Below are 143,133 nucleotides of genomic sequence, written 5' to 3' on the forward strand. Positions count from 1 at the left end.
CTTTGGGATGTCCCAGTGCCACTCGTGTTCCCAGGGGAGCAGCATGATGGCCCTCAGGACATTTTGTCACCTGCCTGTGGGTTGGGAATAGGTGTCCAGAGATGATTTATGGGCACTGGTTTCCCTGTCAGACTCCGAGGAGGGGAGAGGTCTGTGGGGGAGGGCTCCAGCTCAGAGTGTAACCACTTACAGAAATGCAGGGATAGGAGAAATGCAAAAGGGTCTTGGGAGGCACTTTCACCTTGGGAAACAAAGACTGTAGGTTTCTTGTGAAAATTACTGAAGGCAGCTTGAAATGGAGTGTGCCAGAGGCACTGGCTGTATAAATGTATAGAGAACACATCATGAGGAGCAGACATTCAGGGAGGACTAATGGAGAAGGCATTACTGGTAATTAATGGCACTGTCCAAGCCCTTGTGGCTCACAATTCAGGACAGATGATGCCTGTAATTGATGTAAAGATGCAGACAGTTGCCTAAAACTTGCTGTGCTGTATTTTAAGTCATAAAGCAGAAGAGCTGGTGGACTTGTTTTGCATAAAGCATTTGCATTATGCAGGGATATTATTATTAACAGTATGAAGGGGTAACCCTTGAGGTCATAAAATGCATGGTTCAGTGACTGACTTTGACTGCAATTATGCATTAGAGATATTAATGAGAAGGCTGACAAATGAATTGGTGATGCATGTAGATTTAACCACAGCAAGGAGCCCTCCAAACCAGTGCTACAAAAAGTTTGCCATTTATCTTCCTTATCCACTGAGGCAGATGTAAATTAAGTTCTTTTATTATTTTTAAAATGTTGTTGTTTTTGTTGTTAGAAGCTTGTTTTTATTGCAATGGTTTTTGCAGCACAGAGTTTATTATTCAGTTTTTTTTTACTGGAATGCTGTCTGATCAGAGGGCTTGGACAAGCTGACCTCCAGAGGCTCTTTCCAGCTGAAATTATTCTGTGATTCCATGAGCAGTATGCATCAGAACCCTCTGTTTAACACAACTTATCTGCTGAAGAATCTGTTCTGCCAACTGGAGCCCATGGAGCCGCAGCAGGGGCCATATTAATAGGTTGCTTATTTAATGCAATCAATCAATGCAAAGTACAGATTGCCTGAGGCTGGAAAAAGTATTGTTGTCCTCACACTTCTGACCAGACAGCTGCTCTGGGAGATGGCACGGGGGAGGCAGCCTGTGCCAGGCTCTGAGGCCCTCGGGATGCAGGCAGGATGGATGCCCAGCAGCCAGCATGGCCCTTGAATGAGTGTGGTACTAATGGCTCTCTACCCGGCCATGGCTGCAAAATAGCAAATGGAATGCCTGTAGTTAAGAGAGAAAAGGAAAAAAAAGTAATTTGGTCGGGTACTGGGTCTTCGAGCTTGAGAATATGTGTTCAAGGGGAAAAAAAAAAATTGTTTAATGAAGAGTAGACAGAATGCAACATGGATTTAAAGGCTAATTTTTCACTGTGTGTCTGATTGCCTGCCCTGTCTGCCTCCATACAAGTGGAGGTGATAACATTTTGGAGAGAAGGCTTATTTATGCTAAGGGGCCAGGCAGGAGGGGTTGGAATCAGTGTGAATTGTCCAAGAAGAACAATGGCTGAATCTCTTTAACTGTCACAGTAATGGGGCTGTGTAATTGCTTTTCTGTCTGAATACCAGGCAGCAAGACCTAGAGCCTAAAGACAGAGCAAGCTTGTAACAGGGCACATTCTGGCAAGCAGGGGATGTTAAAAATCAACGCCAAAAAAATTGCTTTCAGGCCTGTATGTTTAAGACACTGCTGTCTTAGTTTGGTTGTGCTGACTCAGTTCTGTGCTCTGCAGGGAGAAGGGCTCTTCCTGCAGGTGTGGGCGTCCAGCCCTCACCCTCCTGTTGTGTTAGCAGTGGGTGAAGGCAGAAAAAATAGACTGGACACAGAAAAACTCTCTGGGATTGTGGGCAGACAGCTGTGTTTCTCTCCCCAGAAAAGCAGCAAGGAAAGCTGAGACTTGTGGAAGGATGAAAGGACTTGGTAATGCACATAAACAAGAGGAAAATTAGTAGCAAATCAATGGATTTTTTTACCTGTATAGAAATCGGGGAAGGTGCCTCAAGTACAAGGAAATGGTGACAAAAATAATACAGTAATTGAAGACTGAGACATCTTCACAGGGAAGAGTTGCCTTCAAGGTATAAATGCAGCAGAAGGAAAGGAAGAATTGAGGAGTCTGTAAAGGACAGGTGGAGTGGGTTTGTCCTGCTGCTTTCTTCCCCTTCCCCTGAGCACTTGGGTTGCTGTGGCTGGCAAGGCTCTGGGACAGACTGTAGGGCTCAGAAGGTGCAGATACCTAATATTAATGATAATGATGATGATGATGATGATGATGATGATGATGATGATAATGTAGTATAGAAGCTCTGACAAGAGTGGCCAGCTCCAGCTGGATGCAAATAACCTGGAAATTCCTCTGGAATAGCTAAAAGCCAAGACTGTCAGGGTAAAAGACCTGCTGCACCTCTCCAGAGTGGGTGGAAGTGATTGACAGTACTACTGACCCTCTAAGAAGACACTGAAACCTGAAGGGGATCCAAAACTGACACTATTTGACAGAACCAGCCCTGATGATGTAAGGTGAATAAAAATAATTCATGAGCTTGTGCTGGATCTGAGGCATGAGGAGAATGAGACTAAAAGAGAAAATCTGAGCATATTGTCTGGTCTCATGAGTATGAGAAACCAGAGCCTGTTCTCACAGGAACAAATGTATTAAGATTTTACAGGCAGGGAGGGCTGGCAATGCAACAAACAAAGATTGATACTGCTAAATGTGGTTTTGTCAGTCCACTGGAGGTTATGGAAAGCTCCAAAGAGAGACCTCAGAGAGAGCTTGGGGTCTGGTCTGCCACAGAAAAATGAGTGTGGAGCAGTGCCTGTGTGTTCTGTGGGAGGAGGATCAGCCTAGTCCCACCCATGTGGGACAGGTTTTCCTGCAAGAAAGAGCCATGAAAACAGGATGAAGTTTGTGTGAGAGTCAAACTCCCTTCCACAGTGCCCCTTGGATTTGTGATGGTCCACCCTGGGGGATTTCTTCTCAGGGGACACTGCATCTCCAGTGTCTCCCATCATGTGCACAGCCCTGTGCCCTCCTGTGAGGGAGCTGCCTTTGCCCAGTCCCTTTGGGTGCTGTCACTGTCCCAGGGCACACACTGTGCACATCCCTGTTTTCCCTGGAGGTACCTGGAGGTGCCAAGCTGTGCATTTTGGCTGCAGTGTGGCACAGGGAGGCTGCATGGGCAGTGCTGCGCCTGTGTCTGCACAGCAGCTTGGAAGTGAAATAAATTGCTAACAACAGGGAGCTTAAACCAATGTCTTTGTGAGTGCAGCAGAGACCATCCTGCTGAAAGGGAGGTGGGAGCTGTGCCACTACAGTCAGTGTCCCCACGGAGATGTGCCCAGCAGGTTCAGAGTGTGGCTGTGGCCCCCTCCCATTGCCCAGGGTGTCTGGATCTGTGGTGGCACCGGGAATGATCTGCTTTCAGTGCTTTTGTAATGGTTTTCTTTTTCCCTCCCTGTTGTTTTTGGAATAAGCTTTAGAAGTGGATTATAGCCCAGCAGAGGGGGAGGGGGGCTGAACTCTCAGGTTACCTCTTGCCCTCCTTGCAGGAGCAGCAGAATGCACGTGTTCTGGGGTTTGCTGTGTTTGTCACACTGAGACCAGGGAGGTGACTCTTCCCAAGAAGTGTCACTGACTCTGAGAGGCACTGCGTGAGCCAGTGGGGCAGGGGAGGGTGGCTGCCACTGCCACTGAGCAGCGCAGCACAAGGACATCCCTCCAGCCCTCCACCCTCACCTTTACAGGGCAGGCTGCCCCGCCAGGCCTGTGGGCAGAACCTGGGCAACAAACTGTTCATCCATGGCACGTTGCTGGTTCCCAGATGGGGAGGAAGGAGCTCCAGGGCCATTTTCCTGTGTGTCCTCTGTGACCAGCAGCCTCCTTCCCTTGGGACAGGCTCCATGGCAGTGCTCACCCTGAGGGACCCTTGCACGGGCCCACAACCTTTCAGCTGGGTTAGCACATCTGAGCTGCTCTGTCAGCCCAGTCACCACAGACTGGGGGAGCTGAGGTCACAGACCTTCTCCTGTCTCACTGCTGGGTGCTGATTTAGGAGCACATGGCAGAGCTTTGTACCCTGACCCACATGACCTGGTTGGGCTCACCACTGTGCCCTGGGTTTGTGCCCCTGGAACCAAGGATCCAGTTGGGCAGGGGAAGGTTTGAAATTCCCAGGTCTCATTCCAGTGTGTGTTCAAGCTACGATGCTGATTGATTTGATGTGAAAACACCTTTAGACAAATAAATAAAAAAGAACAGGCACGATTTTCTAACAAGTAATGTCATTTAATGAATGATACACTCTAGAAAATAGAAACTACCCAGATGCTGGTTGGTTGGTCTGTTTGGGGCTGGGAGAAGGCCCTTGCTTGGACGTACAATGCCTTCGTGGGATTCTTTTGTCAGCATTTGTAGTTGCTGGAAAGAAGGAAACGTCCATAGATTGAAAGAGACACCAAAGGAGCAATTGTTTTCTAAAATGTGGGAAGAGTGCAGGATGCTGTCCCACTCTGTGTCACTGGGCAAGTGGCATGAGGGCTCAGAGCTCACCAACACCTTCACAGACAATCCATACCTAAAGGGGACCACGGGACCTACCCCAGTCCAGTCCTCTAAAGTCACGGCAGACCCGGCACTTTGCACAGCACCCGTGGGCTCTGGTGTTACTGCACTGCTTTCTGGGTGCCTGGCTGCATGTGTTGTGTCTCTTCCCTCCAAGTCTGGCTGCTAATTCCAGGGAATATGCTTTTCAGAATGTCACAGTAGACCATGTAGAGCTCTGGGTCTATTCTGGGCTTGGGCAGGGAGCGGGAGTTGCAGGCCTGCTCGGTGGCTGGGTGCTGTGGCCAGTAGACGTCGCTGAAGAGGGCGGTGAGGATCTTGTGGGCAGCCTTGTAAGGGTCATCCTCAAACTGCACCATGGCCTTGAGCTCTGTCAGGGTGTAGCCATTGTACCTCTTGCTGTCCTCGGCCAGGGGCTGCACCGTCTCACCTATGTGTCTCACCTTCCACTTCAGGCATTTCAGGTCTTCCTTTACATCCTCTAGCTCTTTCTCCATGGCTTGGAATTGCTGTGTGGTTACAAATCTCCTGCCAAGGAAAGAAGTGGCAGAGACAGGGTGGAGTTCAGAGGCTCGGAGGAGTGGGATGAGCCCAGCTGGCCTGGGGTCGGAGCAGGCAGTGGAGGATTGGGGGGGACATCCCGGCCATGTCGCTGAGCACCATCCCCTGCTCTGCTCTGTCGGCTCCAGGGAACAGCAGAGCTTCTCCCTGCTGCTACCAGGGAAAGTTTGGAAGGAAAGGAGGCACCTGAAACTGTGCCCTGCTGGTGGAGCTGAGGTTGATGACCTGGCCCAGGGCAGTCTGGAGAGTTAAATGGGTATATGGAAATAGGGCATTTTGCTTCCTGGGTTACAGGGTTTAGTGGAAGCACAGGGTGGGTACTGGAAAACAAACACTGGGAACATCTGAATCATAAAAGATATTTAACTTTTTTATGGGGGGGGCTCTTACTGATTCTATATCAACACGGGCTGTTTGAGGACTTAGACACCTGTGTGGTCTGGATACATACCTCTCATGATCAGGATTTTCCAGATCTGATTCAAACCCCTTTCCTGTATTCTTTAATTCAGTTTTAGAATAGCCAGGAGCCTGGGAACTCTCTTCAGGAGTCGCTGTTGCTGGAGGCCTTGTGCTTGTCCTGGTTGGGGTCAGTGTGTGATCTGAAGCTGAAGCTCGTACGTTTTGTGCTGAGTGAGGACAGAAGGTGGAGAAGGAAGCTGCATTGATCCCTGGGCTGACTGGAGAGCAGTCAGAGTATTGCTGTGGCTTGGCTGAGCTGGGTGTTAGACTGAGCCTGAGGCTGGCTGGGCAAGATGCTGGAATAGTCCTTGCTCCGAGTGGGCTGGAACACGATATTGCTAAATTTGTATCTCTTTGCTCAAGTGGTTGAGGGTTTGGTGATTCCCCTGGGGCCAATCTAGTGATGGAGGTGATGTCCAGCAGGGTTTGATCCTGAACCATGGAGATCTGGCTGGTTGGTTCTGATGAAAGTGAAGAGCTGCTTGATGAGTCGCTGGAAGAGCTTGACGTAGCGAATGGGGGAATTTTCTGAGCATTATGGTCACTCCTGTTCCTCTGCGGGCTAGTGACACTTAGAGCTGGGTGTTGTGAAGCCCTAAAGAAAGACAAACACACACTTTTTCCTCTGCACTGGGCTAAAGGCTTATAAGAAAAATTTAGGCCTATTTTGGGACAATTTTAAGCCTGTTTCCCACAGCCGCATTTCCCCACAGGCTGATTTGCCTATCGTGTCTGTATAAAACCCTTTGCTTCTCAGGACCAAGAGCAAAGCATTTGAGAATAAGGCACATGAATTCAGGACCAACTCCTCCCTGCTGTCAACTGAGCACGTGTCAGCTGTCCTCAGTGTGAGAACCACTGGGACATCCACATTCTCCTTCCCAAAATCACACAGCTCTGCAAGAACCAAGGGTTTGGTGCTGGGGAAGGACAGGAAGGGATGAAAGCTCCTGGCACAATGACTGTGAGAACACAAAAACCTGGCTGCAGGTGGCCACAGCACCTCTCCCTGCCCATCCTGCCCAGTGTGAAGACCTGCCTTTCTTCTGTGGGCCCTCATGCTTCAGTATCCTGGGAGCACTGCCTGGGAACCCAGGGAATTAGAGGATGGCTAAATTTTTCTTAGTCTGTCAATACTGATGGCAAGAGAGGAAGATGTTCCACCCCTGTGGCTGGAACTGTCCTGGCAGGTAGGGAATGCAACTAGAAATGCCTTGACCTTGAAGTGGACACAAAGACATTCACTGTGCAGATCATGGTGCAGGATTTTTAACAGCCAAAGGACATGACAAGCTCTTGTAGTGATGCCAGGGACCAACTGAGTCTTTTTGTGCATCTGGTAAATCCTTGTGGTGGAAGACAGCAGCAAATCCTGGTCTGGATGGGATGTGTGAGATCTGCATGAGGTCCTGTCCTGTCAGCACCAGCGGCCTGAATTAGCTACACAGTCACTTCTCCTCCTCCCTGCACTTTTCTCAGTGTTGGATGCAATTAAACACCAAACATTTAAGGTTCTAAAGAGCATGTCTCACACCTCTGGGCTTCAATAGGGTTAATTTGCTAAATCACAGCTTAATTATCAGGTCTAAATCAAATTTAAAGGTTTTATAATTGGAAATGCAGACAGTTACAGAGCTACTGCATAAAAGCAGGGCCTAAAAGGAATCATAAAATGGGTTATGTAAAGGGCAGGAGAGAAAACAAGCACACAGGGAATACCTGGGACAGCCTTGCCTTCTTAGCCTGGCCGAACTGGACTGGAAGGCCAGAATTGCCAACTGGGCATGAGGAAAAGCTTTTATACCCTGAGGGTGTTCAAACAGTGGGGTAGAGGCCAGCAGAGGTATTGGGATATATCCATCCTTGGACTTGTTCAAATCTAACTGGACAAGGAATGAAGCAGCCTGATCCAGCCTGGACATTCTGGGAGCACAGGACTGACCAGAGCCCTCCAGGCTCCCTGTCCACACTGAGCTATTCTGTGGTTTTTCCTAACTGTGAAAATAATTTATTCCTCCCCCCGTTCCCCTTCCTCTTCTCAACTTTTCTCCCCTCTGAGTCCCACCTCACTGTCCTTCTCTTCCATTGGAACCTCTGGGCTGTCCCTGTTCCCACTAACTTTACCTTGCCTGTTGTAGGAGAGTCCCTGATGAATAAAAAGGTTTTTACAGGAAAACCAGAGTTATTTGGCTCAGAGGGATTTCTGCCCCTTCCTTGCATGTCAGGGTCAGTAGCTCAGGCTTTGAACTGTGGCTGACAACAGACAACCCCACTTTAATGCAATTAAAACAAAAATGCATTTTGGTACATGTATTTATCCTAAAATATAACACCTGAACTGAACTGAGAACAATCCCTACCTCCATTCTAGGGGGAAATAGGATATGCACAGTAAGTGAAAGGCTATTTGGGTGCACATACAGTCTGAAAGACTTAATTTCACATCTTTAGTAGTGTGGGACAGGGTTGGCTTTTGGGGGGGTGGTTTGGGGAGTTTTTTGCATAAATCCAGGATTAGCTGTAGGAGATGAAGCATTTATTGAAAGATGCAATTTAAAAGAGTGACAGAAAGCACGTTTCATAACTAATCCCACTGAAATTTATATAAGAAACCTTTCAATTCACCTGTGCACTGGAGGAAACAAGAAGTGTATTATAAACTGTCAGCTTATTTTGCTTCCCTTTTCCACCCCTTAGTTTTTGCAGGCTGCCATGCTCCACATGGGACTGCATTTACTTTTATCATCCTCCTTATCTCAGAAGCAGAAAAACTGGTAGCTCAAGAAGCAATGTTAAAGCAAAATGTCAGTCTGGATGTTAGCAGAGGTAAATGAGGACAGAACTGAGACCTTTAGCCTTGGAATTTCCTAGTGGGCAAGGCTTTGCCTGAAGACAGGAGCGAGATTCCCGCTGCCGCCGGTGCAGCGAGGCTGGATCTTCGACCCGTAACCATGGTGCTTTAGCAGAGGGGATTTTTCCCCACCTGCTTTTTGTGGTTTTTTTTGGTTTTTTTTTTTTTTAATGTGGTGAATCACTATGAACTGAATAAATTACAGGAAGAATTGCAAGAGTTGGAGCTGGAATCAAGGCTGACATGAAATAGGCAGCTGATTGCAGCTGTCAGGTACCTCCACAAGGAGAAACCTTGGCTCAACTTTGAGCGACACTTCAAATGCGTCAAGCCCTTGTTGTCTGCCGCCTCCCAGCCTGTGCTGCTCAGCATATAAAGCATGTTCCCCGTTGTCACAGTGACCTTGGCTGCCGTCTGTGCCTTGCCCTCTCCAGCTGAGCTGGTGCTACAGACTTTTTTGGAGACATTTGAAAGTTGCCTGCACAGCCAGCACCACTTTGCTTCCATGGCACTCATGATGGAGGGAAAAAAAAAAAAAAACCAAAACCCAGTGGATATTCTTTTTTTTTTTTTTTATGAATCGTTTCCACTGTGTTTTAAACCTAGAGTTCTTCTGATGAACTTGTCTGAATAGAAAAAATTACACTATGCTTTAGAATGAAGCACTGAGGGATTGGTTGCATAAATCTCACTGTAGACAGCCAGGGTGGGAGGATGGTAAAAGAGCTGTAGGATGGACCCAGGGGAAATGCCTACAGGGTGATGACATGAGAATAAAACTATTTTTTCAAGGCCTCCTCTTCGTCAGGTGACCCTTCTGAAATGCCCACGCTGCCAAAACAGTGACATATTATTTCTTTAACACTGAATTAATTTTGAATAATCTCTCAGTTTTCTACAAAAGAAGCTGGTGTCCTGAACTCTGGGTTTATCTGCCTCAAATAACACCAAGGCTTTCAGCCACAGACAGCAAGAATTTGCTGTTTCCTGTTCAGCTCTTCCTCCTCTGGGCTATTTATCTCTTCTTTGGCTCTGCCACCACACCTGTCCTTCCTTGTCCTTTGTGATATTTCTCCTGCCTCTCTCTTTTGCCCATTTGACATTCACCATCTGCACCTCTCCCACCTGCCCCGTGGGATCCAGGCTCCTCATGTTAATGCCTCATGGTGGGAGAGCTCTGGAGGAAAGGGCGGAAGGAAAGGGTGGCATGGACATATAGATGTCTGAAATCAAGGACTATTTCTGGCTGGAGCCTAACAACAGTGAGTACTTCTTGCTAATAAATAACTGTACAACAACAACAAAAATATCCCGATGTGAAACTTCTCCTTCTATATTTTTGTGCAGTGGCTATACACAGCTGGAACATTGAGATCTCACAGCCCTGCACTTCTGAAAGAAAAAGTTGAGACCTCCAAGGTAAAAAATGACAACAAATAGACTTTCCAAGTGTCTGGAAATGTTAAATTTGGTATGTCCAGGGGTATCAGAGGTATAGGGGCCAGTGCCATATGTTTGCACAGGAAGGCAGCTTGGGGAGAGCAGAGGATGCCAAGTTATAGTTAGAGCTCCCTGGTGATGTTCTCAGCCCAGGTAAGTTTAAATCCTGCTAAAGGGGTTTAAAGGAAATAAAATAATTTTCTTTTTAACCCTGTTAAAAGAAAATTATAGTTCAGTGATGGACATTAAATGGTTTAATATAGAATTATCAAGACTGAATAACTGCATTGTCCTGATTGAGACTCTTCTGGATTCAAGCTTCTGATGGAATTTATCATTTAAGGCCACTTCTCAAAATGGAGAGCTCAGTCTTGCCAGCAGAGGAACCTGATATCCTGTCCTGGCATTAGGCCCTTTGTGCTACCTGTGCTCCCACAGTGCTGTTGGGCTGCTCAAAAACCTTTAACATTCTCTCTTCCAAAATCACCTGGCCAGGTAGTGTTTGTCTCCCACAATGGCTCAGCCTTGTTCTCCTCTTTACAGCTTTTGCTCTTTCACTCCTCAGGGACACTCCCCCACATCCTTTCCTCTCAGCAAGGACAGGTGCCCTGTTTTGTCTTGCTGGGAGGACAGAAAGATTCACGCCGCCCCAGGATGAGCCAGGACTCCTCATCTGCAGTTTGCTCCAGGCTGGAACTCCTCAGAGCACTCCTGGCTGTGCTGGCAGGTCCTGCAGGGAATGAGGTGCTGGTGGAGGAGAGCAGCAGGAATAACTCCAGGTGGTGCCTCCTGGTGTCCTGCTGGCATGGGACCACCCCTGTGGGAAGCGTCCATGGAGTGCTCCCAGTGACCCGCTGGCATTTCCTCTGCTGGTGGCACGTGGCTGCTGGCTTGGTCTGTTCCAGGTGATGTGTCCCCTTCTTCCACACCACCCATGGGGCCAGTGTGACCTTGGTGGCTGCTCTGCCTTTGGCCAAGCCCATCTCTTGCCGTTCTCAATCCTCTGCTGGCCACGGGCCTCTGGAATGGGGAATGTGACAAGGACTGGGAGTGTGGGACACTGGAACCAGCATCAAGGAGGATCCTGGGGTCAGGCCCAGGCCAGTTATGGCTTGGTGGACTTGCTCGAGGAAGGAGAGGTTCATCTGAGGGTTGTGAGGCTTTGTGCCATCCCAAGCAGCAGTAACTAATGGTTTTTCCTCCCTAATGAGCATGGATAATGAGCATTTTGCAGCTTCTATTGGATTTGTAAGTAAACTGTGAACTGAGAGCACAACTTCCCTCCTGTCACTTCATTAATATTGATCTGATTTCATTACAGAAGGTAATGGATGTGAGGCTGAGCCTGATGGAATATTGAGGGATGGCCACTGTTCTTTAACCTGACTCGGGGCTTCTCATTTGGGGTCTGTTCTCCCAGCACTGTCAGCACTCTATGGGGTGAGCTCTGGGTCCTTTAAAATAGGAACACTTGGGATAGGGCTGGCCATAGGGCCTGCAGAGCCTATTCCTTGGAATACCTATTGCCAAGACTTGTTATTTGTTCCTTAAAACAAAGACCTCTGGACAGGCTTCAATAATAAAATAAACACATTTGAGCACCCGCCAGGAGCTTGGCAGGTGAGGAACAGTCTCAGGAAATGTGACCCAGATCAATTTTCAGGCCTGTGAGAATGAAGGACATGGATCTGCCTGTGGAGAGGTCCATGACTGACATGACATTTTCAAGGAGCAGGAGGTACCAAGTGAGCTGATGACAAACAGAGCTGGAGAGCAGTGCCAGCACTATCATGCCTGTGGGGACACCACCTGCAGTGACATGGGACTGGAGAGCTGTTCCAGCAGGTCTGGGGAGGGAGCAGGACCCTCAGGGGTGGGGGTTACAGACATCAAGCTTCCATGAGTATGTGGCTGAGATGTGCATCTCAGCAAGACAGAGGCAGCAAAATGCCATGAGGTTTCCAAATTTTAATAGCGCAGAGCCAGCAAGTCACTCTCCCAAGGCTCCCTCCTGCTGAATGAAGGATCACTTGCTTTCTTTCCAAGGAAATAGATGCATGAAACTGCACACATCTTTCCTGGAGAGTAAAGAAAAAGTATAGTATTCAGAGCAGGGCAGGAGCCATGCTCCAACATTGCTCTGTACATTGCACCACTGATTCCCATAGCTTAAAGCAAGAGCTTTTGCAAACACTGAATAAAAGCACAGCAATTTCCAGAGAAAGTGCAAGAAACGGCATTAATTATACTAACGTTATTGTCTACCAAAGCTGCTTTCAATCATTTTTATATTCAATAGCATGCATCATCATGAATTGGTGATAAAGATAGATGAAAAAAGGTAGTGATAATGAAAGTTATACAGGTGTAAATTAGAGCATATTTTTAAACTACTATGAAGTCACAGCTTCTTGAGATAACACAAAATTATAGGATATGTGCACATCCTAATTTGAATGCTGGAGAATTCTGTACTGTTCTTATGCTGCTTGGTTATCTCTTGGGCAAGGCTGTCTGGGAAAGCAACAAACCTCTATTCCCAAAGCTTCCTACTCCAAACCTCGTTCTGGGCCCCAGGAGCCAGCGTGGGGACAGTACAAGCCATGTGTGCCAGACACATTCGAGCCATGGTCACTTACTATTTGGGGAGCAGCTATGGAGGCACTGTAACCTCAGGTCCCCAGCCTCAGCCCTCTCCTCCTCAGTCCTGGAAAAGAGAATATAGAAGTAGCACCTTTAACAGAAACCAAGGCTGCTCCCAAATGTACACAAATGGAAGGGTCAAAACCAATAAGAGTCCAACGTACCTGGGCTCCTCCATCTACAGCCAGCCCACCATGGAGATGGTGATGGGCTCAGGAAGGACTTGGCTCCCCTGGCTTTGTCTCTTTTGGAGAAAGCTCATGTAAAGAGGCCATGGGGAATAGAAATGAGGGGCTCAGGGCTGCATCTCTCCACTCTTCCCCTCTCCAGGGTGGATCTAAGCACCGGGGCCAGCAGCATTGGGCAATTTGTGTGTGTTGGAAGTGGGGATGGTGCTGCTGCTGCACCACTCTAGTGCCAGTCCATGTGATTTCCAGGAGGAGCAGCTCTGAGGATAAAGCTCCCTGTGTTGCAGAATAAAGTGCAGAACAAATCCAAGGCAGGAGGTTGCACTCATCCCTGTGCACTGATGAAAGGGGAATAGGAAGATTGGAAATATTGATGTCTGTGTGAAGAGCTACTGACTCTGCCAATGGGAGGAACATCAGGTCAGTAACTGAAACCCAGTTCAGATAGCTGGGTGACCAAGCAGGAAATCAGAGCAAAAGGTTGGCATGTCTTTGGAAGGCATTGGTATGATCTGCACATCTGACACGAGCACAACGGACTTAGAGGAAGCAAGCTGTGAGTATGATACATTACAGAAATGTGCAAAAAGGGAAAAAATAGCATGTGAATGATGATTTGAAAAGTTCTGGTTCTCACAGTGTTGGGAATAGTCCTGATTTATTAGCTCTGCAATAGCTTTGGTCCTGCTGTCTGTTTCAAACTGCTCCTAGCACTTAAAACTACATTTTCTGTCCCTGCAGAGACATTCTGTTTGCACTGCTATCAATGGCAGTTTGAACTCAGCTCACTCCAGAATTTCTCCAGTAGCATCTGCCTGCTTAGGTTGGTGTTGCAGATCAGAGTAAGGGCCCAGTCAGCAAGAAAAATGTTGTGAAATCAGCTGCAGTGGCACAATGGGTGTTGATGGACAGCTGCAAACGCTGTGCTACGGATGGGTGAGCCGGGGGAGGCTGAATCTTCCAGATGTACTTGCTAAATATGTTGGTTTAACAGCCCTGGTGAGTGAGATTGGCTTCTCAGGGAGCACGAGGCTGGATCCCAGCCTGAACCAGGGCTGTGTGATCTCGGGGGTCCCAGGGTGGGATAACCCCCTGACCCCTCTGTGCCGTGGGCTCAGCTCCAGTGGGACCCTGCACCCCTGACCAGCCTGGATGCACGTCCAAAAGCTGCTCTTGTCCCCACTAAAAGAAGGCCATGAGTAATTTAATGTGCAATTAAAGATAATTTTCATTCCTTGCCTGAGGCAGTGACGAGCTCTCCATGAGGATCTCACTTGGATTTGATTTCCACCCTTTCAGGCCCCATATCCCTCACCTCAGGCTCCAGTCCTCACATGCCCTCACCCCTGGACATTCCCTTGTCCTCCCTGGAGCTGTTCTTGTCCTTCCCTCTGCCCCACCAGCAGCTCCTGCCCTGCCCCCAGCAGAGCAAAGGAGATAACAGCTTCTTGAGATAACACAAATTTATAGGAAATGTGCACATCCTAATTTGAATGCTGGAGAATTCTGTCCTGTTCTTATGCTGCTTGGTTATCTCTTGGGCAAGGCTGTCTGGGAAAGCAACAAACCTCTATTCCCAAAGCTTTTGGGAAAGTTTTCATTTTTACCTGAGAGCAAAATCCGCCAGAATCCTGGGAGAAGGGAAAGGTGTGGTGGGGAGGGTGCCTGAAAGGTTTTTTTTTAATATATGAAAAAAGAGAAGGCAAGAAACTAAGAACAAACTTGGGAAAGACATTGAGTCTGGGTGAGCTGGCTGTGCTGGCCCTTGACTGGATTGATGTGGGGATGGTGTTGGTGGAGCTGCTTGGTCTAAAAGAGAAAAATTCTTGTGAATGTGTCTTAATTATTACACAGCCACAGGGGCAAAGCTGCAAAAACAGCAGGGGAGAGCTAAAGCTGCTCAAACAGCAGCTACTAAACAGCTGGGCAGGGGAAGAGAAGGTCTGTCACCATTCCTGCAGCTGTTGTCACAGAGATTGTCAGACCTTATGGGACAGAAAAAAGAATCCCTGTTCCTTTGGCTTATCTTTGGCTTAATAGTCCATAAAGCACAGGCTGTAAGATTTAGAAATTGATTACTGATTAATTACTTGAAAATGACTAATTGAAAAAAATGCACATATTTAAGATAAACCACAGTTTTTTGTTTCTGTATCAATCATTTCATATTGGTTATTTGAAAGGTACAGAGTTGGATTTTTCCAATGGTTACCTGTAAAATGCCTTTTTTCTGCTAGGACAGCACTGCCAACAGCAAAAGCCAGGTTGCATTTTAAAGTGACATCTAGTAAAATGCCTGGATACCTGCAAGAATTAATCTCAAGATCACTGAGCTAATTTTTTCTTGCAAATGAACTTAGCAAGCAATATTTTATTACAGATAAAGAGGTAACATATAAGAGCTAATTCCTAAAGGGGTCCTCAGAGCAGGAAGGAAGGAAGCAGGAGGGCAGTGGGGGCTCCTCCTCTGCTGGTTGGGGTAAACCACAGAGTGTTGGGGTAAAACACAGACTGTGCTCATGACCACATGGGACAAGAGTGTTCATGTGATACAGAGCAGGAAGAGAAACTGGCAGGGATGGAAGAGAGAAACTTGTTATGAACTGACACCCAATGAACTGAAAAAAATGAAAAAGATGAGCAAAAGTTATAGACAAACATTCATTTCAAAGGAAAACAAGAAAAAAGGAAGAAAAAACACTTGAAGGACAAAGACTGAAAGCTGACTTGGCAGTTAAGTCTGATAATTTTATAGAACACTTAAAACATGAATAATACCTCTGTATAATTGACCTGGTTTTCTCAGGGTTACCCTGAGGGCTGTTGTACCTGTTATATCTGAAGAGTTCTGCTGTCTTTATATTCACTTATCTGGTATCTCTATATTCAGTTTTACAGTGTGAGCCACAGAGTCTGTTTTGTCTGGACTTTTTGAAGAATCCCAGGCCTGGATAGGACATAAGTGGATGTAACACCACGAATCTTTGCTTTTTCAGCAGCTGCTTCAATGTTTTCCCAGTGGCAGGAGCAGTGAGATGCTGGGGGCACAGGGGGCAGAGGAATTGGATGTGCTCCTTGTGACTGACTGAGGGCTGGCTCAGGTGGGGTCAGACCAGGCTGTGGAGCAGAATTTGGGGTGCACACAGACATTACGTGGTGTTAAAGGCCTTGCCCACGTTCTCAGAGCAGAGGCTGAAGTTAAGGAGCAGCAGGGCCAGGTGCTGTGCAGGGGAGGGGATGGAGCTGCTGGAGGGGGACCAGCACAGCAAACCTTGGCTCATCCCTGCACCTCCTGCTCTGCTGGGGGACCAGCACAGCTGTGGAACTGGGATCTCCCAGGGGACCATTTCAGCTTTAATATCCACATTTCCAGCAAATCTTCTGCTGTTATATGCAGTTGCATGCAATTAAAATGAAGCACAATACAATGATAGAGTTGAGAAAACACATGCAAGATAAGCAGCATTTTACTGCCACTACTTTTCATAAAGCAAATTTCTTCCCTGGGAGCAGGGGCCTGTAGGATGATATTCCCACAAAAAAAGTTTTATCATGCAAAATGGGGCTGACACTTTCCTTCCCTGAGTCCCAGGTGATAAATGGAGCTGTTGGGAATAATGATAAAGTTTAATTTTCAGAGGAATAGAGGAAAATGCCTGTTGCACAGGGTGTGTGCACCCAGAGGTTGGGTGTGTGCTCCAGGGGGTGCTGGCTCTGCACTGAGGCAAAGGAACAGGCAAAAAGGGTGAAGATATCTGCAAAGCAACTGGAAGGAAGAAAGGCTGGAGGGTTTTATTCATGAGGTATGAAAAGGAACATGGAGGTGGAGGAGTAGGAGGGAATGTGAAGTATCCCTGGGTATGTGCACAGGAAGGAAAGAGGATTTATTTTATTTTCTATTTGTGCAAAGGCAGATGGGAGCTCAGGGAAGTTGTGTGGGACTGAGGGCACCCACAGCATGCAGCAACAGGGTGTTGTTAATGGACAGCCCCTGGACCCCTGCAGTCAGAGCAGCCAGAGCAGACCCAGGGCACACCAGGGAAGCTGAGCATAAATATGATCACTTTAAAAATTAAAAAAAAAAATTGTATATTGCTGCACAGCTTTGAATCTCTAGAATGATCCCATGGTAACACTGTCTCTGGGCTTCCTATTATGTATTCAGATACAACAATTAAAATAATGTGATATAAAAAAAGAAAGTCATAATCATGAAGTCAGGGAACACCACATGCTTGAGCTGAGTGTGCCAAGTGTGTGTGGAAGGGCTGGGGGTGGAACTGTGTCATTTGTGAGGGCAGGAGGAGCCCAAACCAAACCCACAATGCACATGTGAGAGAGAGGTCCCTGTCCTCTGGGACATTAATATATTCTGCTATTTACTGTTCCAGTGGTGTTTCAACAAGTTTCCTTAGCATTTTCCAATCTAACTCAATACTGTTCCTTATAATTCTCCCGGGCTCTTATCTGCAATTCTCACTTGAAAAATTTATCTGGTTTCCCTCCCTGAGTGCTGATTTACCCTGAGGCACACACTGACCCCTTCCTCTTCACTGTGTCTGGGCTTTCTTTTCTCCCACAGAGATTTTTTAAAAATTCACTGTCATGCCCAAATGCAAAATTAAGAAAATCATGGTTGTTTGCCTCATTTCTCTTTTCCTTCCAGACTGTCTAAAAGGTAGAGTGAAAATTTGGATGTTAGCACAGGGATAACTGCAACAACAGAATAATGAATGAGATAACCAAGGGAAAGCAATGATCATGGAAGCTCTCTGGTTCTGTCCTCTCAGGAGAGCTCCTCACTCTGCTGCTGAAATGCTGCTCATTCCAAACCTTCTGTCCTCTCAGAGCTTCCCAACCACTCTCTTCCACCACGGAGAAACTGCCCCACTGCTCTGACTAACAGCAGTGCATCCTGCTTGTATTTCCTGCCCCCCAAAATGTCTTTATATCACTTCAGGCCATAGATTTTGGTGAGGATTTTTGGTACTTCTCAGCTCTTCATGCTGTGAGGATCCATCACCTTATGGAGCCCATCCCTGCTGTGTGAGCCCAGGATCTGTGTTGTTCTTCACAATCCACAGCTTTAACCAAAGCCTGAACTTCCTCACCAAAGACTGAGGGCAGGAGGGTCCTGGAGCAGCCACAGGGACCAGCTGCTGGGCAGAGTGACAGAGCACCTCTGGGTCTTGGGACCCACCAGGGCTCCAGTCCACCCCTGACCCTGGTGGCAGGGTGGGTGCCACCGTGGGGGTGGCACCGTGTGGATGTTTGCCGTATTTGTGTGGATTTGCTCCAGAGGATGGGTTGTGCAAAGCAGCCAGGGATGGGCTGTGGGCATGGGACCACACGTGGGAGATGGCACCTCCAAAGTGGCCTGGTGGTGGCTGGAAAATGCCCCAGCAGCTTTGGGATTTTTGGGAGGTGCCTGCTGCAGGTGCTGAGGAAGGATGGATTCACATTTGGTGCATCCCCACAATTTTACCTTTCTAGGGAGGGAAAATCAGCTTTTTGTGAATTGGGTGCATATTGTAAATATTTTAATGAGCACAGGAGAAAGGGTGAGCACTAGGGCAGAACTAAATTTAAGAAAAACCAAATCAAGGAGGACCTTTTGTGTTTGCCTTTCACACACGCCTTTTCCAGGTGCCTCAGAGTCTCACCCATGAGTGCTGAAGTGGGTGAGAGCCTGGGCTTTCTGAAACCAGCAGAGTCCATGAAAACCTCCCCTGATGGAGTGACTGACTGCACTGACCTTTCTCTGAAGTACTTGATGGCTTCCTGGTCTAGGAAGTTCTGCTCTTCTCGAAAGCCCTGCTCAAAGATTTTGCGCTTGTGCCTGAATTCAATGACAGTCTTAGTGTAAGAGTTGAGGGTGGTGACGGAGGCAGCCATGCAGCAGGTGAAGGAGCCCCACGCCAGACTGTGGAGAGAGAAACCAGCAGACAGAGCTGGGTTACACAGCAGCTCATGCCATATTTCTGACACACACACACAGGCTGGGACCAGGCAGGGAAGCTGGAGTGACAAACCCATCTCATCTAAGCTCATCTTACCTCCAGAGACCTGTGGCTCATGCTCAGGCAGGCAGGAGGCTGGGCTGGGGCTGGGCACAGCCTTCACGCCATGGAGAGCCCTGTGCTGGGGTGAACACTTAGTGCACCAGGGCCAGACACCTCCTGATCTGCCTCTGAAATGCCTCAGAGCCTTGCAGACAAGTGCTAAAACCCACACACTCCTGGAGGGAGCAATGCCCCAGAGAGACTTTTGGAGCAGTTTCCCATCCCTGGGATGTGGCAAACAGATTTCTCTCCCTCTCCGGATATTTCATAGAGGTGCACAGAGAGAAATGAAAGAGAAAACAATTTCTATTTCTGCTCCTTGTTTTTCCTATGTGGAATGTGTTTGGAGAATTGTTTACCTGGGGTGAGTGCTTGGTTGGATTCTGGTGAGGATTGTTTGAGCCTGATGGTCAATCCAACCCACCTGGGGCTGGACTCACAGAGAGGGTCATGAGTTGTGTTAGAATTAGTCAGAGAAAGTAGTATGTAGTTTTAGTATCCTCCTTTTATATAGTATACTAATGTATTTTAGCATAGTTATAATAAAGAAATAATTCAGCCTTCTGAATTGAGTCAGACATTGTCATTTCTTCCCACTGGGTTCACCTGCATTTACAATACTGGGGCACTGCTGCACAAAGCCACTGCAGGGATGGTTTCTAATCTGCTGTTCATGCCTTCCTCAGACTACTGCATTTCCTTCTGTCCTGGTTCATGGACACCTCTGGCCTTCCTGCCTTGTGTCTGGTCTCTGAAAGCCTGACCAGACCAGAAGACAACATTCCAGCCTGGGGGCTTTCCTGGCTGGCTCCCCAGAGTGAAGCAGCGCCAGCCACCCTTGGCCAGCCGGGGCCAGCACACCTGCAAGCACCAGCCAGGAGCACAGGGAGGCAGAGGGAGAAGGGAAGTGGAAGCCAATAAAAGACTGGCCCAGTGCCAAGCTGGGACAGCAGCAAGAGCTGTCCTGGGTCTCCTGGCAAGCAGGGTCAGCTGGGAGCTGCTCTGTCCCCTGCTTGTGGACAGGGCTTACCCCAGCTTCTCTTGTTCTCCCTGACCTCAAGTTCAGATGGGGCTGGCGAGGGACTCATGGCACCAAGGAGTTGAGATACTTTTTGAGCATGAAATGAGGCTGCAAAAACAGGCCCTGAATTACTCCTTTTGTCTGCAGAGCTTCTCTGCCTTCCAGCTCCCCTTGGCTTCACTCAGACCATCAACTCTGGCTACACATAGTTCACAGTGGCTGCCTAAATAAACTGGATTAACTCCATCATCTGTGATGGTGGCACACTTTACCTGCTCCTTTTTGCACTTTTTCTATAACAAATTGATCTGAATTATGCAGAGCAGAAAGTACCCAGCCCCAGTAGCATTATCTTATAAATACGCATTGTCAACACAGCTCTCAGCATGAACTATTTTCCCATTCTGCAAAAGACCTGCAGACAAGGAAGCAGTTTCTCATTTCAAATTAGACAAAACTTGAAAAAGAGCACATATTCATGGACTGACAAATTCTGGGGAAAAAATGGCTCAAGTAAACAGAAATGGCTCATTTCAATGATTTCAAAATTCAGCTTACAGCAAGTCCTGCAGGGACTCCTGAGGCAATGAGATGTGTGGAGGCAGCTCTTTCCCTGTCATTTTTGAACCTGTTAGCCAGATGCAATCAAATGAGAAGGAAATGTAGTGACCCTGGAGTGACAAAGTTCCCTGAAGTTTCCCATGGCTGGGGGAGAAGCAGGAAGGGAGCTTGTGCTAGGTATGAGTGTCCAGGCACAGCATCTTCCTGGCCTGCCATGAGCCTTCCTCCCACGGGAGTGTGGGGAAGAGCTCCAGCAGCTGCAAACAGTTCCAGCTGGGCTCCCAAGCAGTATCCAGGAAGAAACCAGCCAAAACCACATGCCTCACTGTGCCTGGGAGGTGCCTGGGGAATGGCATTTGAAGGAGAATTTCTCTTGGGTGTTTCTGATGGTTTCTGATGAAATCAGAAGTGCTGAAAGGTTCAGAGAAGGAAATACAGAATGAAGACTCTCAGTGCCTGGAATTTGTGAAATCATAGTAATTAGGTAATTAGGATAGGTGCACTTTAGTTTTTATGGACCTTGGTTAAATGCTATTTATTTTGAATTGTAAAAAGTGGTTGTCCTACCTTAGGAGTTACACTGAGGTAAAGGACTCTTTAACAGCAATGTTGTTAATTCTCCATGCCAGCTGCGCCCCAGATGTGCTGGGACTGTACCCATAGACCCTCCTGCAGCTGAGCTCAGGGCTGGGCTCTCAGGTTCCTCCATGGCTCAGACAGCTCAGGCTTTTTATATTTATTTGCTTTAGAGAGTCTGAACTTGAACATCCACTGATCCTCAGAGGCACTGAAATCCCAGGCCTGGAGAATGCCCTGGCCCACTCCTGAGTCGTGCCAGAGCCCAGAACAACCTCCAGGCTTTGCCAATGGCTTGGGAATGGGGTAGGACAGCAGACACCACCCTGAGACACCTGAGCAGACCATAAGCAGCCCTTCCTCATTTGGGGGAGGCTGTTTTTATCATTCCCTTTTGATAGAGGGGAAGTAGAGTCACAGAAAACTTAGTTTTCCCACTGGCCCTAAGGAAAGGTATGGCAGTGTGGAAATGCCAGCTCCCCCAGGCCCTTTGGCTCTGGGCCATGGGGACAGTGTTCCCTGGCCCCACTTGCCAGGGCTGTTTCAGTTCTCTGGGCTCTGCTCTGTGGCTGGGGGCTGCAGTGGCACATTTACAGCAGGCTGGAGTTAAGGGTGGTGGTGACAACTGCTGGGTCAGGGCTTCTCAAAGCTCATGTTCCAGAACATCAGAACATCATCAGAACCCAGGTGGAGCAGAAAATAATTCCTGCATGTGTGTTTTTCCACCAGGCTGGGTGGGCATTTGTAATTAACTCTTCTGAAAGAACTCATTTGAGTTTGGGTGGTGCCAGGGGAGGTTCTCTGCTCTGTACAACAGTGCTGGCTCAGTGTTAGCTGGGAAGGCAGAAGCCTTGGTTTTGCTCCTTTTGACCTCCAGCCCTCCTTTCCTTTTCCAGCTCTGCTATGCTCTGCTAGCATGGCATGAGGGGCCCCACGGCTGTCCCCAGGCTGCTGAGCAGCACTGCAGGCTGCAAACACTGCTGCTGCTCAGCCCCGTGCCAGCTGAGCCGCTGGTTGGAAGGAGACTGCTGGGTGCAAGAAGCAGCTTTGTGGCTGCAGTGGCTGGAGAGGAGCTCAGCTCCCAGCGTGGCTGTGTGGAGTGAAGCTGAGTCTCACCCCAGGAATTCAGGCAGAGGGGACATTGCTCCCACATATTTCCCTGCTTGTGAGTATCTCAGAGTCCTCCACAGTGAGACTCAGTCCAGTCCTGGTGCTTGAACCAAAGCCCACTGTGCCCTCCCTGGCTGTGGCTGCCCAGGGAGAGCTGAGGGAGAGGGCTGGGTCTGGACTTCATCTCCCATGGGACACAGCTCCCAAATCCATCTCCCATGGGACACAGCTCCCAACCCATCTCCCATGGGACACATCTCCTAAACCCATCTCTCATGGGATACCACCTTCATCTCCTGTGGAACACCAGCTTCCAGCCCCATCTCCCATGGGACACAGATCCCAAACCCATCTGCCATAGGACACCAGCCCCATCTCTGTGGGATACCAGCCCCATCTCTGTGGGATACCAGCCCCATGTGTGGGATACCAGTCCCATCTCTGTGGGATACCAGCCCCATGTGTGGGATACCAGCCCCATGTGTGGGATACCAGCCCCATCTCTGGGGACACAGCTCCAGCAGGGAATGTGGGTGGGATGAGTGGGCCCAGGGAGATCTCTCAGGATTCCCTGAGGGACCCTGGTGCCCACTCTGAGCCATGAGGGCTCTTGGCTTGCACAAGATGAAGGAGAATAATCTAATGAGTGTTTATCATGCAAGACATTTAACGGCATTTTGAAGTCTGAGTATTGCGGTAAATTACAAAATAGATTACTGAAGACAAATACACCTTATTATTTAAATCTATTGAAAATTATACAATTATTGTGACAGATTTGTTATAAATATTAATATAAATATTATAAATGTGAATGCAATGTATTTATAAGTCCATTATCACATGCAATAAATATTCATTATTGCGACACCAAATAAGCTGTATTTTAAATATGTGATTCGTATTTTGCAACATGTTGCTAAAATGGTAGTAACTCCTCCTATGAAACACAGTGGAAAGAGGTGAGAAGACTTAAATAATTCCCTGCAGTGCTGTGCATAAGAAGTATTTACTTGTTGGTGTTAGCAAAGATTGTTGTCTTTGTTTTGAGATGGAAAGAAAATAATGTGCTATTTTTAGAAATTACAAGAAGAAGGTATTTTCCCTATCCATCCAAATAGGCTGATGCCTCTGGAGGACTGGGGATGCTGTTTGCAGGTATTTTTATTCTCCACAGCCTCCTGCTCTTGGTAAACTTCTTATAAACATGCAAGCAATATAACACATTTGCTGTGTCTTGGCCAAATTAGTTTTATGTGATTTTAGAAGATAAATGGAAAAGGTTAAAAAAAAAAAAAAAAAAAAAAAAAAGCCATGCCCATTTTCCCAAGCCTTCTCCCCATGATCCACAGGGAAGTCTCATGGTGCCAGGAGCACTGCACCTTCCTCTGCACTTGTGTTCAAAGCTGCACCGTAAGGTTCAACTGAGACATTAATTAAAAACAAGGAAAAAAAAAAAAACTCAAAGTCTCAGAAATGCCATGGCAATTATGTTCCTAAATTGAACTTTAATGAGAGTGCTCAATCTGTGTTGTAATTGTGGGTGCTGTTTATTTACAAATGCTCTCTACCTGCTGATAGAACAGCTGCTGCTGCACTGAACTGTCCCCCACACCTCCAAACCTGCACGGCCCTGGGGGCTCCTGCTCCTGCAGGTTTGGAGATCCACAGGGGCACCCCTGGCACTTGGAGGTGATGTGTGCAGCATCCCAACAGGCTGATGGAACAGCTGCAGAGGGGAAAGAGATGAACGTGGGGTGACACTTACCAGAAGGACCATCCATAGTCCCAGGAGTGTGGTCGCCAGTCCTCTGGCCCAAGGCTGACTGTCACTTGGAAAACTTGAGTGTACATCATGTGTGCCACCATCCCCAAGAGACCTGGGAAGCAGGGATTAGAACAGGAATTTTTGTGCCAAACGTGTTTTTTATCATTCTTGAGGGAGCTACTGCTGGAAGTGCTTTGAGAGCTCCAAAAAAGTCTTTGTTGTACTTTTATGCCTCCTGTTCTACTGTGGAGGAGGGAGCTGCATGGGCAGAGGAAAGATGTGACTGAGAGCTCATTATTTTACATCATTCTGAATTCTCAATTAAGAGAGAAGTTGAAGAAAGAAAATAATTGAAGAAAATGCTGCACAAGGAGCATCCCCACCAACCCTGCTGCTGCCAGCCAGGGCTGTGCCACCCACAGCCACCTCACAGCCCAGCACAGACAGGCCCCAGGTGAGAGAAGGAGGAGAGAGGCTTCTGCAGGCAGTGCAGCTCAGTGTGTTCATGCCACACAACCAGAGTTTGCTAGGATTTATGAATTTGAACACTCATAAAACATTTGGAAGTTGCACCAGGAAGTGAAGTGAGCTTGGTTCTCCTGATGATGTGTGGTGAGAGGACCCCATTGGGATATTTTAGGTGGTGCAGGGCTGGTGATGCTTTTGTGACACTGTTGGAGCTCACTGAGAGAACTGCAGCTGGGTGAGGATCAGCCTTTCAGTCTCTGTGAAGTTAAAGAATAAGGCTGCAGTAAGTCACAGGGTGGCCTGAGTGGCTCTGTCTTTAGCTGGCCACTGTGCTCCTTCAGTTTGAACAGAAAAAAACCCCTGAACTTTATATTTAAACAGCCCTTTGAGGAAAACCAAACCCCACTTTTCAAGCAGTGGTGGTCAGGAGCAGCTCTGAGGCTTGGAGTATTTTCTAGCTACAGTAATTTGGGATGTTCCTGCCATGGCAGGGTGATGATCCCCAAGCAGCTCTGGAAAGTGAAGGTTCAGGCTAAGGAGGTGGGGCTGGATCACTCTATCCCAAATAGTTCTTGGGCCTACAGATGTGCAGGAGCCTCTTGTGCTGCAGTGGCAATTCCAGGCACTTAGAAATACCAATATTCTGCCATGGTTGGTGCAGTGAGGTCTGTGTGCTACACTTTGACCATTCATTCACTCTTCTCTCTGACCACCTAACTTCTCCCATGATCTGGATTTCCCTTCCCCAGCACACCCAATTTTTGGCTCTTCTTTCCTTCTTACTCTCAGTACCTAAACCACTCCATTAGTCTCCCCAGAGATGTGGATGATTCAGGGCACTTCTGGGGGAGGGCAGCTGGGGAATGTTTGTGTTGTGGGCATGTTGAGCAGGACCTTCAGCAAGACAAAAGTCAGATTTGATACAGACAAGTGCAGAGGCTGAGGGAAGACGTTGTGTTACTGGGAGCTGGGGTGATTTGCTCAGCTGCCTCGTGTTGGAGTGACACACTGCAAAGATAGGAGGTGGAAAGAGCAATTCTCTCCAGGAGGAATGAGATTTGGGCAGGGTGGGTGGCCTAATGGGAGCACAGCAAAGTGCTGCACACCTTGCTTTTTATCCTGGTTGTATTTAATTTCCAGAATGCAGCGGGAACTTGCTGAACTTTTTATTTTAATCAGTGGATTTTTCTTCAGCTGACAGTTGTGCCTTGATCTTAAGCTTGGAGTTTGCTATTTCTATATGTCCTGTCAGTAATTTTTCACCCCTAATAAAATATTACAGCCTGCCCTGAGACCTGTCACAGTCACTCAGAGGCAGCAGGAGGCTTGACACAGCCAGGACGAGCCCCAGCAGGGCTGAGCTGCTCGGCTCTGTCACACAGACCTTGCTCAGGGTGTGAGCCACCTTCAGCCCTGTGCCTGTGTGGGAGGCTGAGGTGACACTCACTGGTGCAGGTGAGGAGGAGGAGGTCACCAGCAAACACTGGAAATGTTCTTTATTTTGTCTGCCTAATGGCAGGGCAGGATGGAGCTGGATCTGCACCTGGCAGGGCTGTTGCTGCTGTTATGCCACATCCAAACTAAGCAGAATAATGCAAATCATTTGTTGTGCTGCTTCATTCACTTTTGGTTTGGTCTATTTTAGCTGTGCCTTGCCAAGTTCTCCGTGGGGAAACCCTCTGGTCCTTTTTTCTGTACACTTAATGAGCTAAAATGAGCTGCCTGTACCACAAATCAACAAAAGCTCCATGCCCAGGACCATCTTTCCCCCCAGCTGGGAAAAGTTGCTTGAGGCTGGGCAGGGAGGGCACAATGCCTGTGCCCACCCAGGCTCCAGGGCAAGAGGTGTTTGCAGGTGGAAAATCCTGGTGATGTGGTGAGCTGGAGTGGTTGGCAGTGCAGAAACACTGATCATCCACAGCTGCTTTGAGATGCTGAGCCCTGCAGGACCAGAGCTGCATGGAGGTGTCAGTAATGGGAGAAATTAATGAGCTTTGGAAAGCTGGAGATGAAGGAAATTTAGAAAAGACAATATATTTTAAAGCATTTAATGGTATTTTTTTACTAGAAATGCCATTTGTGGAATATATCACATTAATTAAAATGTTTTATTATAAATATTACATGAGAGGCATATGTAAATTTTTTTGTTTGTGTAAGGTTAAGAGAGATACCAAAATTGTGATGTTGTGGCTCATAGGAACAGCAATAAGTGACCACAGTGCTGGGATATTTTTTCCTAGACTTTAGATGTTGAGCTATGAGAATGTGGAGATCTCATTGCCCTTTTATGAGGGAATTCAAGCATGAATTTAATGAGGAGTGTTATGCTCCAATGGAAAGTCCTCTTCATTACCTAATTTCTATTAAGCTGTGTCATTATAAATATGCTAAGCTTAAATAAATATAGTTTTCTTCTTTCCCCTGATATCCCTGCCATTGAAAATAACAGCTAGCAGTGTACTGGGGTTTGGGGTTTTATCCTTGTTTCAATTCCTCTATCATTTTTCCCAGTAAAATTTTGAAGTTTATATTTGGACTATCTTGGCAATGTACTTAGAAAGAGGGAAGGCCAAAATAAAAATAGAAAGTTGTGTAGGAAAGAAAACTTCATCATTCTTACAAAACTTTAAAACTGCAGTTAATGGTGAAGGGAGAGAGGAACAACATGGAAGTAATTGATTGAATGCTGAAGAAATTCACATAGTTTGATTTTGAAAATGGAACTGATTTTTTTTTTTTTTTTAAGTTCCAAATTATATCCAAAGCTGAAAAATATGCTTTGGCAATTCGTATCAGATTTTGTCACTCAGCTCTACTTCTGACCTTTCTTTCTTGTTATTATTTCACCATTTGCAGCTATCCCTGAAGATACAAAGTCATTCCCAGGATGTACACTGCCTCTTGTAATGCCTTCAGCCTGAAATGCAGCAGGATAAAATGCACTTCTATTGCAGAAATTCTTTCTGCCAGAGAGGTCCACGCAGGCGTGCTCACATGGGCACCCTGGCTGCTTGTATAAATCCTGGAAAGTGGGGGTTTTAGCCAGAAAATCTTCACAGAAGTCAAGGGGCACTTAACCACAGGGTTGGACTTATTTTAAAGAAGTGAATCCCTCAAGTTCATATGGTGAGGGGCCCCAGGTACAGCCTGAGCACGAAACCAGCCCAAAAGAGTTCTGAGAGATGTGCATGTCCCAGCCCACTCCTGGGGCTGCTCCTCAGTGCCAGGATTAGAGCCCTTTTCATTCTCCATTTTGTTAATTAACAAGATGAGCTCCTTTCTTTGGTTTTCCAGCCACCACCTACTTTCAGGATTAAAAGAGAAAAAAGACTTTTCAGCGTTCCATGTTTTTAATTTTCCTCTGGAAAATGAGTGTGATGATGCTGCAAATGGAGCTGAGGCTGGAGCTGTGGTAATGGCTGTGCGGGCTGGGGAAGGATAATTACTGCATTGCTGCTGTGAAATCAGGAATGAGGATATTCACTTCTCCCTGGCAAGAGGAGAATTTATCATGCAGTCTTTGTGCCAAAGGAACAAAAAATTACAGTGAAAAATTGCAATCGCTAAATGGGGATAAGAGAGTCTTGGAGCCTCTGGTTTTTTATTCTCTCAAAGTTGTGAAATTTTGCTTTGTGGTGGTAAAAAGGGGAAGGGGAAGTTCATACCTGAAAGCACAGTGAAGACAGCAGCAAAGGCATTTAACTTGAGCCCATCTATGACACTGCTTGAATGAAAGAGCTCGAGGCACATGAGGCTGAACCCGACGACCAACAGCATGATGTACAACACCTCGGACACCACTGAGAGCCACAGCACACCTGGGGGCAAAGAGCAGCAACCAGTCATCACCTGGGGAAGACTTTCAAGAGGTTAAAGTTGGCAAAAATTAATTAGGAAATCGGGAATATCCAGGAGTAACTGTGTATTAGGAATTTTTTGGAAAAGTTGGTTTGTTTTTGAGGTTGCCAGTTGTAATTTGTTGTTTTGTTTTTGTTTTTTTTTTTCAAATGTTTATCACATCCACTGTATATTGGGAAAAATTTCTTTACTGAAAAAGTCATTAAGCACAGTGTCTGCCCAGGGGAATGGCAGAGTCACCATCCCTGGAAGGGTTCAGAAAACAAGTAAAGGTAGCACTTCCAAATGTGGTTTTGGGGCATGGGAACATTTGCCATAAAAGGTTGGCCTTAAGGATTTTGGTGGTCTTTTCCAGCCTTAATGATTCTGTGATTCCCAGAGCTTGAACTCAGCAAACCACGGCCCAAACTCAGAAAAACAGAAAAAGCAGTGAATGAGGATGTGAAGAGTGGCAGGGTGGTTAAGACACTGCAGAAAGAACAAGCTGTTGCTTGTTCTTGTTCAGTTTGGCTACAGAACCTCTGTGGGTATGTGTGAGAACCTCTTGGCTCCTCTGAGCCAAGGCACAGCTCACAGAATTAATTTCCCCACCTGTTCCACAGTTTAGCTGAGCACAATCCACCACGCAGGGAGGTGATGGCACAGGGATGTCTGTGTGCTGGTGGGAGCTGGACAGCCTTGGATGCCTCTTTTCCACAAAGAAAATCAATTCAGCCCATGTTTTAAAATTCTTGCCACAGCCTGTTGCTGGGGGCTGTTATTAGAGCAGCCCTGCAGGATGCTGGTCTCATTCAGGGTGTTCTCACAGGGTTTGTGCCACGGGACTCGCCCAGAAACAGCCACAACTACAGCAGGCTGGGCACAGATGTTTGCAACGTGCTCAGCTGAGGAGCTGCAGATGCAAAAATGCCTGGCTCGGGTTTCCTCAGCCCCTGGGTGCAGCCCTGAGGGTCAGGGCCCTGTCTGAGCTCTGCAGGACTCGGGGCAGTGCCCAGGGCAGAGCATGGGGCAGTGTCCAGCAGGGACTGATGCACCACCAGGAGATGTCACCTTTGGGGATTCCAGCAGCACAAAACCTCCAGCAGGATCTGCTGAGTCTTTGAAAGTCACCAAGCCATGGGGTAAATTGGAGAGGATGGGAACAGATAAGATTGAGTCCCTGCCCAGTTTCCAATCGCTGTTTCAGCATGAGAATCTGCTCAAATTCTCCAGTACATTTGCTAACCTGATTGCTAGAGAATTCACCTGGAAACAATGAGCAGTGATGGAAAATTTCAGGCTAAGCAATTGAAACATGGAAAGTTAAGCATCTGAAGACAATGGCTTATATTAGAAAATGTTAGCTGTAACCATAGAGACTGCTACAGGCTTCACTTATATTAATACCTTCTCTCCTCACTGTGAGAGCACATGTGTGATAAAGCCTACAGTCCAGCTTATCAAACCAGATATGCAGTCTCACTTTTATCAAATATTTGAGTGGCCTCTTGGTGACCAGGCTGATCCCAGCTCATATTTTGTCCGGGAATTCATCTTTATAATTACATCTAATTAATATGTGCTATTCGTTGTTGCCACTGTAGTTGACCTTTTGAGTCCTTAAACCACACTACAGAGATGGCAATAAATAAAGCTTTTAATTGCTCACAGTAGCTGTGTGTGCAATATTGCATCTATCAACAGCAAACAGCTGCTTATCTCACTCCTCTAAGTCAACTTGGTATCAGGCAACTGGCACAATCTTCCAAAAAGGAAGGCAAGTGAGAGAGAGCAGAAACAGCAGGGTCTAGAAGGGATTTTGCCTCATTTTCTCAGACCAGCAGTGTCTGTGATGAGAGAATGATGGAATGATTTGAGTTTGGAAGAATCAGATGATGCAAACCTGACCCGCAAACTGAGGCAGCAGAGAGCCCTAACTAATGAGCTGTAATCCATTCAGCCCACACTTGAAATATTAATGTACAACACACCTGCCCAGGTGTTTATTGCCTCCAGTCAAGCCTTGTGGACCCCCACGGATGCTCTGTGCACACAGGGCAGTGCTGTAACAGTGTCTGCAGCTCACCACTGTGGTGTGGCCCCAACTCTGCTTCCCTGGGGAGCATCTGGGCCCGGAGAGCTGCAGCCCATGGGTGACATCAGGCTGGTGGTGCTCATGTTTAGGGCCAATTCTCTTGGATGTTTTTATCAATGACCTGGACCCTCTTAAGGAAATTTGCTCCTGGTGATCCTAAATCAGGAGGAGACCCTGAGTCCCTTGAGAATGGAGGCTCCTTAGAGAGAGATCTCAGTAGATTTGAGTGTCACCAAGCAGATGAAATCCAACAAGGACAAATGCTGGGTTCTGCTCCTGGGCCAGGGTAATCCTGGAGGTACCTACAGACAGGGAACAAGGAGCTGGGAGTGCAGCCCTGCAGGAGGGCTCTGGGGGTTTGGTTGATGGTTCTGGGGGTTTGGTGATGGCTCTGGGGGTTTGGTTGATGGTTCTGGGGATTTGGTGATGGCTCTGGGGGTTCAGGTGATGTACTCAGCTCTATATATGCACACCCTACCCTTTGCCCACCTATGACCCAGTGCCTGCAGCTGTGTGCAGTGATTTTGGAAAGAGCAGGGAGCTGGGGAGGTGCACATGTCCCTGTGGGGGCATCTGGGTTCGTGTGTCCATTGCAAGGGGACACACTCAGAGGAACAGGAAGGCTCTGGGAGCTGAGCCTGGAGGGCCTGGGGGCAGCTGGTGTCCTTTATTCTCCTAAGGAAGGAGAAAGGAGCAGGAGGGAGGTACACCTGACTGTGTGGCTTGTGTCACAGGGAGTGCTTTGGCTTCCCTTCCAAAGGGCTGGGATAAGAGTTGCTTTGCCAGCAGCATCACCTTGCAAGGAAATGATGAAAAGCTCAATGAGATGTGAGTTTTGCTCTCCTGTAAATCCTTTTTCTGATGAGACACGAAGGCTGGGTGAGTTTGCTGTGGGAGGCATAGTCAATTACTACTTTTTTTGGGGCCCTGTTCATATCTACCAAGGAACTCTCTTGTCTTATTCCGTGGTGTGACTGAATACCTGCTCTGTGCCTTTTGTTTAGTGCATCTAATGTGGGGAAAGGCAAGTCCCACATGCAGTGTTTGCATAGTTCTATGTCCTGTCCTGCTTCTCTGATTTTGAATTTCATCTGAAATAATAATACCCAGAAAATGCAACCTGTGTATGAATTTTGCATTTTCCTGTGCCTGCCTGAAGTAGAACAGTTGCTTCAGGTTATTAATTCAGGAGACAGAGTCTTTCTGTTCTGTGCTGATGGTGAAGTGATCTCCCACTGCTCCTCTCTCAACATGAGATTCATGAGGCAGTCACTTGGCATCACTTCCCTCGCAACCTCTTACAGCCTCCTTCCTGCAAAGTAGAGAGCTCCTTCTCTTGAGGGGACCTCAGTCATTCCAGGTGACAGGGAAGAAGATCTCCCGGGTATCTTTCTCTTTTCCAATCTTCTCTGCTGTCATCTTTTCTGTCTGCTTACTCCCCTCCAGCTTGTGTTCTCTGCCCCAGGGATCTGTCTGGCCTAACTCAGCTTCTATGAAAAATCTCTCCTTCAGAAGAGTCAGGACTTGGTTCACTCGAGAGTTCCACTGGATGGCCTGTAAGGGAGGAGCTGTGCTCTCATCAATCTGCAGACTCCTCTCATCTTTTGGTCTCCATCCTCTTTATGCACGTTTGTTTGTTCAGCAAGCCCACTGCTGCCTGTGCAGAGAAGGGGCTGGGGAGGAGCTCAGCTGGGATGTGCCTCTGTGCCAAGGACATTCCAATGTGACACCTCCCAGGGAAGGAGAGTCTTGGACTTTAAAGCAAAAGCAAACCCAGAGTGGTTTCAGTGGCACTCCCACACACACAAGGGCGGGTATGTGTGAGCAGCCCACCCAGCATGCAAGCACCAGGACACGATGTGTTCAGCCAATCTTTCCAGGATTCCCTGGAATAATGCAGAGGATGACAGCTGTCAAGTCCTCCTCATGCCTGCTGGGCTTTTTTTAGGTGAGAAAATCGTGCTGGGTTTGCATGTTCCCTTCTGTGCTGGCCAGGAGCTGGCAGGGACCTGTCTCGCTGTCCTGTCACTCTCTGTGGAACATCAACTTGTTGTCCTGGATCTGGCCCCATCCTGGTGGCTGAGAGGCTGCAGGAAGGTGGGCACTGTGATCTGGATGACCACTGACAACAGTACCATCAACACCTCCTGTTCTAACACACCTTTTCCTGTCGTTTTTGTCCCTGGTGCTTCTCCACCAGCCAGTCTGTCACCCCTCAGCAGTGTTGCTGACAATGACAGAGCCACTTCTGGGCACTGTGGGACACTTTGGGTCTTTGCTCCCACCCACAGATATGCTGTATGTCCCAGGTGGGATTGCTCTGAACCTCAGCACCTTAGATTGTGAGGCTTTACCTGGAGGAAAAGGGGTCACCAGCTTCAGGACAACCTCCCTGTGAAGCAAAATCCCTGAAAGTACAGGACCTGGGCTCAGCTTCTCACCCGGATTGGAGATTAAAAAGCTGGGACTTGCTGAAAGATTGCACATAAATCAACCTATATCATAGAGCTCCTGCATCAGAAGGAGCCATATCACATTTATATCATCTGATCTCATGGCAGGAAGGAGATCAGTGCAGCAGCTGGGACATTAAAGAACTTTGTGTCTCTGAGCTTTGTTGTTTCCTAAGCAATGTGTGAGAGACTGTCTTCTCCATGGAGCTCATGGTGGGAAGCACCAGTGTCACCTCCTCAAGGGCTCAGGTCCTGCAGCAGCATTGTTACAAGGAAATTCATTTCCCAGCACTCTGGAAGTGAGCGTACTCTTCATTATGGTTGAGAGAACTGTTACCCACAAGACCACTGGGGTTTTAGGCACTCAAGTAGTCCATGAGCCATCTGGCAGGACCAGTCCCTTGCCTTTGTGTCTGACAGCAGAGAGCAGCAGCATTTTGAGAGAAGATCCACAGATCTGAGTGTGTCTCTGCAAGGTGGTGATCAACTCGAGTGCATCTGCCTGCACCGAGATGGTAGAAAAGGGATACTGCAGACAGTCCTGAAGGGATGAAACTGTGGGAACCCAGGGCTTCCCTCTGGCTGCCCTGGAGGGTCTGGGACCCTGGCAGGGGTCAGGAACTGCCCTGGACAGAGCCCCCAGAGACACTGTCTGTGATCTCTGTCCATGGAAAAGAGTTTTCAATCTTACAGGATGAATTACAAGCTCTGACTGTTTGATATAAGTAATAATTAAGTGTGGCACGGGTGCAAAAGTAAAATTTTAGGATTCTAGATAAGGGGTTCAAAGGGGACAAGATGGAGGAAATTGGGTGTGTCTTGTCCTTTTTCTCCTTCTTCATGCCCTCCATGTTTCACTGTGGTGTTGGCATTTTTCTGTTGGTTCAGGCTGGGGACACACTGTCCAATGTAGGTGACAGATATTGGCACGTTATTGTAAATGCAGCCCAGGGAGTTTCTGGTATTTAATGTTTGTCACATCCCACTGAGGGCAGAGCCCCACACGCTGCCCTGCAGGACAGAGCTGGGCAGGGCAGCAGAACATGTTAGAGATAAACAGAATAAACAACCTTGAAACCAGCACAGACCAATTATGGCTTCTGCTTTGGCAGCGGGGCTGACAGACAGAGACTTTCTACAATCTCAGAATCATCAATAGCACAGATTCCGACATGAAACAAATGGAACATTTCTTCTGACAGTGGGAGAAGGAATCTTTACCTCAGCCTCCAAAGATCCTCTCAGAACCTGAAATAATTTCAGGTCAGCCCTGGCCACTGAGGAAGGCACTGTGAGTGCCACTCCCACCATGGAGCACTGAGTCAGGGAGCTCCAGTGCTGAGTTTCTGTGGAACAGGATTCTGATAAAAGTCATGGGAATTCTGCTTAGAAGAGATCGAGGCATTCAGTGAGTTCCAGATGAAGGAGCCCAAAGAACAGTGCTAATGACTTCCAGGAGGTTTGAGCTGATTTTGACTGCTTGATACCCAAAGTTCATTCCTTGCTCAAATCCACTGCCATTTCCTGACACAAAACAGCAACAGTTCACTCCATCTTTTCCATGATAGAGCTCTGGTTAAACTGAGCCATGTCAATCCTGACATGTTCTGTGCTCCTACCCCACAAAATCCCAAGATGATTCTTGTGTTGCATTATTAAAACCATTTTCGGTCTTGTTAGCAGTTTGGATTGAAACACCAAGAACTTGGATGACATCTGCATGGGATTATGTGCAGAAGATAAAGAAACATTTGCTGCTGTCTGTGGAATTCCAGAGTTCCATAATTTCAATTACTGTTGAGTTGTTGAGATTAATGAGGCCAACAAACCAGTTCTGGAGAGTTTAAATCACATCTATACCTCCTACCACCTACAGTCACATGCAGCCATGGAGTTTGGTGCACACTTGTCAAATCAGAGAAGTTGGGTTTTGGTGCCAGCTCGCTATGCCAACAGGATTTTATGGCAGATTTTGAGGTCCTATCTCCAGATGAAAGAATGAAATCCTCTTCTGGATGCTCCTTCAGGCTGGCCAGGCCATGGAAATGACTGACAAAGATCCTGTGTTGGCTCATGTTCTCAAGGAAACACTGAAGGGATGGCCAAAACAGGAATTGCTGTGTGACTTCAAAGCAGTTTGAATCCATAAACATGAGCTCTTTGCTCTTAAAGGATTTCTTCAGGGAAAATCATATTGCTATTCCTGAAGGGTGTTGCTGAGTCATGTTAACCATGTTATACCCAGCAAAGGCAGGGATTGTGTGCCTGGAAATGTCTGTCATGCATTTTGGAGAGGGGTTTGGAAATTCTCCAGCACAAAGAAACCCACAAATGAATGTATTACCTGCCATGCTGTGACTGCCTGCTGAAAACCCAGCCTTCCTGAGCAGTGCCCAAGAAGAAATGGTCTGGAATCTGCATTGATTTCTGAGGGCCCTTTCAGACAGAAAATTAGTTTCCTAATTGGGGCAGACTCACATTCAGAATGCCTCAGTGGGAATTCATCCTCCTTAGGACACCCACGGCCTCAGCCTGTGCTCCCTGTGGATCTGTGGCTGCTGCACCCCAGCCCTTCCCAGGGCACAGCTGCTCTCATGGGTCAGGGGCTGCCCGCAGCAGCCCCACCTGAGCTGCCACGCTCTGCCACGCTGTCCCCGAGCAAGGGAGCAGGCTGGACAATGCTGCAGGCAGGCAGAGAGCTCTGGCAGAGCTTTGGAGTGCCTCATAACTCAGTGTCACAGTCTGCCCTGGGAGCCAGGCTCTGTCTGGTGTGAGACACCAGCTCCCGTCACTGCTCAGTCCAGCCCTGAGCTCTCTGGCAGAGTCTGATGGGCAAGGAGAAGCTTTGGGGGCTTTTCTGCATCACTGTTCATCATATGACAAAACCCCTTCTGTCTGCTCAAAGCAGTGGAGCTGAGCAATGTGTGCTCCTAAATAAGCACTGAGATCCTCGTGCCTGGCTGAGATGAAATCAGAGTGTGGCACTTGAAGGACAAGCCAGCCCTGCCTTGTTGAGCAGCTGAGGAGACATCAGTGCCCAAGCCATGCTGTCCTGGAGAGTGTGGAACCTCCTCCCCTCCCTGCTGGCAGCTGCTCACCTGTGGGAATCCAGGGCTCCCCTCTGGCTGCCCTAAAAGGCCTGGAACCCTAGCAGGGAGTCAAGAACCCCCCTGTACAAAGCTCCAAGAGACACTGTCTCTAATCTCTATCCATGAAAAAGAGTTTTCAATCTTACAGGATAAATTACAAGCTCTAAATGTTTAATATAAGTAATAATTAAGTATAATACAAGTACAAAAGTAAAATTAAAAAATTCTAAATTAAAAGTTAAAAAAAAAAAATTAAGCATATCCTTTTTCTTCTTCTTCATCTTCTTCATACCCTCCATATTTCACTATAATATTAACATTTTTCTATTAATTTAAACTAAAACCACACTATTAAACATAAATAATAAATATTAACACATTATTATAAATATAACACAATTATTAATAATAATATAAAATATTAATAATAATATAATAATAATAATTTCTAATATATAATGTTTATAACATCCCACTAAAAAACAAAACCCCACACACTGCCCTACAAAACAAACCTGCAGCAAAACAACAAAATATATTATAAATAAACAAAAATAACCTTAAAAAACAACACGAACAAATTATAGCTTCTTCTTTAACAAAACAAAAAAACCAAAAACTTTCTACAATCTCAAAATCATCAATACCACAAATTCCAACACTAACCCAGACACTGCTGCTGCTGCCTGGGGGAGAAGGTGCTGCTCTCACCCTGTGGCTCACAGCCATTGTCCCCAGGGTCCCTGAACTGCCACAAAACACTGGAAACCACAAGAGGCTGTGAGAAGTCAGCTAGACACCCTGTGTGGGGGAAAAGAGCCCTGTCTGAGGGCCAGCCCTGGTTCTGGGGGGTGTCACCTTGCACCTGCAGTGTCATTTCTTTGTGCAAAAGCATTTCATTCTCCTCCTTCGTCTCCTTCACACTCTCCAGACAGGGACATGGGGAGCTGTGTCCCTTGCTCATGTTAGCAGCAACAAAAAGTTCTGCTCGTGTGGTCTCCTAGGCTGTTCTTGCTGTCCTTGTGTTTCTTGACTCATTGCTCTGCTTTTTCACACTTGGTGATTTTGTTGGAAATGACACCTGGGTCTCACTTAAATCTCTCTTCTTCAAGAGGGAAGAGAGGAAAAAATAAGGCAAATGGGCACACACTGAGAAATGCTGTGCACGTTGCTTTGGAAGGGCAGTAAGGCCAGCTTCATGTAAATCTCACTCTCTCTTCCAGTGCCATTTGGATGGGTTTAGTCATCTGCTCTTCTCTGCTACTCCAATAGTGGGAATTCCAAGCCAGAAATGCTGCACTGATCAATACGAAATGGTGAAAAGAATAAACCCTGAGCGTGTTGTTGTGGCTGGCAGCGGGCTGAGCGCTGCTGCTTAATGCAGAGCCACCATCTGCCCATGGCCGTGCTGCAGAGGCACAGCATGGAGCCACCAGGGACACAGCAGCTCCCCGACCCCCAGGGCCACCTGCGGCACCCAAAGCTGCCTGTGCCATCAGCTGCACCGGGCTGCAGGGCTGGATAAAGGGCTGGCACCCAGACAAAGGACTGAGCCTTGCGGAATGTGAGAAACCAGAGGAGGAATACCTGCCACTGCTGAGGGGAGAGAGGAAAAGCTGTGTTTTGGTTTTGTTTCGCTTTAGCTCTTGGTTAGTTTCTTTATTTTGGAAGGTGAGATGGAACTGTGACTCATAAAATTATTCTCTTCTATGTGATGATGACTTTTGATGGCTCTGGCATCGAGCAAATTGAATCCTGTGTATGATACTGAGCAGACTGTGGGATATCTTTGTATCCATAATCTCTTTTTCCTGGTGTAGTAATATAATGAGTAGAGCAAGACAGTGGAAAAGATGACAAAAAAATACTCTAAAAGAGAATTATCCCATGTACCTTACTAAATATATTTGGGCTCAACGTTTATCTTTGAAGACCATCAGTGCAGGGCCTGTGATGTACTTCCACCCTCAGCACTGGACTGATAAATGAATGATGTTTAGACCAGTGTTCCCCACATCCTTGGCATCCCCAATGTGAAAAACAAGACAGTTTCCTCCTTCAGTAATTATGAATTTAGCTTGAGTTCTGCTGGTAAGAATGGTTTAATCTTTGTAAGTCTAATTGCCCTTTAAAACTAACTCCAGTGATTCATAACAGATGTGTAAGAAAATACAGATAAAATACAAGTAACACATTTTTTTTTTTCCTGCACACTTAATCATAGGTCTCCTATGACAAGTGCACAGGTATTTGTCTGTGTGGGTATGGATTTACCCTATTGAAGATATATGAACTATAATGCAATAGGAAGTATTCAAGAAGAATACAGTGCCTTTTTTGGAAGGTGTACAGTTCTTTTGGGACACCAAGTTACATTTCTTTTTACTGATGCAGGTCTCTAAGTGCTCCTCTTAGAAAATTGATCCTCTTTTTTTCTCCTTAGGAACATCTACCCAGTACATTGAAAAGGAGGCTTGTTTTTTAACTTGGCTGTTACAAGTCTCATTTGTCTCTTTTCTAGCCTGAAACCTGCTTTGCATTGTCCTTCTCATCCAAACAAGTATTTACCTCTTTTTGACCATAAATGTCAGTTTTCTCTCTATGTCTTTAAATTTTATTGTCAGTGCTTTGAGCTGGGGCTGGCAGGGGAGGGATGAGAGGTTCTCACAGGGAGCTGCAGGTGGGTACATCATGAGTACTTGTGGTGGCATGGTGACTTCTTGTTTTGTTCTTTGGTTCCTACGATGATCCTAATATTTCTTTTTCATCTTAATCTCTGCAGAGCAGTGAATGAATGTTTTCATAGAAGTGTCTGTCATCGCCCAAGAACTCTATCCTGAGGGGAAAAGCTAATTCAGAACTATATATGTAAAGGTAGGATGACTCCTCATGTTCCCCACTTGGCATTTATCAACACTGATCATTATCTGCCATTTGCTCTCCGTCACTCAGTGACTGAGAAGGGTTTGTGCATGCTTCAGAGCCTGCAGTGTGTCCAGGGCTTTGCAGGCTCTCAAGCTTCAGTTGTCCTTTTCGCTGAACATTTTAATGTATTTTGAGTAGCTCTTGCTTTTCTTGAGTTTCCTTCTTCACAACTCCTAAAAACAATTTTATTGCTTCTGAAGGAAGCTGAATCTGCCATACAAGAGATCTCTTAATAACATTTTGAATCAAGTGTAGGGGTAAGTCAAGAATAACATGCTTTCCACTAATTTCTCCATGCTCATATCCAGATTTTGCCTCTACATCATACATAACATTTCTTGGTCTGTGTGTGGTGTTTTAGAGAGCTCCTGCTATTTTTTTTTGTGCCCTTACACCTTCTCTGCTCTCAGGTTTAACCCTGCTGTCTCTGAAGCTGTCCCAAGGGGTGATCACTAACATAATTCTGCATTTTTTATCTGAACATGGAATCTATCCACAGAGATTGTGTTGCTCATTAATGACATTACCTTGTTATTCTGATTCAGCATTAGTACATGACATCTGCTTTGTCTTTCCGTGTAATCAGCAACAAGACGTTATTGTCCCTCTAATTATCTTTCTCCCATCAAATTTCTGCTACACCTATTATGTCAGGATCCATTAAAATCAGGCATCTAGTTTTTCTATTCTCATTAATTGCAGTTGGAGTGCTGGTTTAGGAGCATGTACAGAACTGGTTAAGCTTTCTCTTTTTTCTGTTCTGTGTTTAGGTGAGATTTGATTTGTTTACTTGCTGTTTTCCATGTGCTACTTTAGCTCTGCCAGCCACTTTTTAGGCAATGCAGAATTGTTATTGCTTCATCTCTCCAGGATGCAGCATCACAGGCTGTGTAGAGGACGTGCAGGAAGCATCTCCTACCTCTGCCAGGACAGTCTCATTTAAAAAGCTGCCCTGTAAGATTTTGGGCTGTTCAATGTTCATTAGCCATTAGAATTTTCCTTCTGCAGGGTTTTGCCTTGCCTCAGCCTCTGTGGTCTCTGAAAAGCCTGGTTTATTTGATGTGTGTGAGTTGATCAGTAGGTAGGAAACAGTGCAATGCAGGCAGCTGCTGATGGCCTGCTGCATTGTGGCACAATTCCATGTGGGAATTGTTCCACAAAATCAGGTACCACAGAGCACTGGGGCAACCTGGCCAGGCTGTACCACACCTGTGAGGAGCCTGCCCTGGGAATCCTGCCCTATGTCTGTGTGGCCATCTCAAAGCTTTGAGCTGACATTTGAGCCTGTTCCTGCAGCACTTCCCCACAGAGCTCTCAGGCCAGAGCCCCTCTTCTCCAGCTCTGGGCACTCCAGGTGCTTGCAAAGCCTCCACCAGCACCATCCCAGAAACTGCTGGGGCCACCACATTTCCTGCAAAGCCCTGCTCTTCTCCAGCAACATGCTTCCAGCACAAGTGCTGCTCCAGCTGATTTCTCTTGCCCAAGGAGCTGGGCTGGGCTCACCCTCTGGCTGAGAGCTGGCAGTGATGCATCCAGGGAAGGATGCAGGAGCTGGAATCCCCACACAGCAGGGGGAGGAACACATGTGGGTGTGTCCAGCTGTGGTGTTGTGGTGTCACTGAAGCCATTTATCTGATCATTTGTGGGACCTTTTGCATTGTGGTGTTGTGTTGCAATTTTTGGTCTTCCGTGGCCTCTTGGGATTTTTCTTGGGCACAGATTTGAGGTCATGGGAATGGGATGACAGAAGGTGCCATGGGAGGAGGAATGTGGTGAGGAATGTGCCAGCCTCAGTGTCCTGGTGAGGCACCATAACAGGGACAGAAATGTCCCTTACTGAACAAAATCCCCCTTTTCTTCCTCAGGCAGCAAAATATTCAGCAGCAACAAAACTTTGGTTAAGTTTTGTGGAGAATATCCCAGAAGAAATGGAGAATTGAAATATCAGGTCCAGCCTACTTTGACAGCTCCCTTCCAACTCCTTTTGGAAATATTTGCTGTCTTACTGCTCATGTCTGTAGTGAAAATTAGAGCACTTCGTGGGCCCCAACATCTGCTCAGTGAGAGCCCATTAAAAGTCCTGGCCACTGTAACCAGCTATTGCTCTATCATTTTTATCAATAGCAAATGTAAACTCTCATAGGAAAATGTTTTTTTTTTTTAGTTAATATCTACCATCATGAAGCTGATTTTGCTAAGCAGCTTTGGCACTAAGAACCAGCAACAGCTAATAAATTCAATGTTAGGCTTATGAGGTTCTGACAGATTGCTGGCAGCTGCCTTAAATGCAGGAAAAAGCTCTCCTAGTGTGGGTTGGAAATGCTTATTTATACCATACTGTGGGTCTGTTTGCCCCAAATTTTGCTGCCTCCTTTTAGTAGATGTCATTGGTGAGATATATGACAAGGGTACAATAACTGATCAGAGATACATTTTCCAGCTACACCAGAGATCAGCACTAAAGCATAAAGATAGGAAGCTTGGCCATAAACTATTAGATTTTTACTGTAAGAATTTTCATTTATGAATGCAAGGTTTGTCATAAGGATGTGACTAGACCTCATCATGGATGGTTTTATTTACTGTGAGTTCTATGATAGTTCTTTTTCTATATCAGAGGGTTTTAAATAATCTGCAGGAGTTTAACACCACCTTGCTGTTAATTGGAGGTGGACCCAAGCAAAGATGGGCTGTGCAACTACACTGAGTGTGCTCTTAACATGGCTTAAAAGTTGTGTCTTAAAAGTGAAATATGATGTGCTCAGAAGAAGGCTTGGGCTTCAGGAGCCTCTGTTTAGCTTTGAAGTTGGTCAGACAGGGATCCTCTTTGCACCAGGAAAAAAGGAAAACTTTGGGAAACCTGAGTGCTCAGCAGCAGTAATGGAGCTTGTATTGCAGAGACACTTCAGATAAACAACCACTTTTTGGTGGTAAGTGATGCTAAGAATATGTACAGCAAGTGAATAAGCTGCAGTCTCATTGTGAAGCTAAGTTTAGTCCCAAATTTTCCAGTTACACAATTGCCTGTGAAAACCACAATGTTTGAACTAAACCCAAATTTGCTATTTGCTGTATTTCATCCTTTCTCATTGACTTGAACTGGCTGGAACTGAGTAGTTGATAAGCCTCTGCTCATTAAAGTCAATGCTGAGTGAGGGGATGAAGAAATTGAAGGAATGGGAAGTTCCTTCTAACTGGAAAAGAGCAGATTAAGTCAAGACATTAAAGAATTGTTCAGTGAAGGTAAATCAGGCATCAATTTTCTCTTCACATGTGGTGAAAGTAGCTCTGGAGAATACAAGACTGATGGTGAAAATTCCAGATTAACCATGTTGCAGTGTCCAACTTGATGTACAGTTGTGAGATTTATCCTGGTTTTGTTTATGGGTCTGATGGTCAGCACTTTCCATCTCTGACAAAACATTGCTCTCTCTTTCTGTCAATATGCCTTACAACTCCATGGAAAGTCTTCTGAAATAGATAGAATTTTCTTTATAACACTACACAGAAAGAGCCTTCCTTCCTCAAAAAAGAAAAATAGAATAATCTAGAAATATACACTGACATCATGCAGCAACTCTAAAATTCTCCTGGAAAAAAAATTGCTGACAGCATTTCACACAACCAAAAGAAATCCTGAAAGTAAAACACTAAATGCTGTTTTGGAAAGTGTGTGGGTGATGCCACCAAGCATTCTGCACCATAATGAAGTTCCAGAGAAAGGGGATAACGCAGAAAACCACCCCACTGCCTTTAGAGCGGGCACCTTGTGCTTGCTCTGTCTGTCTGCTGGAGGGGCTCGCTGTGCCCACAGCCCTGGTGATGGAAGGCAGCAAGTGTGGGAGTCCAGAGCTTCCCTCTGGCTGCCCTGGAGGGTCTGGGACCCTGGCAGGGGTCAGGAACCCCCCTGGACAGAGCCCCCAGAGACACTGTCTGTGATCCCTGTCCATGGAAAAGAGTTTTCAATCTTACAGGATGAATTACCAGCTCTGAGTGTTTGATATCAGCAATAATTAAGTGTGGCACAGGTGCAAAAGTAAAATTTTAAGATTCTAGATTAGGGGTCCAATGGGGACAAGATGGAGGAAATTGGGTGTGTCTTGTCCTTTTTCTCCTTCTTCATGCCCTCCATGTCTCACTGTGGTGTTGGCATTTTTCTGTTGGTTCAGGCTGGGGACACACTGTCCAACGTAGGTGACAGATATTGGCACGTTCTTGTAAATCCAGCCCAGGGAGTTTCTGGTATTTAATGTTTGTAACATCCCACTGAGGGCAGAGCCCCACACGCTGCCCTGCAGGACAGAGCTGGGCAGGGCAGCAGAACATGTGAGAGATAAACAGAATAAACAACCTTGAAACCAGCACAGACCAATTATGGCTTCTGCTTTGGCAGCAGGGCAGAAAGACAGAGACTTTCTACAATCTGGGAATCATCAATACCTCAGATTCTGACACGGGAGCTTCCCTTCCCCAGCTCCTCTCACACCCCTGGCCATCCTATCTCCTCTCCTGTGTCTCTCCTTCAGGACCAGTCCTACTCCCATCCCTGGTCAGAACTTTCCAGAACTTAGAGATCCTCACTGTCGTTCTGGGAGCTGCACTAAAAAGCATGAAATGCCCCAGTGTATTACAGAAAAGTGCAGCTTTCAGCTCTGTGGCTCTCTGCCCTCCTCCTGATGATGCCTTAGGATTTTAGCTTTTATTTTTTCATATATTTGTCATCCTGCAGTGTTCAGTGTTTAACTCTAAGCTCCATGTACAGTGTGAGCTGCTGCTTCCCCATTTTGTTCAGACACAACAATTCCTCTCCTGGGAGTCAAGGACACCTCACTGCCTCAGGCCTGAGAGATGGGAACAAAAGTGAGCTGGGGGAGAGCAAACTTGGGGTAAATGCCTTCATTACCTGAAGCTGTAATTGTAAGATTAACCCCTAAATGGACCAAATTTATAAAAGTGCGAAAATCTGTGATCCATTTTCTGGGTGTAGCCCCTGGGGGGCTTCATCTGCCTAAAATGTACCTGAAGGCCCTTCAATAAACAGAACTGCTTTTTATTCCCTTAATTTTGTCTGGCCTCTGTTTTTAGATAGCCTGAAAAGGCATCACTGAGTCCTTTTGTCATGTTTTCTATCACAGAGTTTGTTTTCTGGTGGCTGCTGAGTGTTGAGCTGCTGGTTTTGTAAGAGCCTTTATGCCCCAAGGTCCCATTTGTGTGTGTGAGATTTAACTGGGAGCCCATTAGTGACACTAATCCCAGGCTTGTTCTTCCCTTATGTGCATAATTTATTTGGGTTTGCTTACAATGAATTTCACAGAGGCTCTGTGGCTGTTTCTCTCCCTGCAATATCCCTTGCTTTATTAGCAGTAATTGCCTTTCTTCCAGTTTTCCAGTGGATCAGCAATTCAGGCAAATTAAAGAAAATTGTTCCTTACACCACTTACTGCTGCTCCACCAAGCCTGGGGAAGGCATCCTGTGCTCGAAAGGTTTTGGGATTTTCTCAAGTGATCTGACAAAATATATGGGGCGTCTTGTCAGCTGGGACCAGGACAGGCTCAGTTCACTTTAATTTGAGCTCTATGCATTTTTTTTTTCCCTTATAGATTTTCAAAAGTGGGGTAAATTGCTTCTGAAAATGAAAAAAATCTCAATAATCAATTTAATTTCAATAGCAGAATGAGGAAAATGCTTGTAACCTGCTTCTGTACACTTGAATATATAACTTTTCACAAGGGTAAACCAACCAAAGAAGCATCTGGATGATTCCTTCTCACAAAGAGATATTTTGGTACTGTGGCTGTATTTTTCCAACCATAAATATCTGCATGGACTGAGGAGACCACACAGCATTTCCTTCCTCACTAGAGGAAGAAGGGAAATGTCTGTCTTACAATATAAATCTTTATTTTTCGTGAAAAAAGCCATCTGAGTTAAGATGAAATAAATGACAGCCCTGCACAAAGTGAGCAAACAGCTGCCACAACCCCTCGGTGCTGGTTTCAGCTGGCTGTGGGTGACACTGGTGACATGTGGGTCCCTGTGTGCTGGGGATGGTGCTTCCCCTGGCACTCAGGCACCAGCAGACACAGAGCTGATGCAGTCTGTAAAATGGGAGGGGAGAAGCCTTGGCTGTGTGCTCTTACCTTTTTCAGAAGCCGGGGCAAGGTCAATAAAACTTCGACATTTTTCACCTTTAAAAGAAAAGGATTATTTTAGGAGACAGAAGTGGGTTGGTGTCGCTCTGCCTGGGGTTCCTGCCCCCACTCCCACCCCAGCCTCTCCAGGAGCTGAGGTTGTGTCACACTGGGGACAGATGTTCCCTGTGCCTCCACCCAGGGACTTCCCTTGGGATGGTGGCCCGTGATGGGGTGTGGGTCACAGGGAGTGCAGGAAATCCTTCCCTGCTGCCAGCCATGGCACACAGGGACAAACATCTCAGCAGGTGGCACTGGGAGGGCACCCCGGCCTCTTTCACCCATCGCAAACACGGTGCCCAACCGGTGGGAAGAGCGATGAGCTCTGACTCCAATGATTTCAGAAGGTTAATTAATTGCTTTATTAAACTGTATTACACTAGAACTATATTACACTAGCAAGAACTATCACTAACTAACTAGAAAACCAGATTCTCTCTCCTGAGAACCCCAACACACACGTGGATCCAACTGGTCAATGAATCCAAACAGCCATCAGCAGAGTCCAATTAACAAATCACTCGTCAGTAAACAATCTCCATAGCACATCCCACATGTGCACAACAATGAGCAGCAGCAAGCGAGTTAAGAATTGTTTTTCTTCTTTCTCTGCTCCTCTCACAGCTTCTCTCAGGAAAAACCCTGAGAAAGGCAAATCTCTCTCTGTTCAGAGGACGTGTGAATACCACATTTACCCACGCTTTTGCCCTCCTTCTTCTCATCACCAGATAATGCCTGTGCCCCACCCAGTGTCCCAGGAGTATAGTATGTCACATAAGTAAGAAATTTAAATTTAAAAAATTTTAGTATATTATAAATAAGTTCAAGATAGAAAATATAAAGTATTATCTAAAATTCCTTTCTTCTCTCTTCTTCTTCCTCTTTCTTCTTAAGTTTAAGTAATATCTTATAATTAAGTAAAAATATATGAAAATATATATTAAAAATATATTAAGTATATCTTATATATAAGTATATCTTATATATACTATATATCTTATATATCTTATATATCTTATATATAACTTATATATATAATATATATCTTATATAAGTATATCTTATATACTTATATATATAAGTATATATATAAGTATATCTTATCTATTAAGTAAAAAATCTACATTACAAGTCTTTAAGAGTCAATTATTAAGTTAAAAAAATTTTAAGACTCATTTCTTAATTATGTAGTTTAATTTTAAAATAAACTTAAAAAAACCCTACAACACAAAATTATTAACCATTTTTATACTATTTTCACACATGCAAAGTCTGTGCCCCAAACCTCCCAGTGCTGGGGGGCACTGAGCTCTCCATACATAGATGTGACACACATGACTGAGACAAAACCTGAAGCACAAAGAAGCTAAGGAAATGTATAAAGGCTTTTAAAAAAGGTTTAAAAAGCAGGCAAATGCCTTGCTCTGAGCATCACAGCCTGTGCCACTCCCTCTGCTCCACTGTAAATTAAACTCTCCCTGTTTAGGACTCCACCTTTGGCCTTGCAGGAATTCTTGAGGAGTTTCTGAACAGAAAATGTATCTTAGGGTGGATGCTTTGACCTTTCTTTTTACTTCTTCAGGTAACCAAAGATGATAAAATAATTCCTCTGCCCTGGGTGCATCTCTCCACCAAGTGTATGTGTTACTTTTGGTATGATGTGCTCCAAGGTGTGCTGGCACATCTGCCAGAGGCCGTGGAATAGAGTCCATTTTGCCCTTTAAGACTTAATTATGCAAAGCAGTTAATAGGACGAGGCTGTTTTTTTTTTTTAATTAGCTTTGCTCATTTTTAATTACAAAGTTCAAAAGACTAATTTAGGAAAGGTGAGCCATTAAAAAAGAATAAAAAATGAAATGCCACAGTGATGGTGAAGTCAGTGTATTTTTTTCTTATTTGTAATTCAGTGTACATATATAGCAATATAAAGTGTTCACCTTTCTGGTGTCTTTGCTGGCAAGATTGAGATAAATGTAATCATTCAAATGATAGCTGTGCTGACATAAGAATCTATCATTATAATGCTATTATTACTGCTTTTTATTTACTTTTTGCAGTTTTAAATCCATGCTATATACACTGAGAGGTGATATGTACATAATCCGTTGTCTATGTATAAGTAGCTATAAAAGAAAAGGTTCACTTGACATTGATATGCACATTTTGATATGTCCAAGGGAAATATTTCTACTCTGTGAGTCCAGAGGACAGCCAAGAAAAGGAAGTGACACTTGGTTTGCCAAAGCACCACCTCTGTTTCCCAAGGGGTGGGCAGGGCAGGCTGTATCTGAGTGTCAGGTGAGACAGACAACCACCTTTGGGGCTGATAGATGGAAAGGGAGCTGATGGATCACAGAAATTACCAGCCCTGCACATTTCCTGTTCAGAGCAGGACTGTGACCCTTCCCACCCAAATTCTGAAACGCTCCAAAGATGGTAATGCCCATCCCTTAGTGACTCGAAGATGGACTTTCTTCCCACTCTGGTCCACTTCTGGAGAAGTGTTTCCTTATACCCAACCCAGACTTCTGTAGCTGCTCTGGCATCAATGCAGTCATCCTTTGTCTGTTTGTAGGGACATGAACAAGCCCAGCTCCCCCAGGTTCTTTACTTTAGGTTCCTGATCAAGAAATCCAGATAAGTAAGTGGACTATAAAAAATACTAAGGTGAAAGTAGAAAACATTCTCATGCAGAGCCTCTGAGTTTAAGCTATGAGGTTTTTCAGGAATTTTATTGACATAAAATCAAGGGAATATAGGGAGAATGACCTCTAGATTTGGACTTGATATAAGCAGATTAAGCAGGATTTTTTTATTCTACCATATGGATCTGTGGTTTGTGTCTGGTTTTTGTGTGTTTGGTTTTTTATTTTTTTTTCTTTTGTCAGATGTAAGTTATTACTTTTATCACAGTTTTATTTGAACCTGACTTCAAGCTGTCTCTCACTGATCATCCCTCACTTGTGCTACAGTGAATCCAAAACCACATTACTGGAGACCTTTAACAAATACCTGGCTCTCCAGAATGTTATCCCAAGACAGGCAAAGGCCTTTGCTACTAGAAAAACTGTACAGGCTGCTCTGAGAGCTGGTGGCACCTCCTGGCAAGGGACAGGGTTTCACTGTTTGATGCAGGTGCTTTATCTGCAGGACAGAAGAGAGGGTGGTCACAGGCTGCTGGGAGGAATGAGCATTCTCCTCCTCCCTCAATTCAGCTTGCCCAGAACACCATCTGTCCTCGTGGTGAGGCCTCCAGTTTAAATATCATGGACACAAAGTGCTGGAGTGTCCAGAAAAAGTCCTTTAGGAGTCCTAGCAAAAAGAATGGCTGGAGGTAGAGAAGAGCCTGATCACTTTCAATGGCTGATTGTGCCTGGCTTGCTGCTGAAGGTCATGGTAGGAAGCGTGTTCCTGACTTTTCCCTTTGTTGTTCCTGCTGCTGGAGCATTGGAAAACCCTCTTCCATTTTCAGTGGTAGCCACTGGTGGTATTTATAAAGCACAGTCACACTTGCACATGCAGACATGCATCTCACTGAGAACTGAAGATGTCAGCAGTGCTTTCACTGTTCCTCTTAGGATTTATTCTAAGTTATTTTTGGGTATCTTGTATAACTGATCTCTTAAGCCCTCTTAAGTTTAATTTTAGACTTGGCAGAGTTTATCCTGCTGTGCTGTCCTTTTCCAGATGCATCTTCTCCCATTAACCAGGCTCCTGGAGAGTCTTTCGAGAATACAGAAAGACTGTTCAGAGAAGCAACAAGAAGAGTCTCTGGGATTCATCCCCTAAGGGCCCTGCCTTCGCCCGTTTGTGGCTGTGATCCTGACAGGGGAGAAAGCCAAGGAGTGACCTCTCCTGCACTTCACTCAGGCAGAAAGAAGAGGTGGGACCTGGCTGGAATTCTCTGCACTTCTGCACAGGAGCTGTGGCCATGGACAGTGCACGTGAGGCTCTGTGAGCTCAGCAGCCCCAGGGAGCTGCTGGAGGCTGAGCAGAGAGGCTGGCCAGCACCTAAGCAGCCACAGGCAAAGCACTTGGCACCAGCTTCTCCTGTGCCTTCCCAAGGGTGAGGGAGAAACATCACCTGTCCTTGCAAACGCCCCTGCAGGGGCTCAGCTGTGCCTCTGCTGGGCTTCCCAGGGAAGGGACATGTCACAGGGATCTGCAGGACTGGGAGACAGCAAGAGTCCAAAATTTATCTGTGGCTAATTGATCCTAATTAATTAATCTAATTCTGTATGTGTGCATGTCTGTGAGTATTTGTAACTTGCTGGGGGACTTCAAATTGGAGCAGCCAGAGAGTGGGAGGAGATGCATCTGGAAAGACTGAGCTGGGGGAAGAGTCTTGTGTGGGTAAAAGATGTAGAGCCCATGAAAATATCTGAGGGACCACCAGTGTGATGCCCCCATGCACCTGAAATGGGAAGAGGTGGAGGTGTTCCAGCAGGATCTGCAGACCTGGATGGGCAGAGGAGGAAGAGGAGCGAGTCTGGTGCTGGGGGGAAGTTTCTGTGGGTGCTGATGGAGGCACAGCTCTCTCTGAGGGTCTGTGTGGTCAGAGACATCAGGGTCAGGCTTGCACATGTGTGTGTGTCCAGCCTGGATGGGAAGGGCCCAACAGCAAACATGTGAAGGAGAAAGAATTCCCTGGGACTTCTTTAAGCTTCCTGGGATCATGCTCAGCATCCTCTCAGACAAACTCCCTGGGACTTCTCCCATCCCGTGCAGCTGGAGCAATATATGAAAACCCAAATTCCCCCAAGTTCAATCCTACCAGAAAATCGAGACAAACAGGCCCTAAAGAACCATCAGGTCCCACAGTTTGCTCGCTCCAAGGCACTGCCCTGCCCTGCCCACACTGTGGGTACATCACACATGCCTGCCTGTGGCTTCCAGCGTGGAATTCCTCCCTGGGCCCCTGGAATTATAAATGTGCACAGGGCAGCTGAAAGGCAGGCCCAGGTGCACAGAAATTGGGTTTGAACTCCAGCACACAGATGTTCATCCAAGCCCTGGGTGCCCTCTGCCTTCAAGCCTTTGGGAGACTCATGTTTTACTTCTCCCACCTAAAAGGTTTGTTTGCTCCTGTCCTCAGGACCTCACACAGGCCAGGAGCCTGCTGCTTTAGACTGGAAATGAGGAAGAGGGCAGAGAAACCACCAAAAAAAGCACTTCAAGACAATATTCTGTTTCTAACATGGCTGTTGTCATAGCAAAAAGCAGAATATGATCTTCTGGGTCCTACTTATTGATCCTGCATTCCCAAGTTCTTTTGTCTCTGAACCAGGGGTAAATGCCTGATTAATAATGACAGCAGCAAAATAAAAACAACCCTGGAAAAACCCTACTTTGTATGTCTTGCAATGACACAGTTTGAAAATATTCACGTTAAATAAATTGACTTAAAAGAAATCTGGTAGTCCTGGCTGAACTCTGTTATAACTCTGCTTTTCATCTTGCAAAAAAAAAAAAAAAAAAAGAAGAAGAAAGAAAAGCTGTCTGTATCTACTTACTCTGCATAAAATTTTACGAGTTCAAAAGTGCAGTTATGATGGAAATTTAAATGATTAAATTTCTTTTAAACAACATTCCCTTTTAGTAACACCCTGGCTCCCAGCCTACGACAGACAAGGTCCCCTTTTTTCCCACTAGTCCCTAACACATCTTTATCTCTCCAATTATATCTGGAGTCATGTGATTCTGATGAGATCCCACATCATCTACTGAGAGTAAAATCATTGTATTTGTCTAAAAAAAGATATAACCCTCAAGGGATCCCAGCCTAGACGAGGCTGAGGACTCCAACACAACTTCAGTGAAAAAAAGTACTACATGAGGGAAAATACAGGTTAATAGGCTCACTCAAACAGAGTTGTATTGGGTTAATTACCAACTGAAATATTCAAGCTTTGATTAAAGTCATCTAAGAGTACTTAATTGACTTTTTTTTCCTAATGAAAAATAGAGTGTTAATCTGTAAAATCAACATTTTTCAGTTGACCCTATTGATTTTGCTGGAGTGATATTTTCTTCTGGAAGATAAACAAGCTTACACAGAACTGCACAAAAATATGTCTTGAACTATGCAGATAATTATTTTCTCTTCCTTTGACAGCTGCCACTCATTGCTGCTGCCCATCAACGTTTCTTCTACCTCTGAATATCTTGAGAATTTGCCCAATTTCTCAGCGATTACTCACAGCCTGTATTGCCTTTAGGATCTCTTTTAAACCTGAATGCTGTGCTGCTGTTCTCCTTCAGCAAACCCAATCCCTTCCAGCTTCCTACGTCTCAAAGTGGGAAAATGTAAAGCTTCCCACTTTTCCATTTCAGGCTTGCACTTCTCCTCAGTTTGCACATTCCCAAAGGAATGTTGCTAATTTTACCCCAGAGGTCCCATTCCCACGGTGGGGTTCCCTCCTGGGGGGTTGGAGCAGGGAAGGGCTGTGCAGGGCAGGGAGTGTGGGCAGGGCTGGGAATGCTGCTGGTGCTGCCTGGGACTATGCCATGGCAACTGCTCATTCCAGGCTGCAACTCTCCCTGATGTGAGAAATCTTAGCCAGCATCTCAAAGCAAACATCTCCACGGGCTGCTCTCAAATCACGTCTAATTGAAAGCCAGCCAAGTCACAAGATTCAGCTGATTATCTTGGTAAGACCTGAAGGATGTGTACACACATCCATCATTTGGAGAGCTGGGAAGGAGTTTGGGTTTCCAAGTGATTGTGAAAATCGGGGGAACAGCAGTGCTGAGGGAGGTTTTCAATGATTTTGGTGTCAAATTAGAGCTGACTTCATTAAATCAAGGAGCTCTGAGTTGATTTAAGCATTTGAAACTGTAGAATGGGGAGGGGAGGGTTTCACCTGCTCATCCCAGAGGTGACACACTGTGCTGACCCTGAACCAATGTAAATACGCCAAAGTAAATTAGATATTGTCAGTCTAGGATCCCTGAGACACCCAGAAAACTGGGAAAGACAAAGCCCAATGCTCTTCACAGAGGATGTAGCCGCTGTATGTCCCTCACCGTATGAAGTCTTTCCTTCTCCTGTCCTCCTGTGCCTGCCCTGGCTGCTCTTTGGGTTTAGATGTCCTGTTTTTCCAGGCAGGACCCCCTGGCTTGGGGTATGGAAACAGGTAATTTAACCTTTTTTCCATGACTTTTAAAGGAAATGAACTGCAGCACACTGGAAATGAATATCCAGTTTTGAAATCAAGTGAAGAAAGTCATGCTTGCATTTCCTCTTGTGAACCTTATTCCCAAGCATGTACCAAATAACTTTGAAACAAATTCTCATTAGTGTTTTCTGTCTGCCTGGGAGATGCACAGTGAAATTATGCTGTATGGTGAGGTTTTTTGGTCTCTCCAAACCCGGTGAGTCTAAGCATGGTGAAATATCTCTGCCTCTCAACTGATTTTCCACATTGTGAGCATGGTTTGAATCCTTTTTGTAGCCAAATGGAAAGTGAAACACAGGCAAGTGGATTTTGTTTGTCTGTGGCTATTCTACAAGCCATGTCATTTCATAGTAATTGCATCTGCTTCTTATTGCACACTGGCTTTTGTATTCCTTCCTAGTCTAGATCAGCAGAGATTCATACTGCCTTTTGGTTTAGCAACAAGAACACTGATGTTACACCAATTTGTGACTAGCAGAGGGTCCTGCTTTCAGCAGCCCCATTCCCTGCTATCCTGGTTTCAGCAGGGATAGAGTCAATTTGGTCCCTGCAGCAGGGACAGGGCTGAGTGTTGGGCTTAGGATAACAGTGCTGACAACACAGAGCTGCTTCGGGTGCTGCTGAGCAGGGCTTGCCCAAGTCAAGGACTTTGCAGTGCCTCGTGCTCTGCCACTGAGGAGGTGCACAAAAAGCAGGAGGGGGCATGGCCAGGACAGCTGACCTGAGCTGGCCAGGGGGATATTCCAGACCTTAGAATGTGATGCTCAATGTGTAAATTGGGGAGAGTTGGCTGGAAGCTGCCAGGTGCTGCTTTGGGCTGGGCTGGGCAGCAGTGAGGAGCTGCACTGTGCAACACTTTTGAGGGGGGGTTTAGTCCTCTCTCTCCTCTTTATTTTCATTACTTCTTGTTGTTGTATTTTACTTTATTGCAATGATTAAGGTGTTCTTTTCTCAACCCACTGGTGCTGCCTTTCTCTGGCTCTCCTCCCCAGCCCGTTGGGGCAGGAGTGAATGAGGGGCTGAGCAGCACTTAATTATCAGCTGTTAAACCACAACAACCTGTACATCCCAGTTGTGAGATCTGCCAGCCAGCCAGTTCTCCTAACCCCAGGTAAGGAAAGCTTTAACATCAGGATTGAGTCTGGTGTAATTTAAAACCCACGGGGATACCATGGTGATTGATCTTCCATCCCTTATGCATTTCCTCAGCCCTGAAAGCATCTGCTCATATTTTGCACTGACACTGGGGTAAGGCATCTCAGTTCCCTTTGAAATCCGGGACCTGTGTGTTAATCTTCCAGCACTTTGAAGTTTATCCCATTTGCAAGGAGCTACCAGAACTCCTCAGATGTTTCATTTGAGGCTACTGGGTTAAATGGCTGAGAACAGACACATCCAAACACTCATGAGGAGCAGTAACATATCTAATAAGGAGTAGTTAGCTGCCTGGTCCCTGACTTTGCTCCGTGATGAGGCTCAGCCTGCAGGGCCTTTATGTCCATGTTTTATGGATGATAGATGTTCACACAGCTAGTGTGCCCAGCAGGATCAGGAGGACCTAAAATCCGAAACTCCCAGAGCACCGCAGACACAAAATATCCCCAACGTGCTATAAAAACCTGAATGTCTGCAATAAAGCAATCACCACCACAGAAATCACAGCTATCATGTACCACAGGAAGGGAGCAAGAGTTCTTGTGAGGAACAGGAATAAATCTGTAAGCTCCTATGGCCAGACCTATCGCATCCTGAAAGCAAAATACCAGGGATTTGTTAGGAGGAGTTCACAAGTGCTTTTCTGCAATGGATCCTTCCCATGCTGTAAAGGAAGGCAAAAATTTGTTACTCTCCCTGTTATCTAGCCTGAGGGAGATTTCCCTTCTGATCCCAAATTAGATCATCAGTTTAATGTTCAGTGCATGAGCAGCCATACCAATTAGATCCTGAGCAGCTGTAATAATGTCAGCAGTGGCTGAGCAGCCTCCTCACACACTGCCTCCACCTGGAGCCAATTTCTGCTGCTTTAGATTAGAGAAGGCATTAAAAGCTCCAGGAAACGTGCTGGGCACCAGTCAGCAGCTATTTTCCCCTTGGCTCCCACTGGTGCCCAGCAGCTCCCCCAGGGCAGGGATGTCACGGAGCAGGCAAAGAAGGCTCCTCCCAGACCTCCTCAAACACCAGCACATCAGCTATGCAGGACTCACTCCAAGCCTTCTCGTGCCAAAAATGTTCCTCTTCTCTCCTGCAGATCTTCCTGGCATTTTGGAAGGCTCCATTTCAGCCCGTGGGTTTCCTTTGCTCACACTGCCCTCTGTGGAGGTGAGGTCCAGGCACACTCTGAGGGAACCTGTCCTTGGATTGTCACTTTTCCCCCTCGATTATGAGTTACTGAAGTCATATTATTTTCTTTATCCTTACAAGTGTAAGGTATCACTGCATCCCCTCTAGCTCTTCAGTCTGGTACACTACACAACACCAGCTTTCTTTTCTTGTAGGAGATTCTCTTTTCCTAAACAACCTTGGAAATCCCACTCTGCACCTATTTTACCTTCCCCTTTTTCTTACCATACCCATGCACCATGGCATTTACAAAACACACTGGTGTCGCCTGTGGTGCTGATTTTTCCCTAGAATAACCTCATTTTTTATGTCACAGCATTTGGCAGCTCCCAGCCACCCCACAGACAAACAATTTGGCCCCCAACTTGGTTCTTATCTTCCCCCTGCAACTGGCACCTACCTGTGACCTCACAGAGCTTTAGGCATCTGGTGCTTTTAACCTTCTTTAAAATGTAATGCTGTTCTTACAACTCTGTCAGGCCAGCTCACATTTTCAGTTAGGCAGAAAAATCTCTCCTCTGTAATGCCAATATTCCCAGATTTTGTGTGCCATGTATGTAAGAGGCGTACTCAAAGCAGGATTATTCTCTTCAAATTAAAACTTCTGTGTTGGGAATTGCAAGGTCTTAGACAGATTCTCTTTTGGCCAGTGAGGCAAACACGTAATCCCAGGGCTCGGCTGATCCCCCAGGAGGAGCAGTGGAACCTCCCAAGGAGGGCTCCCTGCTCTCTGTAATGAGGATGTTGATCAGTTTGGGCACAGACACCTCTGTTTGCTGATGGCCACGGGCTGGCTGCAGGATTCATCTCGCCTTTATTTTTTTAGGTGACACAAATTGTATCCCTAGCTCTTTTTTTTTTTTTTTTTTTCCCTAGGTTGCTAATCAGTCCCAAAAGCAAATTTGAGGACAACTAGATACATCTGGTCTCCATTGGGATAATTCTCCCTTTTGTATTACTTGCCACAGTCTCCTTGTACGACTGTTCTTTAGTCAGTTTACAATTTATTTATCCCAATGATAATCAAGAAAATAAAGTAAACTGCAATACAGGTTGATGCAAAAGGCCTCCCTGCTCCACTGTCTTTGTGTTGTCTCATGTGACAGATATTTTGGGAAGCCAATGACAGATATTTAGAGAAGAACAAAGGGGTGGGCACAGGGTGATTGTGCTCCTGTGCTCCCCTTGTCACACCAGTACTGCAGCAGCAGTTTGGGGATTGCTCTAAAATCATCTTGTCAGTAACAGGAATGGAGGTTTGCTCTCTGCATCCATGCAATTCCCAATTTTGGCCTTCTCAACATTCCCTGGCAGGGACCTCTGCAGGAAGGAGTATTTATTTTTGTCTGTTGTGCCTTTTTGCTCTGGAATCATGGGAGCAGTCAGTGGTGTGTGTTGTCTGAGCTCTGTCATTGTCACTTGATCCTCACCAATGGGACATCTCTGTGCCCTGGGCCTTCTGTCCAGCCTGGAGATCAGGTGTTCACTGCTCCCCAGTGTGGAGCCTTCCTGCCTCTCTCTCTGCTCTCACCATCCTCCTCACTCTCTGCAGCTCTTCTGGAAAGAATTTTCACTTGGACATTCCACCAAATGTTTTTTTTTTTTTGCAAATCCACAGAGATTGGGTCTAATCCATTACCCTTGTCTGAGGAGTGATTCATCTTGGTAAATGATTTACCTCTAATAAGCCCATAACTTTGATAAAACCTATTTGTTGCCATGCAATAAGTGCTTTCTCAGATAACTGTCCTAAAATCCCTGGGTCAAGTAGCCTGTACAATTTTTTTCCACTTTTCTTTAAAATAGTGATGTACAGATTCTTCTTAACCTTGCATTTTCATGTACCAATTATTTCAACATCCTCAGATGGAGATTATCCTAGCCCCCTGGGTTCAGTTCCTCTAGCACTGGAAATTTTATCTTTAATACAGAGCTCTACCTCCTCCATTTCTTTTACCACTCTTTCCTTCCTAACAATTTATAAGTAACGATTTTTACATTCCAGTCATGCGAATAAACCTGCCAGGTTTCAGTCATGCCAATTATATTGTATTTCTCATAATCCAGCAAGAATTCCCAAGTCCTCCTGCTTTTAATTATATACTCACAAGGTACTTCTCCCCAGCCCCTCTCTGGGCAGGCACCTGTGGTGAATCACTGTCATGTGTGATGATCACAGGGGTGGGGGACAGAGGTGTTGCAGAGCCACTCTGCAGCTGTGAAAGGCTGTGGCAAGTTCTGCTGTTTATGGCACAGATTTACTTATTTCTGCAGGAGAAACCTCTCTCCCTCTCTGGCTTCTCCTCAAGGCACGTTCAGAGCCCACACTTCTGACCAGTTTTGATGTTTACATCCGATCTAAATTCCACTCTCCCGTTTCCTCCTTCAGGAGAAATAGGTGGCATAGAGCACACAAAGGGCTACAGACCCCTTGCCCTCCAAAAAATTCGATCCAAACCCACAAAACAAGCCATGCATACCTATTCCTGCTCTCCTGGTTCTGGGGAGCATGGTGAGCATCCTTGTTTATTTAATGGGACAGTACTGTCAAAAGGCAGCTGGGCAGCTGCTCTTCCCCTCTGGCTGTGGGTGTTAATACTGAGCTTGTCTGTTCACTGGCAACTAAAGCAAGGTCTGAGTTCATGGGTTTTTCTGTTAACAATAAAGCAAACACACAATTGAGCAAAACTGGCTGACTTTTCATTGCTTCCAAGCAACTCAAAATACTTCCTACTCTCAAACCCCCCTTTAGAATGTGATATGCCACCTTGCCTACTTAATGTGTTAATTTTTTCATGGCGTGTGTGTTCTTGAGTCATGGAACCCACCAGCAGGTTCACCACTGCTGCTGTCAGTGCAGCACTTTTGTGATGCCTTGTGAGGTGCCCAAGCACAGACTGCATGTGTGCAACAAGATACAAGCTCAAAGTCACAGTTAAAAAGAAATGAAATGCTGGTGAGCTTGGCTCTGAGACATCTGGCCCTGGCCAAGGAGTTCACAGCCCAGGAGGAGGCTCCAGGTGCAGCCTGGGAGGGCAGAACAGGGCTCCTGAGCAGCACAGTCTGCAGAGCTTTATCCTCACCCCCTTCTGAGGCTGGGTGTGTGGTGCTCCTGCAGAAGGCACCTCCACCTGTGTGGCATCCAAAGCACTGAACCCACTCTGAAAGGGAGAACCTCTTTCTGGCAGACTGGGATTCAGCACACTTTTGAGTCAGAAATTGTGCTAAATAATTACAGGACTCCCCCATCAATGAAATAGAAATGCTCCAGTCCCTCTTTTCCCAGAGGGGATTCACAATTACATTTCTCAGGTACTAAATGCTTTTTGAATTCTTGAGCTGTCCTAGACATGCTGGATAAAAATAAACTCTAGATTCACAAATTATTTCAGAAATAATCACAGCATTCAATCTCTGTTAGAGCTGTCAGTGGAAACCAGAAACTGGCACCAAGAGGCAGGCACGCTCCACTGGGCTCTGCACAGAGAGGATGGCATGCTGCTTGCACCTCAGCCTCTGGAATCTAAATGCACATTGCAGATAAACAGTGGCAAGAAGACACTCAAAATTTTGTTTGCTTGCTGCCTAAATGCCACTTTAAGGTGTGACTGAGTCCCAGCCCCTCCAGCCAACTGGGAGCCCTGGAATCCTGTTCCCTGCAGCATCAGCCTGCTGGGAGCTGCTCCTGTTGGCACTACAAGATGTGCTGTGTTGCAGCTGCACCAGTGCAGGGAGCAGAAAGTTTTGACAGTGTGGCTTGAGGAGAAAGAAATCAGAAGCCTGGTGGCTGGAGGAAGAATGTGACTCGTAGCTGTGAAAGTTTGGAGGCTCTGGAGAGTTTTGGCAGTGCCACAATCACACAGTGAGCTCCTGGCATTGACATGTGCCTGGTGGGATCCAGCACAGAATCACAGAGGACCCTGCATGGAAAGGGACCCACAGGGATCATCAAATCCAGCTCCTGGCCCTGCACACACACCCCAACAATCCCACCCTCTGCCTTAGGGTGCTGTGCAGACACTCCTGGAGCTCTGGCAGGATCAGTGCTGAGACCCTGGGCAGCCTGATCCAGTGCCCAAACACCCTCTGGGTGAAGAACCTTTTCCCAGTATCCAACCTAAACCTGTCCTGACACAACTTGAGACCATTCCATTGGATCTTGTCACTGTCACAACAGAAGAGACCAGTGCCTGACCCTCATGAGTAAGTTATAGACTGTGATGAGGTCTCCTCTCACGCTGCTTAAATTCAGACATCAGTGAGTCAGGGAGGAATCAGGGATGGGATGGGAGCTGTGGGAACGGTGCTGACCATGGGCTCTGGCCATATGTTCTGCTGACAAAGTGTGAGGCTGGGAGTGACTGTGGAAGGGACTTTGCCTGGAGCAAGGCTGCTGCTGCAGCCACTTCAGAGTGCTGCTGGTAGAGCTTTAAGACAGATGCTATTGACAGTGTACAGTGCATTTGAGCTGGGCATTTTGACTAAATTAATCCATCACTATTTAACCGTATTAATACAATGCTATTTAACACACAGCCATGACTGTGTGACTTGTGATGCCTGCAGGGCTGGGCTCAGCAGGTGTGCTGAGGATGGGGATGAGCCTCTGGGGTGGATTCCTCACAGGGAGATTGAGTGGGGGCTGTCTGTGTAAGCACAACCCTGTGCTGCTGGGCTGGGGCTGGTGCCTCGGGGCCCTGCAGCTCAGATAAAAAGATCATCAGTCAGGCTGCAAAAGGCCATGACAACACTCTGACAGTCTGGCATTACAAAGCCATCAGTCTGAGTGAAGAGCTGTCGGGTATTTTATGTTGGCACTATTAGGGACAAATTTAGACCCGTGTCCATTACATTGTTCCTGTCCTTCCCAGGAGAAGATATGGTAAATCTGAAAGAGGCAGCTGTCTGTCTAAGCCAGTATATCCCTGTACCTACCTGCCTGGGTTATTTCCAAAGGTTGGTCACTTCTAGTCTGCAAACTGAAGAGTTTCAGATAAGAGGAAACACTCACTGAGCTGCTGTGGGGGTGTGGGGAGGGAGAAGCAACCCCTTCTCTCCTGCTTTCACCATAACTTTTTAAAGCTGGCTTCCAGCTCTCTCCTGAAATCACCCACTACAGCACAGCTTTGTTTACCCGGTACAGAATAGATCACTGTTTCTCTTCTCCCACAGATAACTCACTTTTCTGAGTGGGCTAGAGTCACACAGTTACAACTTCTATCACACATAAATCTGGACTTGGAAAGATTTCAGTATCTGCCAGAAATATGGGCATCCTTGATCATGCCAACCCCAGCTAAGATGCTCAAAAAGCCAGAGATTCTTAGGCTGCTCACTCAGGCTGCTGTGGCCTAAGCTGATTCCCAAATCAGTAAGACAAATAACCTTTTTTTTCCTGTGTTTTTAACATCAAGATTGTTGCTTTGGTGCTCTCATTTCAGCCTGGAGCTGTTGCAGTCCCAAGGCTGGAGTTCATGAACTTTCCTTTTTTAACATTAAATTGAGTTTTAATAAACAACTAATTCTGCAAGTACTCTCCTCAAAAACACCGGGGAGAATACACAACCCCTTGAGATGAAACAGGCTGTGAGCACTTCCCCAGGTTTGCCCCATTTAATAGTACATTCTCACAGAGAATTCTGTCAATTTTACCAGAATTCAACCCTAAACTTCCCATTGCTCAAGGGGCTGTGTTCTCAGGGACATAACACATCCGTGGTTAACTGTTCCTCTCTCCCAGCAGTGAAGAACCAACTCCCTGATCTACTCCTAGGGCAATGGCAAGATGGGATGGGATGGGAACAGCCCAGTGAGGAACAAGTATCCACAACCCATCATCTCATACTGAGTCACATCTGTAAACTATTTTTCAGTCACATAATCTAGGAAAGAGCTCTTTTGGTGGATATTAGCTCTAGCAGACAGCTCTGGGAGTAGGGGCTGTCAGTTTGCATCTGCTGAGATTTAAATTGGTCCCAGGGCAGCTGCCTGCCATCCACCCTCCAGTGTTTTATTCCTTGGGAAATGCCAGGCTACAGCAGAGGAAATGAATGCACTGATAAGCTGGAGAGATGTCTTTTTGAGTGCTTCCCAGCAAGTAAACGGCTGAGCAGGGAACAGAAATGAGCTTTCTTGTGCCCAGTTGAGCCCTTTAACTGCATTTCTCTGTTCAATAAACACACACCCCAGGGAGGGCTGGCGGGCGGTCATTGACTTCAGCGAAGAGCAGAAAAGAGGCAAAAGCTGGTAAAACCCGTGGCCTCTGTGCTGCCCCTGCCAGGCAGCCCGCTGGCCTGGGGGCGATTGCTGTCAGGGGCTGCCGGGGGAGCCTCCGTGCGCTGCGGGAGCGCTGCGGGAGCGCTGCCCGCTGCCCGCTGCATGATACCCGCTGCCCGCTGCCCGCTGCATGATACCCGCTGCCCGCTGCCCGCTGCATGATACCCGCTGCATGATACCCGCTGCCCGCTGCCCGCTGCATGATACCCGCTGCCCGATGCTCTCTGCCCGCTGTCCTCTGCCCGATGCTCGCTGCCCGATGCTCTCTGCCCGATGCTCTCTGTTCGCTGTCCTCTGCCCACTGCCCGCTGCCCAATGCCCGATTCCCACTGCCCGATGCTCTCTGCCCGCTGCTCTCTGCCCGATGCTCTCTGCCTTCTTCCCGATGCTCTCTGCCCAATTCCCGATGATCTCTGCCCGATGCTCTCTGCCCGCTGCCCTCTGCCCGATGCTCTCTGCCCAATTCCCGCTGCCCTCTTCCCGATGCTCTCTGCCCGCTGCCCGATGCTCTCTGCCCGCTGCCCGCTGCCCGATGCTCTCTGCCCGATGCTCTCTGCCTCCTGCCCGATGCTCTCTGCCCTTTTCCCGATGCTCTCTGCCCAATTCCCGATGCTCTCTGCCCGATGCTCTCTGCCCTCTGCCCGATGCTCTCTGCCCGATGCTCTCTGCCCAATTCCCGATGCTCTCTGCCCGATGCTCTCTGCCCGATGCTCTCTGCCCGCTGCCCGATGCTCTCTGCCCGATGCTCTCTGCCTCCTGCCCGATGCTCTCTGCCTCCTGCCCGATGCTCTCTGCCCTCTTCCCGATGCTCTCTGCCCAATTCCCGATGCTCTCTGCCCGCTGCCCGCTGCCCGTGTGCCCGGGCTCACACGCGGCTGCTCCGGGGCTCAGCCGGAGAGCTCAGAGCCTGCAGCAGGCAGCAGGTAAACAAGCAGATCCCTGCCCTCGCACAAACAGGTTGCTTTTCAACACAGAACTGTTAAACCCCCGCCTCTCTCCGCTGCTCTAAGGTACGGCACGGAACCCGTCGCTTATCACGCCGAGGCGAGCACAAAGCAACGCAGGCCGGGAGGAAGTTGTTTTATACTTACCAGCAGCATTGATATTTTCCTCACAGGAGTACCAGATCCCAGTGTGGAAATACCTGAAAAGGAAGCGGTCATCTCCCGTCTCCCAGCTGTAATGAACCACATTCTGGTTCGTCTCATTTGCAGTCTCATTCCCGCCGTAGTTGAGGCAGTTTGTCTTCTTCTCTTTCCCACAGCTCGGCTTGGGGACCCTCTGTGTGCCCTCACACCAGTGGGTCGTGATAAAAGCTGTTGTAGAGAAGAGGAGAGCCATCAGATTCAGACTCACTGCTAGCAGGGCTCTGCATCTTCGATTTGTCTTCATGGTAAATCCGCCCTCCCTCCCCCTCCTGCTGAGAGAAGAAGTCAAAGGGGTTTGTTTTATTTGGGAGGGGGGGGTGGGTTTCAAAGCCTCTCACGATTCAGAATCCAGTTGTCCAGGCATCAAAACTCTCAGCTTCTTCCAATCTGCTGCTGGAGCGGTGAAGGAAGCTCTGCAGCCACACTCCCATCCTTCCCCTTCACTTGAAACCCTGCCTTTGTTGGTTAGAGCAGCAGCTGCCGGCGCGGCAGCGGGGCCGATCTCTCGCAGCCGCGGAGCTTCAGCGCGCTGAGGGGAGCGGAGCGGCTCTGCCTCCCGAGGAGCCCCAGAGGCGAGTGAACATCTGCTCGGGCACCGCACATCATCCTCCCGAGGGGCTCCGCAGCCTCCTCCGCCGGGAGACACCTGCAGGCTGCCAGGCTCGCTGTCCCCTGCTCCCGTAGGATGGGCAGGAGCGGCTCAGCGTGCGGCAGGAGGAGGCAGGGACACAGGGACAGCTGCCACCCGCTGCCACCGTGCCCGGCACTCGCAGCCCGCTACAGCACGCCGGGCTGGGGGAGGCGTCACGCCTCGGTCCTGAAAAGAATTATTATTATTATTAAGATTATTAGTGTGCGCAGCCCTGAAAGGCGTTTTTGGTATACCCCGGAATAGAGATTGGTCCAGGAGGAGGAGAGATGGAGCGGTACTTTGGCATTTCTGCTCTGAGCTAGAGAGTAGTAAATCCAGGGCTTGATTCTGCTTTTGGCATAATGGTGAAAATCTCTTTCTTCAGAGGCTTGCTCTGGCAGCCCCAGAGGAATTTAGGTTTGAGTGTGTGATGTGTGAAACCCCTATCTTTCACAACACCAAGTGGAGCCCCTTGCCCGGGCTTTTATTCCCAGACACAGCTCTTGCAGATGATTTGGTTGAAGTGAATCTGGAGGAAATTCTGTAGGTCCTGCTTTGTGCCGACAGAACTAATTAGAGCAAACCCTGGGCTTTATTCACCAGATGGCAATGCCGAGAGCAGGGAGCAGTTAATACTCAATATCCCATTTCCAAATAGAAGTGTATTGTCCTCTCACAATGTCCAGCTGGCTCGTAGAGTTTCTGACCCCTCTGCACATTGCTCAGAGCTCTCTGCTGTGTGCTGAGTGCCCTGAGGAGCAGAGCACCTGAGGGTGCACGAGACCCCGTGCCCAGCACTGGGGCTGGCCACACTTGTCACACCATGGTTCTGTCCCTTGGTGGATGAACACAGTTTTCTGTGGTGAAGAAGCTGTTTGTGCCTTCTGAGTGGTATCTCCTTCCAGCCTAGCTTGGACATCCTGCAGGGGCCATGGGGGTGGTCTCTCAGAGCAGCCCAGCAGTGGCTTTCCCTGGAAATATCCACTATTGGAAATATTCCACACTGGAAATGTCCAGTATTCTGGAAATATCCATGTAGCCCAGCAGGCTGACACTGACAGGCAGAACAGTGCTCATGGAGCCTCCAGCAGAGCTCGTGCTGTGCTTTGCTGCCTGCACACAGGACATGGGGGGCAGCTTCTCCAGCTCCTCGAAAAAGCCAGGGAGGATGAGGTGAAATTTCTCCTTAAGTCTTCCAGGACCTGTTCCTGCCCTCCTGATGCCCCCTCACAGGTAGCCACAGGACTCATGGCTCTTTTTGGTGCCTGTCCCAAATGTCTGAGCCCAACTGCTGATGAGATTTTCCACTATTTTTACACTCACTTGGCTTTGGTAATTTTTTGTTATAAAGAAACCGAAAAGTTAATAGAAAACTTTTGTGAGAAAACTCACAGGGCTCTGTGAGAGCAATTGTGATGGCAACTCTGTAAATTTGGTGAAATAACTTTGTACCCAAGAGGTTTTGCTTTGCCTGCTCCTGCCTGTGCCCGATGGGTGCCACCTCCTCAGTGCCAGGTTTTCCCTGTGCTCTGCTCTAGCAGAGTGCCTCTCCTTTTCCTGTTGGAATTTCATAGCACCTCTCCCTGTCCCAGCCGTTGCAACATTACATCTTGCAGCTAAATAATCGACATTCTTTCCTTGGTTTTAATTGCATTAATTGTATTAATTGTCCTAAACCAGGACACCAAGAAATCGAGGTGATAGCTATTCAGAGGATCACAGGATTATTACTTTAATTATTTTTCTGTTTAGGACATTTACTCAGTAATGCATTTGTGGTGTTACTGTATTTCTCAGGGTTATCCACTTGCTAAGAGGAATAAACAAAGCACTTGAAACTTTGACAGAAAGCCTTCATAAGAAAGCTGGTGCTGTTCTTCAGGACTGTCTTTCAAGTGGCTGCCAGCATCTGAATCATCACACTTCTCCAAGTGTGAATATAGGTCTTTACAGCTCTTTTCTCACAATTTTTTTCTGTCTATTGCCTTGTGCATTGTGTTTGCTGGCCTGCAGCACCAATGCCTGCACAATCTGCTTCTCCCTGTGCCCAACTCCCTGAGGGGTAGGCATCCAAGGCTTTTGTTTTCTGGGATAATTTTGCCCTAAATGCTTGTTACATTTTGTTTTTACTCCTAATCCTAACAGATATTTCTGTTTCTGTTCCTCCTTATCTTCTTAATTCTTGTTTTTCAGACTGGCAGAGCTGTTGGGAACCAACATAGTTGCAGTAAATTTAAAAATATAAGAGGCCAAATAAAACAGAAATTTGGTTTGTATTGTGATACAGAGCTTTTAGAATCTTAAGAATTTTAAAAAAACTGAACACAAAGTAAAGTAGGCTCAGAGAGAGTCAGAGAATTTTTAATATGAATTTTCTTTTTCCTAAAGGAAACCAGTTTTTTTTTTCATTGTTGGGATTACTTGAGAACTATTGAGAACTATTCTGTGCTTATGCTGTAATACTCCAATAACTTCTCTTTATATAATCTCTGTTCATCAGATTTGTTGTGTATAAAAATGGAAAGATCATGCATATGTTGCAGAAGGCAGTTCAGATGCCTGGATTAAGTAGTATTTATGTGGTATTATCTTTGATGATAACGTAGAAGGGTTTGAATGCTACAGCGATGTAGTTTTCAGGTTGTGCCTAAAAGAATCTTTAAAAACCTTTGTGCAGCAATAACTTTTCTCTGCTGTTGTGAGAAAAATTACCTTCCCAGGTTATACTAACCCTTTTTGCTTTAGTATTTCTTACAGGATCAGTGTAAATTGTTATTACTCAGTATTTACTTGTGTACAAAAAGAATTTGACCCGGAGGATTTAAAATAATGATAGCTTTTGCAAAAGGAATCTTTCAATCAGGCTCTGTTTTCCACTAGTGGAAAACAGAGGCACCATTCAGTGAAGTGAGAGGAAGCCCTACTTTTGGGTCCTCTGGTGCTGATGGGGACATGATGAGCTCAGTCTGGGTGTTTATTTGAACCAGCAATGTCAAATGCCTGGGATTATATGCTGGATTTAAATCAACATTTTAAACACCCTATAGCTTTTATTTAAATTTTCATTTCTTATGGCTCTGTCCTCCTGGGCTTCCTCATGTGTTTATTTTGTCCTTTTCAGCTGTCACTGGACTGGATTTCCCACCTCCTCCTGCCACGTTGGGCTGGACCCCTCCTGGCAGCTCCTCTTTGCTTTTCCTCAGCACCACAGAGCCACAGCATTCACTTGTTCGAGTCCTTTGTCTTGCAAACAGCTCAAAATCTTCTTTTATGGTTGGGATTTTCCTCCCTTGACATAGAGCTCTGCACAGCTCATCTTTCTCTTGCTCTCTTTCCACGGTAAATATGAATTATTGGTGTGCCCCCAATATACCTCCCCTGTCTCTGCTCTGTTCAGCAAAATGGGAATTTTCTCCTTACCTCAGGCACTTAACAGGTTTATTTTTATATTTGGAGAAGAGGGCTGGGATGGAAATACTGTCCATATCTCCCCAGACTGTGTTACCCTGTGAAGTTTGTGTTCTCTCCACTCCAGACTCAGGCTCCTTTTTGCTGTTTTCACCCCGGTTTTTATCTTTTTGGCCCAAAGCAGTCTGTGTTCAGCAGTGATGCTTGGCACTCTGAGCACACAGGCTGGGCTGCACAGTCCTGCTCATCTCAGAGCTGCTGTCGAGAGACAATTCTGATTTTCTGACAGAAATTAAGCCCTCAGCAAATGGGCAGCCCCCAGGGGTCCACGTGAAGGAGGGCTGAATATTGATACCACAGGAAATCTTGGTCTTCACTTTAACTTATGACTTGCAGTGTGTCTTTCACGTACTTTGCTTGTGGGCATTTAGGCAAGGACAAGAAGATTGCTCAGGAAATTCTCCCTGTTCCTAAAGCAACCAGGCAAAAAATGGTTTCTGACAGTACTGTAGCAAAGATCTTTACTAGTCTTGACAGAAATGAAAGTGGTAAAATAAACTGTTGCCTCTCCCATAAAAATTTCCATGGTCCAGCATCCCTGGGCAGTACAAGACACCCCTGGGTGCCCTCTGCAGAGGCCCTGCTCTGGTGCTGTGCTCAGTGGAGAGCACTGCCCATCCTGGCTGTGCCACGCAGGGTCCCTGAGTGCCCCAAACAGCATCACACCCATCACCCAGCACTGCTCTTTGTGTCAGAACTGGTGGGACTGGGATGCCAGCAGGTTTGTACTCATCTGCTGCCTGCATTGAATTCTTCCAGCAGCTGCTGGAGAGGAAGGGAGATGAAAAGAAGTGACAGGTCTGAGTCATGTCTTGATTCGTGCCTGGGGGAGCTGACTGGCTGAGTGGCCTGAAGAGGCAGTCCAAAAGGTCAGGGCTGAGCAAGCACGATATTCCTGAGGCAATTCCCAAAAAGCTATTTACATGTGCCCACCTATGGTGGGAGGGAATTAAGTATCACGCTATCCTACTTTTGATCCTGAATTAGAAATTTTTCTGTCCTAGGGTTACAAGAATTATTTCCTCACAATTGACAGTTGGATTGGATTAAGATGAAAGTTTAATTAATATTTAGCACTCTTTGTTAAGGCTAACTTTGATATGTCTAAGTTGTTACAAGAAGCTACAGGCTCACTTAAGAAGAACTCTAAAAGCAGAACTCACTTCATTCTTTATTGCTGCAATTAAAGAAGCATTCTTGCACATCAAAGCCTTAATGGCAGCTTGTGAGACTTTCAATATTCCTGGGCACCCTGGCCTGGCATGAAAGCAGCCAAAAGTGGTCACAACAAACAGAGCAGTGCTGAGAAATGTCAAAGGGTTCATTACCCAAACATGCTCTTTTATAACCCAGGCATCTGATCTCCATATTCATATAAAGTTATATATTGTCATATCCCACTGTGCTTTTGGAAGTGCCTAATCCACTAACTACAGATTGAATTAATTTATATTACATCCTTGTCGTGTTTTTAAGACATTTTTCCCCTTCTCTTATCAATGTATTTTTAGGGACAGAAGCTAGAACATTGAAATGTCTGCAGTTTTCAGTTTCTGCCTGGCAAAGGAATAAACTGTGTGCATTTGGTGTCATTAATATGAAGAATAATGTTGCTTATTTGTATGTGCATGTATTTTTTTCCCCCATAATTAGGATTCATCCATATGTCCAGGCATTTTAAGTGCTAGATTATGATTTGCAGTGGGATTTTAGTTCAGAAAGGAGTGATCAGGGAGATTTGTTTGAGCAAGCTCTGTACCTGGAGCTTCATGCTTCTCTATCTTCTCTGCAGAAATTGGACCCTGTGCAAAATGCACTTGGGAAATAGACTGTACCAGAGCAGGCCAGAAAAGGCTGCTTAGGTGCAGGGATGGCTTTTTGATGGGGCCATGCAGACTTGCAGAAAAAGGGTGCACATGGTGTCCCTGGGGGTGTGTTCCCAGGCAGGGCACCAGGAGCCCCTGGGATGTGCCCATGGTCCCATCAGAGCAGTGATGCTGAAGATAAAGGCAAGCTTTGCTTGCCACAGGGAAGCAGGATGGTCAGGCTGGCTCTGGAAGCTGAATGTTACAGGACACTGCATTTGGTCTACATTGAGAGAAAAACTGTAGAGCACAGCAAATTTATACATACAGCCAGCAGGTTTTAAACATTTCAGTAGCAAACCTCAATTTGAGCAGGAATCTCTCCCCCAGGAGCCGAGCAGAAGACAAAGCAACCAAACTAAAAATCAAGAGATCAATACTAAAAGCAAAACACAGTGGCAAAGATGTCTCTCCAGAGCAAAGGCAGGTAATTGCATAACTGTTCCAAGAGGAAGAGAAAAGGTCAGCAGGCAGAAGACAGGCTGGTGCATGGAAAGCTTCTGCCTGGCTGGGGACAGCTTTTTACAGTGCATGGAAGGAAAAGTGAGGAAAATGAGGATGCAAAGGTGACTAAAAATATGTCAAACTGTCTGAGAAGGCCTGGGTAAGACTGTCCCAGAATTGCACAAAGTGTCAAGGGGAGAAACATCCCCCAAACTGAGGGACTTTTGAGGCAGCACCAAACCCAGCAGAATGTTGCTCTGAACAATGTCAAATTTCACAATGAAGTTGTAGCAGATGGCAGAAGAGGGAGTCAAGGCCAGGACTTGGCAGAAAGAGGGAAAATGCTAGCCATCAGCCTGTCTGGAGAGCAGCAGGAGGGAGGAGATATATGAGCAACCTGGAGGACGAGCAGGACACTCAGCAGAGTGAAAGCAGAGAGCAGGGAGGGGTGGTGCAGTGGAAGGCTACTTTGGAGGCCACAATAATATAAAACTACAGAGCTGCAGCTGGCTGGTATCAAAGACCACTCTCAAAGGTCTACATGAACTCTCTGGCCTCAGCAAAGGGGCAAAATGAAAGAGCAATTCTTCAAAAGGAAAATGTTGTGAATCTTCTTGGAGCTTAAATGGGAATGAAGCTACAGGAGGAAAAAGTTCAGCACTGTCATACTGACTGCTCAGCTTGGGAGCTGTATTTCCAGCTTCATGGCTGGTCATGAATATTTCCTCTTTCCAACCTCTTCCTTGATGGGGTTTTGGATGGGGAAATGTCCTTTCTATTCTCGGTACTCTGCAAAGTCTCAGGTAGGGAACACTCTACCTCTCCCCTTGACCCCTGAGGTTGTGTGCATCTTTGAAGAGACCTTCCTTTCCTCCACCATGGGCTCTGCTGATGGTGCCTAAATTGTCCAGGTTTCACAGACCCCTGGTATTTGCATTTGTGAATACAACACCCTTAACAGACACTGCAGGATTGGATGCTGACAGAGAGCACTCAGTTAAAATAGCTCTGCCAAATGGGAATAGTCTGACTTAAGGTAGAATGTATTGACTTAAACCTCTGCTCAGTCTTTAAATAGGCCTCACACTCTTGATTCAGATCAAAGAAAGAATAATATAAAATATTTCTAAAAACCAGATATTGCCCGAGGCCCTCCTGAATCCAGCCCTTCAGACCATTGAATGCAGGCACATAGCAGAGCTCAGGCTGGCAGTGTCCCCCTGTCTCTGCTGGGTTCCTGCACTGAGGATGCATCAATCCATGGAAGCTGCTGCCAGCCCTGCCTGGGGGCTGGGGCTGTGGGGTGGCAGGGCAGGGGCAGCTGCAGGAGCACTGCCAGCACAGGGACAGCATGTCCTTGGCTCTTGACAAAGGTCTGAGCTGGTCCCAAGAAAACCATGGACATTAAAATCCTCAGATGGGGCCATTTCTGTAGTACCAGCCCAGTTATAGCCCATGCACTGCAGGAAGTTGTGCAGTATCTACTTGGACAATTTCACTTAACCTTGCCATTTTTTAAGTGCTTTAATGTCTCGATTTAGTAATTTCTGATTTTTAAAAATAATTCCATTTATTGAGAAACACCACAAGAGACGTGAACAGTGTAATTTTCTGTTTCTGCTGTTTCACATTGTAATAGCAACAGAATCAAATTCGTTAAACAATAAATATCTGTCTCTGGTTTGGATGTTTATTATTTTTGTAGCAGTTTATTTGCAGGACAGAGTACCACCTTCACAAGAAATGGAACTGATTTGCAGTCAAAGTAGTGCTTTTGGTTACCTCTAGATTTTGTAGGAAAAGAGACAAAACATAAAGTAATAATGCAGGAAACACGTAAAATGGTAATTTATCAAGTTAAAGATCTCAGTTTGATTGGAGAGAGAAATGAATAAAAATTGCAAAAAGCAATATACTTCTAATGAAATATAGTTCAGAGGAAAAATTACCCTATATTCCAGGCTGTTAGTGTCATGGAACAGATAATTGAATTCCTTGCTTTCTTGTCAGTGCAGCAATATGTAACTCTTCTCAAATTCTCAGGTAATCCACAGTTTTTATGCTGATCTTCATAATTTGTTCTTTGAAAATTGTTCTAATTACCACTTCTTCTGTTCTTACAAAGTCTTCATAAAAAGGTTGGATTTTTGGACTCACATCCCACAGGTAACGGAGCACAAAACCAAAGCTCACTCAGAAGATGATGCAGGGTTGTGCTTTATTTCCATGCAACGCTTTTTGAGAAAAGTAAAAAAGTTTATTTTGAAGGAAATGGAGCCACCTGGTACCTCATGAAGGGAAAGGAACCGAGCAAAGCTCACACGTACTCATTCTTCATTGTGGTGACGGCTCTGAACCTTTTTGCAAGGTGATATCGTGGTGGTGGGAGCAAAATCAGTTATCAAAGGCAGTGTTTGCCATGCCAAAATTAACTTTTGGATAGCAGGAAAATGAATCAAGGAGTCAGTGATGGCAGCTGCCTGCGCCAATGCCACCCTGCCCCTGTGTACATGGTGGGCAGGGGATTGCTCCTGCTCTCTCCCATGGTTTTCAGGCTGAACAAAATGCAGCACATTCTTCAAAAGGAGGAGGCTGAAAAGGATTTTTAATCACCCTCTCAAATTTGGCTTCAAGCTGCCATAAACTGGAATATCCTAATGTAAATTGAGAATAGTCTGCTAAGGAGGCAGTGGCACTTGCGCAGTTCTCTCCCATGTCCCCATTTTAAGAATTTTTTCTTGGGTGTTTCTTTTGTTTAATGTTGTCTGTGCAGTTTTCTACAACAGCTTAACTGCTTTATTGGCAATGAAGAAGGACATAAAATCTGTTGTTGCAAGTGAGGAAGAAACATATGCTCTATGCTTAATGTGCAGCTGGAAAATACCCATGAAAATAATTTTTTAAAAGCCCTTCACATTCAATGGCTTTTTATTTCCCTTCTTTTCTGTATATTCCTGAATAATTGCTGGTGCTGCCATTGCTGGTTAGAGGATGATGCTAAAGATTGTGGGTTTGATCCCCACATGGGCCATTCACTTCAGAGTTGGACTTGTTGGTTCTTGTGGGTCCCTTTCAGCTCAGAAGGTTCTGAAAATGCAGCAGTGTGGGGGAAAAGAGAGAGGAGGAGTTGCTGAGGCTTCTTGGACCTATGGCATGGACAAGCCAGAGGATAATTTCCTGTATGGGGACACCCCTCTGGGGTGTCTAAGAAATCAAGGCACTGAACTCATCTGAATCAATGGGGTATAAAATAAGGATAAAGGTGAGGCATGGGAGGTCCCTAAACCAGCCCCAGTACTAAGACCTCTGTCACGTGGAGCTGCCCTTGAAAATTCAAGCACTGGGCAAAGCTGTGCAAAGGGATGTTTGCCCAAGAGCCCCTGAGCCTGCAAGGAACTGAGGTTCTGTGCTCTCTGTGCTCCCCAAACACACTGCAGCTCACTGCCAGAGCCACTCCCTGCGTGCCTCCCATTGCTGCTCCAGCTTGGTTTAGGGAGGGTGAGATGAAAATGCCCTTTTCCTCTTTGCTTCCAAATCATCTCCGGGCCCAGCACCTCATGGGTGCCTGTAACCAGGCATTTCCCAGCTAATTATCAACAAACTAATAATGAACACAGAGTCTTCAATGCCCAGACCTGCATGGATTTTCTCACCCTGTAATTTGCTCAATATTCAGCAAAAGCAATCTTACAATTCAACACCAGAGCACTGCACTCCAATATTGTCCAGAAAGAAGCCAATGAGACAGGAATAAACCAAGCAAGTGGGCTGCAAGAGGAAAATGAGGTGCTGGCCAGGAGCCAGGGTCACACAGCCTGGGCAGAGCACAGGTACAGACTCCTGATCAATTCTGCCTTTCCACGGTGCTTTGTTGCCACCCGATGGCCTCACACCAGGTTGCAAGGATGGAATTGGAAAAGGTGCATTCTTTGCGATGTCTTGCATTTCATTAAAACCACGGAGAGCTTTTGAGAAAAGCTTCTCAGATCAATGTATTTTTATGTCCTGCTGACACATGTCTCTGCTTTACAGGTGAAAAAATGACTTTTTTCCAGTGTGACAGCCATAATTGCAATATACACAACACCTGTATTTTATCTGTATTTAGAAGGAAATTCTCTTGTCTTCTGCAATTCCTTCCTCAAGAGGACCAGATGCCTGGAGGATAATGGCATTGTCAGGCCTGGATGGTCACTAAATGGTTATGCTGTGATGATTGATCCATCCAGCCTGATATTCTTCTGTTTGCCAAGATAAGAACTGCATTTGCCCCTCACTCTGGCCCTCCTAACCACAGGAACACATCTGCCTTGTGTGAAATAATCACTCTTCTGTTTCAGGAATGGTGTTGAACCCCTGGGGTACCCAGAAGGCACCCTGGGAAATCCTGACCACTATTCACACATTTTTTTCTCTTTTCCCATTTCTTTTGCTATTTCTGGAACCTACCTTTCTCTGTCTTTTCCCAAACTTTCTCTATTCCAATCCTCTCTCATTTAAATAATTCACCCCTAATTTTCTTCTCCCTAAAGGTCCTGGTTTTTCCTACATGCATACATGACTTTTGCATTTTTGACACCCTGACTAGGTGATGCTGGAGCTGTACATTGTCAGTGATACTGTTGGTCTTTCAGAGCTCCCTCCAAGCACTTCTGAAAACTGTGTTTCCCACATCACTCCTTCTAAAGCACTGGTGAAAGCCAAGCATCTCTCATGGTGTTGTCTGCAAGTTTTGGTGGCACCAGGATTAGGGTGCTACATCCCCTCCTGCCCTTTTCAAAGAACATGACCTCACTTCAGGGGCTGCATTTTCCCCTGGTCATTCCAGCTGGCTTAGCCACATAAGCAGCTCTTACTGAGGTGTGGTATTCACACATCCTTTAACAGAGAGACACAGACTTTCCCAGGAAAATCCTGGGGAAGGATGTGAGAAAGCTCAGAGGAAGAAGAAGAACAATTCTTATCTTCATTTGCTGTGTCTGTGGTTTGGCACGTGTGGAATGTGTTATGGAGATTGTTTACTGGAGAGAGATTTCTCAATTGGACCCTGGTGATGGTTTTTGGTTTCATCTGACCAATTGGAGCCACGCTGTGTCTGGACTGCCTGTAAGGGTCAGGGGTTTTTCTTTAGTGTCATTTTTAGTCTAGTGTAATGTAGTGTAGCTTAATAAAGCTTTTGTTCAGCCTGCTGCAAACATGGAGTCAATGCACGTTATTCCCTGCAGTGGGCTCTGCCACAATGCCACAAACACGAGGCTGAAAAGATTTGGAGCTGAGGGACTGGGCTTTCCATGTGCTGCTCTGGTCAGCTCTGCCTTGGGAGCTGCAGTGTGGCTGAAAAAGGGAGCGTGGGTCACCCCATGTCTGCTCCTGGGTGAGGATGTGAAGGGCAAGGACAGGAACTGGCAGCTGCCACCTTTACTTGCTTTTGATGTGGATGGATGAAGATGCTACAAAAGGGTTGTTTGTTTTCTGGGCTGCTCTAAAGTGCTTTTTGAATCCACAGCTGGAGAACTTCTTCTGAGGGCATCACAACTACCATCAGGTCACATTGCTCAGCTTCTTCACTGCCCTGCAGGATCAGCTGGGTGGGGGGCTCTGATTCTTTCTGGAAAACAAACATACTCCCTCAAACACCCTCAAGCTGCTCAGGCTGCTTGTCCTTTTCCCCACAAAGTTTTCCTCTCTCCTTTCTGCCACAGCTTCCAGAGCCTCCACAGCCACAGAAGCTGCTAAACTGCATTCTTGCTTGAACTGGACATTTGAACATATTTCTGAGGAGCTTTTGATTGATTTTTCCTGAGCAAGCTGCTGGGAAGCTCTGAGGGGCAGCAGGGGATGTGGAGCAGTGCTGACAGTGGCACAGCTGTTTGGTTCAGGGAGCAGCTGCTCAGGCAGGGTCAGTCCCTGCCTCCCCAGCCGCTTCCCCAAAAGCACCAGGAGCATCTTCCCTGCCCAGGGCTCGGGCCCAAAGGCAGTTCAGGGCTGCTGGATCCCTGCAGCTCAGCTCCTCACACTGCAATGGGCAAGGCTTCCTGCCAATCTGCCTTTTCTGCCTGCCCCATGCTCCTGTGAATACCCAGCATGCTAAAAACCAATAAAGCACAGTAAAAAAAGTTACCAGTGTGTCTGGCAGGACAGCAGCGGGGCAGCAGCAATACTGGAAGATTTTACTTATTTTCCAGGTAAGAAAAGGCAGGGTCAAAGCTGCCACAGCAAAGCCAGCAGAGGAGATGAGGGCAGTAACCAGCCACACGGATGTGTCACCTGGAAATGACAGAAGAAGAAAAACTTCTCAGAGACACTGCAGGGAGCAGGCACTCACTGCAGCCAGCCTGAGCCCTGCGTGGCAGCTCTGCCACCCACCCTGGGATCATCCCTCCCCAGCAAACTCCAGTGCCGGGGTGGGGGGCTGCACTCCTGACCCCTCCTGTTTTACCTCTCCCAAGGAACAAACAGAGCCCATTCGCAAACAAGGCAGGAGGTTTGGGGTGGAAACAAAAAGAAGAGCATTTCTTGGATTAAAGTTTTTTTGACTTAGTGACGGGGTAACTGAGAGATGCTTCAAAAACTTTTATTCTATTTTTAATTTTATGTGAAGGGTGAGACAATTCAAATTCAAGCTATTGCCATCAGAAGCCAACTATTTCAGAAGCTAACTTTCAAAATTCTCTCCAAATTAATTTCCCACAAGCTTTGGGCACGGGCACAGCAGGGGGGCAGGAGGGAGGGCTGGCTCTTACCCTGTGCCCTCACACACTGTGTGGGGCTGAAGCTGCTGCTCCTGTTGATGGCCTGGACGTGTGTCTGAGCCTTCACACAGTACTCAGCTCCTGCCTCCATGGTGTCCAGGTGAACCACGGAGCTCACCTCCTTCACCACCTTCTGCTGCACCTGCCACAGGCAGAAAGCATCAGGGCACAGGGCAAGGATCAAACATCAGAGAGCAGCCCTGCTGCTGGGGCCTTAAGGAACCTGGGCATGAAACAGCACACTCTGCTGAGGTAATATCAGTACAGGGTAATGAAAAGGTTGATCTCTATTGGAGACCCCCAGGGGCAGGTATGGAAAGTGCCCACAAAAGCCCACCCCCCACAGGCTGACACAGATCTATAAGTTTAGTAAATTAGCATCATTGAAAGAAGCACCAATTAAGAGCACAAGTGCTGATTCAACTCCTGCCCCCTTCCTCCCCAAAGTTCACGCCCCCTCTAAATCCCCCCTCTCAGATGGAACTGAAGTTTGTTGGTGAAAATGTGTCTCCAGGAGCTGGTTTTTGCCATTGGTTCCCAGGGAGAACCAAGGTAGGATGGAGGCTTTGGAATACGTTTTGTCTTTCTGTGTATCAGGGCAGGGAAAAGCACTGGGAAAACCAGCTAGAAATGCAATAATAGGCTACAGAGCTCCAAAAATATGTGTAAAGGATACAGAGATATAGAAAAGGGAAAAAGCAAAAATGATCTGGCATCACCATGATGATTTTCCAGCGAGGAAAGGAGGGAGCAGCAGGGGATGTCTGAGGCCTGTGTGAGCAGGACAAAAGCAGGATGAAAGCAGCCAACATAAAGCACAGTGGAGAGCAGAATGAGCCCACCCACCTCGGGAAGGGCAGGAGGGATGGCAGGAAGGAGCTGTAAGCCAGAGTCATCATGATGATGCTGGGCCACAACCCTAGACCAGAGCCTGGTACCTGTGGGAATCCAGAGCTTCCCTCTGGCTGCCCTGCAGGGTCTGGGACCCTGGCAGGGGTCAGGAACCCCCCTGTACAGAGCCCCCAGAAACACTGGCTGTGATCTCTGTCCATGGAAAAGAGTTTTCAATCTTACAAAATAAACTACAAACTCTAAGTATTTGATATAAGTAATAATTAAGTGTAAGACGAATACAAAAATAAAAATTTTAGATTCTAGATTAGGGGTCCAAAAGAAACAAAATAGAAAAAATTAAGTACGTTTTGTCCTTTTTCTCCTTCATGCCCTTCATGTTTCACTGTAATATTAGCATTTTTCTATTAGTTTAAGTTAAAAACACACTATTCAATGTAAATAATAAATATTAACACATTATTATAAATATAACATACATAATTTCTAATATATAATATTTATAACATCCCACTGAGGGAGAGCGTCCCACACGCTGCCCTGCAAAACAAACCTACAGCAGGGCAGCAGAACATATTATAAATAAACAAAAATAAACAACCTTGAAAACCAGCACAGACGAATTATGGCTTCTTCTTTGGCAATGGGGCAGAAAGACAGAGACTTTCTACAACCTCGGGATCATCAATAGCACAGATTCTGACAGGTCACCCTGCTAGGAGGGGATGTCCAAGGTCTCAAATGTTCTCAGCTTTTTCTGGGTGTGATGGATACCAAAAATCTCAGCTTTTTCTGGGTGTGATGGATGCCAAAACCATCACCATGCGTGACAGGGGGGTGAGAGCTGTGCCAGAGAGCTCAGGAGGGATGGGCTGGGCTAGTGAGGGCTCAGTGAGTTCGGGGTGTGCAAGTGTAGCACGCTCCAGCAGAGCTGAAACGGCGTGTGACCAGCAGTGCATTACTGCCATAAATAGGTCTGCATTCATTGCTAGCAAAATGAATGTGCTGTTTCCAGTGTCCCCAGCCATGAGAGGATGGCTAACAGCTCCCCAACTGCTCCTCTGCTGTGCTGCAGATGCAAACCTGTTCTCACAGAAGGCCTGATCAGCCTCCAGCTCCACACATATGGAAGACTCCAACAAGCCAGGAGGGCTCTCCTGGCGGGGCAAGTCCTTCCCACCATCAAAAGAGCATTTTCCACAGAAAGATGATATGGAGGGCCATTAGTTTGAAAAGATTTCAAGGATAAAATCAGGTCTATGACTACCTGGGGTGATCTCTTGCAAAAACATCAAATGAGACATGTCAAATGTAAAAATAATTAAAAAAAATAATAAGAGTCCCAGGGCTTGTATTGACCAGCAAAACTAATGTTTGCAGCAGTTAGTTGGTAGAAAGTATTCTGAAATTTGGAATTCATGTTGAGGTAATTGACATCACATGCTGAAGAAGATTTAGTATTTTATTCATAAAACACAGCCAGATAGAAACCTATTGATTGTTTTAAGGTGTCAGAAAGCCCATGGACAAGGTTGATCTCATTTAGCTGGATCTCACAGTGGGCAGTCCTGCTCCTGATGCCTCTTTACAGGCTAAAGACTTTTGTAGGAGTAAATTGCCAATTGAGAGTGGCAGGAAGTCGTGGGGGGGACTCACGTGTTAGCAGAGGTGATCAGGAAGAAAAAAGAAAACTGGTATCTGCTGGTGGTACTAAAAACCCACTTCACAATAGCAAAGATGACAGACAACTGTGAAGATCAGCAAGGGGGATCTGGTAATAAAGCAATAAATGCAATTCAACCCCGATAAACGTGGAATTATGCTCATGAGGATTTTTCTCCTACATTTTCACAGCATCCTCCATCAGGAACAGGACCCTAGGGCTCAGGTTCCATGGGACTGGCAGCTCTGTGGTAGTCACATTAACCACAGAGTTAAAGGGACTGGGAAGACTTGCTTTGTTTCATGGTGCTATCACAGAGTGTTCCTGCACCTTGGGCTCTGCAGGTTTCTCCCTGCCCACCGTGGTAAAGACAAAGATAGCTGTGAGGGCTTCCACAGGGAACAGCTGAGGAGCCTGGGAGTCCTTGGCCTGGAAAAAGATAAGAATATGAAACTGATAGAGTGGTAGGGAAAGTGAATGGGGAATAATTGTTCTCTTTCTCATCCCCAAATCAAGGTTGAGACTGCACAAGAGTTCATCTGCAGAATTGCTCATGGCAGGAAGATGTACAAGCTAGAAGCCAGAGACAGATTGAAAGCCAGAACAGATAAATTAATGGAAGAAAAATCCATTAAGGACTACTAATGCTGCAATTTCTGGCTCAGAAAACAGAAAAGTTTGCCAGCACCTCAGTATGACACCTTAATCCCATTTTGAGTAAACCAGATGAAGTTCAGAGGGAGAATTCAGCACAAACACCTTTGCTTCCTGACTTCTGGTTTCTAGCTGTAGCTGAGGTGTGAGGGGATCCTTTTTCCCAGAGAAGGAAATGTGGAAAGTGGAAGGAAATGTGGAGACAAGCTTCTCCATGAGGAACCCCCTGGTGTGTGCAGGGTGAGGGGGCACACACCCACTCCAGGCAGGTCCTTCAGCCCCACAGCAGGAGCTGGGACTGGCAAAGTCTGTGGGCATCTCTCAGGGCACTCACAGACCTTGGCCACAACCTGAGGGTAAAACTCACCCTGCTCTCCTGGCCCTTCCTCCAGTAGAGCACCCGGAATTGGAGGGAGGGTCCCATGTCTGCCAGCTCCACCAGCAAATGGTGCCCATCTGCCATGGCCCTCAGCAGGGGAGGGGTCAGGGAAGCTGCCAACACAGAGACCACCATCAGCACCCAGAGACACCCTGAAACCCCCCTGAAATCTGCCCAGGCAGGAGGGCAAGGGAGGCTGCCACCACCAGAGGAATAACATCAGCCTGCAGGAACAGCTCCAGCGGGGAGAAACCTCTCTGCTCTTCCTCTCTGTGTGTCCAAACACAGGAGGAGACTTTCAGCTGGAGAAGGACCATGGCTGGTATTGCAAATGGGAATTTGGCAACAGCTGAGCTGCACAGAACTTGAAAGGCCTTGAGTTTTCTCCTCCAGCAGTGGAGGAGCTGCCTGGCCTGAGGGTCCCATGAGAACAACTGCAGCAGAACCAGCTGAGCCACAGAGGCTGGGACACCAGCTCAGGTCAGCTCTGGTGCTCCTGGGCACGAGGTCAGCCCTGCCACACAGAGCAGCAGCTGAAAAAACACTGCTTTTCGTGGGGAATTTGGCAGTTATTCAAAGGTGAAGGAAAAAAACCATTATGAGCCTCGGGATAATTCACATGAATCCTGATTTTCTTTTAGTATATGCATGGTTTTAGGCAGACTTGGGCTGATGATCAGCTGTGACTGCAGGTTTTGCAAATGTATGCAAGTAAATCCTTAGGCGGCTTGCTTCCTGCTTACTTTGATATTCAAAGCTTGGTTTTGTCTGGGATTGTGCTGGAGGAATATGAGTAAAATAATGAGAATCAATCGAGCATAGATGAAACTGCACTGTACATTTATGAACTGGGAAGTTCAAGGCAGGAGAGAGATCATGTTTACACTATTTATCTGTGTCATTATTCACACTTATCTATGCCATTTTTTACCACTCTGCTGTAGCTGAAACACATTTCAACTTCTTTGCTTTCAAGAAAGGAAGGAGAGTGATGCATAGTGCCATATAGAAGAGATGTTCTTAATAGAATTTGCTCTTACATCCAGTGAATTGCCACTAATACTGAAAGCAATATGAAAACATAAAATCCAAGCATGTACATGATGAGTGTGCCACAAATGGGAGGCCTGGGAATCTACTTTGTACTTTTAAATGAAAAGCTGGAAAAAAAAAAAAGTGAAAATCTCCTTAGCACCACATCTCAAAATTAAAAAAAAAACCAAAAAACTGTTATCACTTGGTGGTTAAAAGCGAATATTGTGCTAATGTATTAACAAAGGGACATTGCAAGATTCAGCTGCCAAATGAACAGGAGCATTTCTATCTAGCTCTGTGCTGGCACACTGGATGCCAACTAACTCTTTGAATGTTGAGAAATGAAGAAGGAAGACTAAGTTGTTTGCTTTAGGAAGATCCTTTCCAAGAGTTTTGCATGTGTCATCCTGCTGGATGTGCTGCTCCCCTGCGGCTTTGGTCCTGGGGCTGTGCAGTCTGGAGGAGCCTGGGCTGTGCTGCTGCCCTGGTCTGGCTTTAAATCCCTTAGCTCCCCTCAGACTCAGGGCCAGGCTTCCTGAGAGGTGTGACAGCAGAGCAGGAAAAATGCATAAGGACAAGAACTTGCAGTGACTTTTCTCTTTTAAACATCTGCCACATTCACACTGAATCCCAATGCAAGCTGTAGCCTCTGAAGTGGCACAGCTCAGTCAGAAGGCTGCTTTGGGGTCCCTAAGACACAGGACCAAGCTGCCAAATACTTCACTGAACCATGAGAAGCTGCTGCTTTTGTTTCTGTCAGTCTCAGGGATGTCCTTCCCCTGTCTCTGCCTGACAGTGTGGTCTGTGCCTCTGTCTGTGCCTCCACAGCTGCTGGAAGAGGGAAGGATTTTTTATCTAAAGCGTTCACTAGAATGTGCTCCCACACAAAGAGACACAGTCACCAGCTTAGGTGGCACTTCTCATGGTGCTGCTTTGACCAAGACCTCTTTGTGAGTGAAGATTGCTCCCTCATGAAGTAGTGAATAACTTCCAAAGATGGATGAATTCTTAATATTGGGTCAGTTGTAGTTTAGACGATTTCTTGCCTGGCTGAAGCTGAGGAATGCTGCCCATCCCAGGCTGAGAGCTGCAGTCTAACAGTGACCTCAGCAGAGCTTTCCCACCCCAGTTTTTGTTGACTGCATGGCTGAGAACAAAGGAAATTATTCCAGAGAAATCCTGGAAACAGGATGCTCATTTTAATCCTTGGATTGTGCTGGGCCTCATGCTTTTCAGGACCTGGAAGGATGTGGAGAAAACATTCTGCATTGCTAGGATGAAATTAATGCAGTTTTCTCTCCTCTTCTGAGGTTACCTCACAGATCTGACACCATGGGAAGAGGGAACCATGGAGTGGGATTTTCAGGACAAGTACAATCACATGAAGCAGGACATGGCTGTTTTCCAGAGTAAAATCTCCCTTAGGATCAGGTTCTGGACCTCTTAGAGGTGACTACATGGCTTGGATTAAATGACAGCAAGCCTAGTTGATCAGAAACCTTTAAATTTAAGGGTAAGAATTACCAGCCTGCAAAAGGAAATTCCTGTGCTCATCTTGCTTATCTTTAAAACCCTTGAAATTCAAGCCCAGATGAATTTGGCTCTGCCTCAGGATGAACTTCTGCCCAAGAACTTTGTCTGAGATGGGAAACCCCCCAACCCAGGATGAGAGCAGCTGAGAAGCAGGGTGTGCTCTGTGCCAATCTGGGCTCTGCATGCTGTGCACAAACAGGCACTGAGCACACCCCAACACCCAGCCCTGAGAATTCAGCCCAGGAGATGCAATTTAAGAGCAGGACGCACTCATGGCACGGTTGAAGAAGCCTTTGGTGGTGCCCCACCGTGACCTCGTGGCACCAAGCTCTGCCCTGACCCGCAGCTTGTAGGCCACGGTGGCCGAGATGTCCTCTGTGAGGTTGCACACGGTGGCTGTGGTGAGGGAGCACTCCGAGATGGGGATCCAGCTCCCGTTGGCGTATTCCCGTTCATATTCCCTGCGGGGGAGAGGAAGCAGACAGGCAAAGTCTGACAGGAGCTCCAGCTGTGCACCTAAGGCTGCTGCTGTGACGTTTCCCCCTCTCTCATCCCCTAAATTATCAGGCTAGCCCAGAGATCAGAGGCCTTGAGAGGAGGAACATCAGGAGATGGGCAAAGATTCCAAAAGAGGCTCATACCCCGATGTGGTTTTCCAGCTCTTTATTCTGTGATGTCCAGGGGAAAGAGAGGGGCAAAGAGAGTGAACAGGAAGGGTGTGGGTCTCAGATTCAGTCAAAGAAAGAAATTGAGAATTTCTTGCCAGGCAGGTGCCTGTGAAAGAGCTGGAGAAGAATGTAAATAATTCTTTATCTTTCTTGTTATTCACGTTGTTTATAGTTAAGTTCTATCACTGTGTGTCAAGCACTCTGCACCAATGGTGTGGTTGTTTTCACTTCAGGACCAATGGAGTTGGTCCTCATGAAGCTCTGTATAAAAGCGTGGTGTATTTTGAATAAACCGGAGTTTTACCCTCACAGCCTTCTGAGTCAGAGTCTTCTCATTCCCTTCCTGCCTCGACAGTGACAGAAGGGTCAGGGGTTTATCCAGGCTTTGGACAGGGAGGGTTTCTCTGGTTCTCCACCAACCCCGTTGGGGCATGAAGGAGGAGACCAGGCTTATCGGATCAGAGTCACAGGGGTCCCAGGGAATGGGGGGAAAACATGGCCTGAGTGCACTGTAACACTGCTGGGTTCTTTCCAGGTAAAGCCTGGACTGGGATGTGCTGGGGTGGGAACACCACAGGTATTTGGAAGCAGTGTAGGTGTGGTTTAGATCTTATCTGGAGAAAATCCCCCTGTGAGCCAAGTGCAGCACGATGTTGTGGGAGGTGGGGACAGCGCAGCATTGATGCATCAAACCCTGCCCACTCATTTGACTTGATCATCCCCAACCCCAAAGCCACACTGTAATAAAAGTCAGAGCTCAAGATGTATCAGGAACCTCCTGTGGTGTGTGTCAGATTGTCACTGTAGGACACTGAAAGCACGACGTGAGCCGCTGCTATTGCAAAGGTGAAAAAGAGAGAGTTTATTTTCTGACTCTAGTATTTATACTTTTTCAAAGGTGACAGTGGATTGGTGGGTGAAGGTACCACCTCTCCAATGACACTGGACAAACTACTAGTATATCAAGTTTCTCTACTTCTCTGAAAGAATGCAAAATAATAGGTTGTTTACAGAAAGTTGTGTGAGAAATTTCTCTAATAGAATGTAAACTCAGAAGGCTTTAGAAAATCTTAAGAATCAGGGTGACATCAGATGTTGAAAATGTTTACAAGAAATAAAGCTCAGTGTTTTCTCCTTCCTCTTCTAAATAAAATGTTGCAAATCTTCTTAATTTTTGAATTCTTGGATAGAGGCAGATTTCTTATATGGAATTGATGCACATCTTGGATTACTCTGGTATCTATTAACCTGCAAACTGTCCCAGAATTGGAACAAAAGGAACTTTCCCCCTTTTTCTCATTAACACTGCTAAAGCATCAAAATTATCTTAGACTTGTGAACTGAATATGATCAAGACACCCAGAAATTTAGAACCTAAAGTTGAGATAAATAGTGTTCAAAAAGCAAAAAGAATAAAAAAAAGAGTAGTTACCCTTGAAACTCAACTGAGTATCTCACAGTTGCTCCCTGGACGATCACAGGACTCCAAGTTAAGAAGTGTTTCATGTTGGTTGAAAGAATGGAGATACTCTGAGGTGCTGGCAACAAAGCATCTCCTCCTAAAATTCCCAGCAAAAGAAAGGGGGAAAAAAAAGAATTTACTGGGGGGAAAAAAAAGCTTAGAAGCAAAACAGTGTTTTGCATCAAAGATGCACATGCTATATTTCACTACAGTCACTTCAGTGTTTGAAGTATTTGACAGAGAAGAAGAAAGGATGGAGCAACTTAGCTAAAAGTGCTCCTTTGCCTTATTTCAGTTTTTCATTGTATCACTAAAACAGTTTGACCAAGACCTCTTTGTGAGTGAAAATTGCTCCCTCATGAAGTACTGAATAACTTCCAAAGATGGATGAATTCTTAATATTGGGTCAATTGTGGTTTAGGACAGACAATTTCTTGCCTGGCTGAAGCTGAGGAATGCTGCCCATCCCAGGCTGAGAGCTGCAGTCTAACAGTGACCTCAGCAGAGCTTTCCCACCCCAGTTTTCATGGTGGGAGGAAAAGGCCAAGCCCTCCAGTTGGGTTTAATGGAGCCAAGTAACAGACTTGGCTGTTGCACTCCATAAACTGTTCCAAGGGGGCCGTGGTTCCAAATGTGCTGCTCCTTTCCAGGCTGGATCTGCTGCTGTGGGAGATGCCACTTCTGGGACAGCTCCTTCAACATTACAGGATTCTGACAGTGGAGGGGCCTGTCTGCTGTGATCAAAGTTTATTCATAGAAGAAGCTTATTCCATGCTCTGTAACTGGAATTATTACTTTCCTCTGAGGTTTCCACAGCGTGACTATGGGATGGGGTTGATTTTACCCTGGGATATTTTGATGTAATATCCTTGGCAATGTTTGGAGCACAGGAGGCAGGATTCCCCATGGACACCTCCTGCACTTCACTGTGGGAACTCATCAGACTTGTCTTCTGCTTCTTTCCAGTCCCAGGAAAATCCTCTCTGCTCAGCAGGGAATGGTTCCCAAAGAACCACTGGGAAGGAGGAATGGATGGACTGGTTTCTATCAACCCACTGGTGAACAGTCTCCCTAGGTGACTGTGCTATCACAATGTGTTACTTAGAGATTATTTTTTGATTAAATTTATTTCACTTAACCAGGTTTGTCATCCAATAGTCTTTAACTGCCACTAAAAAAGTGGTTTTTTTCTGAGCCATGTTTATAAAGTTAACCAGTAAATTGCCAGTTGTTCTACCCAGGATCAAAACCAGGCTGACAAGTCCATGAGCAACGTTTTTAAAGCATTGGAACAAGAGCTGTCTAATTTCCTGTATCATATATTTATATAATCAGTAATGATGTGGGGAACCATTATGCCAACTCTCTTGTGATTCTTTGGCACAAGTCATACAGGGCTGTTGACACAATGCTCAGCTGCTCTTTGAAATAAAATTCTCTGGGATGAGAAATTTTCTTGTCCTTTAGCCAACAGAAGGGTCACTCAGCCACATAGCAGTTCTGCTAGGCTGAGGCTCCACACACTCAGAGCTCTGTAGTCAAGGCACTTTCAGTCTTTAAAAAATTAAGAAAGCAAAGCTTTTAGTGACCTTCACACTGCAACACTGCAGCAGAATCACAGAATGAACTAGGTTGGAAAAGCATGACCACACATTTGGTCTCTTGTACTCTCCATGCTTCTCAACATTCAGATTTCTTGCTACTTTTCCTTGAACTTGGTTCCCATGTTAATTTTGGGATTTGGCATACTTGAGGGTGTGAATTCCATACCAGGTTTCATTTCCATGACAAACTTTGGTTCTCCCCAGGACTCACAGACACAATGGAGCAGGGGTGAAATGCACTTGAAGGTTTTCCTATTTTTCCATGTCTTGATTTTAGGACATTTTTGGTATAAATTTTTTGGCATTCAATAATACTAAACCCTATATTATTAAACTGTCTAAAAACCTATTTTAAAAGCAGAAAGTTCTGAATTGGACTATCAGTCTTGTAATGGCCCAAGGGTTATCTCCTGCCTGGTGAGGCCAATCTTCATTTCCTGGCTATGCTTGGCTTTGTGCACTTTTTTCTTGTCAAAACCAGTGAGTCTTCTACTGGCACAGTGACTGCCACCTCACTTCAGCTGAACCACAAAAATTCATACAGAAATTAGGATTCTTTCCTGCTTTCACTAAGAAAAATTCTGTACCTAATGGCAATGTATGTGCCTCTATAACAGCAGTTCACTGGTTTAAGTTTCTGTTTGGCATTATATGCTGAAAGTTGCAGTTTGGAAGAGAGTTCATGCTTTTCCAGAGTACGTTTGATCTAGACATAATCCTGTGTCATAGCCAAGCAAATTATATTCATGGCTTCTCCCGCCCATCTGTTGCAACAGCCCACAAAGCAATTGTAACAAATACAAATTTAACTGTGGGAGGAAACACAATTCTATGTTATATAAACAGCACTGAGTGCAAACAGTGAAGTGTTTGGTTTGAATGCTGAAATAATCCATCAGCTCTGGTTTGTTCATTTTGAAGGAAAAGGAAACAATAGCCATATAAAGTACAGGAGACAACTGGACAGAGAGCACAGGTCCCAGAGGGCTGAGAGCCCAGGGCTGCCACATTTCTATCTGGTTTTGGATCCACCAGCAGCCTCACAGGAAAAGCCAAACTACACTTGTTCAAGCCAGGGTATTGACTCTCACCCTAACGTCTCCAGTCATGCCAAAGAAAGGATATTCTCTCTGTAAATAGCATTTTTGTCTCCTACCCTATCCGCAGTATATTCTATTTAATTTGTTACACAAAGAGTACATTTCCATTTAGAATGCTGATGGCCCTTTTAATTTAGTATTTTTATTCTCTTTGCGTTAGAGAATTACAATTAAATAAAACAAACCATGGTTGAGGCTAGTACATGTGTCTGTCTTACTTTTCAGTTTAAACTACCTTAAATAAACCTTAATAAAGTTCCATTCCTCTGGGATATACTTTAATGTCCTTGTTGCTCTGTGAATATAGAATATAATACTTCCTCATTACTTGCTGTTACTTCATCATTACTATCACCACTACTTAATGCTAAGTGTATGTGAGCAGTATAAAAATATTAATACAATTACCTCATTATTTGCAATATGATCTCCTTTCAGGGGTCCAACAAACACAAGAAGAAACAGCAATCTCAGACTTGATGCTGCACAATGCTCAGGAGTGCTTTACCTGGCATATCCCTTAAAATTTTATATATAGGGCTGAGAAATCCTTCCTGTTGTGGTACTAAGCATTAGCTTTTTAGCTTCCAGTTATTGTATTGTTTAACCTTCTTTTGCTAGTCTGGAGGACAACGATGCCACCAGCTTTTTGTGTCTTGGAGCATGGTCTGAGTCTCCATTTGAGGAAATTTCAGTCAAGGGGAATCTGACAAGGGAATTCCGAATTCTCAACACTGCTAACATTAAAATAATATATATAACATCCTGAGAAGAGAAAGGCATTTCTTTGTTAGCTAAGTGTTGAAAATGAAAGGCATACATCTCTAAGTCCTAGAAACAGCAATTTACACAAGGATAATAAATTCTGCTAAAATCTCTTTGGCTAGAATTCCAACCTGCAGGCTCTGGGGCCATCCCTCCCTCATCTGCTGATTGACCAAACTCACAGGAGAAAGCAAGACCCTGGTACATCCCCCTTGGCTTTTTGTGTCCCCAGCACCCAGAATCAAAGCCCAGACTCGTGGGCTAGACAGGGACACGCTGGCTCCTGACCTGGTGTCTGCTCTGCACAGCCACAGGGGCAGCTTAGGGCATCAACATTCCACCAAATAAATGTTCTCTGCTCAGAAAGGAGACTGGGACACGAGTTTTTGTATTTCAGGTCTAGACCAAGAGAATGGCAGACAGAGTGGAAGTTATCCCACCTTCCCCTCCCACTCTGTCACAGCGTGAGGCTGGCAGTCAGCACCCACACAGGCAGCAGTGCTCCTGCCTGGAAACAGCACTCAGGTAGCCAAGCCTTAAGCAAAAATACAGTAAAAACAACCCCACATTTCTTTAAAGAACCATTGCCTAGCTCTGTCAGCTTTTAAAACACAGTTTTCACAATCTTCCCTACTGCACAGAATAAACTTTCCCAGCAGAAACCACTTGATGCTGTTGTCACTGGATTCTGTCTGAGCTTCTAAGAACTATAAATAGTGAGGCAGCTGTAAAATGATTTTTTCTGAGGCAGAGGAAAAAAAAAATGGAGCACAAGACAATTAGAATATTGTTGACATAACCTAAAATGGCACATTTAGGAAACCTGGACCAGGGAAAAGCCAAGCACACTGGCAAGCCATGTTTGCTTTGTAGAGGACTGAGACTGCAAACATTGGAATGCAGTCAGGAGAATTGAGACCAGGCTCCTCTGAGATGGGTCTGGTGTGTAGCATTTACTTGGAGAAGCAGATTGCCAGTTGCACAGCCTCCTTCCAGGGTAAAGGAGACCCTCAGAGAAGTGATTTGAGCTATTAATTAGCACTTTATATTCTTCCTCTGACCCTGCATCCACTCCACAGGCAGAGCATCCCTGTGCCCAGAGTGATCAGCATTGAAAGACATGGGAGCTCAGCTTCTCATAGAACAGCAAGAGCAGAGACAAGCAAAGCATTACTTAAATTCCTTCAAACAGAAATTTCCCTTTAGAGCTCAGAAATGTCCTGCAGAACAGAATTTACAGACTGCCTTTTCCACTTGCTTATTCTGATATTTATTTTAGAAAAATAATTAAAATTCAAAGTCACCTGACCTCGTACTCATTTGACTTTAGTGCTGCTAAGGCATCTTGAAGGAAAGGACAAAAGACTTTGTTACTCACAGCCTCTCTGCCTCCTGACCGGGCCAGTGAAGATCTTTCAGACATTTACCTGCGAGATTCGGAGCGCTCAGAGCGCAGAGGAAGAAGCAGAGGAGCTCTGGTGGCATTGTGCTCAGGTTTTGCCCAGGTTCACACCCTGTTCCACACCTGAGGAGTTTCCCCTGGCAGCTGGGAAGGCTTTTCTGAGCCAGCCATGGTGGGCAGCGTGGAGCTGCTCTGCCTGCAGAGTGCCCAAAGAGACCCAGGGATGGATTGCTCGGGAGGCTGCAGCTGCAGGGAGTGCCCAGGTAATGCTGCCAGCAGCTCTGTGCAGGTCTGTGCAGCTCCCTGCTGGATGGGGCAACTCTGCCTCACTCCCTGAGAGATTTCCTGCCTTCAGCAAGGGCTGGGAGGGAGGAAAGAGGATGTGCTGGGTTTTTCCATGCAGCTGTACGTGCTCACTCGCTCAGCTGTTGGATTAAGCTTTTTTCTGACCCAGAGATGGGGCACCTGAGAGGTGTTTTAAAAACTTTTATTCCGTTTTCAGTCTCGTGAGAAGGCTGAGACAATGCAAGTGTTATAACTCATGCCATCACCATCAGAAGCCAGCCATTTTCTAATTACAATACATTGTGTTTGTTGGCCTATCAGCTTTTGCCACACCATGCTGTAAATGCCTTAAAGGCAATTATCTGAAATTACCCCTCGTGGGTCCCACTACAATGCATCTTTCATAGATCTATTTCTCTAAATTATCCAGTTTTTTTGCAAGGCCATCCTTTGAAACTTGTTTCTGGCTCCATTTCTCTCTAAACAGTATCTGTCCTATTCCATGGCATTTTTAAGTCAGCAATTCTTATCTCAAGGTTTGCATACAGATGCACACTGTGTGGGCCTTCTGTCAGGCTTGGAGATTTCTCTACAAATCCATTTCCCACATTCAGCCCCAAACGAGATAAATCCTAATACTTCCAAGCACCAGGAAGGTTTCCTCCTATTCCTATGGCATGTCTTACATCCTTGCACAAAGGACTGGCGCCTCTGGCTGATGGAAGAGACCCGTGTCCTCCACTTGATCTCCAATAGCACTCTCCTGGTGGCTCTGTTGGCTGAGTGCTGAGCAGGAAATTGTATTTCCAGGTCTGATTTGGTGCAGGCACAGCTATCCATCTTCCAGAGTCTGCTGCTTTCCACCTCACTTGGAGTGAAAGTGGGATTTTCATCTGGATGCAGCTCTGAGACCTGAGAACCCAAACCAGCCCAGGCTGCAGCAGCAGCTGCTCCCCTTGTGCTCCAGGCTGGGTCCTTCACAGGGAAAAGCAAAATTTAGGGGGAAGCTCTTCCTGTTCTGCAAAAGGTCATTTAAATGAAACGAAAGTCTGACTGTACAGATAATGTAAGCAAAGGCCAATCCCACCAAATCCCACCAAATGCTTGTAGCTCTGATGAGAGCAAATATTAGAAACCTCCCTTCTAAACTTCCTCCTCCTCACCACTTGCCACCTTAGAAGGGGCTTTTAATTCTTAAAGAGTTTGTCTCCCTTCTAAGATCTTTTAACAGTAAATACATTATTTCTGTTTTAAGTGGTGAGCAAAAGAGATCTCTGTCAAGGCTTGCTTAGTACATATTTTCCAAGGAAAGAAAGTGTATTTTTTGAGGATTTATGAAAGAATAGAAAATAATATTCGTTTAAGCAAAGGTCTCCAGATTCTCAGACATGCAGGAGCAGCACAATCAAATATTCCCACATTTTCTCCTTTCCATCATCTCCCCTCTTCCTTTCTTTTCTTCCTTCCTTTGCATTCTACCCCCTCTCTTCCCTTTCCCCCTTTCTATCCTTCCTCTCAATTCCCTTCTCCCTCCATCCTCACCTCTGTTCCTTCCTGCATCACTTCCAACCTCCCTTTTCTTTCTCCTCTCCTTCTCTGGGACAGACTGAGAGGCCCTGAACACTTCCCAAACCTGGGAATGTTTTCCTTCCATGGTAGAAGGATGTTCCCTGAAACACCTTTCAAGTCACCTTTTATCTTCCTGCTCATTATCCCAACCTCCTGTTACTTTTACCCAAAATCTGTACAGATAACCCAAAGGTGGCTGTTGTGGTGAGTGACTTTGTTATTGTTGGGAAAATAATGAGGTCCAAGAAGAAAACATGGATGTGTTTAACAGTATTAGCCATAGGGCAATGTGCTTTTTGCTGGAAGCAAAAGAAAGATTTGCAGAAGAAAGGCAAAATTTACTTTTCAGTGGGAAAAAAACACCAGTTTGTTCTCTTGTTGTACCAAGAAATTATAAATAAGGCAGCTCTGAAGTTTGAACTATTGCTCTGTTCGAGTTGTGTGGCATATCATCTTCTTCACTAGGTTGTTCTTGGGGTGCCATAAACATGTGGAGGAATTTTGATTAAATATTCAGACATAAGCTGAGATGAATCTCAAAGCCTGTGTGATGTTTCAGAATTGTGCCTCACACCATTCACTTTATTACTCAAACAGATGCACAAAGAGAGTTTTCACACAGTTTGCATGAAATGTACTGGGATCAAGTCCACAGCTGGAAGTTTTGCTTTCCAAAGATTTCTCCCTGTCTGTGAGCAAGTGAGACCTTTCATTTTCAAGGCTGGGGAAGATGAATGCAGGCCATTTCCTAATTAATCAATGATTAGCAATGAGAGGGAGAGTGGCTCTGACTTAACAATGAGGAATGCAGCTGGGTTATCAGCAAGGCTCCAAAATGAAGACTGTGATAATACTGTATTATATTTCCTTCCTTAATTACAGCCAGCAAATGTGGTGTGTGTACAGAAAACTCAAGGTGGAAGCTGAAGGCAGTGCACATACAGGGCTGAGGGGTGCAAAACAGCTGGCTTGGAATAGAGGTGATTATTTAGATTACAGCAGCAATAAAAGTGGCAAAACACCTTCTGACATGTCTCCCTGAAGTGCTGTATGAAGAGACATGGTTTTATAGAGATAAAATTAATTCTTTCAGCTGCACTGTTTTACTTTCAGAACTGTACCAATATTATAGGTCCTTTTGAAATTGCTGAAACAAACATTTTTGTAACTTTTTCTTATGAATTATAGTTCCAGTTATGTCTCTGTAAAATATTTTAATATTATTCAGCATGGGCTTTTAAAGATAAAAGATAGTAAACATGTATTTCTAAAGATAAACATCTGTCTGATTAACTTTGTTTTGCAATTCTTGCCTTGCATTTCAAGTTATTCAGGCCAGTAGTTGCAGCAGTAAACCAGGATGCTGTGGAATTGCTGTGGAATCCACACCTAATTCAGTGTGGGTTGATCACGTGAGGTTATTTCCAAGGAAAGTGGATTGAAGGAACAGAAAAGAGAAGACACAGGTGACAAAAAGGAAAGATTTCAGTTATTTGAGTAGCTCTGGGCAGGGTTTTATGTAACTCCCTTGTTATACATAGACATCCTGGTGGATGTTTAAACATTTTAATAACTGATTTATTTATATGTGTATTGTGATATGCTTAAGATTCCAATCTGTGGAAGAACCTAAATAAAGGTGAAAAATATTTTATCAGGACAAAGTCACTGAGGATATATCCCCTCTGGTTAGCAGAAGACCTGAAGCCTTGCAAACCTGAGCAGTGTGTGCAGAAGTTCTGTCTGCTGGAGGCTTCCCTAGGACCTTGCTGTTAGAGCAGAACCCTTGCTTAAGGATTTATCTCCATTGCAAAACCATTGTGTGGGAGTGGAGGGAAGGGAAAAGCACATTTTGGGAGGCAGCATTTTGCTGCCATTCCCAGGACTGGAAACAGGTCTGGGAACTGCTCTCATTTCCCAACAATAACAAAGTCACTTACCACAACAGCCACCTTTGGGTTACCTGTACAGATTTTGGGTAAAAGTAACAGGAGGTTGGGATAATGAAGAGCAGGAAGATAAAAGGTGGCTTGAAAGGTGTTTCAGGGAACATCCTTCTACCATGGAAGGAAAACATTCCCAGGTTTGGGAAGTGTTCAGGGCCTCTCAGTCTGTCCCAGAGAAGGAGAGGAGAAAGAAAAGGGAGGTTGGAAGTGATGCAGGAAGGAACAGAGGTGAGGATGGAGGGAGAAGGGAATTGAGAGGAAGGATAGAAAGAGGGAAAGGGAAGAGAGGGGGTAGAATGCAAAGGAAGGAAGAAAAGAAAGGAAGAGGGGAAACGATGGAAAGGGGAGAATGTGGGGATATTTGATTGTGCTGCTCCTGCATGTCTGAGAATCTGGAGACCTTTTCTTAATCGAATATTATTTTCTATTCTTTCATCAATCCAAAAAACCACACCCTTTCTTTCCTTGGAAAATATGTACTCACAGCTCCAGACCAGTCCCTTTTTGGAGACATTGCAGTGCTGCTGGGGAGCAGCTGAAGGGTTAATTTGGCCGAGCTGCTTGGGAGTGGAGTGATTCAGATCTGCACCTGGGTTTTTGGGCAATGCAAAGTTCAGGGGATTGATGGCTCAGCATAAATGAGCTGTGAGGTTCCTGCTGCTGGGAGATGGCCTGGCCACCCCAGGTTCCTGACCTGGCCTTCAGCAGCACCACGAGCTGGGGACAAGCTGGCACAAGAAAATAAATTACCAGAGGGAGAGGTACTATAATAAACCACAGTGCTGGGCTCTTCCAAGAGAAATTATACTGCTACCTGGAAGTAACTCGTTGCTGTATATCTAGAAAGCATTTTTAAAAGTCTTTAATGGAAAAGTTTGGTCAGAACCCTAAACCAGTTCTTTAAACTCAGGAGTTTTGAATGTTAGATTAAGTGAATGGCTTGAAAAGCTGCAGTGCTGTGTTTTCACAATTTATAGGTTTGGGCAGAAAGGTATCCTGGATCTTTCTCCAAACTGAGACACTAACTGCAAGTATTTGCTTTTTGGGTACCAAGGAATTACATGCTCAGTTAAATAAGCGGACTCAGGAAGAGGCAGTCATGTCCCTTTTCCCATGGTTAGACAAATAGCAAAATGATCTGTTTTACCCATCCAACTCTCCCTCAAGTCTCTAATCTCCACTCCTTCAATGCTCCCAACCCTGCAGATATTAATTTGCTGCTTCCACTGAATGGCAGCCTGCAATATGGACAGGATGAGTGCAAGGGCTGCTGCTGCTGGGCTGGAAATGGCATTACCTGAGTGCTTGATTTTCTCCTTTGCCCTTCCAACAAGCATTTTCTCTATGAGAATTAGAGATCCAGCACAGGACACTGGGTGGACTCTGGAGTTTACACATCAGCAGACCTTGTCAATGAGCTAAGCTAAATAATTCTGTTTGAAAACAGTGTCAAAAGACCTTTTATGTTCGTCTGATCATTGCCAAATCTGATCTCCTTTCTTATTATAGATGGAACCACTGAAATCAGAGTGGAAAAAAACAGAAAAATCACTCATTTATCTCATTCTTAAAATCCCAAAGGAGCCCAAATGTCACTGTAGTGTTCAATAAAGAAGGATGCAGGATACACTTTACGGTGTAAAAAGAAAAGGATCGATCCTGGTTTATTTTGTGCGTCTCTTTTTATAGGGCTTTTAAAGAACATCCCCTGTCTATCCTCAATTGGTTATTAACAAGTTGTTACCCTGTATTGATTGGTCACTCAAACCTCTGGTGTGTATGTGCAGGAAAAGTTGTTTGTGAGAGATAGTTTTCATTTTTCTATCTAACAGTGTGAAAACTGTTTATCCAGGTGGCTCATATTTATCACAGCCCTAGAGTTCTTTTTTGGGGAAAGCAGGTTGTTTTCCTCAGTTCTGGAGTTCTTTTTTGGGGAAAGCAGGTTCTTTTTCACAGTCCTAGAGTTGTTTCTTGGGGAAAGCAGCTTGTTTTCCACAGCCCTAGTTATTTTTTGGGGAAAGCAGGTTGTTTTCCACAGTGCTAGAGCTCTTTTTCAGGGAAAGCAGATTGCTTTCCACAGCCCTAGAGTTCTTTCTCAGGGAAAGCAGGTTTTTTTCCACAGTCCTAGAGCACTTTTTTGGGGAAAGCAGGTTGTTCTGCAGTCCTGGAGTTCTTTCTCAGGAAAAGCAGGTTGTTTTCTACAGTCCTGGAGTTTTTTCTCAGGGAAAAGAGGTTGTTTTCCAAAGTCCTAGAGCTCTTTTTTTGGGAAAGCAGGTTGTTTTCCACAGTGCTAGAGTTCTTTTTCAATGAAACCAAGTTGTTTTTCACTGCTGCAGAGCTCTGTTCTCACGAAGAGCTCTCAGCTTTCTCATGGCTTCTGTCGGCTCGAGGCAGGATTCAGTTTGTAGGCCTTTGTCCTGCTGGTTCACCACCATGCTCAAAGGCCTAATTCCACATGCAAGGTTCAATAAACCTTCACAGCAACTGCTTCTGTATGAGCAGTGAGGGGTCCTGACACCTCACAACACATGGGAATGCACCCACGAGTATTTCTGGGTGAGGGCAAAGCTGGGGAGGCTGGGTGTGTAATGGGAGGCTGGGTGTGTATGTCCCAAAATGTCCTTGTGGCATTGAAACCTTTGGCTGCACACACTCAGTGTCAACCATTTCTACTCTTGGCACTCTGCTGAAGCTTTTCTAAACCCTGCATTAGAAGGAAACTGTTTTAAACCAGAATAAATCAACTTGCACTCTTGTAGGGGTTGTTAGGGCTGGATGCTCACTCTGCTGAGGTGCTGACCATAGCTTTGGATCTTGCTGCAGAAAAAAATGATGTTTGTGTTGCTGAGGTCAGGAGGGGACCTGCCTGTGGTGCCAGAGCAGGGCAGCCAGCAGAGCTCCAGCCCTGCAGAGCTCCATCCCTGCTCATCCTCCATCCCTGCTCATCCTCCATCCCTGCTCATCCTCCATCCCTGCTCATCCTCCAGCCTTGCAGAGCTCCATCCCTGCTCATCCTCCATCCCTGCTCATCCTCCATCCCTGCTCGTCCTCCATCCCTGCTCATCCTCCAGCCCTGCAGAGCTCCATCCCTGCTCATCCTCCATCCCTGCTCATCCTCCAGCCCTGCAGAGCTCCATCCCTGCTCATCCTCCATCCCTGCTCGTCCTCCATCCCTGCTCATCCTCCATCCCTGCTCGTCCTCCATCCCTGCTCATCCTCCATCCCTGCTCATCCTCCAGCCCTGCTCATCCTCCATCTCTGCTCATCCTCCAGCCCTGCTCATCCTCCAGCCCTGCTCATCCTCCATCCCTGTGTGCAGACCCTGCAGATGTGATTTCCACCTGCAGCACAAAAGGGCCTTGCTATGAAATAGGAAAGATGGACTTGGAAGGAACAAGTTTTTCTTTTTAGGGGTCAAAGCAAAACCACAACCAAATTATGCAAGCTCAGTGCCAGAATGTTGACATAGCAAGTGAAAAATTAAGGCAAATAATGGAAATAAGGGAAATCTAATCCTTGCAATCTGATCTGTGTAATGCTTCAGTCTGGTTCTCAAACGAGGAAAAAATTCTCTGATTATTAAATGTTTCATCATGATATGCAAAAGAGGTGATTTTCAAGGAAGATCCTCAAAGAAGTTTTGTTTTTAAAATATCTGTGTTGATTTATTATAGAAAGAGAGATTTTTGTCCCTTTACAAACACTGCATTACAATATACAAAAGAATGGGGAGAGAAGGAAGGGAAAATTAAGTGTGAATTTCAATGAAGGTGACAACATCTGCTAAATGTTCCCAGGGTAATTGAGACATTAAAGGAACAAAATTTAGGAATTTCTTCGGTCACCACTAAATGTCACTGTTGCTCCACAAAATGACTGTAGGCACCTTATTTTGTCAAAGATAATTTGACTTCAAAGACAAAACCACTGGAAGCTGTAATGCAGCTTCCACACACCGCTGAATGCTTTTCTGTTACATCTGTGTGGGACCCATCCCCAGCTCATCCAGAAAAAAATTAATTTTAGGGAGACAGGCACTTTGTTAAACCTCTCCATGAGATTAAACAAAAAAGGAGCCTTTTTTTCCTTAAAACCACTTGATAAATCTAGCAAGCCTAGTGTAACTGAGAAAAGTGCTGGATTGTTTGGGTTTGAGATTTTGTTCTTGGTGTTTTTTTTGTTTTTCCCCAGAATCAGTATAAGTAAGAGAAACAAAATAAAGCATCTTTAATTGATAGATTCTAATGTAGGAATCTCTAGGAGGTACATCTCACAATTCAGTGCAAAAAGATCATCTGGGAGCATTAATTTTGGGAAAAAACCTAATGAGTGTTCTAGTGAGTATTAGTAATTCCATGTTTGAAAAAAGCATGGATAAATATTTAAATATTTCAAACTGGCCTGAGATACCCAAACACAGTGAAAAGACCCAACAAAATTCCAATTATCAAAGAATTTTTTTTCTTTCTGTGGGGTGAGATATTTATGCAAGTTTTGTTGTTTATATAGCAGTTGCTTTTCATGAATTATGTGTTAGATTTTCCAGATGTATGGAAATAAGGGAAAAGTGTAAGTTAAAAGAAATGGCATCTAGAAAGATTTGAAGAAAAATTGAGGAAAAGAAAGCAGGAAAGAAGTAAGCATGCTTTGAAATATTTTTACAGGTGAAGGAGCCAAATTGCAGTATTAAAATCCTCCTGTAGTTAAGAAAATATGTGTAAGCATTCTGCTAAAGGACAATTCTTACTATAAATCATGTTTCTTTTCTTAATCATGTATTTTTTTCAACCTGCTTATTTCTAAGGATGCTAACAAGGGAAGTGCACGTTTATTTGTTTTTCTTAAGTTCATCTCTTCTATTCAGTGTCATTTTCTAAAGCATGAATTATGTGCTCTGGCTCTTTTCAAACACAGCCAAACTCAGTGGAGTTGCATTGGTCAGTCTGGGAAAAACTTCTCCCACCTGAGATTGCAGCCTGGGGCTGAAGAGGTCATTGTGAGATCAACAAAGCTGATTTTTGATTCACAGGTCTTTATTATCTGCAGTTTCAGAGCACTTGGAAGCCTCTGTAAATGTAAAAAATTTGCCCATAAACACAGGGTTACTCCTCTGATTTTCAGAAACTAAAACCAGGACCCTTTTTAAGATTATAAACAATGTATAATATCCACTGGAACTCCATGATGAGAAAAGATTGCTATTTTATAGAGTAATTTAAAAACAAGGAGTCCAAAGCCATGTAAGACCAACCATGCTGAATCCTCAGGGCAGATGCAGGAGGGTGCACATGGATATCTGAATATTCCTATGTTTGGGTGTTATAGGAGAGACCATTCTTTATTGTCAAATTCTGTGTCTGGCCTGAAGGTCAGATATTGGCAAGTAAATATGGAAATAAACTCAAGAAATACTTCAGTCCGGATGGGACTAAGGATGAGGAGATAAGAATTTTAAAGAAGCAATTCCTGATTGTGATGAAGATGATTTCAGGAATTAAACTGAAGAGTGGAAAGGAAATAAGTCATATAAAATAGCTGTGAACAATGAGAATAATCCCTCTGGCATTCAAAATTGTATGCTAGACAGTTTAAAAGATGTACTTAAAAGCAAGCCCCTCAATTCTAGCAAATCAAGTAAGAAGGACAGTATTTTCCTATTTTAATCTGTTCCATCAGCTCAGGTACATCTGACAGCACAAAGTGTCTGGCTCATGAAGGGTTTCCCTTAGGAGAGTTTCTATTCCATAACCTGCTGCTGCTGGGGCAGGAATCTCCTTGCCTTTGGCTGCTGCCTCTCCTCTCTGCTGCTCAAAGAACTTTGGCTTGGACTCTGCTGTGGCTGCTCACTGATTTCAGCTCCCAGTTCATTCTGGGATTTCATTCCCCAGTTCCTGGAATGCCATTTTGCTGCACACCACTGAAGTTTGGGAGGATCAGGACTCTCTGACTTGGGATGAAATTTTCTGCCATGGTGCAAGAGCTGAAGTTCCACCATTTCTTATTTTTTTTTTTCCATCCTGTGCTCAGTGATGAGTTGCTGCTCCAGCTAAATTAATCCATCAGATCCTGCTGGCACTTGTCTGCTCTGGTGCCTGGAGCTGAGACACTGCACCTGAAATAAAAAGGGGAGAAGGGAAGGGAAGAGAGGAGGAAAGATGCCCAAACCATCACTCTGTTAGAACCCTACAGCACAAACCCACGCTTTACACAGCCAAAATATACTTTGGCATAAGCTTCATGATTCCTCATCCCTCCAGATGAGCAAGAACACACTAAATTAAGATATTCAAGTTAGTGGAAATGACTTTAATAAAATTGAAACCATAGTTTTGTCTCAGGCTTCTGTTCAAGGAGTCTGATAATTTTATTCACATTTGCACAGAAGAAGAAAAGTTCAGGCAACCTTAACTTCTCTTTGAGCAAAGCCTGAATTGCCAAGGGCCAAAGTGTCAATTTTCATTGATCTGTTTCAAAATAGCCTCAGCCACCTTGAATCATTCAGGAAAGGATCATTGTTTCTTCTCCAGAGGTACAAGGAACAATGCATGCACAGAGAAATGTTGTGGCATTTTCTTGATAAATTTAGCCTAGATACAGACTCTAAAGTTCTGTGATTTCTCTGGCTGTCTTATGCTTAACTCCTCTCAGAAGTTGTGAACTGGGGTCTTTGTGCCACACCTCCTTCCTGCTCAAGTGGAAAGAACAGAAAGGAGATCCTTGGTACCTTCCTCCAGGAAGCTTCAGATTTTGTCCCAGCAGAGCATTTTCTGTATCCAGAAAGATTTTCACCTCAAATAATTATTGCAATAATTGCAATCAGAGTGAAATTCCTTCTTTTCTTACTGTTCTGAGTGACAGCAACTCCATTGTGGAGATAGAGAACTTTAGTGCTTTATTTCCATTTAAAGTATGGCTAATAACAGGGATTTTATATTTTTTAAATTGTGGTCCTGCTGATTATGAATAACCATCTATCTATGTCTCTGCTGACTTAGAAACAGAATTTCACCTTTCTGATGGAAGGTTTTAGGAGATGTCTAAGTGAACCTGCTAAAACAATGCAGGATTTCAGTGATCTTGAACATAAAGTTCATTCAAGTTTATTAGGCCTTCAAAATGCTTTTACTTGGAAAATTTCCTTTGCATCTTTAGGTGTTTATATTGACCAGAGCTCTAGAAATGCAGCACAAAATACAGAACAAAATGTATCCTTCTGATGTTTTCCACTCTAATTTATTATTATATAGAATCTATTATGATATATAATCTATTTTTATTATCCAAGGCCCTCGTGCACACTACATCATCAGAGCAATGCACTTTAGTGACTTCTGAGTACTTTTATAAATTATTCATGCATCCTTTTTTATATCACCTACCGTGACATCAGCTAGGGACAAACAAATATTACAGACATGGCACCAATAAAAACAGAATGCATAATCAGTCTCTAAAAAGTCTGTATAGTCTGCCAAGCCTTGCATATTGCTGTAGAATACTAACAGCCACTGGATCCCTCTAGTTTGAGGGTCCTCTTCTACAAAAACCAAAATTATTTGAACAACTGCAGACCATTTTCTGCTTTCATAGATGTGTTTGATTCCTTTTGAATGCATGGTTTCTTTTTAACTTGGAGAGTTTTGTTGGCTTTTTAGCCTATTTGAAGATCACATTTTTAAATCTTGTGGAGAGTTTGTTTTGTTGGTGATATATAATAAAGATTTTGATTCACAGATGAAACAGCAAAACATATAAAAGCTTGAAGACATTCACACATGCTGGTACCATTGCCAGTGCATTTTTAGTTGGGTGAATGAATTGAGAGAAAGAAGAAGAACCATTTGTGGATGTTGTGAAATAGTACTCCAGGATGCTGATATTGCTTCAGTAGTACAGATTCCAGTCTGTGTTTCCTTCACCAGCAAGGGAGGACTCAAACAGCCTTGGTTTTGTTTTCTTTATTCATTTTTGGGTTGCATATTTTAACCTAGGCATCAGCAATGTTCAGTAAATCTGCAAAGATCTCTGAAAGCAGCTTAGAACTGCCTAAAAATGATAAAATGAAGAAACTGTGAGTACAAATAAAGGGCACTATTAGATGAGTCAGTTACATGGCAGAAGGAAAAAGCTGATTAATTTATGACTCCTCAGGAGGTCTGAACCATCAACCACCAAAGCACAAGGAACAATCTTTTTCCTGGGACTACCTCAATAACGAAATTCAGGGATGACACAAGCACCAAGGGTCACACAAGAGCAATTATGGCACACAGGGATGAGCCGTGGCCGTGTCCCTGTTCCATTTCTGCTCCCAGCTGAAGGCACTGTGGGAGTTGCAGGCACAAAGTCTCAGCTCTGGGTGCCACAGCACCAAGGTTCTCAGAACAGCTCAGTGGGACAGAAGTGCAAACTGGTGGAGGGCAGGAGACAGAGCAGCTTTGCAGGGCTTTCTTTGGAGGGGTCAATGCCCAGATCTCACCTTTCCTCTTTCCATGCATGAGGTTTCTTCCCTGCTGCCCTCGGAGGGAAGGGGCACAGGGCTGCTGGTGCCATGGACAGCAGGGTAGATTTATCCTTCCTGTGCTAACACACATGATTGAAAAGTCTCCTTCCCTCTTTACCTTGGGAAAATGCAGCATTTTCTGGCTCAAGAGGGAATGCTTCTCACCCAACTCCACAGTCCTCGCCAGGGATTCAGGTACAGAGAGAGTGTCAGAATCTGAGCTATTGATGATTCTGAGATTGTAGAAAGTCTCTGTCTTTCAGCCCCGTTGCCAAAGCAGAAGCCATAATTGGTCTGTGCTGGTTTCCAGGTTGTTTATTCTGTTTATCTCTAACATGTTCTGCTGCCCTGCCCAGCTCTGTCCTGCAGGGCAGCGTGTGGGGCTCTGCCCTCAGTGGGATGTGACAAACATTAAATACCAGAAACTCCCTGGGCTGGATTTACAATAACGTGCCAATATCTGTCACCTACGTTGGACAGTGTGTCCCCAGCCTGAACCAACAGAAAAATGCCAACACCACAGTGAAACATGGAGGGCATGAAGAAGGAGAAAAAGGACGAGACACACCCAATTTCCTCCATCTTGTCCCCTTTGGACCCCTGATCTAGAATCCTAAAATTTTACTTTTGCACCTGTGCCACACTTAATTATTACTCATATCAAACACTCAGAGCTGGTAATTCATCCTGTGAGATTGAAAACTCTTTTCCATGGACAGAGATCACAGACAGTGTCTCTGGGGGCTCTGTCCAGGGGGTTCCTGACCCCTGCCAGGGTCCCAGACCTGCCAGGGCAGCCAGAGGGAAGCCCTGGATTCTGACAGGAGAGGAGAATGGAGCCCCAGTCACTGATTTCTCCATATCTGCTGTCACTTTAGTCCCTACAACCTTCACTTAGGAGTGCAAACAATTTCTCGTGCTACAGCTTCATTCTTTTAATTAGCAGAACCTAAGAACTCCCCCTGGCATTCATAATCTCTTTCCTAGTGCTCCACCTGGGGTATAAAGTTGTTCTCAGTGACCCAGAATGTACATTATTGACTTTTTTTTTTTGAATGAAAATAACTCTGCAGCCCCAAACAGCAAGGAAAAGTGGCTTGTGAGGAGAACAGAACTGGAGATAAGAGAAAAAAAAAAAGCTGCAAGACAGCTCTGATCAGCTATAAAACTCTTTTGGGATTGCTGCTCCCCTGAGTTCCTGCACCTTTAGTGTGGGAATAATTTAGGAAGAGTTTGGTGACCAAACTGCAGCAATGGCAAAGCCAAACATCAACATCAAACAAATTCACCCATCTTCCCCCAAAACAGAAATGTTCAGCCCTGTCAGGGACAGCTGGGCCAAAAACCTCTGGGATACCCCCAACATCTGCCCTGCAAACTTTTATTTATGACCTAAAAGCACAGTATCTCATAACATCTAAATTCAGGCAACAAAGATTGTCTGCCTTTTTTTCCCCCTCTTATAAATGATGTTTTCTTTTTGTTCTGTTCACTGCTTTGCCTTTATAAAACATTTCACTCTCAGTTTTCCTTTGATTCATATATGTGGTGATGTATAAACTTGGCTGTTCTCCTTAGCTATTCTTCATTCAATGAAAACAAAATAAAATGGTGCCAAACCATTAAAGCAATTCGAATTTACAAGGTGAGGCACCCCTCTAAATGATGAATGGCTGAGATTTTGATTTATTACCTTTCTTTTTCCATATAAAATGATGACTCCACAAATAAATGGAAGCTGAAATGCTGCCAGTATGCTACAATCATAGAATCCCAGGAGTTTTCTGTAGCAGAGGGTTTTGTGTCACCAAACCATATGGTAGCTCTTACTAAAACTGTAAAAAGCTGTAAAAGCTTTGAAAACCCAAGACAGCCACAACTGAAAACCAGTGCAGGTACAAGTGTTGCAGTCACCTTTCCACCTACAAACAGCAGATTAGAGGTATTTTGGTAGGTATTAAAAGGAACACCTTGTAGCTGTGCTGTACCTATCTGAAGCTGCAGGCTAACCCTGGAAACCAGAAGAGATCTGGTGGAAAATCCAATAAACAAATTTTATAATTTTAATTTTCTTTAATATTAGCTTTTAATCCTCCTTTTGTTTGTGGTAAAAGTGAATATTCTTGTAGTCATAAATAGCCTACTTACATGTAATTCAGATTTGAGCAGCTCCAAGGGAGCCTCCTTAATGCCATGAGTGACCCATGCTCTGGACATAAAGAGCTCTTTGCCTTGTTGCATTTGGTGCTGTTACCTGTAGACACAAGAAGGGTGTCAGAAAGTAGAGTAAAAGAAAACTGTACAGAATATAACTGAGATTATGTCCCTTTAATCACATACATTTGTAAATACTTCTTTAAAAAGGCAGCAAACATCACCAAGTGATCTAGAGTGATCTATACATTAGGTTGTCCCAACATTAGGCATTAAAGGATAAAAATCCCATATAATGTGTAATCTCATTAGGGCTGATGTGAAGCAGACACAAATTAATTCTTTAACTCTATATTCAACTGTAAAATACAATTGTAGGGAATATACTTAAACTGAAATAAAGCCTATAATAGAAGAAGTTTTTTTTGCAGCATTGTCTCTGACTAATGAGCCTAAGAAGAGAAAAGCCTGGAAAAGAGGAAAGCAAAGCTAAATTTCCAGCTATTATCATTGCAGAGTTGACATACACAGGCTCATTATTGCATTATGTTTTATTCAACAAAATCACTTTAATGTTGCAGCTTAAATTGAATTCACTAAAGCATCTCTTGCCTAATGTGTCTCAAGTGTCTGCTTGCTGTTTGCATTTTCTTCAGAATTATGGCAGGGAATCTTTGGAAACAGCAAAATTATATGCAATCCACAAAACAATATGGCTGTAATGGGGTAATCGGCCTTCAGCGTAATTAAAGAACCATTCCCTCATCAAAGTAATTCTGCAAGAGACCTAGAGGCTGTATTGTACAAATCATCCACTTAGTAAAATTCTTTATCTGATTTGCATTTAAAACCTAGTTATGCAAATAGGCCTGCTCAATGGATCACAAGGAATGAAAGGACTTAAAAAACCCTGTAGTGATTAAAGAAACCTGTTTCTTCCCCAAAATTAATGGGGTGTCATTCACCTAGAAATATTTCAATTCACCTGTTATTCACCCTGGAATATTTCAGTATTTTCATGTTATAAGAGGTCTTCTGCAAAACAGGAATTGCTTTGATGTGCACACACAGTCCTGGATCCACTCTGGACACGCCAGTTCCACTGCCCTGATTCCCAAATCATCCCACCACATGGGAAGAGGCAAATGCCCTTTCTGATCTGATGATTTGTGTCAGAGCAGAGGAATTGCAGCTCCCATTGTGAGCTGCAAGCTTGATTCCCAGTTTGAACTAAAGCAAAAGGCAGTGAAAGGTGACAGCCAGTGAGAATTAACAATGCACCTTGAGAAGGGCTCATTTTAAGGAGGTTCAAGTCCACTTGTAGCAGGTGGAAAAGTCCTTTTTCTTAGGCAAGTTTCACTTGAGTATGAACACAGAGATAACTCTCTAAAATCAACACATAAGGTTTGCAGTCTTTATTTGTTTTGCTGCCATTCTGTAGCTGCCAATGCTTTGGTCCATGTAACCTTTTGTCAATACATATATTTTCTTTCTTTCTTTCGTTATTTGCAGAATCTATACACAGTGTTCCTGTATTTTTGCTAGCGGGGATAGCCCAGTAAATTACACCAATCTATCTCTTAAACATTTCAGCATATGAGCCAGTGCACTTCAGACAAAACAGTGTATGAGGCTGAGCAAGGAAGCATTAGGAATGTCTCCTTCACTCAAACTGTTTAATTTATACAGTTTATACAACTAAACCTTCTGTTCTTCCTCTTCCTCGACACACCATGATAGAGTCAGAGCATCTCCTGCCTAACAACCCTGGGATGGGAATTCAGGCATTTGCAGCTGTTTGGGCCAGATCATAAATGACTTTTTTCAGCTGCCTGGTGTGTGAGCCACAAGAAATGGCTCTTTGAAAAACCAGTGAGAAGACTTCTGAACTTAGGAACACTGGTTATATATATTTTTTTGATTAGGAAAAATGAGATCTTGTAGCCTCTCTCTTCAGATTCCTCCCAATCTCTACAAGGTGTGTGAGGGAAGGTGAAATGTGCTGTAAGCTGTTCAGTTTTTATTGTTCCTGTGTAGTTTGAAAAAGTGGGATTGAGAAGATTTTCTGGCACCCAGGTCCTGTGGGATCAGATGTTTTGGGGTGACATTTTCTCTCCAAACCTGGTGTTTCCTGCAGGCAGCCAGGCAAGGAGGGAGGATGGCCAGAGCTGGGGGTCTGGCCTGGGGGTGCCAGTGGCAGGAAAACTCCTTTGGCTGCTAAAAGGTCCCTGGCTGTGCTTCAGAAGCTATGAAAAGATCTTTCCTATCTGGGAATATCTCAGGGACTTCCTCAACCTGAAAACTCTGAAAAATATGGGAGGAGAAAGACGAGCTGAGGTAAAAATGTGTCTTTGCAAGAGAAAAACAGGCACCAGAGAATATTATTTTCAAAACATCATTTAGTCTGTTTCAAACCTTAGTGCTGATTGAAGAGCTCATAAGAAGAGATCATTTAAAGCACAGCTCTAGACTCACAGTTTATTTAAATAAACCCATTTGCCTTTAGTGACTGCTGGCCTTTGGTGCTCTCTTGCAAAACATGATGCAGATGGATCTGGCAGCATCAGGAATGCCTAATGGTAAGATAATGTTAACACTACTGAGTTCTAAAGTGCAAATTTTTAATTCTGGCTTCTTTTAAACAGCCAAAAGTCCCTTCTGCAATCAGTGACCTCTAAGAGCAATGGCCCCCCCTATCCAGGAATGCCTGCAGGTTGAAATCTGCATTTCACCACAGTTACAAAATCCTGTGTGCATTTTTTAACTACAGTTCATCACTGTACAAATTTGCTTTGTTTAGGGATCAGTGTTTTTCTGGATCTCATCATAATTCCAAATTATTTCTTTGGTGGGGCAGACACAGCCTATTTTTTAATGCTTTAACTGAGCAAGAAGAAGATAAATAGACATAATTGGTCTATGGAGCTGACCCACATTGGATGTATTGCTCTGACTGGAACCAAAGTTTGCCATCCACTGTTTGCCACAGTTCCTCTGGAACAAAATACCCTTCTCACAGTCCAGGCTTTGAAGAAAACACAACAAGCTTTCATCACCTAAGATGAATTTTCTTGTGTATCTCTCTTGTTCAAGCCTTTGCTCTTCCCTTCTCCTCAGCCCCAGGTTTTTTTTAGTGACGTGAGAGCTGGTATTGTTTGTACAATGTGAAACTGTGTTTCTGGATCTATTCATCCATTAATTGAATATATTTTGAGTTCTTTCACTGGGTTGGTGAGAGCTGTCCCTCTCTGCCTGCAAAGGCATAATTTGACAACCCTGGAATGACTACAGTGATGCTGTAAAATAATTCCTCTCTCTTGTACACATTGTGTGTGAATTTATTTGGGTTAAGTTTAATAATGAAAGTCTTCCTTCAAGTGAAGGTAAAATAAATCAGATATAAGTATCAAAAGAACTACTTTTAGTATTAATTCTTCATACCAGTTCAGTGACATGAGAAAATACTTATCATTAGGATGTCACAGCATAATAACTGCTGGCTTTCTACATTGTTTTATATTCTGTAATTCAGCCTTATTTCCTAGAAGTACGTTTTTTCCTCTGAACAATTAAATATTTTTATTTTAAATTCACAGCCAAACTGCTTTTGCCTATGTATCTATAAAGGTCCCACGACTTTTTTTTCCCTAAAAAAATATCCCCAAATACAGTACATGGTGAATGGTGACCATGAAAAATGAGTTTCATATTCCAGGGGAAGAGCAGAAACTCAAAGTATTAAAGCATTTTGGTAGACCTTACCATGTAAGGGAAATTCAAGAAACACAAAACCAGAGGGATTTCTCTTGTTTATTTGCCATTCTTTGATGTGAAATATGTTGTCTGTAACCTTAAAATGTTTCCTAAATGCATTAGAGAATTGTATAATTCCAAGGTGATAAACTCTCAGGGAAGTGACAGTGGGGAAATGCACTGTGACTTTTGGAACATCTGATTTCCTCTGCAGTGCTCAGAGCACGGCTGGCACCAGCAAAAGGAATAAAAGGCCTGTTCTTCCAGCCCTGATTTTGCTTCCCACTTTTAGCTCAAGATTGCAAGAGGCCCAGGGATGGGCTGAGTGCCTCCCAGCACTGCAGCAAAATGTCTGTTCTGGGGGGAGGTTTCACACAGCAGGATGAGCCTGCAAGTCTGTGCAGGAGAATGGGAAAAGGCCCTCAGGAAAAGGAGGAGTGACAAGGCTGGGGAAGAATATGTGTTGGGAATTGTTCAGGGTGCTGCTGGTTTATAGAGGAATGAAGCCAGGCTTTGACTGAGATAATAGTCAAGAGCAGATTGAAAGAGTTTGTTTGATACATATAATTCCTTATCCCACATACAGTTAAAAAGGAAAAGTGAACAAGAAACCTCTCCCTCAAACACCCAAACCACTCCCCAGCCCAGCCAAAAATTGTTCCAGGCCCAAGCAGAGCAGAAGTTTGAAGGGGGATCTCTTACTGAGCTCTACAAAATAGGAAGAATCTCAGCAGGTCACTTCTGGGCTGTGCACAGGACATAATTGAGATTTGCCTTTACACTTGTGTCTTGGTTTGAACAGACAGGTTCTGCTAAGGAAGGCAGGAGCCTTCCTAGAAGTGGAAAGTGTAAACTCCCTGCCTCTGAATTATTGTAATTTTGAAACTAAGGGGCTCTCAGGCAAAGATATGGGATCAGGAATAACAGTTCTTTATTAGGAAAAATAAAAATAAACTAAAAATGCAGTAATAGAAAACAACACTGCCAGAGCCAGAACACGGCCTGTGTGTCAGGGAGGTGCAGCAGCCCCATCCCAGGGGGGCTCAGCCCTCCTGCAGTGCCAGCTGTGCTTCTGCTGGAGCAGGATCCTGCACAAGGGGGGAGTTTTCCTCTGGAGCTCCAGGGCTGGGGGAGATGGGCCTGGGCTCCTCTGGGAATGCAGGGGGAAGAAAGCTGCTCCTCTGGGAATGCAGGGGGAAGAAAGCTGCTCCTCTGGGGATGCAGTGGGAAGAAAGCTGCTCCTCTGGGAATGCAGGGGGCAAAGGCTGCTGTGCTGTGCCCAGGTCAGATTGTATCCAGGTAGGAATGCTTGACTCCTGGGCAGAGCATCTCCCCATGGATGATGGAATTTTCTCAGCCATGCAGGGACACTCACTGGCCATGGACAGAAGATAATTAATAATTAATGGCCCATGAACAGCAGAGATCTCCTGGAGGGAGGATTGGCTGTGGAAGAGATAAAGAAAATGCCCAATGAGCAGAGGAGAACTGCCCCACCTCTGACAGATGGTGATAGAATGAACTCCTCCAGACACATCTTGTAACACAGGATGACTTGTTACAATCTAAGCATTTGTTTTTGGGGTGGCCTGGGCCCTGTGCAGATCTCACAGCTCCCCGGTGTCCCCTGAGCCAGCTGGGTGGGCAAGGCTCAGGCCAGAGGTGTGTGCTCAGCTCCTGGGCTCCCTGGGTTTTATGAGTCTGCTTTGTGCAGGCTTGTCAAGCCTTGTACAACTTTGCAATGCTCCCCTATTGTGATATAACCAGCAATGATGTGGCTTTTAAACTTCAACATTAAGTAAAATTTTCTGGTTTTTAAAGTGTTTTTTTGTTTGTTTGTTTGGTTTTTTTTATTTTATTTTTTGTCTTTGCTGTTGTTGTGGTCTGTTTTTTATTTTTTCCTCCCTAACAGAGGAAGCCTTCTAAGATGTAATAAATAACTTGCAATTTAAGTAATCTTCTTTCCTCCAGTGCTAAACACGTACCTGATACAGGGAATGCAGAATTAGCATGGACTAATTTAGCGTGTAGAAATTGGCACTTATTTTTAATTAACTATTGATTTGGGGGATTTGTGTGCTGACTTTAATCAAGTTAGGTGAGAGTAGATAACTCCAGTCAGTTTGTTTGAATTTAAGATATATAAAACAGATGCAGGGTATCTGTATATTAGAAGTAAAACCTTCTGCTAGGAGCAACCAATATCTTCCCTGGGGCTTGGAATGCAAACTACAACTCCCATTCAGTTTATTGGAGCCTCTCAATTATAAAATTTGATGTGACAAAAAAGATTTGATATTTAAAAAATAAGCTTTGTATTAGAATCTCTGGATAACAGGATATATTGTGGCAACGATGCACTTTTACTTTCCACTAGGAATGGACGATAATCCTGCCAGGCTGGCTGAGTCTCAGGGTTAGCTGTTGAGTGGGGGAAAAGTCCAGCTACCCTGGAAATTGGGAGTTTCTTTGTCCACAGTGAGGAAAATATTCTGCCAAAGATGCAGTTTTTTACAGAGTGATTGGGAGGAAATTCTTGTTGTACTATCATTTGAAAATCTCGCCAATTATTCCAAATGAATGATTCTAAAGTACTTAAAAGAACCCAATAATGGACCTGTAAGGCTATTTAGAAATGGTACCACAAATAAAGTGTAAATCTCACTGTTGTTCTCATCAGTCTCCCTGTGAGCCCTTAGTCTATGTGGTATTAATGACTCTTTGCTGTGGTGATACCAATTATTCCTTGGTCTAGGAGGTTGCACTATTAAAGTTTCTGATATTCTGAATTTTAATCCTATTAGGTGAATCCCTGAAGAGTCATCTCCCTCCTTGGTGTGTTCATCCTCCATGTATTTCAAGAAGGTTATTGTTCCCCTCTGTGATTATTTAGTCAAGGTATTACACAATAAAGCTTTAATTGTTTCTTCTGGAGAAATCCCTTTAGCCCAATTTGTGGCTTAAGTATTTGTGCTTATTGACCAAAGTGCATCTTCAGTACAAATGGACCCTGCTCCTGCCAGCAAGCTTTAAATCAGCAGAGCAGCCTGCAAGAGTTTAATGTGAACTTTTCCTCACGCTGGCTCAGTTCCACACCCACCTGATGGTCTCTCCCAAGGTTTTGCTGGTTTTTCCACAGCCAAAATCTAACCTGCTGGTGCTGTGCTCTGTGTGCCACACCAGCCACTGCTCTCGTTGCTCTTAAGGCCCTTAGCTCCCATCTGGAGATGCTTTTTCCTGGCACTGATGGAATTTGTGGAAGATAGAAGCAGAAATGCCCTGCAGGGGCTGAAACGAAGTGACGTGGGGGATCCCCAGTGGGGTCTGCAGCTGCTGCTGGGCTGGTTGGAATGACCCCAAAGCCTTCGTGGCAGGGGACTCTGGGGACAGGGTCAGCTTTGCAACCAGATAAGGAGCACCCAGTTGTATTACAGAATTTGGGCTTTAGAAATCTCTTTTCGTGCCCCAGTGATATGATAAACTGCTTGAAATACTTCTTTTTTTTCAAGGGAGACGTGGGATTAGGAGACCCCCATACACTTCTCAGTGTTTTTTTAATCAAAATTAAAAATGTGTAAGTTTTGCACATCTGTAACAAAATCATGCTTAAAGATAGGGAAAGAAGTAGCAGATCTATCAAAGCATTTGATAGGAAGATAAAATTTAGTATTTATTTAAGATAAGCTTACAAAGCACTTTAGTACCTATGTAGAAAATTTATTTTTTGAGTTTTGGATTCTGGTTTCTGCTTTGGTATTTGCCTGGAATGATTAACAGGGCAGTCTCTTAACTTATGCTTCAGTTTCTCTGTGTACAAATCCATGGAATAATTGCAGATGGGTTTCAAGAGGCCACGTGTTCCTATTGATATAAAAAATGTGCACTGTAAAAATTAGATACAAAAGATACTATGTAAGAATGTAAGAAAATAATAGAAGAAATTCAAGCAGAAATTAACAAATATACAGAGGTGGATGACTTGTAGTATGAGTTGGTGGGCTGTATTTGTACAACTGTGCTTTTAACAGGTGTATTTCCTTTACTTGAATCACCATCATGAGATGCTGGAACCTTTTCTTCAGGTCTTGGCAGATCTGTTGGGCTGTACCCTCAGCAGCAGAGGGATGTTCCAGTGCCTACAGACCTCTGTGACTTCTCAGAAAAGAACATCTCTGAGGAAAATCATCCAAGATGTGCTCTGTACTGAGAACAAGTTGTTAAGATGTATCTCTTTAAGCATGTAAACGTTACGGATATATTAAAAAAAATCAACCCCCTCTATTTCTTTGGAAAAGCTGAAATGTGAAGCATTCAGTCTTCATTAAAAGATTTTAAGTAATAGCTTTCAACTTGATGCCTGAACTGAACGGTTTGCCTAGGTGGCACAGAAATGATCAATCAGAACAGAATAGCTGGTGTTGTGCATGTGTTATTCCAGCTGCTGGAGGAACCTGCATTATTATTAAATTTAATGGCTTCTCTCCAGGATTTCAACCTCTCTGGCATTTAATTACTTCCTCTTGTGGTTTGTGCCACAAAGGTGCAGCTACTTAAACACACCTGAGAAATAAAGGGGAGACCTTCAAAGATGGGAGATGCAGAGGCTGTATCTCAATTTTAAACAGATCATTCAGGCCTGGTTAAAATGCAATAAATGGAAGTGGCTGTGATGTAGAACAGCCTGGCAGAGCTCAGCAAAGCTCCTTTCTGTGCTGTGAAACTCAGACTTTGTGGAGGTGCTCTGAGGAGCACACCTGGCTCTCTGGGGCCAGGCAGGTTTGGGGCAGAGGTTTAGTGTTGTTATCTATCAATTTCTGAAAACGGTTTTAAATGCACATTTTCATTCCTTATCTGACAAAACAGATTATATGTGTTATAATAACATCTGGTCATTTGTGTGTGACCAATTCAGTAAATTACAAAGAATTCTGTAATTTTCAGTGGAACTAAGGAATGAAAACATTGCGTGTGTTCTTAGCATGGTGTCTCTAGCAGTACTTCACTGAAATGTAATTTAAACATCAATCTCTCTGAGTCCATCACCAACCAGCTGCTTTTTAATTTGAATCCAGCTTCACCACAAAGCCCTTGGAACACGAAGATGCAGGGATGCCCCGGGCAGCACCAGTGCAGCTCAGGTGTGGTGGCATAGATGGGGCTGCTGTGGAATGCTCTCAAGCTGTTTATCTGTTTATTTTTTAGCATCACTCTCATCACATGGTTATGACAATGGGACAATTCCAGCAGCTCACATCCAGGCAACAGACCAAGAACTTAATGTTACATCTTACTTTATAAACTTTTTGACCAATCACACAAAGCAAAAGCATATTGACAGTAGTTCTATCCAATCACTATAAGCACACGTACCTTTGGTTAAAACAATGCTTGCTTATTTTGAATACAATACTTGCTTGTAAGCCTCAAGATACAATGCACAGAGCTCCATTATTAAGCTTAGACCTTCCTAATATCTCACCAGAGATACTTTTCTGCAATTTAGGGAGTTATTCTACCCAAGTGTTAATACACAGACCATTGTTCTATTTGTCCTTTCTTTCTACTTCTTGTATAATTTTTCTGCTGACAAATCTTATAGCTGCTTCTTAGCTCTAATCACCATCCTGCTGTCCCTGAGGCCTGTCTTTTGCAATGTGCTCAAAACCCTCTGGTTTTAAGGAATCCCACAGCAGCTTTGGGCCCCAGCCCTGAGCTCAGGAGTTAAAACCAGATTTGTGAGTCAGCCCAGCTGTGACTGTCCTTGCCCGTGGGTGGATCCCCTCTCCCCCCAGCATCTGCATTCCCTGATGAGGTCCTGCCACAGAACCCTGGCACAGAACCCTGGCACAGCCATGAAGCCAGCTCTGATCTGCAGGCTGGGCTGGCAGCACAAAGGAGAAATCCACTCTGCCCCTTGTACCCCAGCAGGTGCCCCAGGGTAAATCCAGGCAGGCCCAGTGATTTCATCTGAGCTGTGCAAAGCCTGGGCAACTGTGCCCTTTGATATTTTTAATTCCTTGGTCTCTCATCTCTCCCAGCAGAACTGTAGACCCCATATGTGTCCAGAGCTGTCTGGCTCCCTGGTATTGATGTGCAGAGGAATTACAGGGCTTCCTTTACCTGGGTCCTAGTTGAGAATGAGCTATAAATGGAATATGCCTCCTTTACTGTAGCTGTATTTTTACAGAGGTATGGCAGGATTATTTTGTCCCCTTTCACTTCCTAACAATGACCAACCCCTCCCTCTGCTCCTGTGTTGTAGAGGATGCCAAACTGATTTATTTCAAAAAATGAACATAAGAGATTGTAATTAATTTGCTTTCCATAAGACATTCTGGATGTTTGGGGCATTAATTAAGTGAAGGATTCTGATTATGTAGCACTAATACGAGGTGAGAGACAGGAAAGGAGCACAAGATGTGGAATGTCTTTGTATTCCAGGTTTGTTTTTTTTCCTCTGGCCTTCCCACCTTTCACTTCAGTGTATATTTAAAAATATTTATTTCACCACAGCTGCATTCTGAACAGATCACACCATTGAAATAAGTGATACTAAGAATGATCAATGGGCACTTAAGGTTAAGAGTCTTTTACCTGAAATACTGGACTCATTTTGAGGCTGAGATGAACAGATCTGCATTCCTCTGCTTTGTTGCCTTCAGCAGGTTTAAAAGCAAAAACCTGCTTTACATAATAGCAGATAGTTAGGTGTTAGTTGTGCCACCAACATCTGTGTTTTACTCCTTGGATTAGATAATTCCTGTGGTAGTATCTTGAAATTTCTGCTCTCTCTATTATAAATTGCTTATACAGCACTTAGACTTCTGAGATAATGCATGTCTAAACGAAATGAGATAGAGCCTTGCCTTTGCTGCTTGATAACAGGGGGAGACAAATTACTTCCCCACGTTTTTTGGACACTGAATGAGTTTCTATAATTGTGTTGTAAATTGCTTTGATGGATTGGGGACACATCTTGCGATCCCATATAAAGCTGAGCCCTCATCAGTCATGAGAGGCCCTCACAAAAGGCAGAGACAGCTTCATTCTGCCTCGTGGCTGAAGGAAATGGGATCTCTTCCTTTCAGGAGTGATGCTTGGAGGAAAGTGAGCTTGCTGAAAACCTGCTGGGATTGCATTTTGTTTCCTGTGGAGCACCTGTGATAACAACTTATCTCCTGCTGTGGATCTTGGTCTTTTTGTGTGGCTCAGGTGGTAACAGACACCCAGAGTTACACTTTATTTTCTTCCTTTGATGATGATGTGAGGTTTGCTATCTTTACCAATAAGTGCTGGAGCTCAGTTATTCTTACTTCTTTTGCTTTCAGACTGACCTAAATTGATATTTTATCATGTGGACTTTATGCTCTTGGTTAAAGGATTTGTTGGCATCTTTGGGTTTGACTCCCTCTGTACTGCTGCAACACAGGAATATTACTTTTGGCTGGTAGAGCCATTTATTGTGTGGTGGATTCTGGTGGTACCTGTGAGCCCCATTTATCTCCTGGAACCACAGAATATTGTGAGCTGGGAGACATTATCAAGGTTCTGTTGTATGAAGCTTTTAAAGCATGAAGCCTGGCACCCTCCTTCAGAAAGACCCAGAGCAGAGGGGTCTGACTGATGCTGAGGAGAAGAGGTGTGGTGCTCCAGGAAGAGAGATGTAGGTTTTGTTTTGCTCGAGCACCACGAAGTTTGAGTAGGAAACATATTTTTCTAAAGGAGGGCTTGAATGAGGCTGGGCCAAAGGAAGCGAGGTTAGGAGGGGGCACTGAACACAGCAGAGGCTGTGAGATGGAGATGGTAGGTGAGCTGCAGAATATTCAGGTGGCAGCCACCTTTGGAGGGGTGACTGAATGGCACAGCAGCCCCTTTGTCTCTTGCAACCATCTCATTTGTGCCTTTGTGTCTGCTTCTCCTTCAGCTGGCATCATCTGCAGTATTTGGATGATAATGTCATTTTTCAGCTGACTATCTCCCTGAAATCACTGATAACATTTCTCTTGACTCTCCTGATCAGGAGCTCATTGTTAACTGGAGCAGGAGTGGGAAAAGGAACCAAACCCCTGCTGTGCTGCCTGTTGGGATGTGCCAGGAGCTTCCCTGCAGCCCTGGGCTTCATCACCCCCAGCCCTGTCACTGCACTGGGGACACTGACACAGAGCTGCAAAGTGAATTTTGTGTTCAAACACGGAGGAGAGCAGAGCAAAGGGCAGCTCTGCAAGCCTGGGCTCCTGCACAAACATGCCTGGGTAATACAAATAAGTTTGTTTCAAGGCGTGACAGCTGTTGGTGCTGAGACTGTGGAGTCTGTTCCTAGCATGAAATCTAATTCTAATCTAAATGCATGAAAGGAAGGTTTTGGAGCTGCAAGTACCATTATTAGGCCTCAGATACAGATGGTGTGATATAAAACAGGAAAGATTTTGTGGAGAGTAATTTTCTTGGTGGTAGTATGTAGAACATGTAGAAAGCAAGAGATTTCTGTATCCTTACAGAGCTAGTAGGTGCTTTAAATAATTTTCCAATGCACCTTTTTCCCTCCCCTGCCCCCTGTTATCTCTCCAAAAGGAGACAGTCTGAACTAGATTTAGAAACATCTAGAAAGGAGACTTTAATGAAGCTGGTCCATATTTCTCCATGCTCAAAATTTCTTGTTGAAAACTTCTTATTCAAAACTCTGAGGATGAGCAAGTACAAGGACAGAGAAAGTTAAAGTCCCTTGCAGTGTCTTCTTTCTTCATGTCTGGTTTGTACTTGCCTGCTTGGGGAACAATCAGATGCAAATCAATTTGGAACAAGTGAGACAAGCTGTTGTGGTGGTGAAAAGTGCTGCTGCACTGGAAAAGGCACCAATGTTAAAACAGGCAAGGGAGAGGAGAAGGGGGAAGAAAGAAAAACTTAATTCTCCTCTTGCCTCAGGCTGAGCCATGTGATGAGCCAAGCAGATAATATTGACTACACTCCTTACTGGGAGCTTGAGTGGAAGACATTTATTTATTTTATGACCGAGGATGCTGAAGGAAGAACTCAATAACTTCCTGTACTGGTTAGATTGTATTAAAAAAGGCAATAAGACAGAGGTAGATAAATCCTCATCCTTTTTCTCCCATCCTTAGCTCAGTTTTGCCTGCAGCATGGAATCATCCGGGCCCTGAGAGCACTAATGGACCTTGATAGCACAGAGCAAACTCAGGAGTTCCCCTCCCGCCTGGTCTGGGGCAGCCCAAGGAATTTGTCAGCATGATAGAGAGATTCCAGAAATTTTCCAATCATAAAAGCTGCCTTGTGGCTTCTAATGCTTTGAGAACGTTTAGAAAAATATTAAAATTCACATAAATATAAAATTTAGCCTTTCTAGGAGCAGGCATTGGGAGGTAAGAGGGTTTCTGACTGACACCTCTTTGGCTAAGGTGCCTTTTGCTGGTTCCTGTCCTCCAAAAGATATTCTGGGTGATCTGTGCAGGGATGGGTATCTTGGTGAGGCTGTTATTACATGGATTTATATTGCAAAGTGTTCAGTTTAAAAGTTATTTAGGTTTTAAGGTTTGTGAACTAGCTTGAGATGTGGGGAAAACATAATCTCCAACAGGAGCATCTACTTCAAACAGTCAAATGGAGATGTTAAATTAAAATGTAACTCTTTTAAAAGGGCTTAATGTCCTGCAGTACATAAATAAATACATTCTGAGCGTATCAAGATTACTTCAGCTTTTTACTGCATTTATATATGAGATAAAATACAGTAAGTATTTTGAAATAAACATGTATTATGTATTTTAATGCCATCAGTTAGCCTTGTGCAATAGTGAAAATAGCATTTCACACTCTTCAAGTTGGTTCAGACTCCCAGGCTTGGCTGTGGCTGGCAGCCTGAGCACCCTTCAGAATGCCCAGCACGTGGCCTGTGCTCCCCTCAAAAATGAACACAGAAAAAATGTTTGGAATATGTTTGGCTGATCTGCACAGAAATGAAACCAACGCTCAGAATACATGTTAGAGCTGCAGTGTGAAGGGTGCTCTGAAACTTGTATTAAACTGCAGTTGTTCTGGTAGATCCAAGTCCAAACTCCTTTCAGAAGATGAAGTTATCAATCCACGATTGACATAATTTGTGCCTTTGTCCAGTGCACAAAAGCACAGTTTGCTGCCAACAAATGTCAGTGCTGAGGTGCTTCTCAGATCCCTCTGAACACTTGGTCTCTCTTTGTGGCAAGCACATTTCTCTCCCTCTCAGGATTTTCATAGAGGTGCACAGAGAGAAATGAAAGAGAAAACAATTTCTATTTCTGCTCCTTGTTTTTCCCATGTGGAATGTGTTTGGAGAATTGTTTACCTGGAGTGATGGCTTGGTTGGATTCTGGTGAGGATTGTTTGAGCCTGATGGCCAATCCAACCCACCTGGGGCTGGATTTTCAGAGAGGGTCATGAGTTATGTTGGAATTAGAGTCAGAGAAAGTAGTATGTAGTTTTAGTATCCTCCTTTTCTATAGTATATTAATGTATTTTAGCATAGTTATAATAAAGAAATAATTCAGCCTTCTGAATTGAGTCAGACATTGTCATTTCTTCCCACTGGGATCACCTGCATTTACAATATCTCTTCATTTACAAATAAGGAATGCAAATCCTTCAAAATGCTTCTTTTGTGAGGGAGATATTACAGTGTAAGAGCAGGTAAACTGAAAATGAGCTTTTCTCAGGTGTGTTTAACGTGTCCATGAAGCAATATTCCCCCCCCAGCCAGTGTCCTTTCAGTGAGCTGATATCAAAGCACTTAGTCTGCAGCAAATGCCTAAGGAGAGCTTTCCTCCAGAGGACTTGAAACATCATGAGAGAAAACATAAGCTCTTTATGATCTACTCAGGCATTTTTTGTTTGTGAGTGTGTCCAGCTCAGCTGGAGCAATGTTTCATTTTCCTGCCTGGTCCCCATCCTGTGGACAGCTGGGCTCTGCAGAGAGGCAGAAGGTGCTGCTGTCCTGGGGGGTGTCACGACCCGCTGGTAGTGGGGTGTCGTGATGGCTCCTTAGCCAATCCCAAAGTGCAAAAGACAAACAGCTGGGGACTATCAGCTTAATCACAACAAATGCACCTTTATTAGGGGCCAGAACAATAAATGTGATAGTGGGGCCAGAAAAGAAATAAAAAGGATAGAGATGGAGAGAGATAAGAGAGGGATGGGAATAGCTACCAACACAGGTGAGGTCCTCACTGGTCCGGACCATGGGGATCCGTCTTGTGTTGGGGAGAGTCTCCAAAGTCCTGCCCAGCCCAGGGGTCCAGTTATAGTCCACAGAGGGAAAAGGGGGGAACAGGCAGAACAATGAGAGTCTATTGAAATTGCTGTGGGGGGAACAGGTGAATCTACTGAAAATCATCCAGATGAAGAATGAAGAATAAGCCCATTGAAGTTACTGGAGAAGAACAGGTCATGTCATTCTCTCCCCTGCGATAGGGGTCTCAGTCTCAGTCCTTGGGGAGAGGGTTCTTGATCTCCATCTGTGACGGTGGTAATGAGGCAGATGAGGGGTCTTCAGTGAGAGACCACCAGAGTCACCCCAACAGTTCTTTCTGCTTAAGGGTGGAGAGCGAAGCAGGAATGGCAGCAGCCGCCCTGTGCTGGGTCCATGCCGGGTTGTTGCCAACTCCTTGCCAAGTCCTTGCCAGGTTCTTGCCAGGCCTTGTTGGGCACAGCTGCCGTGAGGGTGCAGTGCCTGCACCTGCACTGCTGCCTCCTCCAAGCCAGAACTGCAGCGGGGGGTTTTTCCTTCTCCTGGCAGTCGGCAGGCAAATGAGTGAGGCTCTTCAGCCATCCTCTCACAGTGCTGCAGCAGCTCTCTGCTGTGCAGCCCTGCCTGCCAGTCTGCCACGGGGCTCTGTCCCTGCAGCGGGTCTGCAGCTCTGCCAAAATCCATTCTGACCTGGTCTCTGTAGGTCTGCGATGCCATCTGAGTTTTGTTTTGTGTCCTGTCACCTACAGCGTTTTATCCACCTGTGTGTAATATTGTCTCGTCTGACTTTTGTGATCCTGAACTTTTGGAGCAAGAAGTATAATCACTTGTTTTAAACCTTTCCCCTATGCAACAATACTTTTTCCAGAAGAGAAGAAGTTTTTCAAAATTATTTTATTTTCCACTCCTGCAGCTCTTGCAGCCTTCCAGTAGTGGTTTGGTCCTCTCTGGACATTTAAGATTCTCTTTAAAGAAAACACAGGAAACATCTGGAATTTTGGTGCTTTCTATAAAATTTGCAACGTGATAGGCTGTCTTTATAAAGCCTATAGTAATAGGCTGTCTTTTAATTGGTTGTAATTTAATTGGGTGTAATTTAATTGATTCTCTTTCTAAACCTATTCCAGTTACACAGATGGAAAGTGGTGGTGGAGAGAGGAATTATTTTAATCATCTGCTTTGCACTCAGCAGGTGTGAATCCAGAGCAGCTCTTTGGATAATTTGAGAGAGCTTTGGAAAACTTGCAGCACTGTGTTTTGGTCTGTGCTTTGATGTGAGCCACTGAAGAGATGATGCTGTTACTCTGCTCCCCAAAGAGGAATTGTTTATTGCAGCAGCTTGAGAACTGAATCTTCAAATTCCTCAGAACATCTTGGGCATTGCTGTACCTTAAGTGGAAGTCTGAAATTTGATCTGAAAACCTTGGGCAAGGCAGCAGGTGACATTCACAGCTCCTGTCAGTTACTGCCTGCCTGAGCAGAGGCTTGGAACATTTATTTAGAGGGTGAATTGGTTTGGGTGTGCTGAGACTAATGGGAAATTGGAGGTGGATTATAAATACATATATTATACAATATATCTCATGTGCTGAGTGGAAACCACAGAGAAAACAGCCACTGCTTTGATTGAAAATGAATCCCTTTGATCAATGAACTACCTCCAGGCATATTGGTGACATTTAACAAACCAGCTTGTCTGGCTCAATCCTTCCTTCCTCTACTCTGGTTCAACACCATCAAGGCTCAAGTGCTGGTTCTTGGCTTCTTTTTCTGCCTCTGCCAAATTTCTGTCCAATTACAAAATGCCACCCAAACCCATGAAGAAGAAGGAAGAAGACAGTAAAGAACAACCAAGCACCACCCTAAATTCTCAATCTTGCCCCATGTATTCCAATAATTTCTATATTCGAAAACCCCAAACTCTGTCTTCCAACCAGTGATATTACACACGTCTAATCAAACTACACACCTTCAATCCCAGTTCTTTCAATCAATTTTGGAAGCCTTTTCCACAGCCTCAGGTCAAATATAGTATTTTCCTGTCCCTTCAGCATAGAAAGTTTAAAATTCTCAGTGTTCAGCATTCCAACACTCAAGATTATCAGTAATGGGACTTGGAGGTTAAACACTCCTTAATCAGAATCCCATTGTGTCAGCTGAGGGTGGGAAAGATTTCCAATTGAGAAGGATTGCAAAGTGTTACTGAAAATGATGTGGAATAATTTGCTTTTTGGGAGGGGTTTTGTGTCTGCTGCCTCCATGTGGAGTTCATGGCAGATTAAGGAAAATTAAGATTCCACCCAACCTATGGGTTTGTAGCAGGGAAAATACTGGGTCAGAAAAAGAAAGAGCTGTCTCCATGAATATATTCAATAATAAATACAATTTATTCTTATTTTGCAGCTTTGGAGAGAAACTTGAGGACATAAAAATTAGGTTGTTTCTGATCCTTCAGGAGAGGTGGGGAGATCCCAAATACACCATTTGATCCCAGGCTAGAACAGTGAGCCTTTCCCTGGTCTGGAATCTTTAATACTTAGTGAAGCCCTGGCACATTTCTGGTAGAGTTTAAGGGAATATTTCGGTGTCTGAGAGGTTCTGAAGGATTCAATAGCAGCACACCCTGCTTTGTTTTTTATTATGGCGTTCATAGCAGATGTTACTACAGAATAAGTTTACAGGGAAACCTGAAGCTGTAAACAATGGAGTCAGTGTCTATAATGTTTGTTGGTGAACATAAAACAATAATAAAAACAATGAAATATTTATAAGCTTTCAGAAGTAATTACAATGATGAGGTGCAGAGTTTAATTTGGAAGCAATAGCAAAATAAATGAAAAATTAATTTTCCAGACTTACTGGTTCATTTTCAGACTTATTAAAAATAACTTGGCCTCCTTGTAGCAGTAAGATGTGCCAAATTACCTGATTAATGTAAACTTATAATTCTGTTCTCCACCCATTAAAGTAATTGTACAAGTGGGGAACTTGCCTGTTGTTCCTTTTTTTTTTGAATCAGAGAACACATGAAAAGAGATGCGAGCTTTTACTGCTGATTATAGTGACTTTCATTTGCAGAACTGGCATTTTATGTTCTCCTGCAACACAAATAGACCTACAGAACCTGTGTTTTCACTGCAGAGAGGACATACATCAGAGAGCTTTAAATCAGATTAGTTTTACATTGGCTTGCAAACTAAGGTGAGGTAAGAGAATGCAACAAGTATTCCATTAAATTAAACATCATAGTGCTTGGATATAAATGTCATTCTGAGGTAATTCCCATAATTTTACCCATTAAGACACTAAAATCAATGAACTTCTCTTTTATGGTGGTTGTGAACTGGTTGAGCTGAATTGCAAAATTATTTGGGGGTTCTCTAACTCTGCTTTACACTGAAACTGCTGGTTTGATGGCAGCACAGTTAGGTGACAATATAAAATCTCTTGGCTCATCTGTCCTTGAACCTTGAAATTCACTGTGAGTGTTGTTTTCTTGCAAGAGAAAACAAAGGGGTCGTTGTTGGGAGGTGGAGTGGGATCCAAACGTGCCCATCCTGCAGGGATGTTGAACTGAACTGAAACCATTGGTCTTGATAATTCAGCTGCTTATTTGCCAAGTGCATACAATAAAATAAAGCTTCTTTACATCTAAGCCTTATGAGACTCAGCCAGGAGTTTTCTTGCTTTCCCCCTCTGCCCAAACCCCCTAAAAACCTTTTATTGACCCCTTATGTCCAAATCCCAGTGGTTTGGGTGGCACTTGGAGGAGGCCAGGCTTTCTGCAGGGAGCAGCACAGGTCCCATCCTGTCTCCAGCTGCCCCTTGTTTCAGTGTTTTGGGGGTGCACAAGAGGTGGAAATCTCCCTCACTTTGGGTCTCAACACACCTATTTTACTTCATTTAGTGTATCTCACAGGCCAAGGAGAGATGCTGGCTGGGGCTGGACTGGCTGCTGAGAGTGGAACCTGTGGAGTTTTGGCTCTTCTGGCTTGCTGCTGGTATAAGTGCATTTTTTAGCAGTGATTTCAAGCAGAAATGTCTTGAAAGCAGTTTGTGCAAGGATTCCTGAGGTCTCAGAGCACTTGTTACTCACTTTCATGTACCTCCCTGGGTAAAGGCCTCTCAGGTTTTAGTGACTTGTGCTCATGGCTTTATTTGGCTCAGGATCAGTTTTGTGAGGGGTTCTGTGGGGAATCAACATGGCCTTGACTCTGAAATTGCTCCTTGGGTATAAAGTGAGTTCTGTCAAAAGAGGGCAGGGGTGGGCCCTGGCCAAGAGGGACATTCTGACACTAAATAGAGTCAGGAGGTGAAACAGAAAGTCAGGCTGATATTAAGCAAAGAATATATCATACAGGATGAAAAAGGAGGCTGGTCATGTCTAGAACATTGACTCTCATCTTGACCCTTTTATCCTCTTCTGAAAATTATGATGGAATGAAAGACTTGAAGTGAGCTCCCTGCATGAAGCCTGGTGGCCCAGCTAAGTGTGGGCTAAGTACTGGAGAACTTCCTGACATCATGGAATATTTTGGTGCTGTAAAAACACAAAACCAGTGACTGCCTATTCCTGCCATGCAGTATTTCTGTGCTAAATAACAGCAAGCAAAGGCCTGACCAACCATCTCTGACAAAGACCAACAGAATTTATTTCTTGCCTTGCCATTTCTCCTTTTCTCTGCATGAAGATGTTGACATTTCAGAGATGTTTGATTTTCATTAGAAACAAAAATGCATTCCCTGTCTCTGTAAATGTTCATTTCTTCAAAACCAGAGGCTATGCTTCAAACATGAGGAAGTGGGTGTTTTATTTTCTGATTTGGAAGAAGCTGACTGTGCCTGTGATCTGGGGACAAGGATGTGCAGGAGCCAGCAGTGCCTGGCAGGGCTGGTCACTGAGGCAGCCTGAGCAGCTGCCTGGTTCCACTTCAAACACAAATAAAACACTGCTACAACTGGCAAGGTCTTGCCAGCCACTTGAATTCCATTAAATCAAAGCTCCAACAGAAATTGATGCAGTTTACTGTGCAAATAAGCCTGAAGTGCATTGTAGCTAAAACAGCACATCTATTTCAGAATGATTTCTGTATTTCAGTATTTTAGGTGAGGATGGAAGTTTAAGGAAGAATAAACAACGCTCAAATAGAAAACAGGATTAATTGGCTTGTGTGATGGAAAAAGCAGGTATGAATGGTGAATGAGCCCTAGAAATAAGAAAGGCTTTTGCAGTTTGGTGAAGATGATCTAACCAGTCGTGTAAATCTTTCAGGAGCTTCAAGCAGGAGGAAAGATGGGAAAGGGTGGGTCATGTTTTAACAATACAGGAGAGAGGGTGAAGGATTTGTTGAAATCAACAGTTCTGCCTAGGGGATGTGTGGCAAGCACATTTCTCTCCCTCTCAGGATTTTCATAGAGGTGCACAGAGAGAAATGAAAGAGAAAACAATTGGTATTTCTGCTCCTTGTTTTTCCCATGTGGAATGTGTTTGGAGAATTGTTTACCTGGGGTGAGTGCTTGGTTGGATTCTGGTGAGGATTGTTTGAGCCTGATGGCCAATCCAACCCACCTGGGGCTGGATTTTCAGAGAGGGTCATGAGTTATGTTGGAATTAGAGTCAGAGAAAGTAGTATGTAGTTTTAGTATCCTCCTTTTCTATAGTATATTAATGTATTTTAGCATAGTTATAATAAAGAAATCAGCCTTCTGAATTGAGTCAGACATTGTCTTTTCTTCCCATTGGGTTTGCCTGCATTTACAGTAGGGATGTGGCTTCTAAAGAAAATCCCTGTTGTTGGTCTCTACTGCTGCTGCAGTTGATGAGGCTATTGAGTGGTGTTTATTGATGGTTTTCTTTCCTCCTGAGCTAGATGGGTGTGGGGACTCATGGCTTTGAGAAGTGGGGCATGATCTGTATCAATCTGTGCTCACCTAGGGTGAAACCTGCAGAAGCTGCCTGGCTGTGCTCTGGCTGACAATCTCTTGTTTCTTGAAGAGGATCAGTCATCAGCTGAGCAGGTTTCTCCTGGAGGCTCATCACAAGTGGACACCACTCCAGATGGGAAGCCAAGCTGTGGAACTTGACCATTGCAGGTTACAAGGCATGCGAGGCTTGATCTAGCACCATTTAAAAAACCTCTCAGCTTGGTTTTTCCTCTGCTGAGCCCACTTGGTTTGTGTTCATCCAGCTCTGAAAGCATTTACAGCTGCAAGTTAGGCAAAGGCCAATGCCCAGCCCTTTGCTAAGATCAGTGTTAGCAGTGGATGTTTAATGTCTCCAGTTCTGGGTGTGCAGATCTCCTGGCTCTCTCAGAACTGCTCCTTCACCCTCCTGTGGATCTGGCTGGAGTGCCTCGAATGGCTGATTCCTCCCCTCTTTGTTCATTCTTCAATAATTGGCACAAATTCTTGCTCAAACTAACCCCCCCTTCATAATGCCAGTGAAATCAGTGTGGCACACAGATTAAATCCTTCTAGGGTTCTAATGCCAGTGAAATCATTGCTGGGACACAGATGAACTCTCTCAAGGATTCTGGCCAGACAGACCTTGTTGAACACAGCAGAAAATGGAGTTTGACTGGTTGAATTTATCCATACCTGGCTGGGCACCACTCCTGAAGTTTTTTTCCCTGAGCTCCTGACTGGAACATCTCTGGACAAGTGCAGTGGGTTTCTTAGGGATTTACTTCCCTCTGCAAGATATAAGGAGCCTCACTTAAATCTACAAGTGCTTAAGTGTGAGAAAACAGGACTCACATTGTTTGTGTTTTGTTTTTTTTTTTAAAAAAACCTACTTCATCTTGCCTTCTCTATTGGAAGAATGAAGCCCATTGCAGTCTATATGTCAAAGCACTTGGTTACTTTTTTTTTTAAAGATTCAAATATTACACCAAACCTTTGACTATGTGTGGTGGTGCTTTTAATAAATTGTCTGAGAGAGCAAAAAGTACCCCCAAACTGTCCTGTTGGGTTGCCCTAATCTCATTTTAATTTCGTCCCTACAGCTCTAGGACCAGAATGATATGAGAAATTTGTGTCACAGTGTCGAATATGGATTTAGATGATGCAAAGTTAATTTACAAAGTAAGGACGTCCTTATAAAAAACACCCCTAAACCTGTAGTGAAATGATTTTGAAAGAAGCTGTTTGGAGTTAAGGCCACCTTTGCATTTTAATGGGTAATTACTCTTGGCATCACTACCAGTATATAACCAAAGTCCTCAGCATCCCTGGGGCACAGATGCAAATTTGGCTTTCAAGACGGCGCAGCTAATATTTTGTACTTTAAGGAAAGCCAATTTCCGTGGATGGGGAAGAAGAGAAATCCGAGGGTTTTGGCGCTGGAAGCAGCAGCAGCAGCGTGCATATAATCGATATTCTAGGAAGGGTTATTACTTTTCCCGAGGAGCAGCGGCTCCGTCCGCGCTCAGCGCTCGCAGCCGGCAGGAGAGGGCGGCAGAGAAACAGCTCCGGATCCTGCCCAGCACCCAAATTTTTAACGGGAGCGAGAACACATCGGAGCTCTCTCGCAAGCCAAATCCCCCCTTCAAAACGGCAGCTTCAGCAGCCTTTTTTTTTTTTTCTTAAAAAAAAAAAAAAAAAAAAAAAAGTCCGCAACACTTTGAAAATGTCAAATTCCTGCGGCAGCCCAGAAGACGCGGGGAAGCAGCGAGGCAGAGAAGGCAGGATAAGGAGGGAGGATGTGGATGATTCCCAGCCTGAGGGAAAGAGGCTGAAGCTGGGGGATGAAGCAGGAACCGCTGGAAGGGACGGAGAAGCAGCAGCAGAAGATGCAATGATGCCTTGCTCAGGCAGAGAAGAGCCCGTGCCCGAAGGAGGAGGCGAAGGCAAAAGTGTAAGTGAGCATCTTCAGTGGCTCAGGGAAAGGGGGAAGGGCCGGGAGGTTACCTTTGAAATTATTTGTCATCCTGAAGTTGGTAATTGGGCATCAAGAAGAGCAGGACGAATGCAATCTAGTGTCCCATCTCACCGAGATCATGAGCATGGTCCTCTTTAATTTCTGATCTTGCCTGCATGCTTTTTAGTGCAGCAGTGTGTGCTTTTATCTGTTCTCACTGCTTGCAAGATGTGTATGTCAGAGGAGTGATTTCTTTTTTTCATGGGGAGAAGGACTATTAACAGCTGAACTGCTGAACTTGCTTTTCAGCTCCCTATATCCATTTAGAAATTGGGAAAGGACTGGTGCACTGAATTGGACAGTTTGGGCTGTTTATCAGTCTGTCCACTCAGACTTTGAAGTGCATTTATGTTGAATTGCACTGTTTTACAGCTGGGGATGGGGGTAGAACCTCCAGGAGAGGAGGAGAATTGGTGGTTAGAGATCTCACGTGGTGAGATTTTGGCTAAAAAGAGCTGCTGAGCAGTTGCCTGTATAAACATCAGCATTGCCAGATGTTTACACCAGGGTAACTTTGCTGCTCAGCTGCTGTGCCCGTCAGCAGCTCCTGGGGCTCGGGGGAGAGGAGGGGAATGTTTGGATCCAGCCGAAGCTTTGCCCCTCCTGCTGTAATTTGGGCCAGGTTCTTTTCCTGGACACATCCTGGCTGCTTCCCTGGGTCAGAAATACAGGGGGAGGGTGCTGGGGACAATGCCTGGGGTGGAGGATGTTCCCTGTGTGAGTTGCCACAGGGGGTGAGTGTAGCTGTAGGAGCTGCTGGAGATTTCAGTGCACTGATTTTATCCAGATGTTTTCTGAAATGTTGGGTTTTTTCTCTCCTGGGATTGATATCCTGAATTTAGACGTGCATTTTCAAATGAAGAGCTAAGTAGATGCCCAGTGTTTCGGTAGGATTTACATTTTTAAATTTTAAAAATTTGAAATAGTTTATTTGGCTTGTTCTTGGTGGAAGAATCATCTCTAAATGCAACAGTTTTTGTGAGCTACAAAAGTATTGAAAATGTGTGTCGGTTTGTTTTCCCAAGGAGAAATCTCTTGTATCACACCATGAAACTGCAGAGAGTTGCACTTTGCTCTGTGTTTTGGGTTTCCAATGCTTTATGAAGTTAGGTTCTTTCTAACTCTCAGACAGTGAAGTACCACTCTTGTTCTTACACCACTTCTGGCAGAGACTTATTTTCCCCAAAGGAAATGCAAATTACAGGCATATTAATTGCTCAAATCACAATCCTTGCTTTTGGCTGTTTTTTTTTTTTTTTTCTCTTTTTTTTTCTTTTTTACCTGTTTTAAATTCATTCTTAAATCCATATCACTTTGGGATAAATATCTAGAAGTGAACACCAGTATGGGCTGGGGTGAAATTATTTTCAATGGTACATCTTACTATAATACCTAATTAGGAATTTCCTGAAAAATAAGCCTTAATTGAATAAATGGACTTTGTCTTTTAAGGGATCATGCAGAATATATGAGAATGATGCATACCTGAATCACTGGGCTTTTCCCCATCTGTGAGCCACTTATGTTCTGCTGCTGCAGCAAAGTTCTGTGCTAGTTAATACCTGTCCTTTTTTTTTTTTTTTTATTTTCTCCTTTCAAGGACCTGGTATATCTTCTCCAACTTTACATTCTGGCTTTTCATCAGGGGATTGTTCAAAATATTAACAAAGCAAATCAATTAATGAATAATTATTTCACTGCGTGTCTTTCCCAAAATTTTTATAATAAAATAATTGTTCCGACAGTAATTCTTAAATTAAACTGAGCTTGATTCAAAACTCATCAAAGCTCCATGAAGCTCTTCTTTCCCCTCACTGGAGTGGATTCTAGCTTGGGATGTTGCACTACATTTTGTATAAAGTTCCACTAATATTTTTCCCCTTCCCATTTCAATTTGCCTGATTTGGAGGCATTATTAGAAATTAATGACGTGACATTTAAAATTCTGTTAAATTAAAATATAAAATATTTTCTTAAAGCAATAAAAGCTTGTTCAACAATGACTGTGTCTGTCACCTTGTAGAGAGCAAACTGCTGGAAGAGATGGATTGTGTGCTCTTAGGAAACACTGGAATGACTTCATTTCTGTGTTTAGAAGAATCTTTATTTTATAGGCATAGTGGTATGGGTAATCAATGCATGCATTGGAGGAACATTTCCTAATAGTCCATTATGTCTTCCACTTTAAAGAAGGACATTTAAAAAAAAATTATAGGCTTTGACTCATTTTTGGACTCCTAATAAAAAAATCAGCACGGTGTGTGTGCTATTTCTCTGTTTATTCCACTATTTGCCTCATGCAACATCATTCTTGGGTTCAGAAGGAAGAAATCCACCATGGTCAGCTGCTCCAGCTCATTATTCCACTTATTATGGAACCTTGGATTCTGAACAATGCAGACACAATGTATATTTTATGTTCCTGGAGTGATGTGGACATTTCCTTGGCACCCTGAATTTGCAGCAGGAGCTGCTGCTGGGCACAAGTTGGTTGCAGAAGGATCTTTGAGCCCCTGGACAGAGCTTGTGAGTAACTGTGTGAGACTCATAGTTACCTGTGAGTAACTGTGAGAGACTCGTAGTTACCCAGGAGTGATCACCAGGCATGTGGATCCTTGTGATCCATGTCTCCTTGTGTTTCAAGAATAGTTCTTTTTTATCTCTCTTTAACCAACTCTTTGTGCATATGCCCGGTGAAGTTTCTTTGGATTTTGGTGCAAAGGTGCAAATTTTATTTCTGTATCCAAAAGGCCTCCTTTGTTATGAGCCAAACTTTCCCCCCATAAATATTTGTGCCAAGTTTAGAGAAGAAGACTAAATTTCCTGGGTTTGGTTTGACTTCTGTAGTGTTCCCACATCACACAGCTTCCTAAACTGTGTTTTCATCTGTAATGCCACCTGAGTCAGAAGAGAGCTTGAACTTTTACCTTCTAAACAACTTTCGGATTGACTTCAGTGCATTTGTGAATTAATGTACTGTTTTATTTTTTTTAATTGCCTTTGTGAATACTTAGAAAGGAGAAAAGGGTAGAAGTACCTTGAAGAAAAAAATGCAAGTTTTTGTTGCTAATATCAGAAGTAACATCTTTATTCAGTTCTGGGACTGTCATGTTGTAAAAGAAAATGTGAGGGAAGTATCTGAAAAAGTGCTTTTGTAGCAGGGGAAAATTGGTTTTGCTGATCAACTCTGAAGAATTGACTACACCAAACTTGTACCATGTGACAGATCCAGCCTTCTAAATCTCAGATGTTGATGGAATTGGAAACCCAGTTTGGATGGGGGGATGTGATGTGCTGTGCTGTGCAATGCCTTTGCATAGAGAACAAGTTGTACCTTGTCATTAATTTGAGTAATTCATTTGAGTATTCCTAAAGTATTCCTAAAGTGTAGAAGAACATACCTTGGAAAGCTGAGAAACACATATTGAAAAGCTGATCATTTAAAAGGAGGAGGGGAAGGGTTTTCTAGAGATTAGGATATGAGCTTGGAGCTTCAGCTCAAGACAAAATTCCCTTGTTTGAAGGATGGGTGTGGGTTCATGGTATCAAATGAAAAGCTCTGTCCAGCCCAGGTGTGGATGTAGGAACTGAACCCACCTGGATTCTCTGCAGCAGCTCCAGTGTGTGCCTTCAGCTGCTGTCCTGGGAGGGTTTTGGGGTAAATAACAAAGACATTAGGAGGCCTTGAATTTGAGCATGGTGTTAATCTTGATGAGTGAAATACACATTTTTTATCTCTTCTGTTTAGCTTGGGTTAAAGTCATTTTTAACTCAATAACTCAGGGCTTTTTCACTAAATACATGCATAAAACATAGAATGAACTGTAGGAATTGGATCTGAAGTCTGACAGTTTGACCTTTGGTTACACTGTGTTAGTGCATTTTCTCATGGATTTTCTGGTTTAGGACATTTATTTGCTCCTTACAGTTGGTTTATTACAAAACCTGATTTGTGTGTGTATGGCTTTGTGATCATGATTGCATTTATAAATAGTACTTTAAAGAAGAAATGTGTTTGAGAAGGGAGAAACTGGAATGGTGGGTTTGTCTGGGCTGAGAGTCAAATTTAAGGTGCTGATTTTTGACTCTCAGGATTCTAGGCAGATTGAACCATTCTGCTGTCAAGGCTGTGGTTTAGTCCTTTTCCTTTGCTCTTTATAACAGTGTTTCAATCTATTGAGTTCCTTTTGTCCTCAGACATTATGGAATGGATGTGATTTAGGGGAGCACCATAAATTTAAAGTGTTTTGAAGAGCAGGACATTTGGAACATGTTGGAGACTGCATCTGCCTTTCCTCTCTTTCCTTTTTTGGGGTGGATTACCTAATTAGAGGATAATTTAAGGATTTAATCTATTGACTTGTTAAGCAGACTGCGATAGTTGCTGGAATTACTGCTTTTGTTTTGATTCAGAGCACAATCACGTTCTGTGATCCAGGACAGACACATAATTATTTGCCTTTGGAAGTGGGAAGAAAGGAGATGATAATTCTTTAGAAGTCAGTGGTGGCATTGATACAAGGTGCTGGAGTTACTTCCACAGGAATATTTGCTAAATGAAAGTAAAGGAGCTTTGGTAGAAAGGTGTGGATAAATCAATAATTGGTTTGGACTGGATTCCAAGAACAAGTTGAAGAGAAATGTTCTCCCTAAAACTGATGCATCCTCCTGTTAACCTCTGGCTGGTGTCAGCAAACTGTCAGCAAACAATGGCACTGCAGCCTGAGCAGGAATAATTGCAGCAAGGAATTGCCTGAGACAAGGAAAGGCAGCAGCAAGAGACCCTTATGAATTACCTTGTTTGGCCATTTTTTCCTGCAGCTGCACTAGATGGCAGGGGCTGAGTGTGCAAAGCTAAAGGCTTTGTGTGCATTATCCTATTATTTTGTCATGAAGGAATTTTAATTTAATTCAGCAAATAACTGCCTGTTTTCAACAAGCAATTTCAACCAAGAGCAACATTGGCCAGTTGTGTTTAGTCATTGGAAGTTCAATTTCACTGATAAGGAACATTCATGGAGCATTTCTATCCCAGTTTGAGTAATCAATTGCCTCACTTTACAATTTTTGTAGAATGACTGGAATATTACTTTTGCTTGAAATTATAAATGCATTAAAGTCTTGCAGAGTGCAAAAGAAGACATTTGTGATCTATGTTCAATTAGAGGAGATATGAAATTAAGATATTTGTATATTGCTCTTATTTGCTATGCTTTCTTCTTCTGTATGCCAATGTCAGCCAGGAAAATATTTTTATTTCAAGTCTCTGTGATTTAAAGATGAATAAAATTATTTACTTTACTTTGTTTTTTTAAAATATTTTCAGTCTGAGTCATTAGCCCTCAGTACAACAATGAGGAATAAGCCCCAGAAGCTATGCAAAAATTTGAAAATGGAATCAGGCTGGTGCTTCACTGGCTGTCCCTTTCCTGTGGAGTAGTCAATGTTCAGACTCATTTGGGATGCATTATTTCTAAAGAGTTGCTATTTTGTTCCATTACATTAGGCTGCAGGATCTGCTGCACTGCCACCCATGTAATTTCCCCCTCAGGAATGCACTTAATGTGTTCTGATGTTTGAATGCTTTCCCCACTGTGCACTTCTTAAACACCCAAGGAGTTACAGGCAGGCTTGTCTACACTAGAAAGGATCTTATCCTTTAAATTCAGAGTACAGAATATTTACTTTTGATGGTTGTCTCATCTTCTGATCTCTTTCCTTCAGGAACCTTAAAATACCTTTAAAATGGGCATAACTGGTCCAACACTTGTGAGCCAGCTGGTCACTGCCAGCAAACTTCAAACAGCTTGGTGTAGGAAAATGCAACAGCTGAGTGACTTAACCTGGTGACTCTAAGTGCTAGATAATGAAGTAATTCTCAATTAATTGTACTGATAATTAATAAAGGTCCATCTAAGTTCCACAAATCAATGAGAAGTGTCTGCAGTCCTTGGTAAGGATATTTTCATTCCAGCCTGAAAAGTAAAATTTGTTTAAAGTGAAAAAGATTTCCTGAGCACAATAATTCTTACACCATCTATTCTTTCACCTGCTGGTTTTCCCCCTGCAAGTTTCCAATATATTGGAATATATTCCAATATATTGGATGTCAGCCCTGCTGCACAGGGATATGGCTTTAGGATCCCTAGGAAAGGACACAGTTCTGGTTCCTCATTTCATAGAATTATCTTTCTTTACAAAAGCGGAAAGGTGGAGGTAGAGAAGCCCATGGCTGTCCAAGGTTTTATGGCAAGGATTGTGCAGGATCCTGACAAGAACTGAGCAGGGACACCATGGAATCAGCCCTGGCATGGACTTAGAAGGGTTCTGTTTTCCCAGGGTTCTCTTTTCCCTTGAAGAATTGAGCAAGGACAGCACAGGAGCAGCCATGAATGGATGCACTGAAGGGGCTCTGCATTTCCCCAGCTCCTGAAATTATTTTGAAGATGTGGGTTACCCTGAAGCATAATGAGGTGGTGAAAAATTAACAAATTTTCACAAAGTTTCCATTCCTTTTACTCTCTACAAATAGTTTGGTAAATTCTTGTTTGAGCTGAGTTGTAATGTGCATTCAACATGTGTTATCTTCAGGGAATGTTATTTTCCACAAAATGAAGGCTAATCACAAAAAATATAAATGGATTTAGTATGTAAAATGATGAAGTCACCACACTGAGACTGTCGTAGTTCCTGGAGTTGGGCCACAACTAAATGGAAATGAAACATTCTTATCAATAATGCACTGGGGAAGTAACATCTGTTCTGAGATGCTGAGAGGTTGTTTTTTCATTCACTAAAATATTTATTTCAACTAAAAAACCCTAATCTTTTCACTGTCTCCAGAGGGCAGAATCATTGACTGTTATGTTTAGAAACTGTCTGTGAATTACAAGAGTCCATATAAAATGGAAAGGATGCTGATTGAGCAATTAATCACATTTTACTTAATTTCAAATAAATAATGACATTACAGAAAGCTGTTGCATTAGCTCCAAAAAAACCCCCGATTCTTAGAAAAGCAGCAGAACAAAATGTCTTTCTCTCACTAAAGGCTAGGTTCCAGCTCTTGAAGGCACAAAACCAATAGTTTTTGGTGATGTGGCAATATTTTCTTCTAATTAGCCAGTGTGGTGTTACACATGTTACATAAAGGTTGCTGTGCTTGGCCACTCATGTTCAGATCCTTCTTAGATTTCAAGGCTAGAATTGACTGCTAGACCCTGGTTTCTGGTAGAAGTTAATTCCATCTTCCTAAATTCTTTTTGAGCTAGAACATGGAATATTTTACAAAAACAGCCACTGTTGATTAAAGGCTTCAGGTCACGGACTGCTCCTCAAGTCTCCAGGTAAATTTCTTGCTGTAGATAATTATTCTTAGAATAAAAATATAAATCCTTGCCTGGAGTTGGAATTTGCCCAACTGCTCATCCCAGCCTGAGTGGATTGTTTTGCACCAGATGTTATTGACTCCCATGATGGGAATAAACTCATTTTCTCCTCCTGGATAAGCCCAGCATCTGGATCCATGTGCTTTGTTTTCCATCCTGCAGGTCTGTGCTCCCCATCTGAAATAATTCATCCGTGCCCTCGCTGGCTCTTTGCAAGTTCAACATTTTTGCAGAAAGCTGATTCTGCTGGATGTGCCTTGTTAATATATCAATGGTTTAGGTACTGCTCTGGCCTGGGCTCCAGGTTCATTTACCAACAGCTGCCAATGTCACAAAACATTCTGTGTTTGCCCACATGGAAACATTTTTGTCAGACAAGCCCAGAATTTATGACCGCAATTTGATTTAAATTATCTGAAAATTACCAATGCCTTGATTTATACATACTCACTTTCCAATTCACTGTGAAAAAAAAAAAATCACGGAATAATATTCATGGAAGAACAGATCCTTGTGGGATGTTAATTGCAGAGGCATCTTAATTGGAATTATTCTGCTCCTGCTCCTTTTTTTTCTATCTGCTGAGTTTTGATTCATTTAAAATGTCCTATGTAGCTGTGCACACAAAAGCGTGTGCATGTTAGCACTTCAGAGTGGTGATTCATTCACTTCAGCACTCAATTGTGATTTTAGAAAAAAATCATTATGTAACTGAGCCGAAAAGATCAAAACTAAATTAATATCTTGTTACCTCTTGGACAAATGATTTTTGCCCAGGTGATAACTTTCCAAACCCCTTAATCTTCCCAGGTGAGAGCTCAGGTGGGATAATTGTGACTCAGACCCTGCGTGGTGTCTTGGGACTCGGTGTCTGCCAGCCTGGGAGCTGCTGAGGCTGTTCCCTCGGGGTGTGTGCAGTGGGCACTGTTAGCAGGGCAGCTTTTCACCAAAGCAAAATGAGGAAAAACCCCCAGAAAAAGCCCAGCTGTGTGGCTGAAATACATTCTGGGCCTGCAGCTGCCTGGTCAGTGCAGGGAGAGGTGTGAAGGTGCTGGGAAGGTGTTGGAATCTGTGGTATTGATGATTCTGAGATTGTAGAAAGTCTCTGTCTTTCAGCCCCGCTGCCAAAGCAGAAGCCATAATTGGTCTGTGCTGGTTTCCAGGTTGTTTATTCTGTTTATCTCTAACATGTTCTGCTGCCCTGCCCAGCTCTGTCCTGCAGGGCAGCGTGTGGGGCTCTGCCCTCAGTGGGATGTGACAAACATTAAATACCAGAAACTCCCTGGGCTGGATTTACAATAACGTGCCAATATCTGTCACCTACGTTGGACAGTGTGTGCCCAGCCTGAACCAACAGAAAAATGCCAACACCGCAGTGAGACATGGAGGGCATGAAGAAGGAGAAAAAGGACAAGACACACCCAATTTCCTCCATCTTGTCCCCTTTGGACCCCGTATCTAGAATCCTAAAATTTTACTTTTGCACCCGTGCCACACTTAATTATTACTTATATCAAACACTCAGAGCTGGTAATTCATCCTGTAAGATTGAAAACTCTTTTGCATGGACAGAGATCACAGACAGTGTCTCTGGGGGCTCTGTCCAGGGGGGTTCCTGACCCCTGCCAGGGTCCCAGACCCTCCAGGGCAGCCAGAGGGAAGCCCTGGATTCCCATGGGAAGGGACCAGGAAAAGCCCAGCCCCTGTTTGCTGCAGGGTGATCAATTGATGTCTAAATGGAATCCCAGAAATCTCCCCCCTGGAGGGGTCTGCGATCACCCCGGGTGGGCACAGGGAGGTCAGGGACCAGCAGGCAGAGGGGGGAGTTCCCCTGACCTGTTGGCACCTCTGATGGAGAAAGGAGCTGGCAGAGGTGGGCACAGTTTGGGCTGAGCCCTGGCAGTCTCTGTTTTCTCCTGTGTCATAACAACATTCTCTCAGTGGTGTTTGTGCAGTGTTAGTGTTGTCTCTGCCGAAACACTATATTATAATACTATATTATATTAATTATATCATATTATATTAGATATTGTATTTTACATTATAATATAGGCTGCAACATGAAAGGTTCTCCCAGCCTGGGGAGTTGATTTGTGGAACACCTACTGCAGAAGCTTAGCAAAGTCAGTGCCTGGTGGTGCTGAGTGGACAGAGGCACAGTTTTGTCTTGTTTTTTTTTTCCTGTTTGTTTATTTTTCACTGGGAAAAAACCATAATCCCACAGAGTAATAACTTTGCTAAAACCACCTTGTTAAAAAAATAAACAATAATTAATTCCTGATATTTTGTGCCAAATGCTCAGTTCTCTCATTAGAACTCCACATACACAAATGATAGTATCCTCTTATCTGTTTATCTTTTTAAGGCTTGTTTTTGTAAAATGAACAATTACTTAAATTGCTAAAGTAGATTTTTTTTAAGCTTGGTGCTCTTAAATCTGCTAAAGGAGAGGAGCTCTTTCATGTGCTGTTCCTCAGCCCTTCATCTGCAGGTTCTGAAGAAGCTGTTGGATTACTAAATCAGGACTGAGATCTGAATGCTGCCAACAGAGGAGGCTGCAGAATGGAACTGGTTGCATATGTTTGATGTGATTGTGCAGATGTGTGCACATCCTTGGCGCTGCTTTAGTCGTGCATCAGTTTTAGTAATTGCCAGGAATATTTTTCTTTTTCTGAGCTCAAAGTGCAAAATGCCTAATTAATGCCTTGATTAATGCCTAATTCTGGCATGCTGATCTAAGGAATCCTGGAAATGAAATGTGCCTATAAACAAAAGTTTTGACTTTCTCAATCACAGACCCCTGTTTCAGCTAAAGAGCTGTTGTCTGAAGAAAATGATGACTTGTAAGGTGTAAAATCTGTTCTTGGCCATCTCAAGAGTTTTCTAGGACTTTGAAAATTCACTAAACTTTTTTTTCTGCTCCTCTTTAGTTTGAACTTTTAAAATTGCTGCCCTGGGAGCAGAGGATGGGCATTGGGGGTGTGGAGCATGGCTCCAGCTGGCAGGGAGCCCTGATCCCAGGTCTGTAGCAGGACAGCTGGCAGCATTCTCTGTTACTCAGCAATACCTTCAGGAACATTTGCAAAGAAAGGGACATTGGTGTGTCCCTCACTGTGAATGTTAAGTCAGGTAGGTGACATCAGCCCTCTCTTCTGTCCCAGTATTGAAACTGGCCCAAAGCAGTATCCAGACCATTCTCCTCACAAAAACAGCTCAAAACCCAGAATCACCCACTTTCCATGGAGTGCCTTGTAGCTAAGTAATTCCAAAGGCATCTGGTGTGAAGTGCTCAAGTGCCAAAGAAGTGATCAACAGCTTCAAGTATCAAAAACTTCAAGTTTCATCTGTAATAAATGATATAAAATCATCTGAACAGCCTTCCTTATGAAGGCAGTTTATTATTTACAGAGGCCTTCAAGGGGATTTGGAGGCAGGTTGATGAAATGTCACTGCTTTCACCTCACAAAGTAATTGTATTTTAATGAAGTAAAACCTCTCAGTTGCAGAGATGATGTTGGCTGGTGGGGGAATACCAATGAATGTAAGGGAATAAACTGGGGAAAGAATCTGCTTTTCTCAGAGGGATCAAGAAGAGAGGGAACAAATTCAAGGAATTCTTGTGGAGGTCCCAAGGTGCTTCACTGTTGTTGATGCTCCCTTGAAGGTGAGGAGATCAGTCACTGAAGTCACAGCAGCAGAGGATGAGCCCTGTGTCTCACTGGAGCTGGATGTCAGGTTTTGTTTCAGCAGCTTTGCTTGGTCCTTGGCCATGTTCAGAGAATTTGGTGCTCAGTGCAGTGTTTAACTCGTGATGTTTGTCACCTGTGGCACCAGTGCAGAGCCCACCCTGGGTCAGGGGTGGCTCCATGTGGTGGAAAAGTCTCTCCTCCACCCCGAGCTTCCAAAGAAAGGCTCAGCAGTCTCTGTTGTTTGGTCTCAAGGCAGTTTATTGCAAGTTATCCAAAAGATTTTCTTCTCTGCTGCTGTGGTTTGCTCAGAGCTCAGGCAGAGGCACACACACACCCTGACATCCTCTCTGACCCCGACTGCTTCTTCTCTCCCCGCCCAGGGCTGCTGCTCTCTTTTATATGGGACATTACGTGTTACATGGTTACAGTTTTTCCCCAATGCCTATTACCTATATTAAATGGTGATTTTCTATCTTTTATATGGGACATTACATGTTCCATGGTTACAGTTTTTCCCCAATGCCTATTACCTATATTAAATGGTGCTTTTCTACTCTAAACCAATCTGTGAGTGCCAACATCACCAAGAACAGGGAGGTGAGGAAGGAGAAAGAGGGAGGACAGGGCAGGCCCAAATCCCTCCATCCTAAAACCTCTGACCCCCATGTACAAAACCAAAACCCCCCTGTACAGCACTCAAAAATTCTTCCCTCTACTTTGTAACTTCTTCTACTATAACACCTAAACTTTTGTGACTTCTTGTTCTTCCTGCAAGGTTGTTAGCTCATTCCATGGTTCAAACCCAAAATCACAGCTGTTTCCAGCTGCCTGCCAGGGTCTCAAATGCTTCTGGCCTGGGCCTGCAACATCCAAAAATGTCTGAGGGACATTCTGAGTTCTGACACACTGGGTCAGTGTGTGGAGTCCCAAGATCCATTCCTCTTCAGGAAATCACAAACAAGAACGTGGCTGTGGATCTGACTAATGTTTTGTTTTCTTCCTTTGTGTGGTTTTCCTCCTCTATCTTTGAATTAGAAAGAAGTTAAAATCTCTTTGCTTTTAGTTGTACTTATATTAGTTCAGTCAAGGCTCCCCTGACTCCAAAAACACTTTCTTAGCTTAATTTCCCAAGAATTAGTTGCACCACATAAAACAAGTAGTTCAAATGCTCATATTCTAGGATTAGCCACTTTTAAGCGGCAACAATAGAATTTGAACATACACGTACACATCTCCATTAGGTTCAACTAAAACTTATTTTGAAAAGTACCATGGATTTCTCTGATGAAAAGTTCATGTAAATTTAAGAAATGTGTTTAGTACTGAGATAATAAAAGACCAATTTCTTCTGAAGGGCTGATAAGCTATAGCTTAAAGGTGATTTTACATATGCAATGTAAATTTTTTTTCATTCAGTGCCTGAAAGTCCTGCAAAGGCCAGGCAGATTCCCCCACCTTTGAAATTAATTTTAGAGTATGACTGCAGCAGAGTTTGATTTGCAAACACAGCATCTAATTTCTTTAGTTTTGACTTAAGGAACCTGGCTGATTCCTACATAACACCTGATGGTTATATTGTGTTTTCACTTAAACTGAGAGGGCAAAAACTCCAGAAGGGACAGTGGGATCCTCCTAAATCTCCTGAGACCTGAGCCAGAATCTGATTTTTACATATGCTCAAAACTTTGAGCCTGCTGATGCTTTCTGCAGAACTGACAGAAACATTTCATTAAACAAATGATGATGTTTGTTTTGTTGTGTTTAATTTTTTTCTGTTCTTTACTGTACGGTGCATTTGCATGAAAATGGCATTTTGAAGAGTGATCTGTTCCTGGTGCTAGTCCCTCACCTGGAGGCATAATCTCTGCTTGGATTTGCAATTAGTTGCTGTGGAAATGATTGTTGCAGTGGCAGAGCTGGTGCTCTGCTCTTGGGTGGAAAGGGAGCAGCAGGAGCTGATGAATACTTAAATCACCCAAGTTTTATGCAAAGATCTCTGCAAAATTACACACACCGGGGGAAAGATGAAATTGAGAAGCCACACAGACAAAGTGCAGTGCTCTTAAAAATGTTTCCATCCCTGACCTGTCTCTCATCAAGCCAGTGTCAAATTAGGAACCAGCTGTGCTGCAGAAGGAGCAAAGTTTATTGGAGCCTACAAGGAAATGCCCAGAGCTATTCTCAGACTATTTTAACTTGATTAGGATACCTCTGGCTGGGGCAGGAGTTCTGTTTTCTGGGGGAGGAAATCATCACTTCAAGGTCTGAATTAGGACTTCCTGAGGTATGAATCAAGATAAGCATGGTGGCTTGTGCCAGGCACCAAACCCACCTCTCAAACAGCAACACAGAACTGTATTAATATCACTTAAAATCCTAAAAACATATTTGGGGAGAAAGCAAAGCAGAGCTGGATTGAGACAACTGCATCTTCTGGGCAAGTGACATTTTGTAGTGCAGGTGTGTGTGCCAGCCCCTCGGTTCCACCTCTGTCCTGTCCTGGGCAGAGGCAGCAGATGGCTCTGCTGAAGGTGGCCTGAGCTCTGTGAGACTGACAACAAAGAGCTGAGCTGCTTCTGCAGCTTCCTGAAGGTTTCTCTCCCTTATCACGACATGTTTTCTTATTAACAAGTTCTTAGTTTTTGCCCTCCCAGCTGCCAGGAAATCAGTTATGTTTTCAGTTCTGTGGGTGTTCTCAGGATGTCTTGGGGAAGTTACCAAGAGAGCAGCCTTGGGTGTTGTATTCGGTACCAAATACAGCATTTTAGTGTGTGTAGAAAATGGTATTAAAGCGAGAATGTCTCACTCAGATAAATTTTTTTGTGCCCCTGGTTCTCAGATTCATTTTGAAAGCAATGAAGTGCCTTTTTTTTTTTTTTTTTTTTTTTTTTTTTTTTTTTTTTTTTGTGGGTTCATTCAGTTTATGGATTAGCAGCAGGCTTGGGGGAGATTCCTTCATGGTTTTCATGGAGATGAAACAGCCAACACAAAGCAAAGCCACCTCCTCTCCTCCTTGTAGCACAAGGTGCTTGTAGAACATGGTCAGAAACTCTAAAACACCGTCGGAAACTCTCCAGCCTGCTCTGTTATGGAGCTCACACCCCACATCTGCACCTAAGTCAGCAGTGACAATTCAGGCATCTGGGCACATTTTCCAAGCAAACACTTCCCAACACGTGCAGCAGGTAGGTGGAGTGAAGGAATTGCTCCTTGGAAAAGGAGCTCCAGTGTCTGGGGCAGAGAGTAAATCTGTGTCCCAATATTTGGCAATTATGAAATGAACTGAGAGGGTTGGAAGTGCCTTTTATGGTGCAGGCACTTTGGGAAGTCACTGGTTTGCTCAGTTGGAATTCTGTTGCATGGTTCTGCCCTAAGAAGTTTGGCAGCAAGACAGAGAGAGCTGATCAAAGACATCTCCCTGTGCATCTGCATAGACAGGTCACATCCCAGAATAACACAGGGGGCTCTGAAACCCAAACCAAGTGCTGAGGCCATTAGCACATTGCCTCCAGTGAGGCACAAATCAATGCCTCACCCTCCCTGTCCTTGCTGAAGTTGTTTTTAGAATCTCAGTGTTTAGGAACCCCCATGCCTCGCTCCTGCTTCCCCCTTTCCCCCCTGCCCCCAGCACCCCCTGTCCTTCCGTGCCCCCTCCCCAGGGTGGGTTTGGTGTTCAGGAGCCAGCACAGCTCTCCTGGCTCCTGCCTTTCCCCTGACACTTTGGGAGCTGCAAGAAAAAGCTGCCAATTAGGGAATGGAATCTCTTCCTACCTCCTGTTTGGATTCACTTTGGAGAATGGACTCACTTTCTACCTTCTGTTCATCTGCAAGATATGAATATTTTAATTACCTTGAGTGATTAAGGAAACCTGCTTTTATTATATTGTGGCACTGTCAGTTTGCTTTCTCCTAATTTGCTTTATTATTATAAACACTAAATAGACATTCGCTAAATGCTGGAGGGATGCAGTGGGAACAGAAAGCAGCCAGCACTACCTGCTTAGGAGAATAAAGGAATTAAATAATCCTGAAGCTGATTCCTTGTCATGTTCTTTGAGCCACACCTGTTGTGGGAGGAAAAAAATAAATTAGTTTCTGTAAGAATGAGGACAGTTGTATCTGTGGGGACTCAACTGCCAAATGTCACCTTAAGCATTATAAAATTTGCCAGGAGATTAACATTAAGAAATATAAGAAATTGTACAATTAGCATGAGAAAAGTGTGTGTGGATGTATATATATAGAAACTCTCTAAATCTTCTAAGAAATATGTAGGATTTATCATAAAGCTACTCTTGGATTACCAACTCCAAGTATTAAATTGTAAGGAAACCTCTTTTTTTCCTTCACATCATAAATCTGCTTTCAATCATATTATAAAAGTAGCAATTTTAGATGCAGTTTTTCTGTTAACTTCTACATTTTAAGCTGTTTGGGTGATATTTTAATGACAGATTTATCTGTAAGACTGCAAACAGGAATGTAAGCTGCTACACAGGAATGTAAATGAAAAGCTGAACTTTTAGTAAAGCTGAGTTTCTGAAATAATTCCATCACTTCAGCTGTACAGAATTTCAAGAATAAACCAAAATCTTAATGAGAGACTTGATTCAAAAACTGGAGACTTAGAAGCATTGATACTTGCTTGAAAGGCAATTCTTTTAAATCAAGGGAAGTTTTAAATGGATTGCCACAACAGGCTTTACTGTGAAAAATAGTTTTGTTTATCCTTTTTATCAATAACCTTTTGAGTTCTGGCTTGTCAGGCAGGTGAGCTCAGCACTGGGGGCCTCACCTCCTTTTTCAGCAAAACCTGGGATGCACAGCTGCTGGCACTAAGTGGGGCTCATTTACTTTCTTTCAGTAGGCTTACAAAATAATTCTAGGAACTTTAAGAGCATTTGAAGCAGGATGAATTGGAGCACTTCATAGGGATTTGACTTGCTTTCGTTTTTTGAGCAGGGTTGGAGGACAAGTGTTAAAATATTCCTCTCACTATTTGGAATGTTCTTTGAAGAGAAATTTTAATTTTTACTAAGATGAAGATTGAATTTTCATTTTCCACAAGTTCTTCATTCTCCTCCTCCATTGCTCTTTATAAAAGATTTAGATGGTTTGTGAAGCCCAAGTAAACACTTGGAACTATTACAGCAAGACAATCTTGACATAACTCATTCAACATCAATTACTGGTGTGTGTCTGCTCTTCAGACCCATGTGGTTGCATTGATGGGCTCACTGTGCACAGGCCTCATCTTCATAAAAAAAGGCTCCATCCATCTGTGAAGTGGCGAACCAGGTGCAATTAACATTTTAAAAAATAATTCACAGTAATAACACATTTTTTGAGGGACAGAATCTCCAACCTCTTTACATTTTCTTTGAGGCTTCTGCTACATAAGTACAACACTTCCATTTATCAAAGGGAAAAAACAATGTGCTAAACAACCGAAACCAAAAACCTTTGAAAAGAGATTTTCGGAATAAAATGTGTGTGGAAGCAATGAATTAAAAAATTATGATAAGTCAGCTAAAGGCAAAACCCCTGGTTCCTGAGGTGCTGGCTGTCCATGCCCTTCAGGCAGGCTGGTCCAGGGCTGTGCTGGCAGCTGTGGGCTGGGGCTCCCTCCTGCAGCCAGCCTGCCAGGCTGGGCAGTTCTTCTCCCAGGGCAGAAGGGATAATCTGCTCCTCATTTACAGAAAGTGTGGTATCCACATTCTCTGGACAGAGAGACATCATTCTGTCTCTCAGGAGAAGCACTGAGAGAAGAAAAGTCTTTATCTCTGCTCCTTTGTTTTGCCCACGTGGAGTGTGGTGTGGAGATTGTTCACCTGCAGTGGTTTGCTGGAAGTGTGTTTACTGGTTTACCTGAAGTGCTAAAGTGGTTTACTGGTTTACCTGCACTGATGCTGGGTTGGATTCTGGTGAAGTTGTTTGGGGCCAGTGACCAATGGGATCCAGCTGTGGCTCAGGCTCTCAGCACAGAGTCATGAGTTTGTAGTTAGATAGGTAAATAAGAAATAAGTATGTAGAATTAGCAGAGTGTCTCTTTAAATAGTATATTAATGTAATATAGTATAGTTTTAATAAAGCTATCCTTCAGCCTTCTGATCTAGAACCAGACATCATCATTTCTTCCCTGAATCAGGGTTCACTGCATTTTTACATTAAGAAAGTGTCTGACCCTTACGTGCTCAAACCCGTGAGTGTTAATACAGTTTTTAAACCCATCAGAAGTTCTATGGTCACCACTGCTTTGCCTAACTTGTGCATCACCTGTCTCCATGCTATTTACAGAGTCAAAAAGGCATTTCTAAGTGGTTTTTCTTGCTTCTGTTCTTCCACCTGGTTGTACAGCCTGATTTGGCTCTTCATCAGTAACCAGGGAAGGTTTGTGGGCTCACAGAAGGGAACACAGCTCCTCCCACAGGCTCTGGTTTGGCCTTGGAGGCATTCATGCTTTTCAGCACTGTATAAGTTCCACTTCAACCAGTGGTACTAAAACTCACTTTGA

At 44.6% G+C, this 143,133-nt stretch overlaps 3 protein-coding genes across 24 annotated transcripts in view; 1 reads left to right on the plus strand and 2 right to left on the minus strand.

Annotated features, from left to right (window-relative positions):
* Positions 1-5,510: 5,510 nt before the first annotated feature.
* Positions 5,511-62,690, minus strand: GSG1L (GSG1 like). Of its 3 annotated transcripts, none has more exons than XM_021531207.3 (7): positions 61,848-62,688; positions 44,912-44,959; positions 28,037-28,189; positions 23,901-24,012; positions 18,558-18,725; positions 12,611-12,678; positions 6,140-6,275 (listed from the first exon to the last, which is right to left on the minus strand). In XM_021531207.3, the coding sequence occupies exons 1-7, from the start codon at positions 62,146-62,148 to the stop codon at positions 6,253-6,255; spliced, it is 873 nt and encodes a 290-aa protein (XP_021386882.1). In that variant the 5' UTR covers positions 62,149-62,688; the 3' UTR covers positions 6,140-6,252. The 3 variants fall into 3 exon arrangements, with proteins under 3 accessions (XP_021386880.2, XP_021386882.1, XP_021386881.1); XM_021531206.3 differs by lacking the exon at positions 6,140-6,275 and adding an exon at positions 11,925-12,049 and having other exon boundaries at positions 61,848-62,690; XM_021531205.3 differs by lacking the exon at positions 12,611-12,678 and having other exon boundaries at positions 5,511-6,275; positions 61,848-62,685.
* Positions 62,691-73,794: 11,104 nt separating this feature from the next.
* LOC144247169 (interleukin-20 receptor subunit beta-like) lies at positions 73,795-89,306 on the minus strand. Its single transcript, XM_077786944.1, has 8 exons — positions 89,153-89,306; positions 88,210-88,377; positions 83,281-83,419; positions 81,451-81,641; positions 78,601-78,725; positions 75,056-75,206; positions 74,434-74,579; positions 73,795-73,920 (listed from the first exon to the last, which is right to left on the minus strand). The coding sequence occupies exons 1-8, from the start codon at positions 89,304-89,306 to the stop codon at positions 73,795-73,797; spliced, it is 1,200 nt and encodes a 399-aa protein (XP_077643070.1).
* A 35,938-nt stretch (positions 89,307-125,244) lies between these two features.
* RBFOX1 (RNA binding fox-1 homolog 1) overlaps positions 125,245-143,133 on the plus strand; it is a 1,167,105-nt gene continuing 1,149,216 nt past the window's right edge. For all 20 annotated transcript variants that reach the window (XM_077786836.1, XM_031506137.2, XM_031506136.2 and 17 more), the window contains exon 1: positions 125,245-125,479. In XM_077786836.1, the coding sequence (XP_077642962.1) occupies positions 125,252-125,479 (228 nt within the window). In that variant the 5' untranslated portion in view covers positions 125,245-125,251. The remainder of the gene's footprint in view (positions 125,480-143,133) is intronic.

The sequence above is a fragment of the Lonchura striata genome, chromosome 16 (genome assembly GCF_046129695.1).
Source record: "Lonchura striata isolate bLonStr1 chromosome 16, bLonStr1.mat, whole genome shotgun sequence".
Classification (NCBI taxonomy): Eukaryota; Metazoa; Chordata; class Aves; order Passeriformes; family Estrildidae; genus Lonchura; species Lonchura striata.

Bases quoted from the DNA above. Each gene is read 5' to 3' on its own strand.
- LOC144247169 (XM_077786944.1), bottom strand. From the start codon at position 89,306: ATGGATAGCTGTGCCTGCACCAAATCAGACCTGGAAATACAATTTCCT. The intron at 81,642-83,280 runs GTAACTACTCTT...TCTCCCCCGCAG, and splicing joins TACTCAGTTGAGTTTCAAGG to GGAATATGAACGGGAATACG. The intron at 75,207-78,600 runs GTGAGTTTTACC...TGCCTGTGGCAG, and splicing joins GGAAGGGCCAGGAGAGCAGG to GTGCAGCAGAAGGTGGTGAA.
- GSG1L (XM_021531205.3), bottom strand. From the start codon at position 62,148: ATGAAGACAAATCGAAGATGCAGAGCCCTGCTAGCAGTGAGTCTGAAT. The intron at 28,190-44,911 runs GTAAGAGCACAC...CTTTGCCCCCAG, and splicing joins TGCCCCGGCTTCTGAAAAAG to GTGTGCTGTGGCTCTCAGTG. The intron at 18,726-23,900 runs GTAAGTGTCACC...CTCTCTCCACAG, and splicing joins GACTATGGATGGTCCTTCTG to TCTGGCGTGGGGCTCCTTCA.